The sequence below is a fragment of the Dendrobates tinctorius genome, unplaced genomic scaffold (genome assembly GCF_039654945.1).
Source record: "Dendrobates tinctorius isolate UK_male_01 unplaced genomic scaffold, ASM3965494v1 ptg000391l, whole genome shotgun sequence".
Lineage (NCBI taxonomy): Eukaryota > Metazoa > Chordata > Amphibia > Anura > Dendrobatidae > Dendrobates > Dendrobates tinctorius.
In genome coordinates, this window is record NW_027362057.1 from 1 (window position 1) to 120,704 (window position 120,704).

Consider the following 120,704-nt stretch of genomic DNA (forward strand, 5'->3'; position numbering starts at 1 on the left):
TCTTCCTCGTTCTTTCATTGTGTTGCAGTTTCTCATTACATTTACCCATCGCTTCGATGTCTCTGTAGCAGGAAGATATTGAGCATATTCCTGGTAACGGAGCTGAGACAGGATTGTTGTTTTTTTTGTCTTGTGTATTTTAATGCTTTTTCTATCGCTATCCATGAGTATCAATCTGTCTTTGGACCATGCAAAATGTATGAATGTCTCTTCCTAGCATTAGATTATTATTAGTTGGGATGTAGTGTATACGAGCTGGGTGGGTTTTTAGCATAATCTTTTATTTTTACTGTAATTGTGTATTTAGGGCGTATAGTTGGAAATATAGTAATGTGAGTGAAAGATGTTCCCGGCATTCATGCCACCATAAGATTGTGTGCTGTTTGATGGTGAGGATCCTTTAGCATAATGTGCTTCCATTATCTCAGTGCTATTATTTACTTCATTTTTAGTCATTTTCTAAATTCCCCAAGAAACATTTCCATGGTAACGGCCCCATATTAGGCTGGTATAGTCGTGTACATGTATGCAACAAGGGTACATGAATTTTTACAGGTGTGTGCATTGAATCTGTAAATTATCGTTATTTTGTAGTCATGTTAATAATCATTGCAAAAGGAAAAAAAGTGTTCCTCCGATGACTAAGGCCTGACAGCTGTCAAGTTATTAAACATAAGAGACCTGGCTATTCCTTCCTGAATCTTGGGTTTCTATTTCTACATTCTGAAATCATTAGAATATTGCAGCTGCCTTCCATTACGTGGGATATTAACTGATTTCAATATATTGTTTGGATGCATTTAGAAATGAAAAAGTGTTAATTCTTTTCAGGTAACCTCTGTCTAGCATTGTTTGGTTGTTCCTCTTCATATAGATGATTTTTTTTATTTTTAATTTCCCACAGCATTTTCAGTTGGCTTTGATTGACTGCAATCCCTGCACTTTGTCCAAAGCTGAAAGTAAGTACATTTATGTTTGTGTTCTTTTGTGCTAAGCTTAAACTTATGGTATCATTGATATGTTCTCACTCCATAACCGCCAGAGATGGTTGAGATCAGCTCTCGGCTGTCTCCTAGCAGTCCCATAGAACATGAATGGAGCGAAAGTGCTGAAGAGCGATGTCCTGAATGGTGTTTTTCACAACTATCGGACCCCTCAGCAATCAAAAAGTCATCCCCTATAATAGATTAACTGGTACAAATCATTTAACCCCTTAACTACCAGAGGTATTTTTGGTTTTGTACTTTTATTATTTGCTCCCCTTCTTCCCAGAGCCATAAATTTTTTTATTTTTTGGTCAAAATGGCCACGTGAGGACGAGTTGTCCTACCACACCATTGATTTTACCATGTCGTGTACTAGAAAATGGGGGAAAAAAAACTTCCAAGTGCGGTGAAATTGCACAAAAATTGCAATCCCACAGTTTTTTTTTTCCCCACCATGTTCACTAAATGCTAAAACTGACCTGCCATTATGATTCTCCAGGTCATTACGAAAAATTCCCATATACCGCTACATAGGAAAAATTGAAGAGATCCCAAATATATATCCAATAAAATCCATACAATTAAAAAAGCAAAATGCCGTATAGGGAACGCTAGAGCACACAATATAAAGAAATACAAAACATAAAAATGGACAATGTTATCAAGCTGTAGGTAGACTGAAAACTGCATTCCTCACAATATAAAAAAATAGCATTCATGTGCAGGTATATATTAATGCTCAAAATGAGCTGACAATATAGCATCTAATGCAATCTAAAGCATCCAAAATAAATGCCCAACATGCCGAAGTGAAAATTATTTTAAAGTCCAGTTTATGTATAATATAAAAAGTGTTACCACAATGGTAAATATAACACCTGTATGGAGATATGCGACTGTAATTACAAAACTCCAGTGTATGTTGATATGAGGCTATAATTGCAAAAACTTCCGTGTATGGTAACACATAGAAATTCTAAATAGGATAAAAATCCCGTTATGAATCAGTTTACAAAGCCCACAATCAAACCAATAAGATAGGTAAGTAGTAAACTATATTTACCAATGATGGAAGTAGGTGCTCGTGGCGTCCCCTCACCCCAACGCGCGTTTCGTCGCCAGCTTCTTCCGGGGGGCGTGTCTAGGGTGAGGGGGCGGCCCAGTTTTTGTACAGATGCCAATAGGAGAGGATCGCTGTGGGAGCCAGTCAGCAAACATTGGCGCATGACGCTTCAACCTCGCCCCCTATGTCGTACTTCCTCACAACCCTCAATGACATGCAAGCCAAACTCTGCATGTCAGTGTAAGAGAGTCATCAGAAGTGACGGGAGCCAGGGAAAACAGCGCATGTGCACTTGCCAAACCGCTACTTCCCCATGATCCGGTGGAAAAGGATTACCGAATCTTAGCTGGGCGTATAATCTAAACAGAAGGAATTGTAAAATCCGTGCCCTAATTACTATTATATCTCGTAAATCACTCATAAGTGCATCAATTCTTCAGAGAATGTGATATAATATTAAAGTGATGGTGCTCATCTTTACTAAAATAATATTATAAGATATATCCTAAAAAAGTGACACAGTAGTGACAATACAACAAAAGTGACAATGCTTGAAGTCCTAATTTATAACATAATTACATATAATAATATTAATAGTGACCGTGCATAATAGTCAACTGATTGCAAATAAAGTGACAGTGCATAATTAATCAGTGCCAAGAAAATGATTCGTTTATTTTTATATCACTATTACCATTATTAAAGTAACAGTGCTTTGTGAGAAAATAAAAATAAAAAACAAATACAGTCCTCATTATATCAAATATAATAAAATAATATGGTCACTTTATTAATATATGTAATTGTTATAAATTAGGACTTATGTAATATTATACAATGGTTCAAGCATTGTCACTTTTGGTGTAGTGTCACTACTGTGTGTGTGTGGAGTTTTGTAATTACAGTCTCATATCTCCATACAGGTGTTATAGTTACCATTGTGGTAACACTTTTTATATTATACATAAACTGGACTTTAAAATAATTTTCACTTGGGCATGTTGGGCATTTATTTTGGATGCTTTAGATTGCATTAGATGCTATATTGTCAGCACATTTTGAGCATTAATATATACCTGCACATGAATGCTTTTTGTTTATACTGTGAGGAATGCCGTTTTCAGTCTGCCTATAGATTGATAACATTGTCCATTTTTATGTTTTGTATTTCTTTATATTGTGTGCTCTAGCGTCCCCTATATGGCATTTTGCTTTTTTAATTGTATGGATTTTATTGGATATATCAAATAAAATTGTGTTTTTTTTATTATATTTGGGATCTCTTCATTTTTTCCTATGTAGCGGTATATGGGAATTTTTTGTTATGATATCATGTGAAGTGTACATTGCACTTATTGGGACATTTTTTGATTCATTCTCCAGGTCATTACAAGATCATAGACACCAAACATGTCTAGGTTCTTTTTTTTAAGTGGTGAAAAGAAATTCGAGTTTCCAGAGCATCTCCATTTTTTGTATGTTGGGTGAGGCTGGTTTCACACTAGCGTTTTTTAGCGCTGCGCGTCCATGCGCATGTGTCCTGCGCCCCTATCTTTAACATAGGGGCGCATGGTCTAGCGTATGCACTCTTTCGTATGCGTTTTTGTGCGCATGCGTTTTTTTGTAGTGTGCGCCTAGGCGCGCCGGACGCAACCTGTTGCATTTTTGGTCCGTCCGACCTGTCTCAAAAAAATGCTTGCGCACGGAATGCGCAAAGAAAATCACATCATAGTCTATGGGAACACAGGCGTGCACATGGATATGCGCACGCCTGCGTTTAAAATCGCATGCGTTTTAAGAGTTAACATGGCTAGAAACTGGTTAAAACGCATGCGCCTACAAAAAGCAAATGCATACAAAACGCATGATGTGTTTTTTTGCATGTGATTCTATTGCGCACGAAGTGCAGTGCTAAAAAACGCTAGTATGAAACTAGCCTTGAGGGCTTTTTTTTGCATTCCAAGCTGTCTTTTTTAATTATAAAATTTTGGTTATAGATACAATCTTTTGATCGCCCTTTATTGCATTTTAATGCAATGTTGCTGCGACCAAAAAAAAAACGTAATTCTGTCATTTTCAATTTTATCGGGTTAATTCTTTTATAATCAGGCGATTCTGAACGCTGCGGTACCAAATATGTGTATGTTTGACCTTTTTTTAATTTTATTTTGAATGGGACGAAAGGGGGATGATTTGAACTATATTTTTTTTATATTTTTTAAAACCTTTTTTTTTTTTTTTAAACTTTTTGCATGCGTCAACAGTCTCCATGGGAGACTAGAAGCTGCACTTGTCCGATCGGCTCTGCTACATACAGAGAATGATCAGATCACCTGTATGTAGCAGAATTACTCACTTGCAATGAGCGCCGACCACCAGGGTCAGGAGTTGGAGAGGGGAATGATTTCTGCAGGGGCAAGAAAGTCCCGTTTCTACAAAGAGCAGAGAAAAGAGAAGATTTAGCTGGGTAGAAAGGAAAAATTGAGCAATTGTAAATACACAGTGCTATATAATAATGATTGCACCATATTAAGGGGATAAAAACTTTGATGGGAGGAGTGCTTCTTTAAAGAAAACCAGTCAGCATGATTTTGTAAAGTAAAGACATGGCTGCAATTACGCTGTATTACCGAATAAATTGATACCTTTGATGGAGAAATTCACTTTGTGATTCTGTAATCACCATTTGACTGTTTCTGTTTAGATTTTGGTGCATAGGCACTGGACTGTGCACTGGGTCTTCTCTTCCATGTATGTGATTCCTCGGTCTGTTAGTCTGCCTCCTCTGTGTGAAGAGTAGACTTCAAATAGAAGCAGTCACCCAAAAAACCGTGAACTACTATTCAAAAACTGGAGGCATGGGCCACAGACAGGGAGGAGAAGACGCAGTGCACAGTTCAGTCCCTGTGCACCGAAATGTAATCGGTAGAAAACTTCAAATGACGATTAGAGAAGAACCACAAAGTGTATTTCGTCACCTAAGCTGTAAATGTAATCAGCACCTTTACAGCTATGTATTTACTTTACGTTGCAAAGTTGTGATAAGCAGGGCTGTGGAGTCGGTAAGCCAAACCTGCGACTCCGACTCTTTAATTTCCCTTAGACCGACTCCACAACTCCGACTCCCACATATATTGCTTATATTTAAGTGAAAAATTTATTGTAGTACAATGTGAACATCAGACATGTAATCATTTTTATGATACAATAATCAAGATATTTAGATAGAACATAATATATATTTATTGGCATACAACTTTAGAGACAAAAAAACTAATAAATTGTAAATGTTATACACTATGTAATATCAATTACATATATACAGTACAGACCAAAAGTTTGGACACACCTCATTCAAAGAGTTTTTTTATTTTCATGACTATGAAAATTGTAGATTCACTCTGAAGGCATCAAAACTATGAATTAACATATGTGGAATTATATAATTAACAAAAAAGTGTGAAACAAATGAAAATACGTCTTATATTCTAGATTCTTCAAAGTAGCCACCTTTTGCTTTGATTACTGCTTTGCACTCTCTTGGCATTCTCTTGATGAGCTTCAAGAGGTAGTCACCGGAAATGGTCTTCTTGAAGGAGTTCCCAGAGATGCTTAGCACTTGTTGGCCCTTTTGCCTTCACTCTGCGGTCGAGCTCACCCCAACCTATTGGGTTCAGGTCTGGTGACTGTGGAGGCCAGGTCATCTGGTGTAGCACCCCATCACTCTCCTTCTTGGTCAAATAGCCCTTACACAGCCTGGAGGTGTGTTTGGGGTCATTGTCCTGTTGAAAAATAAATGATGGTCCAACTAAACGCAAACCGGATGGAATAGCATGTCGCTGCAAGATGCTGTGGTAGCCATGCTGGTTCAGTATGCCTTCAATTTTGAATAAATCCAACCGTGTCACCAGCAGAGCTCCCCCACACCATCATACCTCCCTCTCCATGGTCCACAGTGGGAACCAGGCACGTAGAGTCCATCCGTTCACCTTTTCTGCGTCGCACAAAGACACGGTGGTTGGAACCAAAGATCTCAAATTTGGACTCCTCAGACCAAAGCACAGATTTCCACTGGTCTAATATCCATTCCTTGTGTTCTTTAGCCCAAACAAGTCTCTTCTGCTTGTTGCCTGTCCTTAGCAGTGGTTTCCTAGCAGCTATTTTACCATGAAGGCCTGCTGCACAAAGTCTCCTCTTAACAGTTGTTGTAGAGATGTGTCTGCTGCTAGAACTCTGTGTGGCATTGACCTGGTCTCTAATCTGAGCTGCTGTTAACCTGCGATTTCTGAGGCTGGTGACTCGGATGAACTTATCCTCCACAGCAGAGGTGACTCTTGGTCTTCCTTTCCTGGGGCTGTTTTCATGTGAGCCAGTTTCTTTGTAGCGCTTGATGGTTTTTGCCACTGAACTTGGGGACACTTTCAAAGTTTTCCCAAATATTCAGACTGACTGACCTTCATTTCTTAAAGTAATGATGGCCACTCGTTTTTCTTTACTTAGGTGCTTTTTTCTTGACATAATACAAATTCTAACTGTCTATTCAGTAGGACTATCAGCTGTGTATCCACCAGACTTGTGCACAACACAACTGATGGTCCCAACCCCATTTATAAGGCAAGAAATTCCACTTATTAAACCTGACAGGGCACACCTGTGAAGTGAAAACCATTTCCGGTGACTACCTCTTGAAGCTCATCAAGAGAATGCCAGGAGTGTGCAAAGCAGTAATCAAAGCAAAAGGTGGCTACTTTGAAGAACCTAGAATATAAGACATACAGTATTTTCAGTTGTTTCACACTTTTTTGCTAATTCTATAATTCCACATGTGTAAATTCATAGTTTTGATGCCTTCAGAGTGAATCTACAATCTTCATAGTCATGAAAATAAAGAAAGCTCTTTGAATGAGAAGGTGTGTCCAAACTTATATATAGAACACTATGACTTATCTTAGCTAAGACAAAGCCTAGATCCACAGGATACATTCACACCATGGGCGAGGCCAGGATCAAACCTAGGAGGGGGCAGAACCTCATACTGTTCCGCAGAACCTCATACCGCACACCTCCGCTGCTGCAGAACCTCGTACTGCACACCCCTACATGTGAAAATAAAGCCTGCACCTTAAGAAGATGTGGTGATGAATGCAGTCTATTTATTCCAACTATCAGTTTATGTTGATGTGTTACTGAAGACGAGCAATGCCTGTCCTGGGCGTCCTTTTGGGCAGCTATGAGGTGTACCTGACTGGTGCTAAAAAAAAAAAAAAGAGTGTTAGTCTGTGTGCTACCCGGCTTTCATTCTCTTTGGTACAGATAAGATATGGATAGACAGATATTGGTAAATGGATAGAGCAGATTTCTAATCTGCTTTTGCTATTGAAAACATTATCTATGAGCTCATAAACCTTTCAGGTGATGCGGTTTTTTAAAAAGCTGATCTGCTTTTGCAGTTGAAAAACGTATCCTCAAAAAAAGCAGGAAAAACGCTGCATGTGAATGTAGCCTTAGATCATGAATAGAACAGCCATTTATAGGACATTTCATAACTTTCCCAAAGTCCTATGAAAAAATATTCAGCACATTCTGCATTGAACTACTGTACCCAATTTATTATATATTTTAGGAGTCGGGGTTGGTCCATTTTATACCGACTCCACCAAAATGAGCTCCGACTCCACAGCCCTGGTGATAAGTTCTCTTTAAATTGTTTTTGGAGAGCTGTTGCCCCTTTTCCATCTCCAATCATTCTCCCCCCCCCCCCCCCCCTTTATTGCACATGCGCCAAAATGTACTAGGCTTGTCCTCAACTGCTCACCTCTTGATTGGGATCAAATTAAAGACTAATTGTAGTGTTGGTTTTTTTTAACCAATACATGTGAAAATAAGAAACACTGTAATATATATTATGGTAGTAGGGAAATCCTCTTCTTTATCCTCTTGGACTGCTGATTCATTCTCCAATTTTGGTTTTGCAGTGAATAGCAATTTACTTATTTCTGAGCCAGGAGATGGTGGTTGGTGCCCATAAAGTTCTGTGTAGCATCATTTCACTAGAGCTTACAGCAGAATATCTTGTGTCTCCTTCGTCATAACATTTTAAACCCTCAAACTGTCACCTCTTATTTTAGGAATTTTAAAATCTGTCTTCATTGAACACAGATTTTATCTGTTTATTGTGTGAAATAAAACTCTGGGAAGGAAAAGAAGGAAATTATTCTGATAAGATGTATTTCAAAGTTTCTTATTTTTATGTGCTGTTGAATTTCAAGACTCCTCAGAACATCAGACTGTTCACACAGTGACATGTTTAGAAAGCTTTTCCCCATTGTGATTAACACTATGGAAACAGTGGAATAAAATCATGATTGCAGGTTCCCTTTAGGACTCATTCAGACATCCACGATTTTTCTCTCAAAAAAAAATGTCCGTTCATCAGTGATTTGGATCTGGTTTTCATCACTGTTTGGTCAGTTTTTGCCATCACTGTTTCATCAGTGATTTTTTTTTTTGTTACTGATGGAAAAAATATATAAAATAAACTGCAGAACTTCAACCTGTTATAATGTCGATGCTATCCGTGATTTACACTGACCCATATACTTCTATGAGTCATTTTGATCTGTGCAAAAATAACTCTGTGATATTTTTTTTTTTGAGCACCACTCTGCCTGCAAAAAAAACTAATTTTATAAAGAACTCAGACTGTAACAGGGTACTTGTTCTTCTCATGACAAGCAGAAAACGTACATGACTTAAGGACGTCTGAATGATGCCACAGTCTTTAGACACCGCTGACAAGATCCACGGTCTGTTGCTGCGGGGTATGTAGGTAAAGGGAACCTGTAATGTCTGATCTACCAGCTTTACATTAAATTGTGGGAGCTGCTGAGCAGGTTTGTAGCCAAATACTTAGTATAACTTTTTTTCTTTAAATCCCTGCTCTTTCTATGCTTAGTAGTCTTGTGTGCGGTACTTGTATGATTCTGCACACATATCACTAAGTAGTAACCCGCACTGGACCTCGAAGCCTAAGGCTATGTGTACACGTGCGGATTTTTCGTGGAATTTTCCACGGCAATTCCGCAACTCCCTGCCGCGAGAAATCTGCATGCGTAATTCTCGCAAAAAACTAGCGTTTTGCAAGCTTAATTGGCTTGCAGAATACTAGCGTTTTCCAAGTAATCTGTAGCATCGCTTGGAAAACTGATTGACAGGTTGCTCACACTCGACAAGTGTGACCAACTTTTTACTATTGAGGATGCCTATGCTGCATTAGTAGTAAAAGGATATAATGTTAAAACTAATAAAAACAAAATAAAATAAAAAATCGTGTTATTCTTACCTTCCAGCATCCCCAGGCCTGAGCGATGCTCCCGGAGAGTCGCGTTCCCAGTAATGCCTTGCGACATTGACCCCAGATAACGTAGCATCTCGCGAGACCACTACGTCATCACAGGTCATTGTCGCAAGGCATCACTGGGAATGGGACTTGCCGGAAGCATCGCTGAGGCTTGGGAACTCTGCGGGGGACGCCAGAAGGTGAGAATATCACAATTTTTTTTATTTTAATTTCTTTTTTTTTTTTTTTTACAGGAATATGGTACCCAGGGCCTGGAGTACAGTCTCCTCTCCTCCAGACCCTGGGTACCATCCGCACATTTTCTGCTTACTTTGCGCATGGTGGGCTTAGCCACATGTGGAAAGTAAGCAGAACAGTGCATTCCTATGTGTGCGGAATTCCCGCGATTCTGCAAAAAGAATGAACCTGCTGCTTTTTTTTCTCATTCAATGGGCTGCTTATTTTATGCGTTTTCGCTGCGAAAAAAAGTGGCAAAAACGCATAAGATCCGCGGGAATTCCTGACATGGGAACACAGCCTAAAACCACCAACTAAGTGAATTGGCATTCATAGGTTGCCCACTTTTTATGAAGAAAATGTTAAGTTTCTACTCCAAAGTCTTTTGTTATGGTCGTTGGTTTTCAATTGTTGCTGAAGATATGCAGAGATCTACTTTGTGTGACTGACAATTTATGGAGTGCATGTCAAAATGGCAAGAAGTCATACATCATTTTGTCTTTTTAAAGCCACTTGTGATCTAATCCCTTACATTATATATTATTACTCTGGTGTTAATGCAGTAGATTCAATCCTCTGTTCTAATTTATTTTTTTTTTCTCGTCATACAGTCCAGTTTCACATTGCTCACCTGTACGAAACGCAGGTAACAAGGCTTTATATTAAAATGTATCATTTTCTATGGAAAACATTGTACTGTTTCAACTGTTGAAATCTGATGTGTTCACTGATTTTGGGGCTTTGTGTTGTTACAATCCTTTATAAATGTAATATTCTGTTTGATGTTCTGACTATATATAAAAAAAAAGCTACAAAGTGCCCCTGGCTTATAGTAGCAGAGAGCTCGTAGTTTGGGCTAGTGTTTCGATGATGCCACTGGTCCGACCTGTAAATAAGGAGAAAAGAGAAAGCTGAGGAGTCTGGGGCTCCTGCAAAAAAAATTAGATGAACCTCCTAAAAATTTACAGAATAAATCGACATTGGTAAAAACTAGTGCAGTGAAAGCACAAAGCAGCTGCCCCAAAAAAGGTGCTGATTTTTATGTATTAAAAGATTTTTGAAAAATTAGTTCTGTTTTAGACATGCAAGACTTGTATTGAGGTTGGCAATATTTTTGGTGTTTTTTAGCTGCTGCCACTGCGCTGTGCACTGTTTATTATTTCACTTTTGTGGTATGTAATTTTTGTTTCTATTAACAGAGAAAGTACCACTCTGCAAAAGAAGCATATGAGCAACTTCTGCAGACTGAAAACCTTCCTATTCAAGTAAAAGCAACTGTTTTACAGCAGTTAGGTATGAAAGCTATGCTCTCTTCCCTGCAAAATCTTTGTCCTATGGTTAATGGTTATGATTGTGAGCCGTCTGCCTTGTTACAAGGGGATGTCTTGAAAACGTTCTCTACATACATCTGTAATAGCAAACAATTCTATACTATTCATCGTTCTACTTATTAGGAGTCCATTCAGTATCTTATCACCCATTACTTTGCTTATATCCAGCTTCATACCCATGGATCATGAGAAACAGTGGGTCAGCAGAGAGTGGTGTTGTCGCTTCTTGAAATGTGTATAAATGTAGTTCTGCTAAATTTTATAAAATCCAGTAAGGAGTGGGAATCCTTTTCATAAAGAATATGGTAAAAGCAGAAAATACTTAAGATTTTTGTTCTACAAGACCACAGTCCAGTTCTCTTGATGGATATGATTGCAGTTCAGCCAATTTTCTGTATTTATTTTTTTTTTTTAAGCTGATTATCTTTTATGTTTCATTAGGATGGATGCATCACACTATCGATCAGTTGGGAGATAAAGCCACAAAGGCCAGCTATGCTATTCAGTATCTGCAGCGATCATTAGAGGCAGATCCCAACTCTGGTCAGTCCTGGTATTTCCTTGGAAGGTAATCATATTAAATTTTTATTAATATAACTATTCTTCTTGTATGTTATTGGCACTATTTGTTTTAAGTTCTTAAAGGGGTACTTCCTGGGAGATTAAAAATAAATTGTACTGTCCCTCCCTCATAAAATATAAAGGTGAGGTGCCCAGTGCATTATTTTCAAACACTTGTAATTCCGTATGACAGGAGCTGCCCATCACTGTTCCCCCTCTCCCATCTGGGACAATACGTCACTCAGGATTGTGACTCTTCTCACTAAGTACCAGCCAGTCTGAGAAGAGGGGGCGTGGTGGAGGTGGGGTCTGACAACCCCCTCCTCCACTCCTTCTGGCTTATAGTAGCAAGAAGGCAACTCTATGATGTCTCCTTCGCTGCAGGGCAACTAGCAGGGAGCAGGCCACGCCCCCTAACATTGGACAGCAGACAGGGAGACATTATCAGCGGGCTGGTGTTGAAAGGTGCTGCTCTTCAATGCTCACCCCTCCATCTGGGATATTACAGCAGTGTGCAGCTCCATACTGTTACAATCAGCCAGTCAACTGGTAATAACTGGTTCTCTGCAAAGAACAGGGAGTGCGGCCACACCCCTCTTCTCAGACTGGCTGTTGCTCACAGGGGTACGATTCACACTGGTGTGTGACATATTTGTCCCAGATAGGGAGGAGGGGAAGCAGTGAGAAGCAGCTCCTGTCACATACAATTACAAGTGTTATCAAGATAACAGAAGTGCACTGGACATCTCATCTTTATAGTTTGAGGGTAGGGACGGAAATTTCTTCCTCTTTAAATTCTGACTGGTGGGTAGTGCTGTTGAAGAATACAAAAACTACTTCCATATATTTACAGAACATTACTCTGCTATAGTACTCTATAGCATATGTCTATAGCGTATCTCTAGGATTCGCTGTCAATTCCTAATTGGTGAAGTTCTAATTGCTGAGACCCCATAATCCCTTTAGTCAAGGAGCCAAAGCTGTCCTTCACCCTTTGCCTAGACAGCAGTGCTTCTTGCCAACTTCTGTGCAAACAGTTATGTTGCAGTTCTCATGCACAGTGGGTTGCTGAGAGTATCCATATGTGAAAAAATGCCCTAACGACTCTCCCTATTGTTTTCAGAATTGACTTGGGCCTAGCCGTTAGTACAGTACCTAGTTTATCCTAAATGTGTACCATACAATAAGAAATTGTGAATGGGCCTTTAACAAATGTAAGGAATGCTTTATAGAATGATTTGATAGAAACATTTTTAATTTTTTGAGATTTGGAGTTTTTCTTTGATGTAAAACGGCACCAAATCTTTTTTTAGGTAATGTAATTTCAGGGTTTTGCTTCCATGCCTTCTAATATCTATTCCTTCTGTTGAAAGGTGCTATTCCAGTATTGGCAAGGTTCAGGATGCCTTTATATCGTACAGGCAATCTATCGATAAGTCGGAGGCAAGTGCGGACACATGGTGTTCAATAGGGTATGTTAGACCTTTATTAGTCTCTTCCTTATATTTGGAATATGCACAATATAAATTTTAAAATATATTTTTGGTCTAGAGCTTATTTTCTCTTTAAATGGGTGTTCTGGGAAATAGAAAATATTAAATATACAAAATGTCAGTAGAAATGCATTAAGAAACTGCTGCTGTGTCCTGGAGAAAACCTACACCGTATAGCCATCGCCTGGGCACAGTAGACACTCGGCATTCAGTAACAGAGACTGAATATAAATGTGAGCAGCCTCTTCTTGCCTCAGCACTCCTGGTATCTCCAGTAATTAGATAAGACAAAGCAGATAGACAGCATTGTAAGCAGCCTCCTCTTCTTATCTCAGCACTCCTGATATCTCCAATATTAGATCAGGCATAGGATGGACAGCAGTATGAGCAGCCTCTTCCTTACCGCAGCACTCCTAGTATCTCCAGTATTAGATCAGGCAAGACAGAGACTGGATGGACAGCATTGTAAGCAGCCTCCTCTTCTTATTTCAACACTCCTGATCTCTCCAATATTAGATTGTGCTTGGATAAGGTCTAAGGCTAGTTTCACACTAGCGTTTTTGAGCGCAGCGACGGCCTGCGCACGGCCGCCGCTAAGCCCCGCCCCCTGCCGCGCCTCCGCCGGTAGCTCCGCCTACCGGCGCATGACGCTGCATGCGCCCTGCGTCCCCTATCTTTATCACTGGGGGCGCAGGCCGTGCGCAGTATGCATTTGGCGGCGCATGCGTCCTTTTGACGGTGCGCCGACCTGCGCCAAACGCAACCTGCTGCAGTTTGGTTGCGCCGGCGCACCGTCAAAAAGGCGCATGCGCCGCCAAACGCATACTGCGCACGGCCTGCGCCCCCAGTGATAAAGATAGGGGACGCAGGGCGCATGCAGCGTCATGCACCGGTAGGCGGAGCTACCGGCGGAGGCGGGGCTTAGCGCCGGCCGTGCGCAGGCCGTCGCTGCGCTCAAAAACGCTAGTGTGAAACTAGCCTTATCCAAGCACTCTTTAGTGTTAACTAAGTGTCTTCGGCTTGCTCGAAAAATATGCAATCTCTGCATGTATTGCAGTTTTCGAACAGCTGCGAGACATGCAGCTGTGGGGTCGCTTAACATATTTTTCGAGCATTCCGAAGACACACGGTTAGCACCAGAGCATGCTCGGTTAATACCTTATCAAGCACATTTGCTCATCACTGCTCCGCTCCCCTGGTTTCTCAAGTAGGGTGGACAGGAGTGTGAGCAGCCTCTTCTTACCTCAGCACTCCAGGTTTCTCCTGTATCTGATCAGACGGTGGATAGGAGTTGTGGGCCACATTTTCCTGCTCTATCCATGAGGTAGACGTCTAAGTATTGATCATTTTCTTTGAAATGTAATGAATGACAGCCATTAGGAAAAGCTTTTTGTGCTAAGGATTTTCTTTACTTCTGTGCAGTTTATTCATGGTAAATTTATTTCAATGGAATACCATCTACAGATGAAAATGCAGCAGTTCTTATGCAGCATCACAACTATTTTCATTCAGTTACATTTGCCCCTACATTCTCAGTGTTGCTGCTTTTTGGAGCCAATGTACTTGCTAGGAAGAATGAAATAAGCTGCTGTCTCACTCACACTCTCTCACTCTCTAACTCACTCTATCTCTCTCTCTCGCTCCCACTCTCTCTCGCTCCCACTCTCTCTCGCTCCCACTCTCTCTCGCTCCCACTCTCTCTCGCTCCCACTCTCTCTCGCTCCCACTCTCTCTCGCTCCCACTCTCTCTCGCTCCCACTCTCTCTCGCTTTTCCTATCTATTTCACTTTCTCACCTTTAGAAATACATCATCACAGTGCTTTGGTAGCGATCAGCACATGTGATGTGCGCAGATGAAGGACAAGTCTCTGCGCTCCACATCATTCGCCTAAGCATTTCAGTTTGTATTAAGAAATTCTGTGTAAATAAAGATTAAAATTGAAAATTATCCTTTTAACTTTGAAGAAAGGCAAGAATTTTTTTTTGCATAATTGCCCCACCTTATTTCATGTGGTCAGAACTCCTGCAAACACTGTCCTTTGACTAGATTTATCATATACCTTCTCTTGAAATGATTTGGATACATATATAAAGACTTGTTGGTAAAGTTGTTGACTGCCTTGTTTTCCAGTGTGCTGTATCAGCAGCAGAACCAGCCTATGGATGCACTGCAGGCCTACATTTGTGCTGTCCAGTTGGATCATGGCCATGCTGCAGCTTGGATGGACCTAGGCACATTGTATGAATCATGCAACCAGCCTCAGGATGCTATCAAATGCTACCTAAATGCCACACGGAGCAAAAACTGTAGTAACACGTCTGCTCTTGCAGCACGGATTAAGTATTTACAGGTATAGTTCCCTCCCATCCCTGCAAGTTGTTTCATTTTTGAGACCCTGAAGCATGTCCATACACCATAAGACTGTAAATCAGAATGTAACCTCCTGAGTTATGTGTCATGTCTTCATTTGTAAGATTTCATTACATATTCCGTTCCATGGCTTGCATTGTTAGAGTGTGGAATAAGCCTTCCTAAAGTCACTCCATCCATTCTCCTCAGTATATTAATGTGGATTGTCTTGTTCTGTGTTTATATAGTTGCCCACTTGGAGACCACAAGGCAGGCTTTCCTGACTCTTGTGCCATATTCTTAAGTCACATGAGTTTACGTTCCATATATTTTAATTTATACTCACAAAGGTTATGTTCTGGTTACCCGAATTTATTTCTAAATTGTACAAAGTCAAGTTCTAAAGTTTACTGTCTGGCAAACACTCGGCACTTGTCAGCAAGTTGTAGTGGACATGCTCGTTATAAATTAGGCCTGTGTTAAATTTCCTTTTTACATAATTTTTCCTAGGCTCAGTTGTGTAACCTTCCACAAGGTAGTCTACAGAGTAAAACTAAATTGCTTCCTAGTATTGAGGAGGCATGGAGCCTACCAATCCCCGCAGAGCTTACCTCCAGGCAGGGTGCCATGAACTCAGCACAGCAGGTGAGAGGTTGGGTAATTTGCTTCAAACGCCCAGCTTAAAAAGTTACTTTTGCTACTTAGCAAGTTTCTTTTTACTTGAGAACATAAACTGGTTTGTGTACGTGTTAACTTAGGCAAAGGCAAACAGAGAAAGTTAGGTGAGCTGTGCCTGTATTTTGGGTACCATTAAGAACCTTTGTGGATCATCTTTGAACCCATATACACCCGTTACATTAGATTTTCTTTTTATCACATCGTCATTTTTTTCGTCAATGCTGGTATTCACTAAGCCGAACCAGCATCCTGTATGTGAAGCCACATTTTTGTGTTTTCTTTTCTCCAAAGGTGGTTTAAAAGGTAAAAAATAAACCCCGATTCCCAGTGGGGAAACGAATACATACTGTACAGAACTATATTTTCTCTTATAATTCTTAGGCCTGTAAACCTCATCATCAGAATGCTGAATCTGTACTAGGCCTCAGTCAAACACCAATTTCACAGCAGCCCTTGCCACTACATATGATTCCTTCTAGCCAGGTAGATGAACTGTCAAGTCCTGCCAAGAGGAAAAGAACTTCTAGTCCTGCAAAGGTATTTTACATGGCAAAACTATGTATGTGGCTCATGCTGTGTTTATTTTTCCCCAACCATCACATTCACATACAACATATAGGATGTTTGCCTTTATAGACTTTCCATGCCTTTACGTAGTCCTATATTTTTAACTTCCGCATCAGTAGGGAGTGATTGGCAGGTCCACTTGTTTTTCAAATTTTTTTTTTTTGTAATGCATTTTAGCGGTTCGTGGAAATTTTCTTATAGTCGTCTTGACTTAATGTACGTGTTTTGCGTAATGGTTTTTATCTTATCTGTTCCTTCCTGTATAGAATTCTTCTGAAACTTGGAGTGGTGGCCATGTAGTGTCACATACCCCAGCTCAGCAACAACAACTACATTCATGGTCTTTGCCCCCACAGAAGTTACAGGTATTGCATCTTTGTCCAAATCAACGATATTATTGGTTTTACCGTGACATGTAACAGAAAATGGGAGAGAAATTCCAAGTGTGGTGAAATTGCAAAAAAAAGTGCAATCCCACACTTTTGTTTGGATTTTTTTGGTAGGTTCGCTAAATGCTAAAACTGACCTGCCATTATGATTCTCCTAGTCATTAGGAGTTCATGAACACCAAACATGTCTAGGTTGTATTTTATCTAAGTAATAAAAAAAAAATTCCAATGTTTGCTAAAAAAAAAAAAAATGGCGCAATTTTTTTTCCGAGACCCGTAGCGTCTCCATTTTTTGTGATCTTGGGTTGGTGAGGGCTTATTTTTTGCGGACGTTTTTAATTTTTTAATTATACCACTTTTGTGCACATACGTTATTTTGATTGCCCGTTATTGCATTTTAATGCAATGTCACGACGACCAAAAAAAATAATTGTGGCGTTTTGATTTTTTTTTTTCTCACTACGCCGTTTAGCGATCAGGTTAATCCTTTTTTTTTATTGATGGATCTGGCGATTCTGAACGCGGTGATACCAAATATGTGTAGGTTTCATTTTTTATTTTGATTGGGGCGAAAGGGGGGTGATTTGAACTTTAGGTTTTTTGTTTTATTTTGTTTTTTTTATATTTTTAAACTTTTTATTTTTTTTTTTTTTTGTAACTTTTGGCATACTTCAGTAGCCTCCATGGGAGGCTAGAAGCATCCATTAACCAATCAGCTCTTCTACATAGAGGTGATGCACAGATCACCTCTATGTAGCTGAATTAGGCTAATTTCACATTAGCGTTTTTTTGCGCAGCACGTCCTGCGCAATAGAAACGCAGGCAAAAAACGCATCATGCGTTTTTGCATGCGTTTGCGTTTTTTATGCGCATTCGTTCTCTAGGGTTTAAAGGGAATCTGTCACCCTTTTTTTCGGCTTGCAGCTGCCAGCATAGACATCGGGGGCTTATCTACAGCATTCTGTAATGCTGTAGATAAGCCTCCGATGTAACCTGAAAGATAAGAAAAACACGTTATATTATACTCACGGAGGTGGGCGGTCCGGTCCGACGCTTCCCTTCTTCGTGCCATGACGTCCTCTTCTCCCATCCTGTAATGGCTGCGGCACAAGCGCACTACTCTGCCCTGTTGAGGGCAAAGCAGAGTCCTGCAATGCGCAGGCGTCTGGAGAGGTCCGGCGCCTGCGCACTGCAGAATTCTGCTCTGCCCTCAACAGGGCAGAGCAGTGCGCTTGCGCCGCAGCCATTACAGGACGGGAGAAGAGGATGTCATCGCATGAAGAAGGGAGGCGTCGGACCGGACCGCAATGCCCACCGGACCGCCCACCTCGGTGAGTATAATATAACGCGTTTTTCTTATCTTTCAGGTTACATCGGAGGCTTATCTACAGCATTACAGAATTCTGTAGATAAGCCCCCGATGTCTATGCCGGCAGCTGCAAGCCGAAAAAAAGGTTGACAGATTCCCTTTAAAACCAGTGTCCACGCATGCGCACGAAAACGCAGACGAACGCATGTCCATGCGCACGCCTGTGTTCCCATAGACTGTAATGCGTTATTTTGTCGTATTCCGTGCGCAAGTTCACATACGTTTTTTTTACGCCTTTCCGCGGACCCAAAAATGCAACCGGTTGCGTCTGGCTCGCCTAGGCGCACACCTTGAAAGACCGCGTGCGCACGGAAATGCATACGAATGCGTGGAAACGCAAGACCATGCACACGCCATGTTAAACATAGGTACGCATGACGCATGCGTATGATGCGCTGCGCAAAAAAGCGCTATTGTGAAACCAGCCTTACAGCATTGCTATGAGCGCCGACCACAGGGTGGTGCTCATAGCAATCCGTCATCAACAACCATAGAGATCTCCAGGAGACCTTTGGTTGTGATGACAACGCATCGCTGACCCACGGTGGCTGGAAGCTCTTGTTAAATGTAGCTGTCAGCATTTGACAGCGACATTTAACTAGTTAATAGCCGCGGGAGGATCAAGATTCCGCTCGCGCCTTTTGCGGGCACATGTCAGCTGGCAGTAAGGGGCTAATGCAGGTTCAAAGTCTGAACCCTCTTTTTTTGACAGCAGATGATTCAGCCGTTTTTATTTTTGCAGATGGGGGGGTAAGAACAGCTCTGCTCTAATTGCCCGTCTGCAAAAATAAAAAATATATATCCTACTCAACATCTTTTAATGGGTTTGCTATTTGTTTGTCTATCCGATGCAACCCTTAACTGAAGGACAAATTTCTCTTAGGTGTTAGGATTAGAACATTGTTTAGGGTGCCCTTTTTTTGTACATAAAATGATGTCTGAATGAACGGTCCCCTTGAAAATAGCATAAGAAATGGGATAATGGGCTCTACACAGTTGCCTTCTTTTGTTAGCAGAATGTTGAACAGATTAGTCCTGTTTCACACTTCAGTTTTCTGGCATCCATCAAAAGCCGCCGTTTTGACGGAATGATGGATCCATCGAAATCGGTGAAAAACGGATGCAAACTATCAGTTTTTTCGACTGATCTGTCTAGCGGATCCGCCGAAAGAACGGATCAGTTTAATCAGTTGCATCCGTTTTTTCCATCCGTTTGTTCCGTTTTTTTTACGAATCCGTTGAAACTGCAGATTTTGGAATTTAAAGGAACATGATTCTAGAGAGAGAGAAGCTAGATGCAGACACAGACAAGTTCACCAGAAATGACTGCCACATTTAAATTTTTAGTTTTGCTTCCCTATATTTTCATATATTTGTAACCGTATTATTAATTTGTAAAGATCAGATTTTTTTCATTTGAGTGTTAAAAAACGAATGTCCTTTAATATGGCGTAATGTTATAATACAATAATCTCTCAATAAATAGTACACTAACAGAAGGGAAAATAATCTGCTGTAATCCGTTTGTCTGCTTTGAAGTTGCTGCTGCGCTAGTCTTCCAGCCTGCTTGAGACTTAAATGATGATGGATTAGCAGAATATTTTCATGCAGAAGAAAAATTGCAATAAAGAAAAACTATGAAAAAATACTCCCTTTACTATACGTCAGAAAAGCAGCATTAAAGCTTTGAAAAGTCCCAAAATGTTTCGGTGACCTTTTTTTTTTTTAATTTATTTATTTTTTTTTTTTTTACAACTTTTGGCTTTTTCACACAAGTGTGAATCGGTTCGACTGAAATGGGCTGCGCTGGGACAGGGTATGGCCCTGCCTGCCCATCACATTTATGAAATGTGCCAGCGTTTATGTCTCTGAGTGAAGTAGCATTTCGGGCATGGCGCATAGATGCGCCACATTCCTTATGTGGCCTGAGCCTCTTAATGAACGCAGTGCCTCCTACTCTAACAAGACTGGCGTATCGCAAACATTCACTATGCCGTCCTTGATGAATCCGCCCCATAGTTGCTACATATTTCTGCCTGTTAAAGGGATTTCCCAGGACCAAACTGTTGATGATTGAGCCAAGAAAAAACAACTGCACTCTGAAATGCTAGAATATGCAAACATAGAATGAGATTAGAACTGCATTACTACTATAGAAAATCCGTGAATTATTAAGATACTTGACACACAAAAAAACGGAAGCTTATTACCATAAAATTTATCCAAAGTTTATTTTAATCCATATTATGCGGCAATGCAAAAAAGGTATATGCAAAAATTGGACAACAAATACAAAAAAGGCCGCAAAAATTCATGGTATAGACAGACAGAAAATATTCATTGCACAAAATGACATAAAAAGGCCAATTGGTAGAATAAATAGTAGTTATTAGTTAGTACTAGATACCTTCGAGACTTTCTCTTATTTCTAGCATATGCACTATATTTAATATGACATAAGCTTTCTAAGAAGGGATTAACTGCTTAATTGATCTACTTTTGAGAATTTCTCTTATTGCTGCACATGCACCTTATTTAAATAATGGAAACCTAGTGCCACAATTTACCACCTATTCTTTTGTTTAGGCCTGTGAATGTTAGATTAGGAGGCATTTTTTGCACCTTATAACTACTATTTATTCTACAATTTGCCTTTTTGTCATTTCGTGCAATGAATATTTTCTGTCTATACCATGAATTTTTGCGGCTTTTTTTGTATTTGTTGTCTCCTGTTTTGCATATACCTTTTTTGCATTGCTGCATAATATTGATTAAAATAAACTTTGGATAAATTTTATGGTAAAAAGCTTCCAGTTTTTCTTAGTTTTTTTATGTGATTATTGGAAGTGCCAATTAATAGGCAATACGTATTATTTGATTTACTTGCCACACAAGTTGGCCAATTCATGAGAGCCCAACAGTCAGTGACAAGGAATACCTCTTTGTTGGGACTCTAACCTAATATGATGCATCTTCAGGGCTAAAAGCCTAAAGGGCCTGTCACACTAAGCAATATCGCTAGCAATATCGCTATAACTTGTGACGTTATAGCGATATTGCTAGCGATATCACTGTGTGATACTTACCTACGACCCGCTCCCCGCTGGTTATCGCTGATCGCGCAAGAACGTCCTTGACCGTTTCTCGTCGTCAGCTTCCTGCGGCGCTTCCTGTGGAGAGACGAGCGTGGAGCCGGGCGGGAGGACGTCAGGATCGCCAAGTGTGACAGGTAAGTAGCGACCCCAGCAATGTCGCTGGTGAGATCTGCCTTTGTGGCAGCTCACTAGCGACCACTTAGCGATGTACCAGCGATCCTGACCGCGTCATATCGCTGGTTGGGATCGCTGGTGCATCGCTAAGTGTGACAGTACCTTAAGATTTTAAGGACATCTCTAATTAAAAATGCCTTAGGTTGATAGGAGGAGTGCTCAGTCAGAGGGCGTGTACCGCAAATATGAAAAAAAAAAAAGACCGTCACCTCCAAACATAGGACAAGTGTAAACAGGGGCAAGCTGAGATGACCAAGTCAATAAAGCTAAGAAAAAACAGCTGCACTCCTAAATTCTATAATATGCAAATATTGGATATATGACATTGGAACTGCATATGTGCTATAGATGATATGTTAAAAATGAAAGTACTTGGCACACAAATTGGCCAATTCATAAGATCCCAACAGCCAGCGACAAGGCGTAATTCTTTGTTGGTACCCTAAACCTAATACAATGATTCTCCTGGGCTAAAAAACAATTTTTTCTTAGAATTATAGACTTGGTTGTCTCAGTTTGCACCTCTTCACACTTGTTTTCTGTTTGGAGGTGTTGGTCAGTCTTTTTGATATTTCTTGTAATTGATATTGATGACTGAGAACTGCACTTTATCTCCCATTCAAGTAGACTGAGCTATTGATGCACCTATTTGGATAGATCATCAATATGAGATTGGTCTGAAATTGAAAGCTTCCCAAGCATCGGCCGAAACTAAACTATGTAAGGGATGGAACATGGCAGCCCCGTACATTGATTAGTCAATAAGTACTGCACTGTCCCATTCAAGTGAAAAGAACACTCTGTTCAAGTGAGTGGAAGATGATGCAGAGTACTCCGCAGTGCACAAGCTTACTGGCCACTAATGTAGCAGTTTTCAGCTGGTTGGCGGAGGTTCAACCACCAGTGTCCTCACCAATCTCGTATTGATGGTCTATTCTATAGAGTTGTCATGAGTTGTTCACTCCTGGCCTTGATGGGTGAGGTCACAATATTTCTCATGTAGACAGTAGCGCTAGTGCTCATATTACTTACACATAAATAGGAATTTAGTAGTATCTTTGCCTGTACATAGTTTTGTAGGGAAAAAAAAGTACCGCTCCCGCAGGAAAATGACCTCGGAATTCTCAAACTTATGCACATAGTAGGCCTGTATTTTCCAGTATACCGCTTATGTATTGACACTATATACAAGTACATGTTGGGGTCTAGTCCCATATTTATTGAATGGGAAGTGGAGATGAATAGATTTTTGGTGCAATAAATGTTTGCATTTCAATTTATATCTGATGTACTTGTATTTCCAGCAATTAGAACAGCTACGAGCTAACAGGAATAACCTAAGTCCTGCACAGAAAGTGGTGTTGGAGCAGTTGGAGGCTCAGTTTGTCTTAATGCAGCCGCACCAGCAGGTAATAGAGCTTGCTTGTAACACTTCATGAAATATAAAAACGACCTATAAGCTTCTACAACTTTGTGATTTACTGTTTTTTCTTTTACTAAAGCAAATAAGACAAACAGGAGTTGCACAGGTACGACCTACTGGAATTGCTAATGGGCCAACAGCGGACTCATCACTGCCTACAAACTCCGTCTCTGGTCAGCAGCATCAGGTTGCGTTAACCAGAACGCTGAACGTCACTCAGCCTGGAATTCGCCCAGCTTGCCCTGTGCAGCCTGTGGCTAATGGACCCTTTCCAGCAGGAGCCGTTTCCTGCAATACCACAGGGACGATGGGTAGTACAGACACTATGTTAGGCAATAATCACATAACGGGAAGTGGAAGTAATGGAAATGTGCCTTACCCACAGCGAAACGCACTCGCTCTACCTCATAACCGCACAAACCTGACCAGCAACGCAGAGGAGCCGTGGAAAAACCAACTGTCTAACTCCACTCAGGTAAAGGAATACTTTTTTTTTTCTTGTTCTATGCACCCTAATTTTGTTCTCCTATATGATATAATTACACAATATGATTTTTGCGTTGCATGTTTTTCCAAATGAGGAGCACATTGTGAGAGATCACATTTCTGATAATGTATGTATAGGCTGTCACGTGCAGTGTGCACAGGGTCTTATTTGCTCCTGTATGTTAATGCTTTTGTAACTGTTACATGATAAAACCTTAGCTCTTCCCTTGATTTCATCTGCCCCCAGCACCATTTTGTAACATGGATAGAAAATTCACTGCTGTCTGGAGTAGGTCCCGGTGTTGGGACAGCCACAATTCAGCAAGTTGTTGCCCATTCTGTGGATAGGTGATGACTTGTTTTCACTGGGCAGCATCAGTGAGTCTTATTTCACAATGTGCATATCCTCCAAGCTAAAGACTGATCCCTGAAGAAAAGGATTTGGACAAACCCCCCAACAGAGCCTTTGAGTATAATGTAGCACACAGGATACAAAGAATGCAACTTTAAATTTCTTTTGGCCTCTATTCCAGTGGTGTCTGTCTTTTAACCCCTTCATGACCCAGCTTATTTTGACCTTAATGACCTGGCCATTTTTTGCAATTCTGTACAGTGTCCCTTTATGAAGTAATAACTCAGGAACGCTCCAATGGATCCTAGCGATTCTGCGATTGTTTTTTCATGACATATTGCGCTTCATGATAGTGGTAAATTTAGGTTGATAATTTTTGCGTTTATTTGTGAGAAAAAAAAAAAAATTTGGCGAAAAATTTGAAAATTTCGCAATTTTGAATTTTTAGTGTGTTAAACCAGAGAGATATGTGACACAAAATAGTTAATAAATACCATTTCCCACATGTCTACTTTACATCAGCACAATTTTGGAAACAAAATTTTTTTTGTTAGGAAGTTATAAGGGTTAAAAGTTGACCAGCGATTTCTCATTTTTACAACACAATTTACAAAACCATTTTTTTAGGGACCACCTCACATTTGAAGTCACTTTGAGAGGTCTATGTGGCAGACAATACCCAAAAATGACACCATTCTAAAAACTGCACCCCTCAAGCTACTCAAAACTACATTCAAGAAGATTATTAACCCTACAGGTGCTTCACAGGAACAAAAGCAACGTGGAAGGAAAAAATGGACATTTTAATTTTTCCCCCAAAATTTTTCTTTTAGCATCAATTTTTTCATTTCTACATGGGCAACAGGATAAACTGGATCCTAAAATTTGTTGTTCAATTTCTCCTGAGTACACCGATGCCTCATATGTGGTCATAAACCACTGTTTGGGCGCACGGCAGGGCTCAGAAGGGAAGGAGCGCCATTTGACTTTTTGAATGGAAAATATGCTGGAATATTTAGCGGTTGCCTTGCCCCACAAGTGACCCCATTTTGGAAACTGTACCCCCCAAAGAACTTATCTGGATGCATAGTGAGCACTTTGAACCCCCAGGTGATAAAATGGATCCTAAAATTTGTTTGGCAATTTCTCCTAAGTACACCGATGCCTCATGTGGTCATAAACCACTGTTTGGGCGCATGGCAGGGCCCGGAATGGAAGGAACGCCATTTGACTTTTTGAATGGAAAATTAGCTTCAATCGTTAGCGGACACCATGTGAGCCCTTGTGTGCCTAAACAGTAGAAACCCCCCACAAGTGACCCCATTTTGGAAACTAGACCCCCAAGGAGCGTATCTAGATATGTACTGAGCACTTTGAACCCTCAAGTGCTTCACAGAAGTTTATAAACGCAGAACCGTGGAAATAAAAAAATCATTTTTTCCCCCCTCAAAAATGATTTTTTAGCCTGCTATTTTTTTTATTTTCCCAAAGGTAACAGGAGGAATTGGACCTCAACAGTTTTTGTTCAATCTCTCCTGAGAAACTGAAACCCCATATGTTGGGGGGGGTGGGGGGGGGGTGGACCACTGATTGGGCGCACGGCAGGGCTCAGAAGGGACGGGACGCCATTTGACTTTATGCTCCAATCGTTAGCGGACACCATGTCGTGTTTAGAGAGCCCCTGTGTGCCTAAGCTTTGGAGCGCCCTCACAAATTACCCCATTTTGGAAACTAGACCCCCTAAGGAACTTATCTAGATGCATAGTGAGCACTTTGAATTTCCATATGCTTCACAGAAGTTTATAACGCAGAGCCGTGAAAATAATCATTTTTTTCCCTCAAAAAATGATTTTTTGGCCCGCAATTTTTTTATTTTAACAAGGGTAATAGGCGAAATTCGACCCCAAAAGTTGTTGTCCAGTTTGTCCTGAGTAGGCTGGCACCCCATATGTTGGGGAGAACCACTGTTGGTGCTCGGAAGGGAAGTAGTGACGTTTTGAAATGCCGACTTTGATGGAATGGTCTGCGGGCGTCATGTTATGTTTGCAGAGCCCCTGATGTGCCTAAACAGTAGAAACCCCCCACAAGTGACCCCATTTTGGAAACTAGACCCCCCACGGAACTCGTCGATGTGTGGTGAGCACTTTGAATCCCCAAGTGCTTCACAGAAGTTTATAACGTAGAGCCGTGAAAATAAAAAAATCATGTTTTCTTACAAAAATAATTTTTTAGCCCGCAATTTTTTATTTTCCCAGGGGTAACAGGAGAAATTAGTCCCCCAAAGTTGTGCAATTTTTCCTAAGTGCGCTGATACCCCATATGTTGGGGTAAGCCACTGTTTGGGCACACGTCGGGGCTCGGAAGGGAGGGAGCACTGTTTGACTTTTTGAGTCCAAAATTGGCTGGAATCAATGGTGGCGCACTGGCGCCATGTCACATTTGGAGACCCCCTGATGTGCCTAAATAGTGGAAACCCCTCAATTCTAACTCAAGCCTAACCCCAACACACCCCTAACCACAGTCCTAACCACAATCCTAATCCCAACCCTAACCACAAGCCTAATCCCATGCCCAACACACCCCTAACCCTAATTCCAACCCTAGCCCTAATTCCATCCCTAATTCTAACACTAATGGAAAAATAAAAATATTTTATTATTTGTCCCTACCTATGGGGGTGATAAACGGGGGGTTTATGTACTTTTTTTTATTTTGATCACTGTGATAGGGTTTATCACAGTGATCAAAGTGTACCTAGAGTAAATGAATGAATCTGCCAGTCGGCAGATCCTGCGGGCACACTGCGCATGCGCCCGCCATTTTGGAAGATGGCGTCGCCCATGGAGGAAGACCGATGGACACCGGGACTCTGGAGGTACTGGGGTGGGAGGGATCGGAAGGCGGGGGGAGCAAATACTGACGGCGGCGGGGGCATATCGCCCCCGTCAGTCGGTGGGGGGGGGGGGGGGGCTGTGATCACTGTCTCTAGCCATGGCCGATGCTATTGCAGCATTGACCATGGCTGGATTGTAATATTTCACCAAGTTTCATTGGTGAAATACTACAATCGCTCTGCTTGGCTGTTTCACTTTCAACAGCCAATCAGAGTGATCGTAGTCACGTGGGGGGGCACAGCCACCCACCCCTGTGGTAAAGTATAGGTCCTCCTGTACCTACGGGTCGGGTGACCTTTCATTGACCTCGGTCACCCCACCCGCAGGAGGGCGATCTGTTCATGACACAGCATGTGTGTCATTGGTCGGATTGGCACCGACTTTCATGACACATACACTGTGTCAATGGTCGGGAAGGGGTTATGGTGGCTACAATAGCACAGTGCAATACACAATTGTGTCAGTCTTAAAAGGGGTTTGGACAGGAGACCAAAATAAGCTCAGATGTAGACTGGTCTGATGGTAATGTCTGATCATTCCTGACAAGACACCTCTAGTTTGGTAGTAACAATAATGGTAGAATGGCGGCTGCTTACTGTATTATGGTGCTTCATCAGACGGTATGGCTGCCTTACTAATAGAGTTCTGTGTGGAGCAGTGCGGCTCTGATTTCTCTAACATTTGGACTGATTGTAGGGTGTAATTCTTTGTGCAGTGCTGTTCACATGTGATTTACGTTTGACTTATAAAACAGAACTTAACGACTGATTTGCTGGTTTATTCATAGACAGCCCATATCATATATTCTCTACTGCAGAGGCTTGTCCTTCTCCCAGTCTTTTGGTTTTCCTTCATCTAAAGCAATTTTGCTCTGTTTTGTATTAATGATATTTAATTCCCTTGGAAACAACGACATAAGACCGTGAATGTCGTATGTATGAAGCAGAACTACAATAGCAGTGAAGATAATTATATTGACGCTGTAGACTCGGGTTCTTGTGAGAGGACTGGTCATGTGTGTAATGGCAACTTAAGACTTTTAATCATTTATTTTCTGAATAACGCTAGTAAAATAAGAAATATAATGGCAACAATAGCGGCACTCACCATGTGCAGTCCATTCTTCTTTATTGATTCAAGCCCATATAAATGATAAAAACAGGGAGTTAGCGACGTGTTATAGGCAGCTGTCATTTTACCTTGCACGATACTTCTAGGGGCCTTCAACCACGGAAGAGTCATGAAACGTGGCCTCTAGCATATCTCGCTTACTCTCTGTAAATGTTTGAGTGCATGAGTTTGTCAGTGAATAATGAAGCACCGCACGTGGTGAGTGCCGTGTAACTTTCCAATTACTATTTATACTCGTGTATAAGCCGACCCGTGTATAAGCCGACCCCCTTTATTTTGCCACAAAAAACTGGGAAAACTTATTGACTCGTGTATAAGCCTAGGGTGGAAAATGCAGCCACTACTGGTAAATTTCAAAAATAAAAAGATACCAATAAAAGTAAAATTAATTGAGACATCAGTAGGTTAAATGTTTTTTGAATACCCATATTGAATCAGGAGCCCCATATAATGCTCCATACAAAATACACCCCTTATAATGCTGCACAAAGGTTAATAATGGCCCCATAAGATGCTCCATAGAATAATATGCCCCATATAATGCTCCATAAAGGTTATGGCCCCATAAGATGTTCCTTAGATTATGCCCCCATAAGATGCTCCATAGAATATGCCCCCATATGCTGCTCCATAGAATATGCCCCCATATGCTGCTCCATAGAATATGCCCCCATATGCTGCTCCATAGAATATGCCCCCATATGCTGCTCCATAGAATATGCCCCCATATGCTGCTCCATAGAATATGCCCCCATATGCTGCTCCTTATAATATGCCCCCATATGCTGCTCCATAGAATATGCCCCCATATGCTGCTCCATAGATTTTGCCCCCATATGCTGCTCCATAGATTATGCCCCCATATGCTGCTCCATAGATTATGCCCCTATATGCTGCTCCATAGATTATGCCCCTATATGCTGCTCCATAGATTATGCCCCTATATGCTGCTCCATAGATTATGCCCCTATATGCTGCTCCATAGATTATGCCCCCATATGCTGCTCCATAGATTATGCCCCCATATGCTGCCCTGTATATTATGCCCTCATATGCTGCTGCTGCAAAAAAAAAATGCCATACTCCCCTCTCCTGCTCAGGACCCGGCACCTGTGATATTCACCTGTCCGGGGTCCATCACTGCTCACCACTGTCTGCGCGTCCTCTGTCAGTGACTGTTCAGCCAGCAGAGGGTGCGGCGCGCACTAACCACGTGACCGCGCCCCTGCTGGCTAAACATCACGGACACAGGAAGCAGCAGACGGCGGTGAGCAGCGTGGGAACGAGGACAGGTGAATATCGCTATACTCACCCATCCTGGAACGTCTCTGCAGCCTCGCTTCTCTACCGCCTCCCTTCCCGCCTTCAGCGGTCACGTGATATAGCTCATTACCACTCATGAATATGCGCATATTCATGAGTTTAATGAGCTGTACCACGTGACCGTTGAAGGGAGACAGTGGAGAAGCGAGGGGGCTGCAAAGAGTGCCAGGATGGGTGAGTATGATCTGTGACACCCCCTCCCCCGCTGACCCCAAGGTATATGACTCGTGTATAAGCCGAGAGAGGGGGAAGGGGGGGGGAGGACTTTCAGCCCATAAAATGTGATGAAAATCTCGGCTTATCTCGAGTATATACGGTATATTGTGAGGATTTTAATATTGGAGACAGTGCACCACCGACTAGCCATAGCAGTTACTCACAGGCGCATGCGCAGAAGATCGCTGAAGACTCTGCCCATAGAAGGGCGGATAAGTTTCACATATTCGTGTGAGTGGACGGTGCATGCTTGGGACTACAGCACCACAACTGCACATCACAGGTCAGTGTGAGTAAAAGCTCAAACTCATCCAGGGGATGACAGATTGCCTTTAAGATGTCGATGGACATTGTGTGCTGCTGTTAAGCAAAACCTCATGAAATTGCTTCATTGTTGAGGAAAAGAAAGTTAAAGTCTCTATGTAGAATGTGTCTGTGATATCTATTTGTAGGAGAATATTTTCTGACTTCATATATTGGCTATTTTGCACACCAATTTTATTACAATAACATATTTGTTCTCATTTTTAGGGGCTTCACAAAGGTCAGAATTCACATTCGGCAGGTCCTAATGGTGAACGACCTCTTTCTTCCACTGGGCCTTCCCAGCAACTCCAAGCAGCTGGCACTGGTATTCAAAATCAGGTCGGACATCCTACCATGCCTAGCAATTCAGTAACACAGGGGGCTGCTCTCAATCACCTCTCCTCTCACACTGCTACCTCAGGTGGACAACAAGGCATTATTTTAACCAAAGAGAGCAAGCCTTCAGGAAACGGATCAGTGCCTGAAACTAGCAGGCTTTCTGAAGGGACTCCTAACAGCACTGCCGGTGTAGAAGGACTTCCTAATCATGTCCATCAGGTGACGGCAGATACTGTTCCTAGCCCTAGCCATGGAGATTCTAAGTCACCAGGTTTACTTAGTTCAGACAATCCTCAGCTCTCTGCCTTGTTGATGGGAAAAGCCAATAACAATGTGGGTCCTGGAGCCTGTGACAAAGTCAACAACATACATCCAGCTGTTCATATAAAAACTGAGAACTCTGTTGCCTCCTCCCCATCTTCAGCCATTTCCACAGCAACTCCTTCTCCGAAATCTACTGAACAGACTATGACCAACAGTGTTATCAGCCTTAACAGCCCCCACAGTGGACTTGAGACAGTCAATGGAGAGGGAATTGAGGACTCTCAGAGCCCCACAAAGGACCCTCCTTTAATTACCCACAAACCAAGTCCTAAGACCATACCATCCATGTCAGTCTCCATATACCCCAGCTCGACAGAGGTTTTAAAAGCATGTCGGTAAGTGTGGGCTTTTATCGTTCTGCAGCCAAGAATAATGTCTCTAATGTGATGCCTTGAAGATCTAGTTTTTTCTTTCTACTATTTGCAGCTTTTGTTTTTTTGCTTCACGTTTTTAAATCATCAATCTGTATTACCCAGCATATATTCTGCAAGGTGCTTAATGTCTGTATAGAATCTTCATCCCTTTTGCTACCTGTGTGTTCATAATGATTTTATTGCACGTTCATAGGTTGTGGCTTGTGTTGAGCTTTAGCACAGATTAAACAGTTAAGTCTGGACTAAATGTGCAACAAACTAGTCGCTTATCCTAACCTTGAGCACTAGTGAAACTATCTGCATGTAAATCCACAGTGAAATTCTGAATTCCCACTGTAGCCATGGAGCTGTAATAAGACACTACCGTTAGGCTAGGCTGCAGAATGCACTGTGATCTGGGGCATTTGTGATAAAAAGCAATTGTGACTAAAAGGGTTTGGCGACCATTTACGTTTTTTTTTTTTCTTCAAAACTATTTTCTGGTAAAAATCATTTTTGGAATTGGGGTTCATTAAAAAAAATTGTGCACCTTTTTTCTTCTATAGCCACTGTGTGGCACAGTTTATGAACTGCAGAATGACTTAACTGAGTTATGAGTTTTTCTTAAATCTCCTCCTATGCTGATTTATGAGAACAGATTACATAAAGGTTTAACCATTGTGGTGTAATACCGTATTTTTCGGACTATAAGACGCACCGGACCATAAGACGCACCCCAATTTTCAGAAGGAAAATAGGGAAAAAAATAATAATGTGTCAAATGGGGGTCCGTCTTACAGTCCGAATTCAGCTTACCTGGGAAGGGATCCGGCACAGGTGGAGGAGTGGTCACAGGGGTCATTCAGTGGTCCAGGCTCGTGCGGTGGCGGCAGGTTGGGTGTGCTGGGGCAGCTGGGCTGAGACAGCTGTGCTGTGCTGGGGCAGCTGGGCTGTGCTGGGGGTGGGGCAGCTGGGTTGTTCTGGGGCGGCTGTGCTGGGGCAGATGGGCTCTGTGGGGTGAGGGTGGCGGCTCTCTGTGCTCCGGTGCAGGGGCGGCGGCTCCGCCGGCATTTCCTCCAAGCCCGGAGGCCCCCGCACATCCCTTGCTGGCCGCTGCCATGTTGCGGTGGCCTCTGGGAACATGGACGCTGGGAAGATGGCGGAGCCGCCGCCCCTGCATCGGAGTACAGAGAGCCGCTACCCCTGCATCGGGGCACAGCCCGCTGCCACCACCGCACTACAGAGCCCCCGCGGCACCCACACCAGTCTCACAGGTTAGTACATTGCGACCATAAGACTCACCCCCCACTTTCCCCCAAAATTTTTGGGGAAAAAAGTGCGTCTTATGGTCCGAAAAATACGGTAACTCTGGAACGCTTCAATGGATCTGTTTTTTTTTGCGACACATTGTACTTTGATAGTGGTAAAATTAGGCTGTTATTTTTTGTTTATATGTGAAAATATCTGAAACTTGGCCTAAAATGTTGCAATTTTCAAACTTTTAATTATTATGCCCTTAAACCAGAGAGTCTATGTGAAAAGAAAAACATAAATATTTTACTTTTTTTTCCGGAAAAAATTTAATTTGGCCTTAAATTTTGTATTTTCACAAGAGTAACAGAAGAAAATGGACTGTACAGTTTTTGCAATTCCTCCTGAATATGCCGATACCCGATATGTGGGGGGACAACTACTGTTTGGATGCATGTCAGAAAAAATTGGCTGGAATAGATAGCAGAAGCCATGTCCTGTTTGGAGAGCCCCTGATGTGCCTAAACAGTTTATACCCCTCACAAACGACCCCATTTTGGAATTTACACCCCTCAAGGAATTTGTGTACATGTGCGGTAAGCACGTTGAACTCCCAAGTTATTCACAGAATTTTAAATAGTTGACTACTGCTTGGGTACACAGCAGGGCTCGGAAGGGGAGGGACACCACTTTGGTAGGAATATGTTGTGGATGCCATATCACATTTGAACAGCCCCTGATACGCCAAAACAGCAGAATTCCCTACAGGTGACTATTTTTAAAACACAGTGCCTCCATCTGCCTCATTGTAGGAAACCTTCCACTGGGGGTTCTGTCTGAATCCTGTATTTCAGAGATTTACAGGAAACCACGGTGTAAGAGCTCAGTGTAGCGCGCAGGATAAATGTAAGCTGAGCCTTACTGCGATCTTTGGGAGACAGAATGAACAAATCAGCTACAAGTGAAGAATTGTTTTTATTTTTTTTTACACCGTTCACCTTGTGGTATAAGTGATTAGACGACTTTATTCTACAAGTCTGCAATTACAGCTATACCAGATTAGTTATTTTTTATTTGGCTGCTGTCACACACTAAATGGTTTATATATGGGGGAAAAATGTTTGCATCGCCATATTTTGAAAGCTATAATTTTTCTATATTTCTGCTAACAGTCATAAGAGGGCTTGTTTTTTGCGGGACAAGTTAATGTTTTTATTGGTACCATTTTCGCGCACATATCTTTTGATTGCTTTCTATTCACATATTTGGAAGGCAGGATGAACAAAAAATTTATTCTTTGGGTCGTGTGATTACATCGATTCTATATCTTTATATCAGTTTTTTTGTGTTTGGCTGCTGTCACACTAAATAACCCTTGTTTTTGCAATAAAAAATAAGTTTTTCCATTGCCATATTTGAGAGTTAAAATGTGTCTATTTTTGCTGACAGTCATGTGAGGGCTTGTTTTTTGTGGCACCATTTGATGTTTGGTACCATTTTCGGTCACAACATTTTTTTGATTGCTTTCTATTCCAATTTTTGGCAGGCAAAATTAACAAAAACCAGCAATTCAGGATTATTATTTTTTTTAATGCCGTTCTGTGTGTGGTAAAATTGATAAGGCAGCTTTATTCTTTAAGACAGCACAATTAGGCTTTGTGCACATGATGTGTTTTTTATGTGTTTTCACAGCGTTTTTTGGTGTGGAAATGGGACAAAACGCTATGGAAACCTTATGCAAGCTAACTCAATGACAATCCTGAAGTGTTGTGCACATGATCAGTAAATTTCGTTTGAGTATTTGCAGTGTTTTTTTCTGCAACATGTCGATTCTTTGTGCAAGTATAAAAATATTTGCGGATTTGCTGAGTTTCTCTTTGCGTTTTTACCAGTTTCCTATGGTGTTTCCCACGTTGTCATCTGTGTGACAGCGTGGGAAACACCGGCGCGGTGGTTATCGGCAGTAAGACCGTCGGTCAGAGCGCTGCGGGGTCACATGGTCAGTTGTCAATGTGACCCCGCAGCTGTGACCAAAACTCTTACGGCAGGTCAGCAGGCGTGGGCTGATGAGACTACGCCTCACATTAGCATACGTCTGCGGTCACTTATAAGTGATAGTAGGAGCCGCTGATGAGAGACATAGTCTCTCGTCAGCTGGCGCCTGTGCTAACACTTGAAAAAAAAACACAACATGTAAAATAATTACATATGTATTTAAATAAAAATAAAAAACACAACGCCCAATCCCTGATGCCAAGGTCTCCTAGAAAAAAATTAATAAACCACCATTATACTCCTGTCTACCGTAGTCCACATAATCCTGAGTGTCTCACGTGTAGAATAGTCACAGCTCCCGATATAACTGCTCTACCCAGCCGCCTGCGATACACTGACAGGAGGTAATCACTACAGCAGTGCATCCCAGGGCTGTGGAGTCGGTATGCCAAACCTCAGACTCTGACTCCTCAATTCCCATGACTCCGACTCTCCGACTCCACGACTCAGACCTCCCTCATACTTGGCTCATGTTTAAGTGATACATTTACTGTAGTAAAATGGTAACATCAGGCTTTTAATCATTATGATACCATAATCAAGCCATTTAGGTAGAACATAAAATATATTTATTGGAAAACAACTTTAGAATAAAAACTTTTGCATATTTACAGTTTATTATACACTACGCAGTGGTAAAAACTGTTTTCAACTAAAACGTACTGAATAACATTTGTGCAGTCCATGAATTTGTTCTGAGAAATAGTATCGCTTTCATCAGATCCTCCTTCATAGATGACCTCAAATCTGATCTAATTATTTTAAGGCTAGAGAACAATCTCTCTACATTAACTTGGTTTGGTGGCAAAGCAGTAACCACATGGGCAACATCTCTAACAATTTCAAGGTATAAAGGAATTTGCTTCGTTTGATGAACAATTGAACTCTTCTACTTCTTTGAGAGCAAGTGAAAAATTTTGCTGAAATATGGTCAATCTGTTTTCTATGGGAGTGGAATCTTTTTCCCTGCGGCAACGTTTTGCCTGGTCCATGTCATCCAAATACTTGTCGAAATCATACTCCTCATCTGATGAGGATGAAGGAACGGCAGCAGCAGCACTGGCAGGACCTGAGTCCTCTTGCTCTTGGCCGTCCTGTAGCCCACTCATCCTAACTGCTACCTCAATCAAAGCTTCTCTTCCTTTAGTAAGCTGTTGATCATCCAGCAATATACGATGACTCGGGTTCACATAAACAGCTGCCAGAAAAATTGTATTTTCTAATAGCAATGTCTTTCTCTGTTTCATTGAAGCAGCAATGCCATCTGCAATTAAACCTCCTCTTTGGGACAGGCAAAACAACAAGTTCCACTCCTTTATAAAAATGCCAGGAGTTAAATCAGCTTGTAACTTTTTAGTCACTGTAGATGGGTGATGAAGCAATTCCTTCAATTCAGCCACCTGTGTCCAATGACCTTCATGTAGTGTTACCTGAGGGTTGGCCATATCTACAAGGAAGGGTTTCAGCTCAAGCAATCGCTCAATCATTAAATAGGTGCTGCCCCACTGAGTTGCTTGATCCACAATTGCCCCTTTTCTAGCACATCTCTTCAAGATGGAATCAATTTTAGGGGTTCTGGCAGCACTAGCCAATTTCCTCACTTTGCTAATCAGAGTTCCTGCATGTCCCTCTTGCAGACTACCTCTTAGGCTGTGTTCACACCTAGCATTTTTTTGCATTTTCACGGCGATTTTAAATGCGCAAATTTGCCGCGAAAACGCAAAAAAAAAAAGCATCCCATGCAATCCTATGGCATTCCGCACATGCTGTGCTAATGCTGTAGATTTTTCCACGGCGGAATTGCATCGCGGACAAATATGCAGCATGCTCATTCTTTGTGCGGAATCGCGGGAAAATCCGTATATATAGGAATGCATTGTTCTGCTTACTTTCCGCATGTGGCTGTGCCCACCATGCGAAAAGTAAGCAGAACATTTGCGGATGGTACCCACGGTCTGGAGGAGAGGAGATTCTCCTCCAGGCTCTGGGTACCATATTCCTGTAAAAAATATATTAAAATAAAAATTGTCATATTCTCACCTTCCGATGTCCCTCACAGCGTCACCAGGCCTCAGCAATGCTCCCGGCAGGTCCCATTCCAAGTGATGCATTGCGACAATGACCTTTAACGTTGCGGTCTCACGATACCGTGATGTCATAAAAAGTCATTGTCGCAATGCATCACTGGGAACGGGACTTGCTGGGAGCATCGCGATGATCGGGAACACTGCGCGGGACGCCGGAAGGTGGGAAAAATACCATTTTTTATTTTTTTTATTTTTAACGTTAGATATTTTTACTACAGATGCTACATATGCAGCCTCAATAGTAAAAAGTTGGTCACACTCGTCAAACACTGTTTGAAGAGTGTGACCAACCTGTCAATCAGTTTTCCAAGTGATGCTACAGATCGCTCGGAAAACGCTAGCAGAATGCAAGCTATACGCTTGCAAATCGCTAGTTTTTCTGCGGGAAATAGGTGAGAATTAAAATGCCGTTTTCTCGCATATTTCCCGCGGAATGGAATTGCGGAATTTCCGCGACAATTCCGCAACGTGTGCACATAGCCTTATAGCCAGTTGCAACATGTGCACAACACAGCGCATGTGATGAATATGAAAGAGGTGTGAAGCAGCTTCAACAAGATCATCTAATTGTAAAGAATCATTTTGCTGTTCTTCTGTAGTAATATCTGTTTGTTCCTGCATTATGGGAACAGGACTGTGGCCTTCCATCTCTAACATACTGAATGTGAAATGTTCTACTAGTCCAGTCATAATACGGTTTGACCCGGAACAAATTACAAGAAAGCGTTTTATGATTTTTTTTATTACTATTATATGTGGGGAACAACATATTAAAAGTTTTCCAAAAATTGATCACCACAAAGGTCCTAACTATGACGTCATAAGACGATGACAGCCATCACACTAAAAATAACAAATATTTCCCTATTTCAAAGCTGTAGCTTTAAGTTACAGAAGAGTTTGCATTTTGTATACTCTATATTTTCATATAACAATTTTTATACAAAGTTACAGAAGAGTTTGCATTTTGTATACTATATATTTTCATATAACAATTTTTATACAAAGTTTTATACTAACTACATGGACAGGCGAGGTTACTCCACAAATGATAAGTGGCCACTTTTTTTTATCTTGTATATATGCCTCATTGCTAAGGCACTGTTTTCTAATATGGTGGATCTTGATGTCATGATGTGGTATTTTTTTTGCTTATTTGTCTGGGATTTTTGCATGAGCTCTAGGGCACTCTTTATTATTCATCTCTATACTATCAGTCATTGTTTTCATACCTGTGTTACCAGGGACTGACAGGGCAGCAAGGGACAGTCCTCGCTGAGTGGGGGCGCCAAAAAATCGGGATCCTTAGGGTGCCAACCTCCACGGACAGGAAGCTATCAGTTGAGTTTATTGTAGGGCCTTTCAGCATCTCAGTTTAGGCCTATATTGTGGCATTTGCCATTATTTCACTGGGAACTGGTGGTTTTTATAACTACATGAAATAAGTTGTTTTTATAGGGATTATATGTTCACTTTTGGTATTGCTAATTCCTACAATATTGGACTCTTTTTACTACATGGACATGCGAGGTCATGACGTCATCAATGACGTCATGACATATATGTACATTTCTAGAAATTATAGAATTAATACACAGTGCATATTAAGACCTACTTCATCACTAAATAAACGTGTCAGGTCAATAGTCACTATTTTTATCATCAGACACTGCTTCCTCACTCATATTGTCACAATGCCCTTCTTGACATGGTCCGCATACCCGTGAACAGGTAAGTCCGTGTCTTTTGCAAGTGCACTGAAGTGTACTACAACCACGAGAACAATTGCAGTGAATTATTTTCAGAAGTGTTTCTGGCGTGGGTGAAGTATCCATCATCACTGGAACTAGACTGTTGTTCTGCAATTCCCATCCCCATTCAGTATTGTCCATGGCCTCACCATTGTCCATCCAAAGCATCACTTGGAGGTAACGCCGAAGGGCGTGATACTTTGTTGCAGAGGAGGTCGGTGGCAGTCGTTCAGGTGTAACAAAGATTTTGGCTGAACCAACTTTTTTGCAGAGAGTAGAATACCTAATTGCAGACAGATTGTCTCCAGGTTTGCCCCCGAACAAAGCCATCATTGCTTTACACCCAGCGTCTTCAATCTCAGCTCTGTTTTTGTTAGGTGCAGAAAAGATTTTAGCACAGCTATTTAAGACCGAGTCTCCCTTCAAAACCTTGTGTAGACCGAGTTTTTTCCGATTCCAAAAACCGCGGAAGTGGTATCGCAACCCGTGAATGCATGAAGGAACAGAAGACTGCTGCAGACATGGTTTCCCAGGAACTTCTTCATAACCTTAATGTCGTATACTGTTGCAGGACTCCCTTTATTCGAGTAGAAATAAAGCTTGTTGCCATCGCTGGTTGACGCGTGATGAAGTAACAACACCAAAAGATCTGTATCTTCGCCAATAAGACTAATACTTTTGTTGGATGACATTGACACTGCTGCCTTAACAATCTCCACATCTGCATCCCCCTCTGATTGTATTACGTGACAACCTCTGTCATTCATGCGCTGTGAAACGAGATTGATAAGAGACTGTTTGTTCTCCACATTCGAAAGGAAGTCCTTTTTCCCGACAAATTTAGTTCCTTCAGCAATGTTCACTTTGTTACTTGTTCGTTTTTTGCGCTGTCGCTGATGGGTAATGTCCTTAGTGTTTGGTCCTCCAATGTAATCATCAAATACTATCGTAGCCTTACCATAGTGCTTTAGTGTGAAAGATGCATAGTCTTCAGCGATTGAACAATATGGCTTTCCTTCTGACCACTTCAGTCGATGGAGAAGAGAACCTCCGTCAAGAACCTGATGTTCCACTTCTGGTACATCCTTGAGTACTGCATTATCTGAACTCTGTTCTTTTATAGCAGCCATCAGTTGTGCTTTGTTTGGTTTGCGTAAGCGATGTTTTGCCTCAAAGAGGGATGGTGGGTATGGTGAAAGTTCATAGGCCATCACCTCATCAAGGGAAAGATCAGCAGTTTGAGACACCACAAGAAACCTTTGGAACAAAAGAGCGGGGTCTATTGTTTTGCCCTTAGCAACGTCAATAGCCTCACTGCATGCCAGGGTCTTGGCTTTCATTGACCGCTTGTACTTAACTGAAAACAGTGATTCACCCTCCATTGTTGCCACTATTTATCTGCCAATGGTGAACAGGTTATGGACATTCACATCCATATTTGCATTGACACTGCTGATAATGTTGCGAAGAGACACTTCATCAGAGATAGGTGAAAAGGTCTCAAGTTTATCTGCAATTTTCTCCAGGTCTTCACGATCTCTTCTCGTCCTTGACGTTCTGTGTTGTTCACTGGTGTCAAAGCTCTGGCGCGTGAAACACTGCATTGCATCACTGTAGGAAGTGGACAAATATTTCCAAATTTGAGATGTTAGAAAACACTTTTCTCGTTCGCCTTATTGGGGGACACAGAGACCATGGGTGTATGCTGCTGCCACTAAGAGGCTGACACTATGCACAAAAAAAGTTAGCTCCTCCTCCGCAGTGTACACCCCACCGACCGGCAGGGAATTCCTCAGTTTAGCTTAGTGTCAGTAGGAGGTGGACACGGGTCTTTCATTAGACCCATATCTACCTCGATGTGCGTCGTTCCTTTTCAGGTTTCTCCGGAGGGATACAGGGTGAATAGTCACCTCTGTAGTCCCACGAAGAGGCTGCGAGTACGGCGTGTACTGCCACCCTGTATCCTCGCCGCTCTCTGCACCAGGACCAGCAGCCTTCCGGGCGGACGCCAACATGTATACGTGTCGGCTTTTCTGAGAGTCCTGGTTGTCCGTCTCCCACCCACTCGCCTGCCAGAGCCTGTCGGTCGGATGAGACGCAGACGAGCTTCAATCAGAATGTACCTTTATTTTCAGGGTTCGGGCCCGGGACAGGGTGAGTATTAGATTCCCACTCGTCTCTGGACTTGGTCAGGAGAGATACCCTTGGAGCTAGGATGCGGTAGCACTGCGGGTCTCCGGGGCCGTCCCGCGCCTCCAGGCAGCCCTTTTTTGAGGTCAGCTGCTGTCCCTATCCCGGACAGGGGTCTTTTCCCTGGCAGCGCTCATGTTGCGGTTCCTCCGCGCCGCCCCTGTGCTGACAGGCGACAGCCGCCGCGATTAATTTAGGCCCCGGCTTCAGTTCGGACCTACTCCTGTATCGCGGCCACGCCCCCTGCCCCTTTCTACTAAGCGGGCTTCTCTCCCGCCCGTTACAGGCCCTCCCACCGCTCTTCTCAGCCTGTTCCTGGCCAGGGGCGGTGCCGTTTTCATCAGGCGGTTAGCCCGCCCTCCTTCTTCCCCTGGGAGCGCATTTTTCCCTGATTCCTCTCAGGCGGTTGCCATCTTGCAGCCGCACAGCCGGATGCCCCTGTCAGCCGGATATCGCTCCCTGGGCCTGTCAGCCGGATATCGCTCTGACCTGCAGCTGCAGAGAGGTGGATACCTTGGTCTCTGGGGTCACCGGACCGTGAGTAGCTCTGCATCTGCAGGCTGACACCCTTCTCTGCACCCTTTCCCCCAACCTTCTGGCACTACCTCAGGTTTCACTATGTCTAACTCTAAATCTGACTGTAACCGCCCTGCGGCTCCCCCCTGCACTCTTGTCAAGTTCTTTGCATGCTCTTCTTGCAATCGCAAACTTCCCTCAGGTCAGTCCACTTCCCTCTGCCTGGATTGTAGCAACCCTATTCAACCTGATGCCGCCCAGGAGCCATCTAGGGCCCCAGGCGAGAGTGAACCCCCCATGCCTGGCTGGGCCTCGTCTCTATCACAGTCAGTGGCAGACCTCACCAGGGTGTCTCAGTCCCTAGTAGCCGTCCTGGATTAGTTGCCCCTAGACAACTCTACAGGGTCCAGCAGGCCTCAAGAGGTTCCATCTGAGTCGGCCAGCGTTAGTCGCAAAAGACCCAGGCAGGATCTCCAGCCGGAATCCTCTCCTCGCCCCATGTCACCACATAGTCCTTCTCGGCAGCCTCCCTCCCGGGCCTCCTCTCCCGAGTCAGGTGAAGCGCTCTCGGACAGGTCATCTGAGGGGATCTTAGAGCTGGATTCGGACCAGGATGCGAACATGAGGGTTACTGTGCAGAACCTCATTGCAGCGATCCATCAGACCTTTGACATTGCTGACCCCCCTGCGAAATCCTCAGATCAGGAGGTTTCGTTCAGACGGGAGGAAACACCCTCCAGGGTATTCCCTTTACATTCCGAGTTTGGAAAGATTTTTACCAGGGAAAGAGGGGATCCGACCAGACGCTTTCAACGAGGGAAGCGTTCTGTACCCGTTTGCTAAAGAGCTCACGGACAACTGGTCCGCCTCTCCCTCGGTCGATCCGCCCGTGTCCAGGCTTTCTAATAACACGGTTCTCCCGCTTTCAGGCGTGGCGTCTCTAAAGGATTCTAATGATAGGATCATAGAATCCCTAGCGAAGTCTGCCTTCGAAGCGGCTTCGACGGCGGTATGCCCAATTTTGCTTCATCTTGGGCCGCAAAAGCCATAGCCACTTGGGCAGAGGATCTTCGTCAGGGCATCCTAGAGAAAGCACAACCAGATCGATTGGCCGATCTTGCCACTCAGATTTCCCATGCGGGGGATTATCTGCTTTCTGCTTCTTTGGATGCCGCATCCTGCGCAGTTCAGGCGTCAAGTAACGTTGTGGCAATCCGACGTACAATTTTGCTCAAGGCCTGGCAGGCGGACCTGTCTTCTAAAAAGTCGCTTACTAATCTGCCTTTTCAGGGAGGGCGCCTCTTTGGATCCCAATTGGACCAAATTATTAAGGACGCCACCGGAGGCACGAGTTCTCTCCTGCCTCAGTCCAAGCCTCGCAGACCCCCACTGAATCATCAGTTTCGACCCTTTCGGGCTTACCGCCATTTCAATACGGCGGAGACCTCCTCCAACCAACAAAGACCGCAGGCACGCCAAGATAGGAAGAAAGTTTCCTTCAGACCCACTCCCTCCTGGCGCTCCCACTCTTCGCAGGGCAGACCATCCAGATCCGGATCTGGACGGCCCACATCTGCATGACTATCCTCGGACTCCCCAGGGTCCCTTCCAATTGGGAGGTCGACTCCTGTTCTTCAAGGACGTCTGGCTGGCCTCAGTAGAGGACGCTTGGGTCAGGGAGGTTGTATCGTCAGGATACAAGATAGAGTTCGTCTCTCTTCCACGGGATCGTTTCTTCGAATCCCGTCCTCCAAAAGATCCAGCTTTGATCCCGGGGTTCTTTACGGCCATCGACTCTCTCCTCCGTTCCCGGGGTGATTGTGCCCGTTCCAGAATCGGAGCGGTTTACAGGGTTTTATTCAAACCTGTTTGTCGTGCCGAAAAAAGACGGAGCGGTCCAACCCATCTTGGATCTCAAGCTGCTCAACAAGAGAGTCAGTCTTCGCCACTTCCGGATGGAGTCGGTTCGCTCGGTAATCGCTTCCATGGAGGAGCAGGAATTCATGTGTTCAATAGACATCCTAGATGCCTATCTACATGTTCCCATATTCTCCGGACATCAGAAGTTCCTGCGTTTTGCGGTTCGCCAGGAACATTACCAGTTCGTCACGCTGCCCTTCGGTCTCGCCACCGCTCCCAGAGTCTTCACGAAGATCATGGCTGCGTTGATGGCCTTGTTGAGGATCAGAGGTCTCGTTCTTTTTCCGTACCTCGACGATATTCTGATCAAAGCTCCCTCTTTCCAACAGGCACGCCTAAGTTTGACGATCGTCCTGAACACTCTTTCCGATTTCGGGTGGATCGTCAACAGGAAAAAGTCCTGTCTGGTCCCTACTCAACGTCTTGTGTTTCTGGGCCTACTGTTCGACACTCGTCGGTCAAGGGTCTTTCTCCCACAAGAGAAGATTCTCTCCCTGCAGCAGGCTGTACGATCGCTGCAGACCACACGATTTCCGTCCCTCCGAACAGCTATGAGGGTCCTGGGAAAGATGGTGGCGGCAATAGAGGCAGTTCCCTTTGCCCAATTTCACGCCAGACCTCTCCAACACGCCATTCTGTCGAGGTGGAACAGGTCGGCTCTGTCCTTGGATCCAGGGCTGTGGAGTCGGTAAGCCAAACCTGCGACTCCGACTCCTCAATTTCCCTTACACCGACTCCAACTCCGACTCCACGACTCCGACTCCGACTCCCACACATATTGCTTATATTTAAGTGAAAAATTTATTGTAGTACAATGTGAACCTCAGACATTTAATCATTTTTATGATCCAATAATCAAGATATTTAGATAGAACAGAATATATATTGGTGTACTACCCGGTTTTCATTCTTTTTGGTACAGATACGATATGGATAGACAGATATGGATAAATGGATATATAGATAGAGCAGATTTCTAATCTGCTTTTGCTATTGAAAACATTATCTATGAGCTCAAAAACCTTTCAGGTGATGCAGTTTTTTTAAAAAGATCAGCTTTTGCAGCTGAAAAACGTATCCTCAAAAAACACAGGAAAAATGCTGTGTGTGAATGTAGCCTTAGATCAGGAATATAACAGCCATTTATAGGACATTTCATAACTTTCCCAAACTCCTATGAAAAAATATTCAGCACATCCTGCATTGAACTACTGTACCCAATTTATTATATATTTTAGGAGTCGGAGTCGGTCCATTTTATACCGACTCCACCAAAATGAGCACCGACTCCACGACTCCGACTCCACAGCCTGGATCGCCCTGTTCGTCTTTCATGCCGGATCAAGCGGTCACTCAACTGGTGGTTGACGTCACCTCTCATCCTCTTGGGGCAGTCTTTTCTTCCTGTTCACTGGCAGATTGTAACAACGGACGCCAGCCTCCTCGGCTGGGGTGCAGTGTTCCGCAATCACACTGTTCAGGGTCGTTGGTCGACTCAAGAATCTGCTCTGCCGATCAACGTACTAGAGATACGAGCGATCCATCTGGCTCTCGTCCACTGGGAAAGGCTCCTCAGGGGCCTGCCTGTCCAGATTCAGACAGACAATGCCACAGCGGTGGCATATGTCAACCGCCAAGGAGGGACACAGAGTGTCTCAGCCCTGGCAGAAGTGTCCAAGATCCTTCAGTGGGCAGAGATTTCGGTACCGACAATCTCCGCGTACACATTCCATGCGTAGATAACTGGGCCGCCGACTTTCTCAGCCGCGAGGGTCTCGCGGCAGTGGTCCCTACATCCGGAGGTATTTCTTCAGCTCTGCAGTCGTTGGGGAACCCCGGACGTAGATCTGCTAGCTTCTCGCCTCAACAGGAAGGTCCCACAGTTTGTATCCAGAGCTCGAGATCCTCTCGCAGTGGGCGCCGATGCTCTGGCCATTCCTTGGTCACAGTTCGAGCTCCCCTACCTGTTTCCTCCCCTGCCTCTTCTTCCCAAGCTGCTGAAGAAGATCAAAGCAGAAGGAATTCCAGTCATTCTCATCGCCCCGAATTGGCCCAGAAGGTCTTGGTTCGCGGACATTGTCAACCTTCTCGCGGATGCCCCCTGGAAGCTTCCAGACAGGGCAGATCTGCTGTCTCAAGGTCCGATTTGCCACCCCAATTCTCGGCCGCTCAATTTAACGGCGTGGCTGTTGAGACCGAGGTTTTGAAACGAGCAGGATTCTACGGACGAGTAATTCATACCATGATCCGAGCCAGGAAGCAATCATCTTCCAAAATTTACTACCGTACTTGGAAGGCCTATTTCACTTGGTGTGAGGCCAATAACCTCGCGCCTATGTGCTTTTCGCTCCCTTCAGTTCTGGCGTTTCTTCAGGCATGGCTGGATGCGGGGCTTGCTTTCAGTTCCTTGAAGGGTCAAGTTTCGGCGCTGTCCATTTTATTTCAGAAGACTTTGGCCTCCCGCCCTCAGGTCAAAACCTTTGTTCAGGGCGTGGCTCACACGGCTCCTCTGTATCGAGCGCCCGTGGATCCATGGGATCATAATCTGGTTCTTGGGGTTCTGCAAGGTTCTCCCTTTGAACCTCTCAGAGAAGTCTCCCTTTCCCTTCTCTCCTGGAAGGTAGCCTTTCTGGTGGCCATCACCTCCATCCGGCGCGTGTCGGAATTGGTGGCTCTTTCCTGCCGCTCTCCTTTCCTGGTACTTCACCAGGACAAGGTAGTTCTGCGGCCTCCGCCCTCTTTTCTTCCGAAGCTGGTGTCCTCCTTTCACCTCAATGAGGATATTGTTCTGCCGTCCTTCTGTCCGAGTCCATCTCACCCTCGGGAGCGGTCCCTGAACAAGCTGGATCTGGTCAGGGCGATGAGAGTCTATCTGTCTAGGACGTCTTCCTTGCGAAAGACGGACTCTCTTTTCGTCATTCCAGATGGGGCGCGGAAAGGTCACCCGGCTTCCAAAGCTACTATTGCTCGCTGGATCAGATCGGCAATTTTGGAGGCCTACCGGGTTAAGCATCGAGTGGCCCCTCCGGGGATCAGAGCGCACTGTACCCGGGCAGTCGGTGCTTCCTGGGCGGTACGCGACAGAGCCTCCGCGCTGCAGCTTTGCAGAGCTGCAACCTGGTCTTCGGTTCACACGTTTGTGAAATTCTGCAAGGTCCACACCTACGCTTCGGCGGACGCCAGCCTAGGTAGAAGGATCCTGCAGGCAGCGGTGGTGAGTCCACTGGCCTGATGGAAGTTTGTTTCCCACCCCAGGGACTGCTTTGGGACGTCCCATGGTCTCTGTGTCCCCCAATAAGGCGAACGAGAAATTTGGGTTGCTTACCGTAAAATCTGTTTCTCGGAGCCTTCATTGGGGGACACAGCACCCTCCCATGTTCTACAACTCCTGTTCTTACTTTGGTTGATTGGTTACAGTTGAGTTGTTTGTTCTGTTCTCAATCTGTTCTGTTACTTCTCCTACTGCTTTCTCACTAACTGAGGAATTCCCTGCCGGTCGGTGGGGTGTACACTGCGGAGGAGGAGCTAACCTTTTTTTGTGCATAGTGTCAGCCTCCTAGTGGCAGCAGCATACACCCATGGTCTCTGTGTCCCCCAATGAAGGCTCCGAGAAACAGATTTTACAGTAAGCAACCCAAAAATCCTGTTTTTCCCCTTATATTCTATGTATACTGTATATAAGTCATCAGAGCAGCTAATTTCTCCAAACATGAGCTAAGAGGAAAAACAAACTAAAACATCAAACATACAGAGACAACACATACTGGACTATTGATTTATGCACAGTTTATTGAAAGTTTACGCTATGCTTTAAGAATGACTTACCTTCTTTAATCCCGCTTTCCTGTTCACTCCAGAAATTCTGAGATGAGATGAATGTAGGCTTTCCTTCCCTGTTTATTTTTTCCCCTTATCTGTAGAGGAGGAGCTTCACTACTTACCAAGAACATAAACTGCAGCACAGATTTATCTCAGCTAAAAGTCTAGACCTTAGATAGGAATAGGACAGACATTTATAGGACATTTCATAACATTCCCAAATTCTTCTTATTATTATTATTATGCATTTATATAGCGCAATTTATTCCATGGCGCTTTACATGTGAAAAGGGGAAATATAGACAAGCATAATAAACATGTGTAAAAATATTCCCCATGAACTGCATTGAACTACTGTGCCCAATTTATTATATATTTTAGGAGTTGGAGTTGGTCCATTTTTATACCGACTCTGACTCCAGCAAAATGGGCTCTGGCTCTGACTCCGATTCCACAGCCCTGAGTGCATCACTGAGCTGCCGTGAGTTCACTGGAGTTCATCAGCATAATCCGATCGGCTTTGCTACATACAGGCAATGATCAGATCGCCTGTATCGAGCAGAATTGTTCATTTCCTATGGAGACTGTTGAAGCATGCCACAAATAAAAGTTTTTAAAAATAAATAAAAAATATAAAAGTTCAAATCACCCCCCTTTTTCCCCATGCAAAATAAAACAATAATGAAAATCAAATATACATATATTTGGTATCGCCGCTTTCAGAATTGCCCGATCTATCTATATAAAAAAAAAGAATTAACCCGATTGCTAAACGGCGTAATGAAATAAAAGTCAAAACGCCACAATTGGTCATTGCAATTTTGCATTAAAATGCAATAAAGGGTGATCAAAAGACTGTATGTACACCAAAATGGTACCATTAAAAACATCAGCTCGACATGCAAAGAATAAGCCCTCACTCAACCCGAGATCACAAAAAATGGAGACGCTACGGGTATCGGAAAATGGCGATTTAAAAAAAAAAAAAAAAAAAAAGTGGAGGTTTTTTCACCACTTAAATTAAAAAAAGAACCTTGACATGTTTGGTGCCAATGAACTCGTAATGACCTGGAGAATAATAATGGCAGGTCAGTTTTGGGGGGAAAAAAACTATGGAATTGTACTTTTTTTTTGGGAATTTCACCGCACTTGGAATTTTTTCCCCGTTTTCGAATACATGACATGGTAAAACAGATGGTGTCATTCAAAAGTGCAACTCGTTCCACAAAAAAACATTTTGTTTAATACATTTTAATTTTATTCACCACAAGCGCTGCAATATGTTGCCTTTTTTGTAGTGTTAAATGACTTTCTATTGATGCAAAAGCACAGAAAAAATTGATATGCTGTAGTTCACAAGTTCAGCCAGGAAAAATGCATGTGCATGAGATTTCTGAAATTTCATAGCTTTTGCTGGCATTTCAATATGGCAACTTCTTAAAAAAATAAATTGCTTGTGAACAATAGCCTTAAAGTGTGAGACGATAAAGCTGTTTTCCCATGGACAAAGTACATTTTTCATTAACCCCTTCATGACCCAGCCTATTTTGACCTTAAAGACCTGGCCATTTTTTGCAATTCTGACCAGTGTCCCTTTATGAGGTAATAAGACGGGAACGCTTCAACGCATCATAGCGATTCTGAGATTGTTTTTTCGTGACATATTGGGCTTCATGTTAGTGGTAAATTTAGGTCAATAATTTTTGCGTTTATTTGTGAAAAAATGAGAAATTTAGTAAAAATTTTGAAAATTTTGCAATTTTCAAATTTTGAATTTTTATTCTGTTAAACCAGAGAGTTATGTGACACAAAGTGGTTACTAAATAACATTTCCCACATGTCAACTTTACATCAGCACAATTTTGGAAACATTTTTTTTTTGTTAGGAGGTTATAAGGGTTAAAAGTTGACCAGCGATTTCTCATTTTTGCAACAAAATTTACAAAACCATTTTTTTAGGGACCACCTCACATTTGAAGTCACTTTGAGGGGTCTATATGGCAGAAAATACCCAAAAGTGACACCATTCTAAAAACTGCACCCATCAAGCTACTCAAAACTACATTCAAGAAGATTATTAACCCTTCAGGTGTTTCGCAGGAACTAAAGCAACGTGGAAAGAAAAAATGGACATTTTAATTTTTACAACAAAAATTTTCTTTTAGCATCAATTTTTTCTTTTTCACATGGGCAACAGGATAAAATGGATCATAAAATTTGTTGGGCAATTTCTCCTGAGTACACCGATACCTCATATGTGGTCATAAACCACTATTTGGGTGCATGGCAGGGCTCAGAAGGGAAGGAGCGCCATTTCACTTTTTGAATGGAAAACATGCTGGAATATTTAGCGGTTGCCATGTCGCGTTTGGAGCTCCCCCACAAGTGACCCCATTTTGGAAACTAGACCCCCCCCCCCCCCCCAAGGAGCTTATCTACATGCATAGTGATCACTTTGAAGCCCCCAGGTGCTTCACAAATTGATCGGTAAAAAAAAGTACTTTTTTTTTCACAAAAAATTTCTTTGATGGAATGGTCTGCTGGCGTCATGTTACATTTGCAGTGCCCCTGATGTACCTAAACTGTGGAAAACCGCCACAAGTGACCCCATTTTGGAAACTAGACCCCCCCCAAGGATCTTATGTAGATGTATGGCGGACCTTGAACCCCCAAGTGCTTCACAGAAGTTTATAACGCAGAGCCGTGAAAATAAAAAATCTTTTTTTTCCTCAAGAAAAAAAGATTTTTAGCTCACAATTTTTTTTTCACAAGGGTAACAGGATAAAATGGACCCCAAAAGTTGTTGTCCAGTTTGTCCTGAATACGCTGATACCTCATATGTGGGTGGGGACCACTGTTTGGGCACACGTCGTGGCTCGGAAGGGAAGTAGTGACATTATGAAATGCTGTCTTTGATGGAATGGTCTGCGGGCGTCATGTTACATTTGCAGAGCCCCTGGTGTGCCTAAACTGTCGAACCCCCCCACTAGTGACCCCATTTTGGAAACTAGACCCCCCCCCCCCCCCCAAGGAACATATCTAGATGTGTGGTGAGCACTTTGAACCCCCAAGTGCTTCACAGAAGTTTATAACGCAAAGCTATGAAAATAAAAAATCATTTTTTCCTCAAAAAATGATTATTTTAGCTCGCAAATTTTTATTTTCACAAGGGTAACAGGAGAAATTGGACCCCAAAAGTTGTTGTCCAGTTTGTCGTGAGTACTCTGGTACCCCATATGTGGGGGGGAACCATTGTTTGGGCGCACGTAAGGGCTGAGAATGGAAGTAGTGACGTTTTGAAATGCAGACTTTGATGAAAAGGTCTGCGGTCGTCGCTACGTTTGCAGAGCCCCTGATGTGCCTAAACAGTAGAAACCCCCCACAACTGACCCCATTTTGGAAACTAGACCTTCCAAGGAACTTATCTCGATGTCTCGTGAGCACTTTGAACCCCCAAGTGCTTCACAGACGTTTATAACGCAGACGTGAAAATAAAAAAATCATTTTATTTCTAAAAAATAATTTTTTAGCCCCCAATTTTTTATTTTCCCAAGGGTAACAGGAGAAATTAGACCACCAAAGTTGTTGTGCAATTTTTCCTCAGTACGCTGATACCCCATTTGTTGGGGTAAACCACTGTTTGGGCACATGTCGGGGCTTGGAAAGGAGGGAGCACCGTTTGACTTTTTGAACGCAAAATTGGCTGGTATCAATGGTTGCACCATGTCGCATTTGGAGACCCCTGATGTGCCCAAACAGTGGAAACCCCTCAATTCTAACTCCAACCCTAACCCCAACACACCCCTAACCACAGCCCTAACCCCAACACATCCCTAACCCTAATCCCAACCCCAACACACCCCTAACCCTAATTCCACCCCTAACCCTAATTCCACCCCTAACCCTAATTCCACTCCTAACCCTAATTCCACTCCTAACCCTAATTCCACCCCTAATTCCACCCCTAACCCTAATTCCAACCCTAACCCTAATTCCAACCCTAACCCTAATTCCAACCCTAACCCTAATTCCAACCCTAACCCTAATTCCAACCCTAACCCTCTTTCCAACCCTAACCCTCTTTCCAACCCTAACCCTAATGGAAAAATAAAAATAATTTCTTTATTTTAATAGTTGATCCTGCCTATGGGGGTGATAAACGGGGGGTTTATTTACTTTTCATTCTATTTTGATCACACTGAGACCTTTCAGTGACCTAGGTCACCCGACCCGCAGGGGGGCTTTAAAGTCATGACGCCACATAGGCGTCATGGGTCGTTTTGGCACTTTTCATGACGCCTATGTGGCGTCAAAGGTCGTGAAGGAGTTAATAGATCTTGAAATAAAAATAAGTTCCACAGTTGAATGTTAAAAATAATGCCCTGTCTTGAGAATCCTATACATGTGTCCCTGCTGTGTACTGTGTAATGGCTGTGTCTGACCGTGCAGGGACATGGTCTGATCAGACCACAGCTCCTGGTACCCCTTTAATCTTTCTTTATAACCAATCAGGTTGTTTGACAATTCGGATTTAACTGGTATATGCATGCTGGCAGATAAATCTCATCTGTGTGGTGATTTTGCGAAGCCAGTATCCGCTTCACACTGCTGGAGATTTTACATCCTGGAGGTGTTAAACATCTGGGTACATCTCTTAACCAAAAACTGAAAGTAAAAAAAAAATGTATTAAAGCGCTCAGATGTGTCAGGTGTTTACTTCTTTTTAAAATAAAATCAAAACGTCAAATAATTATTCCTACATTATAACCACAGTGCAGTAGTGTGGATCAGTGGGGGTCCCTGTCCTGAGACCACTACGTATTGCTTGTGCTACAGCTAAGGCAGGGCAGTGGTTGTACTCAGTAGAGTCTGAATATACATACACACCATGTCTGTGTGTGTATGCATGTTATATAAAGTTTATATAACGTGTTTTAAATGTGTGTATCTTACAGTGAGGTTGATTTTGGTTTTTAAAGGACCGTCTTATTTTTCCTCTGCATAAAGCCTAATATGTACAGTGCCACCTGGTGGCTTTAATCTGCAAGTAGTATGCAACCTATATTTCCGTGGTGTAAATTGTATTTTGACAGTAACATTTATTGCTCCTTGTATTGTGCATGCCCATTCATGATTCTGCTGAAAATACGGTAGTTTATGGTCATTCAGTGAATGTGGCTTTCAGTTTTTCTGAATCTTGTGATGATTTTGACAATTGGTATATAATGTAGGTTGTTATGCGAAGAATATATATATGGTAGGCAGATATTTACACCATTGACAGTCTGAATGCGTTATGAACAACGCTGAGTCCTTTTTTGCAAAAAAGTTTTCTCTTTCCCCAGTTGAACTGTATGTCTCGAACAGTGAGAATTGTCAGGATCACAGAGCAAGTCCTCTCCCTCAGCAAGAAGAGTGATTGCCAGGGTGTCTAAGGCCTTCCTTATTGCCCTGGTTAATTTTCTTTTGTCTGCGTTAATGATATGACTGGCTAGTGAGTGAGCGTTTTTCTCTTTCGTCAGCTCATCGGTGGCCGACTATCAGAAATGAGCGTTATTTTATAAATGCTCTCTGGTTATTATCTCATGTAAACCAAATTTTACTTTCCTGCTGGGCCAAAAACTATTTATTTTTTCAATGTTTAATTACAGAAGCCTTTTTAAATTGAGAATCATTAAAAAGGTAAAAAGCGTAAGACTCTTATTACAATAGTGCGCCTTTTTAGCTGTATGTACCCAACCAGAGGTGTACTGATTTATAGGTGCAAGTTTTGTGATATGGCAAAAAAAAGTTATGCCAGACTACTGAATAAGCTGATGGTTTTGTGTTATCGCTGTAAAGGTTTTTTTTTTTTGTCTCAATTTTGGGCAAATGACAGTAGGAAATGGCACCATAGCCTGAATGCCTTGATGACTTTATGAAGACACTGTCCAGAACTGGTGACCGTTTTACAGAATTATTTAAAATCTTGTTAAACTAGCAATTCTTAGAGCTACGTGGTGAGTTTATTAGATCCAGAAGCTGCTGATATTAAAACAGTTCTTAAAGTAATTCAGTAAGATCAACCCTCCTATGCGTCTATATGGGCATGTAGGTCATAAAAATCTGAATAAAATGATATCTTGATATCTGCGGTCTGATGTCTTCCAGAGAAATCCACATTTTTCTTAAATGTAAATGAGCTGTTCCATGCTCTGGGGCGGACACTGATTTGCATGAGAATCTGCTTCCAGAGATTATTTTTGATAAATGGTGACATTACCAGAGTGATGGCTGATCTCCCTGTGCATCACTGCAGAGCTGTGTGTGGATATACCTGACACCTCTGCAGGTTCATCTCAGCTTCCAACTCACAGGCAGACAGGGTTGGAATATTGTTGCAATACAGCAGAGCTGTGAGAGCTGCAGCAAATGTGTTTGTTATGACAAGGCTCAGTTCTACTGTCATGTTAGTTTCATGTCTCACACTGGTAATGTCCCATGTGAGGCTGCTTCATGTTAGATTTCAACATACCTATTCCTTGTGTTCTCTCTAGAGATAAGCTGCTGACAAGTGTATGGCCACCTAACACGATATTCAAAAGTTTGATGCACATTAGCAAGAAGATACTTTTTCTATTATTCTCTTGGGGAATTCCATGTGCAAAGATTGGGTCCTCCTTTTGACCTGAAAAAAAAAAAAAATAAAGATTTATTAGAAGTGGCTCTAATGTTGAAGGTGCCTTAATCCTGTTCCATCGGGTACATTAGACTTGTATGTTCAGCTACTGCCCATTGATATTGGCAGAGATGTGGCCACGCTGCCCACGATTCATCTTCTCGCTAAAAGAAAATACTGTATCCGGGCCATCTAGCTTTGATATTGGAGGGTCTGTTGAACATTATGACCACCTTCTTTTTACCATAATAGGAAACCCCAATTTTTATTAGTAACCATGCTTTTATTCTGTTCTGTTTGTCTGCGCACATGAATGCTGGATGCTTGTTCGAGTATCGTCTTTTACTACAACTGGAAAGGTTTTACTTTTTTTTTTTTTTCCAAAGAATCTGCATTATTGTACAACTGTAATTTCTGAGCTTTAACTTTAGATTATATTGATAATGTGTGATTTATGGCTGTATGATCACTGCAATCATGATCTGCCCTCTTGTCTGAGTATCGGTTAATGACACGTTAAAGGGAATCTGTCCCCAGGTTTTTTTCCGTTTGATCCAAGAGCAGCATGAAGTTGGGTGCAAAGGCCCTGATTCCAGCGATGCCACTGTTTTATCAGCAGTAGATTCACTCGATGGCTAGTAACACAGCTGCCATGTAGTCCTCCAAATTCATAAGTTCTGTATAACCCCACCCTCACCACTATTGTCTGCTTTCTGCCTATGTGTACACAGAAAGCTGCCAGTCAGGGATGTGGGCTGCGTTATATAGAGCTCAGCATTCAGAAGAGAACTACTAGATCTTCATAAGATAAGTGATTTTATGAAAACTGCAGCAAGCAGCACAGTAAGTGATACATCGCTGGAATCAGTCTCTCTCCTCTACATCATGCTGCTGTCAGATATCGAAAACCTTGTGACAGATAACATAATATACCTTCAGTTCTGTCTGACAGGTCTTTTTTTGTAGATTTGGCAAATATGCATTGTTTTATTGCTATTTTCCTAAACAGTAGGAAATGTATATTTTGAAATAATAGATGTAATGTTTGCATGTAGGAGCATGGTGTCTATAAACACCCAGAGTCTGAAAGAATCCTAAGCTCATGAACCTGATGTAACTCAGAGCTACTAAAATACTGTTTTCTTATAATGATCATCTTGTTCTATACCATTAGGAATCTGGGGAAAAATGGTTTATCAAACAGTAGCATTTTACTGGACAAGTGCCCACCTCCCAGGCCGCCTCCACCACCTTATCCTCCCTTACCAACAGATAAATTAAATCCTCCAACACCAAGTATCTATGTGAGTATATCTGCAGGAGGGGAGATCTTCACTTCTTCTTGTACAACATGTAAACTCGCTAGTAGTGTAAAGATTACTTGACCTTTCCAGTACAACATGCAGGGTTTTCATGCAATGGGTAAATTCTCTTTTTTTTTCTCCTTTTCAGCTGGAGAATAAGAGAGATGCTTTCTTTCCACCTCTTCATCAGTTCTGCACGAATCCGAACAATCCTGTTACTGTTATCCGTGGCCTTGCTGGAGCACTTAAGTTAGGTACTGCACCATGCGATGTCCTGTGAATGCTTGTTGTTTGCCATGTGTCCATATTCTTTATTTCTATGCTGTAGCTTTATATATAATAAAACTTAACGAAGTGCTCCCCCATGTGCAATGAAAACCTTCTATCCTTTTTGCTTGAATGGTCTACATGAAGCTGCATAATCATTTACCAATATATCAAGAGGTGGAACCCCCCACAAAGACTAAAAATGAAAAGTCTACACCACCAGTGTAACACTACCTGCACTTCTACATTTTACTGAACAGTGGTGTTTTAGGCCACCCAACTGTGCAGGGAACTGCAGCATGACCATGTTTAGATGAATGCAGTCACACTGGGTCCTGTTTTGTGGAATTCAGGCACATATTTAGATACTACGAACACCTTTTGCCATATTTGTCTTTCGATTATTATATACAGATGGGTACGCTTCTTCACACTGTTTTGTTCCTTCTTCAGACCTAGGTCTGTTTTCTACCAAAACTCTGGTAGAAGCAAATACTGAACACATAGTTGAAGTGCGGACGCAGTTGTTACAACCATCTGATGAGAACTGGGATCCAACTGGAACAAAGAAAATCTGGCGTTGTGAAAGTAGTCGATCACATACTACCATTGCAAAATATGCACAGTACCAGGCTGCTTCATTCCAGGAATCACTAAGGGTTAGTAGTGGACATGGTTACATCTGTTTTGCTGCACATTTGAAGGTGTATTGCTTTCTGAACACTCTGGCTAGTCAGTTAAAATATACTTTAATGTTCCAGCTCTTTCTGGCTCTGCAGCTGGTATTGACTGGTCTCTCCCGTGTGTGTGTGTATATATATGGAAAGACCTGTCAATCACCTTCAGTGATGCTGGAACTAGCTGATAGGTTCCTTTTAACCCCTTTGCGACATGCACCATACTAGTATAGCGCATGTCGTTTCTCCCCCTTTCAAGTGGGCTCTGGCGGTGAGCCCATCTCAAAGCCGGCACATGTCAGCAGTTTCAACATGTGCCTGCAATAGCCGCAGGCGGAATCGCGATCCACCCGTGGCTATTAACTAGTTAAATGCCGTTATCAAACTCTGACAGCGGCATTTAACAAGCGCCTCCGTCCGTCTGGCCGCAAATGCACATACCACTGACCCCCGTCACGTGATCAGGGGTCATTGGTGTGTCGGCATAACAACCAGAGGTCTCCTTGAGACCTCTATGGTTGTTGTTGCCAGATTACTACGAGCGACAACCACAGGGTGGCGCTCATAGCAATGCAGTAATTCAGCTACATAACCTGGAGAATCATAGTGGCAGGTCAGTTTTAGCATTTAGTGAACATGGTGAAAACAAAAAACAAGTGTGGCATTGCACTTCTTTTGCAATTTCACCCACTTGGAATGTTGTTTCCCGTTTTTGAGTACACGATATCGTAAAAGTCGTATCTCAGGGGACTTCTATACAGGGATATATGTAGGAGAAAGTCACAAACTAAGCGAGATGAGGTGGATAGTCTGGAATCCCTAGCTAGGGCGGAAATAGAAGTGACACAGCAAGCTACACCCGACACTCAACTGACACTTAAGGTACTGTCACACTAAGCGATATCGCTAGCAATATCGCTATAACTTGTGACGGTATAGCGATACTGCTAGCGACATCGCTGTGTCTGATACTTACCTACGACCCGCTCCCCCGCTGGTTATCGCTGATCGCGCGAGAACGTTCAGGACCGCTTCTCGTCGTCGGCTTCCTGCGGCGCTTCCTGTGGAGAGACGAGCGTGGTGCCGGGCGGGAGGACGCAGGATCGCCTAGTGTGACAGGTAAGTAGTGACCCCTGTCCCCAGCAATGTCGCTGGTGAGATCTGCCTGTGTTGCAGCTCACTAGCGACCACTTAGCGATGTACCAGCGATCCTGACCGCGTCATATCGCTGGTCGGGATCGCTGGTACATCGCTAAGTGTGACAGTACCTTTAGGCAGGCACTTGAAAGGGTCAATAGGTTACTACTAGATAAAGCAACTGAAAAGCAGGCTTTTCAGAAGATTAGCTTTTACGAAGAAGGGGAAAAAGTTGGTCATCTATTGTCGATCATAACTGCAGCCCAGAGAGGCAGCTCATTTATGCATAGTATGGATACTGCAAGGGGGACAAGGGTTACTGAGACGCTTGAAATTCTGGAGGTCTTCACAGAATTTTACCAGAACCTCTATTCATAGAGTAGAATGGGAGGGGAGGGGGGGATGGAGGCATTTCCAGGAGCGGGACTGTTACTGGCACTATCTATGGAAGATAGGGATAAGTTGGAGTCTCCTATCGCAGTAGAGGAGTTGGAGATGGCTCTGCATGGCATGACTAATGAGGGCCCCGGGTGCAGACGGTCTTCCTGTGGAAATATACAAACACCTAGAAGAAATTCTGTTACCTAAGCTATTAATAGTGTTTGAAGAGGCTATGAAAGAAAGGATTTTGCCTGCATCTATGCGGGAGGTGGTGATAGTGGTGATTTCTAAGGGGGGTAAGAAGCCAGGAATTCCGGACTCATACAGGCCAATATCCTTGCTGACAGCTGATGTGAAAATACTGGCTAAAGTGTTGGCGAACCGACTAACTGGTGTTATAGATACACTGATCCATATGGATCAATCTGGGGTTATGCCCAACAGATCAACAGCAACCAATATACGGAGACTGTACCTCAATCTGCAGTTGCCAGTCGATAACCCAGGTGGGAGGGCGATAGCCTCACTTGATGCCCATAAAGCCTTTGACTCTGTAGAACGGTCATACCTGTGGAAAGTGCTGCATAGTATGGGCTTTGTTCCTCAATTTACAACGTGGATTCAACTATTGTATACTCAAACCACAGCTAGAGTTAAGATTAATGGGGTAATGTCTGCCGGAATACAGCTGCATAGGGGAACGAGGCAGGGCTGTCCACTGTCACCACCACTATTCGCTATTGCGATTGAGCCATTGGCGGCTGCTATTAGACTTAACGAGGCAATAAAGGGTTTTCAATATGGCGTTTTGGAGGAGAAGGTGGCCCTGTATGCGGATGACCTTCTGTTATTTCTAGGAGATCCCTCAGCTTCATTGAATCACGCTATGCAGACCATTGTGGGGTTCGGTGAGATCTCAGGGACTGACCATTAACTGGTCTAAATCAAGCCTATTTAGAGTGGTCAAGGAGGTGGTATGGACTCAGGAAGATATAGGGGCCAACAAACTACAATGTTTGGAAATGTTTAAATATTTGGGGGTACAGGTTTCCTTGCCGGTGACTGAGTACCTTAATACTAATCTGGTACCTCTACTGGCAATTCTAAGAACTAAGGTGGATGTTTGGAACAAATTACACTTATCGGTGGTGGGAAGGATTAATTTATTAAAAATGGTTTTAATGCCCAAGCTTTTATATATATTACACAACTCCCCAATCTGGGTGCCGCGGAAGAGGTTCGGAGCGATGAACTCACTGTTTAGAGCCTTGGTATGGGGTAAGAAACAACCTAGAATAAGGCTTGAAACCTTGCAGAGACCGAAGGACGAGGGGGGACTGGCACTGCCAAATCCGGAACTGTGTTTTTTTGGCTGCCCAAAGTCAACATCTAAGAGGGTGGTCTAATTAAGAGAAGGCAGGCGTCATCAGAGGAGTACTGGAATACGAACTAAATAGAAGTCCGTTGATACTTGGCCTAGAAGATGGGAAGTTGGGTGTAATGGGAGATGGGTGTCGCACTCTGCGACTTTTACAAGACCTGTGGAACAGACTAAAGAAAGAGAGAGGGGTGACCGGGTTGACTAGATTCACAGCTATATGGGATAATAGTAACCTACCAGAGATTCGGAAACTTGGGAGCCTGGAAGGCTGGAAACGTAGGGGGCTGACATTAATGTCTCAAATTATGGATAACGGAAAGCTGAGACAGTTTGTGCAATTACAAAGTGAATTTCAGTTGCCGGATTCTGAGTGGTACCACTACTGTCAGGTACGGTATGCCATTACGGCTCAAAAACTTTCCAGGGATCTGCAGATTCAGTCTGACATAGTATTGGACTATGTATGTGGTGGTGATGGACTTACGAAGGGGGTAATTTCTATCACCTACAAAGATATATTGCATAGTCATTTAATGGGGTTCCCAATTAAAGCTAGATCCAAATGGGAGGGAGAGTTTGGGGAGATGACTGACGAGATATGGGATAAGATCCTAGAATATGTCCCCAAACTCACTATGAGTGAACCAGCTCGGTTGTCCCATCTTTGTGATCCATCGTGTGTACCACTCCCCCCTTCTGATGGTTAAAATGGGGCTGAGAGACAACTCTGACTGTCCAAGATGTGGGGGGTCTGATGCCGGAATTCTTCATATGATGTGGACCTGTCCCAGGCTATCCGCATTTCTGGGTTAGTGTCATTAACAGAATAAAAGGGGCTTACGGATGTGTTTTACCCAAAAACCCACTGGTCTGCTTACTGGGATATGTGGAGGAAATTGGAATTGTTAATAGTGCAAAACTGGCTACAGCCAGACTACTATATGTAGCAAGGAAGCTGATAGCGAGGTACTGGATTAGGGAAGAACCTCCTTCTGGGAGAGAATTTGTGAAACAGGTGACTTATATTATTCAGCTGGAGGAGAGGATATATGTTAAAAGAGGCAATTGTAAAACCTATGAGAAGTTGTGGAGCCCCTGGCTACAATACGATATTGTTGACTGATGGGAATGTGATACATACTACAATGTTGGTACTGTGGATAAGCCCTTAATACCCGAACATAGGTACATTTCTGTTTGTATGGTTTGACTGACAATTTAGGTAAAGAGAATGACTAATGGTAAATTATGGTGTAAGAGAAATCATTTGGAGAAACGATGTTATATTTGCTGTCTACGAGGGAGGGGGGAATAGGGATGTTCAATTTTGTAGATCTACTGTCTACGGAAGATTTACTGTATACACTGTATTTTGAATTCTGACTAATAAAAATCTATTTGATCAAAAAAAAAAAGGGTGTCGTTCAAAAGTTATGGCTCTGGGAAGAAGGGGAGCGAAAAACAAACATAAAAACGAAACTGGGCTCCGGCGTGAAGGGGTTAAAATCTATCATATGATAGTACTAAATATTGGAAGTATACAGACATTTACTTTACTTTGTATTCATTTTTCTTAAAATCATAGTCTCAAGTTTGGAAGCTATTCCCATCACTGGGACCCCCTTCAATCTTGAGAAATGGGCCTTTAAGAGCAAGTGAATGGAGCATTGGTTGATTGTGTGCTTCCACTGTGTTCTTAGTGAGACCGCCAGTCTAATAGCTTCCACTGATGCTCTTCAAAAGTCCCCAACTTCCAAAATTGAAAATACGTCTTTAAGGCCTTATCTTTGTATCTATTTTAGGAGGAAAATGAGAAAAAAATCCACCACAAGGACCACTCAGATAGTGAATCTACATCTTCAGACAAGTAAGTACATCTTTATGTTCTGTTAGATCTTTTGAATTGTTTTTAGATGTACTTTTACTAAACTCGTACAGAAAGAAATACATTTCAGGTGCACAGCTATAATGTGCGCATGTATGGAATGTGGCTGAATGCTGCTCTTGCAGTGTTGTAACACATTTTCAGGTAGAATGCAGAATATTCAATAGAACATCTGCTGACTGTCAGTGTTGTAATATAGCAGTACCATATGATGTGTGTCACCCTTATTAATGAGGCATATATTGATTGATGTATGTAAACATTTTTGATGTATTATGTATTTTTTTTCCCTTCCTCTGTAGTTGTGGACGGAAAAGGAAAGGACCATTTAAGACAATTAAGTTTGGGACCAACATTGACTTATCTGATGAAAAAAAGTAAGAATATAATTTTTTAAAATCAGTACATGCAACTTTGTTTCTTTGCAGATTATTGAGTTTATGCAGCCTGTGTGACCAGCTGCTGTATTTTCTTGTCCATTTTATATCCAATCCTTAGCTCACTATGATCTAGTAACTGAGGCTAGCACCATTGTAAGCATATATGATGCTATTTGGGTCAAGTCTTGCATAATATGGACCTGAAAATGCCTTTGTCATACAATGAGGCGAAACACCTTTTATATACAGTGGGTGCAGAAAATATTCAGACCCCTTTTAAAGTTTTCACTCTGTTTCATTGCAGCCATTTGGTAAATTCAAAAAAGTTCATTTTTTTCTCATTAATGTACACTCTGCACCCCAACGTGACCTAAAAAAATCAAATGTAGAAATTTTTGCACATTTATTAAAAAGACAAACTGAAATATCAAAAGGTCATAAGTATTCAGACCCTTTGCTCAGTATTGAGTAGAAGCATCCTTTTGAGCTAGTACAGCCATGAGTCAAATGGGAATGATGCAACAAGTTTTTCACACCAGCCAGAGCCCTGACCTAAACCCAATTGAGCATCTCTGGAGAGACCTGAAAATGGCTGTCCGCCAACGTTCACCATCCAATCTGACGGAACTGGAGAGGATCTGCAAGGAAGAATGGCAGAGGATCCCCAAATCCATGTGTGAAAAACTTGTTGCATCATTCCCAAGACTACTCATGACTGTACTAGCTCAAAAGGATGCTTCTACTCAATACTGAGCAAAGGGTCTGAACACTTATGACCATGTGATATTTCAGTTTTTCTTTTTAAGTAAAAGAGCCACCTTGTGCAGCACTAATGCTGCATTCTGTCAAGGGTGTCTCTTTTATTTAGCGTCCCTTCCACCGCTGAAATAAGTGTTTTTTTAAATTAGCCAGACATACCAGAAGTTTGACCGGGGGGGGGGGCAGGTCTTTCCCCCTCGGACACCGACGCCTTGCAGCCATCATTCATTTCCTCCTTCAGTATTTGCTCCGCCTACTCAGCATTAATTTATTCCAAATGCCGGCGCCTGCGCTGTAATACATTCTCTTTGGCATGCGCAGTTAGCGCTGTCCTTCTCTCTCTGACATCACATGATGTCCAAGCCTACCGCCCCCCCCCCCCCCACCCCCACAAAAGGGCAACAAAAAAAAAGTGTTTGTGTTCATGAGTTAAATATTCAGTCTAAAATGTAATTTTCTCCTTAAAGGTGGAAATTGCAGCTTCATGAATTGACCAAACTACCCGCATTTGCACGTGTTGTGTCAGCTGGTAATCTCTTAAGTCATGTTGGTCACACCATTCTAGGAATGAATACTGTTCAGTTGTACATGAAGGTTCCAGGGAGCAGAACTCCAGGTTGGTATTTTAAGTTCTCCATTTGTATGGTGTTGCTGGTTTCTCATCTTTAAGGCCCTGTTCATATCACGTGTTTTAACTCCATTGAAAATAAATGCTGTGAAAGCTTCCTTTACTGGACTGTCCTGATAAGCACAGGGCAAAATCACAATGTGAAAAGAACTGGACTGCATTTTTGTAAATAAGTCCTTAATGACCAGACTTGAATAAGTTGTAAAGGAGTTTCTCCACAGTAATTTTTTTTAATAACATTATTTTTGGTTAGATTTTTCTTTATCGCCTTATTGGGGGACACAGAATACCATGGGTGTATGCTGCTGCTGCTAGGAGGCTGACACTATGCAAAACAAGAAAATTAGCTCCTCCCCGGCAGTATACACCCACCGACAGGCACCAAGCACCTCAGTTTGTGCTTAGTGTCTGTAGGAGGCGGACCGGGATCTCCCCAGATCCGCATCTAACCATTTTCTTTTAGGTTTTGTGTGTGTGTATTAATCTTTTCCCATTTATTTTCCAGATTCTACACCGGGAAACAGGGGGTAAATGTTCACCCTGCTTTCCCATATCATGCGGCTGAGCGAGCAATGTGGTGTTACCCACATCGCAACTCTCAGGACCGCAGGCAGGCCCCCTTCCCTATCACCCTCGGGTGCTACTGGCTGACTTCAGGTGGCGGGTCCTAGCCAATTCCCCTCCTCACCCCTCTCCCGGGAAAGGGCTGAGAGGAAGACGGCGGTCACCGGCGGTGACTATCCCTTGCAGGCAGAAGGGTTTGGCGCCGTCTTCTGCACTATCCAGATAGAGTGCGGGGCAGAGGACATTCATTCCCAGCGGCACCCACTCATCGCGGGCCCCTGTGGTCATCCTCTTCAGGCATGTGGACGTCAGGTAAGCGCTGGTAGCAGAGTCTGCTTTGAATTTCCCGCCCATTCTATGCAGCCGCGCGCCTCTCTGCAGCCGTGCGCCTTCCAGCTCCCACGCCGGGTACCCTTCCCTGAAGCAGCAGGCAGCGGGGCCTCTCTCCCTTACCTCCCTCATCCACCGTGGCGTCACGGGCACATCGCGCCAGGATCAGGGCTGCGGGGGTAGAAACCGGCGCGGCGCTGAATTTTTACTTTCACTTTCGGTCTGCTCCGGTGCGTGCCCGCTGCAGAACGCGCGCTTTGTTGGCGCCATTCCTCAGTCCGTCATGGGACTGCGTTCTGTTCATGGATCCTTTCTCTCCTTATGACCCGGGAAGCAGTGCCCTTTGCCCGCAGGTCTCAGCCACTCGCGCAGCGCTGCCGCCCAGCACCGCCCATCTCTAAGGTCCTGCACCTCCCTGATTCCTCGTGTGACACATGCCAGGGATCTCAGCTTGGGGGACTCTTCTGCTGTTCGGCTCCACATCAGATGACGTGCTGGTGACGGTAAGCTCTTATTTTTTTCTGAACCCCTAATTTCAGCCCCCGCGGCAGTACTCCCTAATCAGATACTGGCTGCAGTACTTCTGCAGTCCTTGCATATGTCCTACTCTGCAGGGGCTCCTTACCCTAGATCCATCGCTACCCACTTCGCCTGCGCGCACTGCAAAGAGAAGCGGGCGTCAGGGCAGTTGTCTCCCTTCTGCCCGTCCGGCAGTTCTTCCGTGATGTCTGCCCCACCGGAGCACCCCGAGTCCCGGGATGAGCGCACCCCTCCTCCTCCAGAGTGGGCTGCTGCAATGTCTCTCAGTCCCTGGTCCAGGTCTTGGAACGTCTTATGCAGCCACCTGTGCTCCGACCGCCTCTCACGGTGAGTCGTCTGCACCTGACCGCGACCTCCACAGGGACAGGCCGGATAGGATTGCTAGGAAGCGTGTTATTTCTAGCTCGTCTTCCAGCTCGCAAGGTCCGTCCGCTCTACCCAGGCTGCTTTTCTCGTATCCCTCGTCAGAAAACGACGGGATCTGACTCAGCCGCAGTTAACATGTTCAAGTTTCAGGACATGGTCGATAGTCTCTTATCAGCCATTTTCAAATCGCTTGAAATAAAGGTAGATAAAGCTCCTCTTCAGGACGGCGCCGTCCCCTTTAAACGAGCAAATCCTTCCTCCCGAAACTTTCCTAATCACAAGGAATTCAAGACCATTTTATCCAAACACTGGGGGCCCCCTGAGAAGCACTTCTCAGGCCGCAGGTACTTAGACGTCCTGTATCCATTTGATGCGGACCTTCTTACAAAATGGACGAAAGCTCCCGAAGTGGACCCACCAGTTCCTCGTCTATCCTCTTTGATGCATCTAGCGCCTTTTTCTGCCATATTTTTTTGCTTCTGCCTGGGTGGCAAATGTAATTTCAACTTGGGCAGAAATTCTTCGCAGGGGCATTCTGTCGGCTGCCCCTCAGGACGAGTTGGAAGTTCTGGCAGACCAAATTAAGCATGCGGATAAATACCTTTTGGCCGGTGGCGTAGCAAGGGCTAACAGCAATATAGTGGCTGTACGCCGAGGTCTTTGGTGAATCTGTTCCCGCCTCTGGCATTGATCCCCCGGGTGGTCAAAAAGATAAACAAGGAGAAGTCCATTCTGATCCCCACCCAGCGTCTGACCTTTCTGGGTATGGAATTCGACACGGAGCTAGCCCGTGTTTTTCTTCCAAAGGAAAAATTTACAACTCTGTCCAAGGGCATCAGAACTCTCAAGAGGCCCGCTCCCATTCCCATTCGGTTCTGCCTGAAGGACCTGGGGAAGATGGTGGCCTCCATGGAAGCAGTGCCCTTTGCGCAGTTTCATCTTCGCCCCCTCCAGCTGTCTCTGCTTTCAGCCTGGGACAAGTCCACGATGTCCTTGGCCGTCCTATTCGGCTTCCTCTGAGTGAGGCAGTCTCTCACTTGGTGGCTACGGCCAGCGTCAGTTCTCCAAGGGAGGTCCTTCCTTCCGCCTCAGTGGCAAGTCATCACCACCGATGCGAGCCTTCTAGGATGGGGAGCCGTGTTCCATCAGAAAGCGGCCCGAGGCCGCTGGAAGCCACAGGAGTCTCTCCTCCCAATCAATCTTTTGGAGATCAGTGCAATTTTCCTGGCCCTTCTTCAGTGGCAGCCCCTCCTCTCCGGCAAGCCGGTCCGTATTCAGTCGGTCAACGCCACGGCCGTGGCGTACATAAACCATCAGGGGGGCACGCGCAGCACACAAGTAATGTCAGAAGTGGCCAAGATATTACGCTGGGCAGAACGTTACGTTCCGACAATCTCCGCCGTCCATATTCCAGGGGTGGAAAATTGGGCAGCCGTTTTTTCTGAGTCGCCAGGGCCTAGCGTCCGGCGAATGGTCCCTGCACCCGCGGTTTTCTCTCAGATATGCGACCGTTGGGGCACCCCGGATGCCAGTCTCATGGCATCTCGGATGAACCACAAGGTGCCGCAGTTCGTAGCCAGGTCCAGGGACCCTCTAGCCATCACGTGCGACGCACTGGTGACTCCTTGGTCCCAGTTTCAACTTCCGTATCTGTTCCCGCCTCTGGCATTGATCCCCCGGGTGGTCAAAAAGATAAAATCGGAAGGCGTACCAGTGATTCTAGTCGCTCCAGATTGGCCAAGACGGCCTTGGTACGCGGAACTGGTCAACATGTTCGCGGACGTTCCCTGGAGGCTTCCGGACCGTCCAGACCTTCTCTCGCAAGGCCCCCTTTACCACGAGAATTCTCAGTTTGACGGCATGGCCGTTGAGACCGCAATTCTGAAGGAATCAGGTCTGTCCAGTCAGGTTATTCAAACTATGATCAGAGCCAGGAAACCAGCCTCTTCCCGCATTTACTATAGGTACTGGAAGGCTTTTTTCCGTTGGTGCGATAAGAGTCTTCCCAATGTCTTTTTCTATCCCGTCTATCCTAGGGTTTCTTCAGGCTGGGTTAGACGCGGGTCTGTCCCTCAGTACGCTCAAGGGCCAGGTTTCCGCTCTCTCTAGCCTCTTCCAAAGAGAGCTAGCTTCTCTACCACAGGTCAAGACCTTTCTACAAGGGGTTTCCCACGTGGCTCCCCCTCATCATTCGCCAATAGACCCGTGGGATCTCAACCTCGTCCTTAGCGCGCTCCAGAAGGCGCCGTTCGAGCCTCTCCAGGACATTCCTTTGTCCCTTCTCTCTTGGAAGGTCACCTTTTTGATCGCCATTTCATCCATCAGAAGAGTTTCTGAATTGGCGGCCTTGTCATGTCGTTCCCCTTACCTCATTCTCCATCAGGACATAGCCGTCCTCAGGCCCGTTCCTTCTTTTCTTCCAAAGGTGGTTTCCGCTTTCCATATCAATGAGGATATCGTCCGTCCTTCTTTTTGTCCGGCTCCATCTCATCCTCTTGAGAAGTCTCTCCACAAACTGGACGTAGTTAGAGCCCTGCGTGTCTATCCTGCCAGGACCTCTTCCTTTCGTCTGGCCGATTCCTTGCTGATCATCTCGGAAGGTCGCCAGAAGGGCCTTCCGGCTTCCAAATCCACGATCGCTCGCTGGATTCGTTCTACCATTCTGGAAGCGTATCGTCTTCAGGAAAAGCGGCCCCCTCCGGGAGTAAGAGCTCATTCCACCCGGGCTGTGGCGGCTTCGTGGGCTGCTCGTCATCAGGCCTCGGCCATGCAAATTTGCAAGGCTGCAACCTGGTCATCTTTTGCACACCTTCACGAGGTTCTACAGGGTTCATACCCAGGCTTCTGATGCTGTGGTTGGTAGGAAGGTTCTGCAGCCGGCGGTGGCTCACCGGCCGACCTGAGCCTTTCGGTTTCTTTCGTTTCTTTTTTGCTGTTCCCACCCTTGGGACTGCTTTGGGACGTCCCATGGTATTCTCTGTCCCCCAATAAGGCGATAAAGAAAGATGGATTTTTGGTTCTTACCGTAAAATCTCTTTCTTGGAGCCTTCATTGGGGGACACAGCACCCTCCCTGTTTAAGTTGTACCGTGTTGGGTCTTAGAGTCCCTTGTTGGGTTGGTACATATGGTTCGAGTTTTTCTCGTTGCTTCTCCTACTGCTTTTTCACCAACTGAGGTGCTTGGTGCCTGTCGGTGGGTGTATACTGCCGGGGAGGAGCTAATTTTCTTGTTTTGCATAGTGTCAGCATCCTAGCAGCAGCAGCATACACCCATGGTATTCTGTGTCCCCCAATGAAGGCTCCAAGAAAGAGATTTTACAGTAAGAACCAAAAATCCATCTTTTATTCCTATTTTACACCAAATAGGCTAGTTGACTGTATTTCCATGACATGGCAGTGGGCTTCATCAGTATGTTAAACTAAAAACCTCATGTTCACGTTCGTAAATTTTTGCCTAACGGGATTTCATCAATGTCTGATTTTTGTATATGCGGTCTATATCTCTACAGCATTGGCCATTTACCCTATTTTTCCGACTATAAGACGCTCTTTTTTTCCTCCAAAAATGTGGAGGAAAATGGGGGGGTGCGTCTTATAGTCTGGATGTAGTCGCTTTGGTAGAGGGAGCGGTTTCGGCAGTGCAGCGGGTCACAGCTGCAGATGCCGACCCCTGCCTCTAAGTCCTGTACCCACTGCTAAAGAGAAATGAATATTCGCTGCGAGCAATGAATATTAATTTCTCTTTAATGGCATCCTGGCATTATTGGCCCCCATCCTGGTCCTGGTATGCATGGCCCCATCCAGGCGCTTCCTTGCAGCTTCCTTCTCCGATGCCAGCAGCTGCTTTATGCTTGTAAGGGCAGCTGCCAGAATACTCAATGCTCTGCACGCCGGAACTGTGTGCGCAGAGAGCAGTGAGTATTCATTGCTCTCTAGTGAGCGCAGTGTCAGCCGGCGCCTTCCTGCAGCTGCCGGCGGTCCCGTGTGCCGATACTTAAAGGGAGTCTGTCACCCTTTTTTTTGGCTATCAGCTTCCCTTCCCGTCGCCTCTCTGAGCAGAGTATTGCAGTGCGCAGGCGCCAGACCTCTCCGGCGCACTGCAGGACTCTGCTCTGCCCTCAACAGGGCAGAGCAGTGCGCCTGTGCCGGAGCCACTGCAGGAAGGGAGTAAGAGGACTGCATTGTATGAATATGGGAGGCACCGGACCGCCCTCTCCGGTGAGTGTAATCTAACATGTTTTTCTTCTCTTTCAGGTTACATCGGGGGCTTATCTACAGCATTACAGAATGCTGTAGATAAGCCCCTGATGTCAATGCCGGCAGCTGATAGTCAAAAAAAGGTGACAGATTCCCTTTAAGAGAAATGAATATTCATTTCTCAAGTATTGGCACATGTGACCGCCGGCAGCTGCAGGAAGGCGCTAGCTGACACTGTGCTCACTAGAGAGAAATGAATACTCCTTCTTTGCGTGCACACAGTCCCGGCGTGCAGAGCATTGAGTATTCCGGCAGCTGTCCTTCGACTTGCAAGCAGCACATGAAATCCCTGCCATGCACTGCTTACATGCATAAAGCAGTTACTGGCATCGGAACGACGCTGCGAGGGAGCGCTGGGAAGGTAAATGTAATCTGTTTTTTTGTTTGTTTGTTTTCTGATGGGGGGCCATGCATACCAGGACAGGGATGGGGGTCAATCATACCAGGATAAGGATGGGACCATGCATACCAGGATAGAGATGGGGCCCTGCATACCAGGATAGGGATGGGGCAATGCATATTAGGGCGAGATGGAGGCGCTGCAAACCAGGATAGGGATGAGGGCGATCATTCCTACCAGGATAGGGATAAGGTGGGGCATGCATACCAGGGTAGGGATGAGGGCGATCATTCCTACCAGAGTAGGGATGAAGGAGCCATGTATACCAGGGTAGGGATGAGGGAGCCATGCATTCAATGGTAGGGATGAGGGATCCATGCATATCATGGTAGGGATGAGGGATCCATGCATACCAGAGTAGGGATGAGGGATCCATGCATACCAGGGTAGGGATGAGGGATCCATGCATACCAGGGTAGGGATGGGGGGGGCATGCATACCAGGGTAGGGATGATTGGGGCCATGCATACCAGGGTAGGGATGAGAGGAGCCATGCATACCAGGGTAGGGATGAGGGATCCATGCATACCAGGGTAGGGATGAGTGGGCCAATGTGTATCAGGATGGGGCTGAGAGGACCATATACCAGGATAGGGGATATTAAGTACAGAATTGACCACATTTTGTGCTTGTTTGTTTTTTCATTATTTCCTCTCTAAAACCTAGGTGCGTCTTAAGGTCCAGTGCGTATTATAGTCCGAAAAATACGGTATATAGTGATTGCCTCTCTAGGAATTTATTTATATTGACATTTCCTTTTAGCTTTTTTTTTCTATTCCTGGAGAATGGCTTTAACCATTTTCTCTTGTTTTGATGCTGCTTATTGTAGCACCAATATTGTGCCTTTTCATGGCTTGAGTAATTTTTTTTTTTTTTTTCTCCAGGTCATCAAGAAAACAACAATTTTTGTTCAGTGAATATAAATATTGGCCCTGGAGACTGTGAATGGTTTGTTGTCCCGGAGTCATACTGGTGTGTAATGAATGAGTTTTGTGAAAAGTAAGTGGAAAAAGGCAAATACTATGTAGAGGCACCAACCTAATATATTGAAATGCTAGTATTAATTAAATTAATACTCTAAAATGCACTACTAAAGGCGAAACTGAAACGTTTATGGATCAACCTTGGCAAGATTCACCCTTTATTGGCTGCCATCTAGAGTGGATGTGATGCAGAACTTGTTTTAACCCCTTCATGACCCAGCCTGTTTTTGCAATTCTGACCAGTGTCCCTTTATGAGGTAATAACTCAGGAACGCTTCAACGGATCCTAGCGATTCTGAGTCTGTTTTTTTGTGATATATTGGGCTTCATGTTAGTGGTAAATTTAGGTCGATAATTTTTGCGTTTATTTGTGAAAAAAATGGAAATTTGTTGAAAATTTTGAAAATTTCGCAATTTTCAAATTTTGAATTTTTATTCTGTTAAACCAGAGAGTTATGTGATACAAAATAGTTAATAAATAACATTTCCCACATGTCTACTTTACATCAGCACAATTTTGGAAACAACATTTTTTTTTTGTTAGGAAGTTATAAGGGTTAAAAGTTGACCAGTGATTTCTCACTCTTACAACAAAATTTACAAAACCCATTTTTTTAGGGACCACCTCACATTTGAAGTCACTTTGAGGGGTCTATATGGCAGAAAATACCCAAAAGTGACACCATTCTAAAAACTGCACCCCTCAAGGTGTTCAAAACCACATTCACGAAGTTTATTAACCTTTCAGTTGCTTCACAGGAAGGAAAGCAACATGGTAGGAAAAAATGGACATTTTAATTTTTCCAACAAAAATTATCTTTTAGCATCAATTTTTTCATTTTCACATGGGTAGCAGGACAAAATGGATCCTAAAATTTGTTGGGCAATTTCTCCCGAGTACACCGATGCCTCATATGTGGTCATAAACCACTGTTTGGGTGCACGGCAGGGTTCAGAAGGGAAGGAGCGCCATTTGACTTTTTGAATAGAAAATATGCTGGAATATTTAGCGGTTGCCATGTCGTGTTTGGAGAGTCCCTGTGTGCCTAAACATTGGAGCTCCCCCACAAGTGACCCCATTTTGGAAACTAGACCCTCCAAGGAACTTATCTAGATGTGTGGTGAGCACTTTGAACCCCCAAGTTCCTCACAGAAATTTATAATGCAGAGCAGTGAAAGTGTAAAAATCATTTTTTTTCCTCGAAAATCATTTTTTAGCCCGCTATTTTTTATTTTCACAAGGCTAACAGGAGAAGTTGGACCAAAAAAGTTGCTGTGCAATTTGTCCTGAGTACACCGATACCCCATATGTGGGGGGGGGGGGGAACCACTGTTTGGGCGCATGGGAGAGCTCAGTAGGGAAGGAGCACCATTTTGGAATGCAGACTTTGATGGAATGTTCTGCGGGCGTCATGTTGCGTTTGCAGAGCCCCTGATGTGCCTAAACAGTAGAAACCCCCCACAAGTGACCCCATTTTGGAATCTAGACCCCCCTCCCCAAGGAGCTTATCTAGATGTGTAATGAGCACTTTGAACCCCCAAGTGCTTCACAAAAGTTTATAAACGCAGAGCCATGAAAATAAAAAATCATTTTTTTTTCCTCAAGAATTATTTTTTAGCCTGCTATTTTTTATTTTCCCAAGGGTATCAGGATAAATTGGTCCCCAAAAGTTGTTGTCCAGTTTGTCCTGAGTACTCTGGTACCCCATATGTGGTCATATACCACTGTTTGGGCACACGGCAGGGCTCAGAAGGGAAGGAGCGCCATTTGACTTTTTGAATGGAAAATTAGCTCCGATCGTTAGCGGACACCATGTCGTGTTTGGAGAGCCCCTGTGTGCCTAAACTTTGGAGCTCCCCCACAAATGACCCCATCTTGGAAACTAGACCCCCTAAGGAACTTATCTAGATGCATAGTGAGCACTATGAACCCCCAGGTACTTCACAGAAGTTTATAACGCAGAGCCGTGAAAATAAAAAAAAAATTTTTTTCCTCAAAAAATGATTTCTCGTTCGCCTTATTGGGGGACACAGAGACCTTGGGTGTATGCTGCTGCCACTAGGAGGCTGACACTATGCACAAAAAAAGTTAGCTCCTCCTCCGCAGTGTACACCCCACCGACCGGTTTAGCTTAGTGTCAGTAGGAGGTGGACACGGGTCTTTTATTAGACCCATATCTACCTCGTCGTGCGTCGTTCCTTTTCAGGTTCTACGGAGGGATACAGAGTGAAAAGTCACATCTGTACTCCCACATGGAGTCTGCAAGTACGGCGTGTACTGCCACCCCGTATCCTTGCAGTTCTCCGCGGCAGGACCAGCCAGACCGACACCGACGTGCCAGCGACTCCAGGGGTCCTTGTCGCCAGTCTCCCTCCCACTCGCCTACCAGAGCCTGTCGGTTGGATGAGACGCAAAGACTTCTTCAGACAGGTAATGGATCGTGGATGGGTGAGTATTAGGCCCCGGCTTCATATTTATTTTCCTGGCTGCCCATTCCCGACGGTCACCTCTTCAATGGCACAGGGGACCCCGGTTGTAGGCGCTGCGGTCGCTCGCAGTCGCCACAAGGCTATAGGCAGCTCAGTGTTGCCGGGCATCCCCCCCCCCCCCCTTTCTGGGGACAGGGAGCACAGGGTTTTTTTTTCCCTATTGGGAGCGACTTGCGTCTGCGGCGTCCCTCTTTTTCGGACCTCCGCGCCGACCCCCTGCTGACAGGCGGCCGCCGCAACTAATTTAGGCCCCGGCTTCAGTTCGGGCCTACCGCTGCGTCGCGGCCACGCCCCCCGCCCCTTTCTTCTAAGCGGGCTTCTCTCCCGCTCTTCCCAGGCCCTCCCACCGCCTGTCCTTCACCTGCCCAGCCTGTCATTGGCTAGAGGGCGGTGAATCATTAACCCTGCGTGGTGCTCCGCCCTTCCTCCTCTCCTAAGGCGCGCTTTTTCTCAGGACGGCGCCATTTTCCCAGCCTGTTAGCCGGGCACCAACTCCTCACTGGACATCATCTTCTCCAGCTGGTTTTTTGTCAGGAGGGCTGTCGGCCGGATTTCGCTCTGACCTGCATCCACTGACAGGTCGCAGAGCATCGCTTCTGGAGACACCGGACCGTGAGTAGCTCTGCACTGCAGACTGACCCTTCTCCGCCCTCTGTCCCCCAACCTTCCGGCATTACCTCAGCTTTTCACTATGTCTAAGTCTGATCGTACCCGCTCTACCGCCCCCCCCTGCACTTTAGTCAAGTACTTTGCATGTTCTTCGTGCAATCGCAAACTTCCCTCAGGCCAGTCCACTCCCCTCTGCCTGGATTGTAGCAATCCAATTCAGCCTGACGCCGTCCAGGAGCCATCTTCGGCCCCAGGTGAGAGTGAGCCCCCCATGCCTGGCTGGGCCTCCTCGCTATCTCAATCAGTGGCAGACCTCACCAGGGTGTCTCAGTCCCTGGTGGCCGTTCTTGATAAGTTGCCCCTGGACTCTTCAGCTGGGCCAAGCAGGTCCCAAATTGTTCCATCTGAATCAGCCAGCGGTAGTCGCAAAAGACCCAGGCAAGATTCCCAGCCGGAATCCTCTCCTAGTCCCATCTCACCGCATAGCCCTTCTCACCAGCCTCCCTCTCGGGCCTCCTCTCCCGAGTCAGGGGAAGCGCTTTCGGACAGGTCATCTGAGGGGATTTTAGAGCTGGATTCAGACCAGGATGCAAGCATGAAGGTCACAGTGCAGGACCTCATTGCTGCGATCCATCATACCTTCGATATTGCTGACTCCCCTGCGAAATCCTCAGATCAGGAGGTTTCGTTCAGACGGGCAGAAACTCCCTCCAGGGTTTTTCCTTTCCATTCCCAGTTTGGGAAAATTTTTACCAAGGAAAGAGAGGATCCGACCAGACGCTTTCAAAGAGGAAAACGTCTCGGCATACTCTACCCATTTGCTAAGGAGCTCACGGACAACTGGTCGGCCTCTCCCTCGGTCGATCCGCCCGTGTCCAGGCTATCCAATAACACAGTTCTCCCGCTTTCAGGCGTGGCGTCCCTAAAGGATTCTAATGACAGGATTGTAGAATCCCTGGCGAAGTCTGCCTTTGAAGCGGCTTCAACGGCGGTGTGTCCAATCTTTGCTTCATCCTGGACAGCAAAGACTATAACCACGTGGGCAGACGACCTTCGGCAGGGCATCTTAGATAAGGCGCAACCGGAGTATTTGGCCAATCTCGCCAATCAGATCTCCCATGCTGGGGACTATCTTCTCTCCGCTTCCTTGGATGCTGCATCCTGTGCAGTTCAGGCGTCAAGCAACGTTATTGCAATTCGACGTACAATTTGGCTAAAGGCATGGCAAGCGGACTTGTCTTCAAAAAAGTCCCTCACTAACCTGCCCTTTCAGGGGGTGCGTCTCTTTGGGTCCCAATTGGACCAGATTATTAAGGACGCCACCGGAGGCACGAGTTCACTCCTCCCTCAGTCCAAGCCTCGCAGACCCCCACTAAGGCGTCAGTTTCGACCCTTTCGGACTTTCCGCCGTTTCAATACGGCGGACAACTCCTCCAGCCAACAGAGACCGCAGGCTCGCCAGGAGAGAAAGAAAGTTTCCTTCAGACCCACTCCTTCCAGGCGACCCCACTCCTCCCAGGGCAGACCGTTCAGATCTAGATCTGGACGGTCTACTTCAGCATGACTATCATCGGGCACGCGAGGGGCCTTTCCAATTGGGAGGTCGACTTCTTTCCTTCAGGGACGTTTGGCTGGCCGCCGTGGAGGACGCCTGGGTCAGGGAGGTCGTATCCTCAGGATACAAGATAGAGTTCGTCTCTCTCCCACGGGATCGTTTCTTCGAATCCCGGCCTCCAAAGGATCCAGCCTTGATCCCGGGGTTCTCTACAGCTATCGCTGCTCTCCTCAGTTCCGGGGTGATTGTGCCCGTTCCCGAATCGGAGCGCTTCACGGGGTTCTACTCGAACCTGTTTGTAGTGCCGAAAAAAGACGGCGCAGTTCGACCCATCTTGGATCTCAAGCTGCTCAACAAGAGGGTCCGCCTTCGCCACTTCCGCATGGAGTCGCTTCGCTCGGTCATCGCCTCCATGGAGGAGCAGGAGTTCATGTGCTCAATAGACATCCAAGATGCCTATGTACATGTTCCAATTTTCTCCGGACATCAAAAGTTCCTGCGCTTTGCGATTCGACAGCACCACTACCAGTTTGTCGCACTGCCCTTCGGACTTGCCACCGCTCCCAGAGTCTTCACGAAGATCATGGCTGCGTTGATGGCTTTGTTGAGAGTCAGAGGCCTCGTTCTTTTCCCGTACCTAGACGATATTCTGATCAAGGCTCCCTCATTCCAACTGGCTCACCAAAGTTTGTCAATCGTCCTGGACACTCTTTCCAATTTCGGGTGGATCGTCAACAGGAAAAAGTCCTGTCTGGTTCCTACCCAACGCCTGGTCTTTCTAGGTCTTCTGTTCGACACTCGTCGGTCAAGGGTCTTTCTCCCACAAGAAAAGATTCTCTCTCTCTGCAGCAGGAAGTACGATCGCTGCAGACCTCGCGATTCCCATCCCTCCGTACAGCCATGAGGGTCCTGGGAAAGATGGTCGCGGCGATAGAGGCAGTTCCCTTTGCCCAATTTCACGCCAGGCCTCTCCAGCAGGCCATTCTGTCGAAGTGGAACAGGTCGCCTCGGTCCCTGGATCGCCCTGTCCATCTTTCTTACCGGATCAAGCGGTCTCTCAACTGGTGGTTGTCGTCACCTCTCATTCTATCGGGTCGATCCTTCCTTCCCATTCACTGGCAGATAGTAACCACAGATGCCAGTCTCCTCGGTTGGGGTGCTGTGTTCCGCAACCACACTGTTCAGGGTCGATGGTCGGATCGGGAATCAGCGCTACCAATCAACGTTCTGGAGATTCGAGCGATCCATCTTGCTCTGGTCCACTGGGAAAGGCTCCTCAAGGGACTGCCGGTACGGATTCAGACAGACAACGCCACAGCGGTGGCATATGTCAACCGCCAAGGGGGAACACGGAGTGTTTCAGCCCTGGCGGAGGTGTCCAAGATTCTTCGTTGGGCGGAGATTTCCGTTACGACAATTTCCGCGGTTCACATTCCCGGCGTAGACAACTGGGCCGCCGATTTTCTCAGCCGCCAGGGTCTCGCGGCGGGAGAATGGTCCCTACATCCGGAAGTGTTTCATCTGCTCTGCCTTCGGTGGGGAACCCCGGATGTAGACCTCATGGCGTCTCGCCTCAACAGGAAAGTCCCACAATTCGTGTCCAGGTCTCGGGACCCTCTGGCAGTGGGCGCCGACGCCCTGGCCGTTCCTTGGTCCCAGTTCGAACTTCCCTACCTGTTCCCTCCTCTGCCTCTTCTTCCCAAGCTGTTGAAGAAGATCAAGGCAGAAGGACTTCCGGTCATTCTCATCGCCCCGAATTGGCCCAGAAGGTCTTGGTTCGCGGACACTGTCAACCTTCTCGCGGACGCCCCCTGGAAGCTTCCAGACAGAACAGATCTGCTGTCTCAGGGTCCGATTTGCCACCCCAATTCTCGGCCGCTCAATTTAACGGCGTGGCTGTTGAGACCGAGGTTCTGAAACGAGCAGGATTTTCCGACCACGTAATTCAGACCATGATCCGAGCCAGAAAGCCATCATCTTCCAAGATTTACTACCGTACTTGGAAGGCCTATTTCACTTGGTGTGAGACCAATGACGTCGCGCCCATGTCCTTTTCGCTCCCTTCAGTCCTAGCGTTTCTTCAGGCAGGATTGGATGCGGGGCTTGCCCTCAGTTCCCTGAAGGGTCAAGTTTCGGCGCTGTCCATTCTGTTTCAGAAAACGTTGGCTTCCCGTCCTCAGGTTAAGACCTTTCTTCAGGGCGTGGCTCACACGGTCCCGCCGTACCGGGCGCCCGTGGATCCATGGGATCTTAATCTGGTTCTTGAGGTTCTGCAAGGTCCGCCCTTTGAACCCCTCAGGGATATTTCCCTTTCTCTCCTTTCTTGGAAGGTAGCCTTTCTGGTGGCCATCACCACCGTCCGGCGCGTGTCGGAATTGGCAGCTGTTTCGTGCCGCTCTCCCTTTCTGGTTCTCCACCAGGATAAGGTAGTTCTGCGGCCTCCACCCTCGTTTCTTCCGAAGGTGGTGTCCTCGTTTCACCTCAACGAGGATATCGTGCTACCGTCCCTTTGTCCGAATCCAACTCATCCCCGAGAGCGGTCCTTGAACAAGCTGGACCTGGTTAGGGCGGTAAGAGTCTATCTGTCTAGGACGACTTCCCTGCGAAAGACAGAGTCTCTTTTCATTATCCCTGATGGAGCGCGGAAAGGTCACCCGGCGTCAAAAGCCACCATTGCTCGCTGGATCAGATCGGCTATCCTGGAAGCCTACCGTGTTAAGCGTCGCGGAGCCCCTCCGAGTATCAGGGCCCACTCTACTCGAGCAGTGGGTGCCTCCTGGGCGGTGCGCCACAGAGCTTCCGCACTGCAGCTTTGCAAAGCTGCAACATGGTCATCGGTTCACACGTTTGTGAAATTCTACAGAGTCCACACCTACGCTTCGGCGGACGCCAGCCTAGGTAGACGGATTCTGCAGGCAGCGGTGGTGAGTCCGCTGGCCTGATGGAAGTTTGTTTCCCACCCCAGGGACTGCTTTGGGACGTCCCAAGGTCTCTGTGTCCCCCAATAAGGCGAACGAGAAAACAGGATTTTTGGGTTGCTTACCGTAAAATCTGTTTCTCGGAGCCTTCATTGGGGGACACAGCACCCTCCCATGTTTTACAGCTCCTGTTCTTACTTTGGTTGAATGGTTACAGTTGAGTTGTTTATGTTGTCAACCTATTCTGTTACTTCTCCTACTGCTTTCTCACTAACTGAGGAATTCTCTGCCGGTCGGTGGGGTGTACACTGCGGAGGAGGAGCTAACTTTTTTTGTGCATAGTGTCAGCCTCCTAGTGGCAGCAGCATACACCCAAGGTCTCTGTGTCCCCCAATGAAGGCTCCGAGAAACAGATTTTACGGTAAGCAACCCAAAAATCCTGTTTTTTTAGCCCGCTATTTTTTATTTTCACAATGGTAACATGGGAAATTGGACCCCAAAAGTTATTGTCCAGTTTGTCCTGAGTACACTGGTAACCCATATGTGGGGGGGGGACCACTGTTTGGGCACACGTCGGGGCTCGGAAGGGAAGTAGTGACGTTTTGAAATGCCGACTTTGATGGAATGGTCTGCAGGCGTCATGTACGTTTGCAGAACCCCTGATGTGCCTAAACAGTAGAAACTCCCCACAAGTGACCCCATTTTGGAAACTAGACCCCCCCCCCCCCAAGGAGCTTATCTAGATGTGTGGTGAGCACTTTGAACTCCCAGGTACTTCACAGAAGTTTATAACGCAGAGCCGTGAAAATAAAAAATCATTTTTTTCCCACAAAAATAATTTTTTTAGCCCCCAATTTTTTATTTTACCAAGGGCAACAGGAGAAATTAGGCCCTCAAACTTGTGCAATTTTTACTGAGCATGCTGATACCCCGTATGTGGGGGTAAACCACTGTTTGGGCACACGTCGGGGCTCAGAATGGAGGGAGCGCTGTTTGACTTTTTGAACGCAAAATTGGCTGGAATAAATGGTGGCGCTATGTCGCGTTTGGAGACCCCGTGATGTGCCTAAACAGTGGAAACCCCTCAATTCTAACTCCAACCCTAACCCCAACACACCCCTAATCCCAACTCTAACCCTAACCACAAGCCTAACCGTAATCCCAACCCACCCCTAAGCCTAATTCCAACCCTAAGCCTAATTCCAACCCTAATTTAAAAATAAAAATATTTTCTTTATTTTATTACTTGTGCCTGGCTTTGGGGGTGATAAAGGGGGGGTTTAGTCGCAATTTTTTTTATTTTGATCACTGTGAAAGACTATCATAGTGATCAAAATGAATGAATCTGCAGCGTTGCAGATTCAGGCGGGCGCACTGTGCATGCACCCGCCGTTTTCCAAAATGGCGGCGCCCATGGAACAGAACGGCGGGAGCCAAAGCGGGACATCGGAGGTACCGGGGGGGATCGGAAGGGGGAGGAGAGCAGATGATGGCGGTGGCCGTGAGTCGTGGGGGGGGGTCGTATCTGGGTCTCCAGCCATGACCGATGCTATTGCAGCATCGGCCATGGCTGGATTGTAATATTTCACCAACTTTCATTGGTGAAATATTACAGTCGCCCTGATTGGCTGTTTCACTTTTAACAGCCAATCAGAGCAATCGTAGCCACGGGGGGGGGGGGGGGATAAGCCACCCCCACGGGTGAAGTACAATGCCCCCCCGTATCTGCGGGTCCAGTGACCTTTCAGTGACCCCGGACCCGCAGGGGGGCTTTGAAGTCATGACACGGCATATGCGTCATGGGTTGGATTGGCACCGACTTTCATGATGCATACGCTGTGTCACAGGTCGGGAGGAGGTTAATTAATGAGGCTTCATATTCAGGATCGTTTGTCTTATTGGATTGAAAGGATCTTTCTATTGCCAGTGATGAATGAGCACTAAATAGTTGAAATTCTGTTCATACATAAATGAAGGATTTGTCTGAAATAGAAATTTCAAGATCATTACATTTGTTACCGTAAGCAGAAGAACGAAAAAAGTGGTTTGGTACCTTGTTAGCCAGTAGAAAAAAAAATATATATAAAGTGCTCTCAGTGAGAGAAACAAAATAGGAATCTTGTGGGTATGATACCTTTTAATGGCTAACAAATAATAGTGAATGTTGTTACAAAGCAAGCTTTCGGGACTGCTTATGTCCCTTCATCAGGCTGATAAGCAGAAGAACATGGTATAGCAATCGGTCCAATACAGTACAGCTTTATAGATGTGATCTACTATGACCTTTTGTCTTTCAATTCTTGCTCTTCCCACAGATCCCAAATTATATTGAGCTTTCAATGCAGTCATTGTATCATGAAGAAATATACATTTGTCTCCTCTTTGCAGAAATAATATAAATTTCCTACTTGGATCATGGTGGCCAAATCTTGAAGATTTACATGAAGCAAATGTTCCAGTATACCGGTTCATTCAAAGACCTGGGGACTTGGTTTGGATAAACGCTGGCACAGTCCATTGGGTTCAGGCCATTGGTTGGTGTAACAACATTGCATGGAATGTTGGGCCTCTAACAGGTATACGGGCAGGGCATTTATGCCATTTACCAATGGGATATATAGAACATTACAAGAATACATTTTCAAGTGCATATACATTCTAAAGTATTTTTTCTTCTTTTGACTTCATTTTCAGCTTACCAGTATAAACTTGCTGTGGAGCGGTACGAATGGAACAAACTACAGTGTGTGAAATCAATAGTACCAATGGTTCATCTCTCCTGGAACATGGCAAGGAACATCAAAGTATCAGATCCAAAGCTCTTTGAGATGATAAAGTAAGTTGTTCTTGTATACTTTGTACTTGGTTAACACTGTTTTGATGATAAAAGAACAAAGGCTACCCCACTGCGGTGTACCCTATTGGGACGGTCCTATCCTGTTCCTAGTATTAAAACACAAGTTGAGGTTTTAATACTAGAGACAGGATAGGACCATCCCAATAGGGTACACCTTGTTGCGGTACGGTGGCTTTTACGCTATCATTTACAAGTACTATTTACTTACTACAGGGTATATACATATTTTCTTTTTGTTTTTTTATCTTTTTGGGGTTTTTTTTTTAATATTTTTCTTTTTGGGGTTTTGTCTGTGAAATGGCCACAATGTGACCATGCTGTTTCACATTGCACAGATACCAACTTATCAAAAATGTGACACGTCACTCCTTAAATTGTGTGGTGCTTGGATGAGGGTTACCAATCCCTTGTACAAATAAATGAAAAATATCCAGCACTCAAAACATCAGATGCTCAGTAAAGTTTACTTTACTAAGCATCTGATGTTTTGAGTGCCGTATATTTTTTCATTTATTTACAGATACCAACTTATGCTCCAGCTCATTTCTTTGGTTTTGCTATAGTTCTTGTTTGTACAAACAGGGGCATGGCCCCCTTTTTGAGCTAAGCATTTCATGTATATAGCTTTCTGTGGTGTCTGAGCAGTCGGACTTGGGTCCTTCTCTGCCCTTATCTACATTGAGGTTGACTGACATGAGGTGAGGTTTCAATACTAAAGACAGGATTTGACCATCCTGATTGAGTATGCCTTGTTGCATTGGGATTGCTTTTACACTTTTTTGATCAATATTGTTGCTAGTAAGTACCCCTATGTTATTTACAAGTACTGTTACTATTTACTTATTACAGGGTATATGCTCATTTTGTTCTTGTTTTTGTTTTTTTCTCTTTGGGTTTTGTTTTTGCTCCCATTTCAGTGTGAAGTAAAGGAAATCCTGAATTGTTTTACATGCGATAGATTTATTACAGAATTTTTTTGTGACTGATCAAGTTATGTTTGTTTGGCAGAAATTTGTTATGGAAATCATTTTTTAGTTTCAAATTTCTACATTAAATCTGCAGCATATAAACCGCAACACAAAAGAAACCTAAATAAGGCTGTACTATGTAAAAAAAAAAATCCTTGCAAAAAATGATTCTGTGCTCTCATTAGGTATCTAAATGTTTATTTTTTTCCTTATCCTTACAGATATTGCCTACTGAGGACTCTGAAGCAATGCCAGGCACTAAGAGAAGCTCTTATTGCTGTGGGAAAAGAGATTATGTGGCATGGAAGATCAAAAGAGGAGCCTGCTCATTACTGCAGCCTCTGTGAGGTTAGTAAATATTCAGATATGGCTTCTTTTCATTGGGTTGCTTTTGTTGCTATTTATTATATCATATTGTAACTTTGGTTTAGTGGATGGTAATGTTTTCTGTCATTCTATTTCTTTTTTTGCCATTCTAGGTGGAAGTCTTCAATCTGCTTTTTGTAACGAATGAAAGCAATTCTCGGAAGACATACATTGTTCATTGCCATGACTGCGCACGAAAAACTAGTTTAGACCTGGAAAACTTTGTGGTGCTAGAACAGTACAAAGTGGAAGAACTAATGCAAATATATGATTTGTTTACATTAGTAAGTATACATATTCTTATACTACTACGCTCTCAAATAACCTGTATAAAAATGAATCTGTACAATTTTACTACTACATTAAGCCATAATGAAAGTCTAACATTGAGTTATATTTCTGCCAATGAGTGCACATGGTGTTGAACCTGTTCCATACAGCACAAGTGCCTGCTGCATTTTACAGCTGTCATCCAAGATCGAGTGCTGATATTGAAATTTGCTCTAGTCACAAACTTTTTAGAGGGATTCTGTCAGCAGATGTTTTCTATGTAATCTGAAAGCTGCATAATATAGGGCAAGAGAGATTCTTGGGATGTTTCACTTACTAGGCTGTGTTACAGTTTGAATACAATCAGTGTTTTATCAGCAGGAGACTATCAATGCCTGACTAAAGCCCCCGTTACACACTGCGATATCGCTAGCAATATCGCTGTAAAGTCACCAATTTTGTGACGTTGCAGTGATATTGCTAGCAATATCGCTGTGTCTGATACTTACCTCCGACCGGCTCCCCCGCTGGTAATCACTGATCGCGCGAGAAGCTGCTGGACCATTCCTCGTTGGTCACTTCCTGCGGCGCTTCCTGCTGTGACGACGAGCGACGCGTGGAGCCGGGCGGGAGGACGCAGGATCGCCGCGTCTGACAGGTAAGTAGCGATCCCCGTCCCCAGCGATGTCGCTGGTGAGATCTGCCTGAGTGGCAGCTCACTAGCGACCACCTAGCGATGCACCAGCGATCCTGACCGCGTCATATCGCTAGTCGGGATCGCTGGTGCATCGCTAGGTGTAACGGTACCCTAAAGCTCATGTGCAGACCAGTCAAGCTAATTTTGGAACCCCACCACCATCACTGATTGGCAGCTTGCTGACAATTCACAGTGTAAACAGAAAGCTGACAATAAGTGATGTGGATGAGGTTACACAGGGCTGAACGTTCTGATCACTGCTACATCTTCAGCAGAGAAAACGGGGATCAAAACTTCACTAAACAATCCAGTACGAGATATGTTCCTGGAATCAGGCTCTCTGCCCTTACATCATACAGTTTTCATATTACATAGAAAAAACCTGCAGACAGATTACCTATAACCTCTTAGATGCCTCTGTAGCAGCATTTTAGGAGATTAGGAACGTTTGATTAGAGAAGGAAATTAGGAGATCCTGAGCTGCTGTTTTGGGGTAAGGGGCCCCCTCCACTGCTCATTGGCCCCAAGCGACATGATAGTAGGGTTCTGAAGGGTGGTTGTTGCAGCCAGGGACCTAATGAAGATTTCATTTTCTTTATCGCCTTATTGGGGGACACAGAATACCATGGGTGTATGCTGCTGCTAGGAGGCTGACACTATGCAAAAACAAGAAAATTAGCTCCTCCCCGGCAGTATACACCCACCGACAGGCACCAAGCACCTCAGTTTGTGCTTAGTGTCTGTAGGAGGCGGACCGGGATCTCCCCAGATCCGCAGTTTTAATCCAATTTTCCTTTCAGGTTTAGTTTGAACTTGTTAATTTTTCCCTCTTTTGTCTTTTAGGTTTCTTTCCATCGGGAAACAGGGTATAGTTATCACCCTGATTTCCTATATCATGCGGCTGAGCGAGCAGTGTGGTGTCACCCACATCGCAACTCTCAGTACCGCAGGCAGGACTTTTCCCTATCACCTTCTGGTGATAAGGGTTGCGGACAGGTGGCTGGTCCTTGCCGAATCCCCCTCCTCACCCCTTTCTCCTTCGACTCATTGGGGGACACAGAGACTGTGGGTGTGTGCTTCTGCCGTCTGGAGGCTGACACTAAGTATACAAAAAAGAGTTAGCTCCTCCTCCGCCGCATACACCCTCGCCCCCAGACCGGGCGTAACTCAGTTTTTGCTTAGTGTCTGATGGAGGCACACGCAGTCTGGAGCTCCAGACTAGATTTTTTTTTTTTTTTGGTCTCTTTCTATGAAGATAAGATAGGGGCGACGGATCCTATAGAGAGGGTCCGATCTCCCCAAATCATCAACGGGCGACCACGTGTGAGTAGCCCTCCACGTGTTTTCTCTCCCGCACCGAGGGACACATCTGGGACTTTTCCCCAGACAACCATTTTTCTTTGTTATTTTTCTAAAGAGGTGGCAACGCATCCTGATAAGAGGATTCGGTTCCCCATGAACCCCAGCGGGCGAGCACGTGTGAGTGATCCTCCACGTTGTTACTCTCCTGCAACGTGGGAATGCATTAATGCCCCTACCACCCCTAGGTAGGAGACCAGGGGTGGTTCTGGAGGCGCAGGTGAGCCAAGGGAGCGAAGCGTCGAAGACTGGTGCAGTAGCCTCCCCCTCCCGGCCCAGGGATGGGGTTGAGAGCACCACAAGCCCACGGCGCAGAAGTCACAGGGGGGAGGCCCGGCTCACCTCTCTTGTTGATGGGCGTGGAGTGTGGCCAGAGCCCCGTCGGCCGACTTCCGGGGGTAGCCGGAAGCCCCGCCCACTAACTTCCGGGGCGGAGAGCGGCGGGCGCGCTCAGTTACCGGGGAGCTCCCGCCCTCCTCCCTCGAACGCCGCACGGGTAGTGCGGCCAGAAGCCCCGTCGGCGGCCGCGGTCCCCGCTGTATGGGGAGATCCGGAGTTCCGCGCGCCCACCCGCCGACTTCCGGGGGTAGCCGGAAGTCCCGCCCACTAACTTCCGGGGGCGGAGAGCGGCGGGCGCGCACAGTTACCGGGGAGCTCCGTCCCCCTCCTCATTTCCTCGCGAAGTGCGGCCGGAAGCCGCCGCCTATCTCCCGGAGTGCGCCGCAAGTGCCCCGGCGAGTAACGCCGCACGCCCCGTGGAAGAGACGCAAGGTGGACATTACCGGTGGGTGAGTGCAACCCCGTTTCGAGTGCCGCACTAGTGGTCAAGGAAGGGGTTATCCTCCTACCCTACCCTGCAATATGTCTGGCAAGGGGAAAGCTCATTCTTTCCTATATGCTGTTTGCGTTTCCTGTGGGGTCAGGCTGCCTAAGGCGCAGCCGGATAAATTTTGTGAAGCCTGCGAGTCGGAGCGAGCCCAGGAGCCCCCCATTGTTGCAGAGCCCAGAAGTCAGGACCCCCCAGAATGGGCGGTGTCTTTATCACACTCTATGATGTCCCTTACAAGGGCAATTGAGTCTCTTCGAGGCCCGGGCAGGGACAAGGATGGTGGTCTGCCAGCGGAAGACAGCTCGTCCACGTCTCAGGACCCTCCGACCGTTAGAGGCCGCTCCAGCACCAGACAAGCTCATAGCAAAAGAGCTCGTTCCCCGTCGGCCGGACCCTCTGGGGCTTCGGCGGCGGGTATTAGGGCATCTCGTTCCCCGTCGCCGAGCTCGGGAAGCGAGCAGGATGAGGGCGAGGAGTAGGGAGAGGAGTCCTGGAATCCAGAAAGCCTGGGATACCAAGACTCGCTGGACAGCCTCATTGAGGCAGTCAACCAGACATTAGAGATCGAGGACGATGTGTCCACGGCCTCAGGTCACAAGGTCTCCTTCAAGAAGACCAGGCGACCGCATAGAAGGTTTGCCACGCATCCGGAGTTCGAGGAGCTAGTCCAGAAACATAGGGAACACCCGGATAAGCGTTTTGCAATGCAAAAAGCGCTGCAAGCAAAGTATCCGTTTCCTCCTGAACTCCATAAAGGATGGGTGGAGTCGCCAGTAGTGGACCCACCGGTATCACGTTTGGCGTCAAGATCGCTATTGTCGATACCCAGCGGTTCTTCTATCAAGGACCCAACTGATCGCCTTATAGAGGGGCTTGCCCGCTCAGTGTATGAGGCAGCGGGGTCGGCCCTGGCCCCCTCCTTTGCGGCTACTTGGGTGGCTAAGGCCATGGTTTCATGGGCGGACGCTCTGCATAATGCCCTCCAAGACAGAGATCTGCCTGCGGAGGTCTTGGAGGTTACAAATCAGATATCAGGGGCAAGTGATTTTCTCGTCAGCGCCTCTCTGGACGCGGCCGAGTGTTCTGCTGTGGCAGCAGCAAATGCGATCGCCGTTAGGCGAGCATTATGGCTGAGATTGTGGAAAGCGGATTCTATCTCCAAAAAATCCTTGACCTCATTGCCTTTTCAGGGCAATCGGTTGTTCGGTGAGAAGCTTGATAAGCTTATCTCAGAAGCCACGGGGGGGAGGAGTAGTTTCCTCCCGCAGCAGAGGACTTGGCCAGCATTCAGGCAGACACAGAGGCGTTTTCGGCCCTTTCATAACCCCTGGAGGGGGACTTCGGCCAGAGCATCCACCTCCGCAAATGATGGTCAGATTAGGGAAAGGCAAATCTCTTACAGAGCCAATCCGCTGGGCAGAGGCCGAGGCCGTTTGCCCAGAACGAGGGGGGCCAGATCCCAAAAGCCTCCAGCAAAATGACTCGAGGCACTTCGTACCTACGGACGACAGGGTGGGCGGAAGCCTACTAAGGTTCAGCCACGTTTGGGTCGCAGTGGCACGCGACGCTTGGGTGGCAGAACTGATATCGTCCGGGTACAAGATAGTTTGTCGGACTCCCGCCACGGCGATTCTTTCATTCCCGGTTTTCCGGAACAGTATCGCAGGCAGAGGGTTTGTTACAGGCCATAATGACGCTACGGCGCAACGGGGTCATTGTCCCAGTGCCGAAAAGCGAAGAGGCACAAGGTTTTTACTCCAACCTGTTTTCGGTCCCCAAAAAAGACGGGACAGTAAGGCCAGTACTAGATCTAAAAATCCTGAACAAATTCATCAGAGTCAGGCGGTTCCGGATGGAATCCCTCCGTTCGGTCATTGCAGCCATGGATCCAGGGGAGTTCCTGGCCTCGATCGATGTGCAGGATGCATATCTGCACATTCCGATTTTTCCTCCACACCAGAGGTTCCTGCGTTTTGCGATCGGAGGGCGACATTTTCAATTTGTTGCTCTGCCCTTCGGTCTGGCCACTGCTCCCAGAGTCTTTACGAAGATAATGGCGGTGGTTATGGCCATCCTGCATGCTCGGGGCATAACGGTACTACCTTACCTGGACGACCTGTTGGTAAAGAGGCCGTCGTTTCAGGCGTGCCAGGAGAATGTCAGTATCACGCTGGATACCCTGGCCCGTCTAGGCTGGTTGATCAATCGGAGCAAGTCGTCCTTGGTTCCAGCCCAAAGAATCGTGTTCCTAGGCATGATTTTCGACACCTCCCGGGGGCTGGTGATCCTCCCTCAGGACAAGGCGCGAAAAATCAAGCAAGGAGTACGGAACCTTCTGGTGCAAGTTGTCTCCGCTGGTCCGACATTCACTCCGGTGGTGGACTCGCGACTCGTCCCTGGTCCAGGGGAAACCTTTTCCCCCGGAGCAGTGGTTGGTGGTGTCGACCGATGCAAGCCTGCATGGTTGGGGAGCAGTTTTCCAGAGTCACACAGCTCAGGGGCGGTGGTCCATTCAGGAGATAATTCTCCCGATCAACATTCTGGAGATACGGGCAATACGATTGGCCCTACAACATTTCCAGTGTTTCCTGAGACACCGGCCGGTGCGCATTCAGTCGGACAATGCTACAGCAGTAGCATATGTCAATCATCAAGGGGGCACGCGCAGCCAGGCAGCCATGCGCGAGGTCGGGCTGGTACTGCGTTGGGCAGAGAAGAACCGCGTGGTAATTTCAGCGGTGCACATTCCGGGAGTCGAAAACTGGGCGGCAGATTTTCTCAGCCGACAGAGGGTCGCGGCAGGGGAATGGTCCCTGCACCCCGAGGTTTTTCAACAGATCTGCCAACGGTGGGGGACACCGGACGTGGACCTTATGGCATCCAGAGAGAACGCCAAAGTACAAAGGTTCGTCGCTCGATCCCTCGACCCGCAGGCAATCGCAGCAGACGCTCTGGTGCTTCCGTGGAGCCAGTTTCGTCTCCCGTACTTGTTCCCCCCGCTACCTCTGCTTCCAAGAGTCATCAGGAAGTTAAGGAGAGAGAAGGTTCCAGCAATTCTGCTGGCCCCAGACTGGCCTCGGCGGGCCTGGTATGCAGATCTGGTTCAGCTAGTGGTGGACGTACCCTGGCGTCTCCCAGATCGGCCGGACTTGCTGTCCCAGGGGCCGATCTACCATCCGAACTTAGGGGCCCTGTGTTTGACGGCGTGGCCATTGAATCTTGGCTGTTAACACAGGCAGGATTCAGGCGCGATGTGGTAGCCACGATGGTGAGTGCCCGAAAGCCTTCTTCGGCGAGAGTATATCATCGGACTTGGGAAGTTTTTTTCCGTTGGTGTAGGGATCGCGGAGTGGCTCCTCTGTTTTTTTCGATCCCCAACGTACTGGCTTTTCTGCAGGCAGGGCTGGACGCAGGATTGGCTCCGAGTTCGCTCAGAACGCAGATCTCGGCTCTGTCGGTGCTTTTCCAACGAAAGGTCGCTTCGGTCTGGCAGGTTAGGACGTTTATGCAGGGGGTCGCACATTTAGTACCCCCCTATAAGGCGCCGACGGAATCATGGGACCTGAACTTGGTGCTCAGGGCCCTTCAGGAGGCTCCTTTCGAACCGTTACAAGAGGTTTCCTTACCTTACCTGTCCAGGAAGGTCGTTTTTCTGGTAGCTATTACGTCTATTAGGCGGGTTTCGGAATTGGCGGCTTTATCTTGTAAACCGCCGTTCCTGACCTTTTATAAGGATAAGGTAGTTTTAAGGCCAGCTCCTCCCTTCTTGCCGAAGGTTGTCTCTGCATTCCATATCAACGAAGACATTGTCTTACCCTCGTTTTGCCCGGCACCGGTGCACAGGGTAGAAAAGGCATTGCACACCTTGGATCTGGTAAGAGCTCTTAGGAGGTATGTGACAAGGACAGCTCCTTTCCGCCGGACAGACTCTCTATTCGTGATCCCAGAAGGGCGGCGGAAGGGGCTCGCTGCGTCCAAAGCGACTTTGGCCAGATGGGTTCGCCTGACGATCCAAGAATCTTATGAAATTAGTGGCACGCCGGTTCCGGCAGGGATCAAGGCACACTCGGCTCGAGCAGTGGGTGCCTCATGGGCACTGCGACACCAAGCTTCAGCGGAACAGGTGTGCAAAGCAGCTACCTGGTCCAGCTTGCATACGTTTGTCAAACATTATAACGTACATACCCAGGCATCCTCGGATGCAAGCCTGGGAAGAAAGATTCTCCAGGCAGCAGTTGCGCACCTCTAATCAGGGGCGCAAAATAGCATGGATTGGGTGAGCTAAGATCCCGCCCAGGGACTGCTTTAGAACGTCCCACAGTCTCTGTGTCCCCCAATGAGTCGAAGGAGAAACATGGATTTTTGTGAGTACTCACCGTAAAATCCTTTTCTCCGAGGCGCTCATTGGGGGACACAGCACCCACCCTACTAGCCAGTTGGCTTTTGCTTATTTTGAGTTATCAAATCCTTATGTAAGGATCAGGGTGGTCCCTTTTCCAGACGTATAATTTCTTGCCTGAATTTAAGGCGCGTTCTCCTACTGCTTATGCACTAAACTGAGTTATGCCCGGTCTGGGGGCGAGGGTGTATGCGGCGGAGGAGGAGCTAACTCTTTTTTTGTATACTTAGTGTCAGCCTCCAGACGGCAGAAGCACACACCCACAGTCTCTGTGTCCCCCAATGAGCGTCTCGGAGAAAAGGATTTTACGGTGAGTACTCACAAAAATCCATGTTTCTCGGGACAGGGCTGAGAGGAAGACGGCGATCGTAGGTGTTCCAAGAAAGCCGTCTTCTACAGGATGCGGGTACAGAGGACTCCTTCCCCTCCCAGCGGCCTGCCGTTTTCCCGTGGGCCCCTGTGTTCATCCTCTTCAGGGACGTCAGGTAAGTGCCTGTACGTTCCCTCCGGCCCCGCATAAGTTCCAGTGACATGGGAGAAGAAGGGACCTTGTCTTTTCAGTCCACAGATTTGAATCTCCCGCCCTTTTCTGCCTGCCGCGCGCTCAGCCGCTTGCTTCCTACTCTTTCCCTGCTCTAGTCAGGGAGTCTATGGGGATCTCCTCACTCACCGCAGCGTCACAAGCAGCAGTACCTGTCAGATTGCCTGCCACCAGGGAGCGGGATCAGAGGAAACCTTCCTACAAACCCGCTCCTCGCTGGAGATCTAGAGGACAATATTCCAGATCTGCAGGAGCCAATTCCGGCAGATTTTCGTCTAAGTGACGGGTCACCCCCACCTGGAATTTCTTCCAGGGTGGGAGGCAGACTTTCCTTTTTCGCGGATGCTTGGCTGTCCGTTGTCGACGACGCTTGGGTCAGAGAACTCGTTGCATCCGGATACAAGATCGAATTTGCTTCACTCCCGAACAGACGGTTTTTCCGGTCTCGGCCTCCGCGACAGCGGGCCCAGATTCTGGGTTTTCTGCAGGCCATTTCCTCCCTTCTTTCCGCCGGAGTCATTGTTCACGTTCCCTCAGACGAACGGTTTTCCGGGTTCTACTCCAATCTCTTTGTAGTCCCAAAGAAAGACGGCTCTCTTCGTCCTATTCTGGACCTCAAATTGCTCAATCGCCACGTGAAGATTCTTCATTTCAGGATGGAGTCTCTTCGGTCGGTGATTGCTTCCATGGAGCCCGGGGAATTTCTCTGCTCGGTGGACATTCGGGATGCCTATCTGCACATTCCAATTTGTGTGCAACATCAGAAGTATCTTCGATTTGCGTTTCGGGGAGACCACTTTCAGTTCACAGCTCTTCCTTTCGGCCTGGCTTCAGCGCCCCGTGTTTTCACGAAGGTGATGGCGACCGTCATGACCATCCTTCGCTCCAGAGGGATCCTCATCATCCCTTATCTGGACGATCTTTTGATCAAGGGTTCGTCTCGCCAGGACTGTCTCCGGAGCCTTCAGATAACCCTGGACACTCTCAGCCGCCTAGGTTGGCTGGTCAACAAGGAGAAGTCCATTCTGATCCCCACCCAGCGTCTGACCTTTCTGGGTATGGAATTCGACACGGAGCTAGCCCGTGTTTTTCTTCCAAAGGAAAAATTTACAACTCTGTCCAAGGGCATCAGAACTCTCAAGAGGCCTGCTCCCATTCCCATTCGGTTCTGCATGAAGATCCTGGGGAAGATGGTGGCCTCCATGGAAGCAGTACCCTTTGCCCATTTTCATCTTCGCCCCCTCCAGCTGTCTCTGCTTTCAGCCTGGGACAAGACCACAATGTCCTTGGACCGTCCTATTCGGCTTCCTCTCAGAGTGAGGCAGTCTCTCACTTGGTGGCTACGGCCAGCGTCAGTTCTCCAAGGGAGGTCCTTCCTTCCGCCTCAGTGGCAAGTCATCACCACCGATGCGAGCCTTCTAGGATGGGGAGCCGTGTTCCATCAGAAAGCGGCCCAAGGCCGCTGGAAGCCACAGGAGTCTCTCCTCCCAATCAATCTTTTGGAGATCAGAGCAATTTTCCTGGCCCTTCTTCATTGGCAGCCCCTCCTCTCCGGCAAGCCGGTCCGTATTCAGTCGGACAACGCCACGGCCGTGGCGTACATAAACCATCAGGGGGGCACGCGCAGCAAACAAGTAATGTCAGAAGTGGCCAAGATATTACGCTGGGCAGAACGTTACGTTCCGACAATCTCCGCCGTCCATATTCCAGGGGTGGAAAATTGGGCAGCCGACTTTCTGAGTCGCCAGGGCCTAGCGTCCGGCGAATGGTCCCTGCACCCCGCGGTTTTCTCTCAGATATGCGACCGTTGGGGCACCCCGGATGTCGATCTCATGGCATCTCGGATGAACCACAAGGTGCCGCAGTTCGTAGCCAGGTCCAGGGACCCTCTAGCCGTCGCATGCGACGCACTGGTGACTCCGTGGTCCCAGTTTCAACTTCCGTATCTGTTTCCGCCTCTGGCATTGATCCCTCGGGTGGTCAAAAAGATAAGATCGGAAGGCGTACCAGTGATTCTAGTCGCTCCAGATTGGCCAAGACGGCCTTGGTACGCGGAACTGGTCAACATGCTCGCGGACATTCCCTGGAGGCGTCCAGACCTTCTCTCGCAAGGCCCCCTTTACCACGAGAATTCTTAGTCTCTGAGTTTGACGGCATGGCCGTTGAGACCGCAATTCTGAAGGAATCAGGTCTGTCTAGTCAGGTTATTCAAACTATGATCAGAGCCAGGAAACCAGCCTCTTCCCGCATTTACTATAGGTACTGGAAGGCTTTTTTCCGTTGGTGCGATGATAAGAGTCTTCCCAATGTCTTTTTCTATCCCATCTATCCTGGGGTTTCTTCAGTCTGGGTTAGATGCGGGTCTGTCCCTCAGTACGCTCAAGGGCCAGGTTTCCGCTCTCTCTATCCTCTTCCAAAGAGAGCTAGCTTCTCTACCACAGGTCAAAACCTTTCTGCAAGGGGTTTCCCACGTGGCTCCTCATCATTCGCCAATAGACCCGTAGGATCTCAACCTCGTCCTTAGCGCTCTCCAGAAGGCGCCGTTCGAGCCTCTCCAGGACATTCCTTTGTCCCTTCTCTCTTGGAAGGTCACCTTTTTGATCGCCATTTTATCCATCAGAAGAGTTTCTGAATTGACGGCCTTGTCATGTCGTTCCCCTTACCTCATTCTCCATCAGGACAAAGCCGTCCTCAGGCCCGTTCCTTCTTTTCTTCCAAAGGTGGTTTCCGCTTTCCATATCAATGAGGATATCGTCCGTCCTTCTTTTTGTCCGGCTCCATCTCATCCTCTTGAGAAGTCTCTCCACAAACTGGACGTAGTTAGAGCCCTGCATGTCTATCTCGCCAGGACTTCTTCCTTTCGTCTGTCCGATTCCTTGCTGATCATCTCTGAAGGTCGCCAGAAGGGCCTTCCGGCTTCCAAATCCACGATCGCTCGCTGGATTCGTTCTACCATTCTGGAAGCGTATCGTCTTCAGGAAAAGCGGCCCCCTCCGGGAGTAAGAGCTCATTCCACCCGGGCTGTGGCGGCTTCGTGGGCTGCTCGTCACCAGGCCTCGGCCATGCAAATTTGCAAGGCTGCAACCTGGTCATCTTTGCACACCTTCACGAGGTTCTACAGGGTTCATACCCAGGCCTCGTCTGATGCTGTGGTTGGTAGGAAGGTTCTGCAGGCGGCGGTGGCTCACCGGCCGACCTGAGCCTTTCGGTTACTTTCGTTCCTTTTTGCTGTTCCCACCCTTGGGACTGCTTTGGGACGTCCCATGGTATTCTGTGTCCCCCAATAAGGCGATAAAGAAAGATGGATTTTTGGTTCTTACCGTAAAATTTCTTTCTTGGAGCCTTCATTGGGGGACACAGCACCCTCCCTGTTTAAGTTGTACCGTGTTGGGTCTTAGAGTCCCTTGTTGGGTTGGTACATATGGTTCGAGTTTTTCTCGTTGCTTCTCCTACTGCTTTTTCACCAACTGAGGTGCTTGGTGCCTGTCGGTGGGTGTATACTGCCGGGGAGGAGCTAATTTTCTTGTTTTTGCATAGTGTCAGCCTCCTAGCAGCAGCAGCATACACCCATGGTATTCTGTGTCCCCCAATGAAGGCTCCAAGAAAGAGATTTTACGGTAAGAACCAAAAATCCATCTTTTTTAGGACACTAATCTAAAAATTATTTTTTTTTTTATAAGTTTAACTCACTCCCATTTTCCTGAAAGATAAATATTGCAATCTAAAAAAAATAGACATATAGCAATATTTATTAACCTGTTTTATACAGTGAAAGTCCAGATGGGGGAATAAAGATTAAAATGGCAGAATCGCTTCTTTTGTCACATCACCTTCCAAAAAGTGGATTAAAGAGTCATCAGAAAGTCATGTAAACCCCAAAATGGTACAAAAAACTGCATGTTCCCCAGTGAGGGAAAAAATATCCCAAACTACTCTGTGGACAAAAACAAAAGTTACTGCTCACTGGCACCACGTGTTTTTCTTTTTCCAAGTATTAAAATGTGTAAATAAATCTATATTTATTTCTCAACCATGAAATTGCAACATCAAAAAAGAAAAGCCATGTAATTATGGAAAACACAGAATTGATAGACATATTAATGATATGCAAATGATATAAGAAATGGAGTAAAGTTTTCAAAATATTTTGCTTTCCTGAGCAGAGACACTGAGTATTACATGCAGAAATACAAGTACTTGCTTTAGTATGTCATGGTTGTCAGAGGAATGTTCTGCCATACCGAATGCACTTCAACATGCAAACCATTAACCCTTTCGCGCCTGAGCCTGTTTTTGCCTTCGTGACCAGGCCAATTTTTTCAATTCTGACCAGTGTCACTTTATGAGGCCATAACTCTAGAACGCTTCAACAGATCCTGCTGATTCTGACATTGTTTTCTCATGACATATTGTACTTCAGGATAGTGGTAAAATTTCTTAGATATGAACTGCGCTTATATGTTAAAAAAATCGAAATTTGGCAAAAATTTTGAAAATTTTGCAATTTTCAAACTTTTAATTTTTATGCCCTTAAATCAGAGAGTGATATTGCACAAAATAGTTAATAAATAACATTTCCCACATGTCTACTTTTACATCTGCACAATTTTGGAAACATAGTTATTTTTTTTTAGGAAGTTATAAGGGTTAAAAGTTGACCAGTGATTTCTCATTTTTACAACAAAATTTACAACACCATTTTTTTTTAGGGACCACCTCACATTTGAAGTGAGTTTGGGGGGTCAATATGACAGAAAATACCCAAAAGTGACACCATTCTAAAAACTGCACCTCTCAATGTACTCAAAACCACATTCAAGAAGTTTATTAACCCTTCAGGTGTTTCACATGAATGAATGGAATGTGGAAGGAAAAAATAAACATTTAACTTTTTTTCACAAACATTTTACTTCAGAACCATTTTTTTTATTTTCACAAGTGTAAAAACAGAAAATGAACCACAAAATTTTTTGTGCAATTTCTCCCAAATACGCCGACACCCCGTATGTGGGGCTAAACCACTGTTTGAGCACACGGCAGAGCTCAGAAAGGAAGGAGTGCCGTTTGACTTTTTCAATGCAGAATTGGCTGGAATTGAGATAGGACGCCATGTCGCATTTGGAGAGCCCCTAATGTGCCTAAACAGTGGAAACCCCCACAAGTGACCCCATTTTGGAAACTAGACCCCTTAAAGAACTTATCTAGATGTGTCGTGAGCACTTTGAACCCCCAAGTGCTTCACAGAAGTTTATAACGTAGAGCCATGAAAATAAAAAATCATTTTTGTTCCACAAACATGATCTTTTAGCCCCCAATTTTTTATTTTCACAAGGGTAACAGGAGAAATTGGACCCCAAAAGTTGTTGTCCAATTTGTCCTGAGTACACTGGTACCCCATATGTGGAAGAAAACTACTGTTTGGGCACACGGTGGGGATCGGAAGGGAAGTAGTGACGTTTTGGAATGCAGACTGATGGAATGGTCTGCGGGTGTCATGTCGCGTTTGCAGAGCCCCTGATGTGCCTAAACAGTGGAAATCCTCCACAAGTGACCCCTTTTGGAAACTAGACCCCCCCAAGGAACTTATCTAGATGTGTGGTGAGCACTTTGAACCCCCAAGTGTTTCACTAAAGTTTATAATGTAGAGCCGTGAAAATAAAAAAATCATTTTTTTTCCACAAAAATGATCTTTTAGCTCCCAATTTTTATTTTCACAAGGGTAACAGGAGAAATTGGACCCTAAGAGTTGTTGTCCAATTTGTCCTGAGTACGCTGGTACCCCACATGTGGGGGGGGGGACCACTGTTTGGGCACACGGTGGGGCTCGGAAGGGAAGTAGTGACGTTCTGGAATGCAGACTTTGATGGAATGGTCTGCGGGCGTCATATTGCATTTACAGAGCCCCTGATGTACCTAAACAGTGGAAACCCCCAATTCGAATTCCAACCCTAACCCCAACACACCCCTAACCCTAGCCCTAACCCTAGCCCTAACCCTAGCCCTAGCCCTAACCCTAGACCTAGCCTCTAGCCTGCCTAACTGCTTTTTTTTTCTTTACTTTTTTTTTATTTTTGTGTTTTTTATTTTTTGTATTTTTGACTCATAGTAACGCCACTTCTCCTCTGATCTCACACTGGCAGATGATCAGAGGAGAAGCAGCGTTACTATGTGACAAGATCGCTGCCCGGCACATAGTAACGCCACTTCTCCTCTGATCTCACACTGACAGATGAGCAGAGGTGAAGCAGCGTTACTGTGTGACAAGATCGCTGCCTGACACAGCTGTGCCAGGCAGCGATCAGCTGTGCCAGGCAGCGATCTAGTCACACTGTAACGCTGCTTCACCTCTGCTCATCTGTCAGCATGAGCTCAGAGGAGAAGTCGCGTTATAATGAGGGAGATCGCTGGGAAACAAGCAGCTTTCCCAGCGAGCTCTCTCATTGGCTGCTGTGACGCGACGTCATCAGGACCTGAACCAATCAGGTCTCGATGATGTCGGGGGTCCCAGCATGCATTGTGCACCGGGATCACCGCGTTATAAGGTATGAGGGGGTCCCGGGGGACACAAAACCGCCGACAGTAGATAAACGTCGGCGCTGCACAAAGCCCAGCAAGCGCCAACGTTTATCTACTGTGGGCGGTCGTGATGAGGTTAAAGGAGTTCTCCAAGAAATGTACTTAAAATAAATGCCCATTTAAATATTAAGTGTTTTTCTGAATAACTTTTATGTAACAAAAAGGTATGCTTTATCTACTCCACTTTGTCAGGACTTTATTGCTTTATTTTATTGGTAAATGTATTTAGAAATATGTTTATTTTTATTTATTACACTTCTTGGCGAACCCCCTTTATGATCCGCCACTGGCAACTTTCTTTACAATTGCCAATTGATGATATCCCAGATTTGATTGATGGGAGACAAGTCCAGAGACACTGCAAGCCATGGTAGCAGGCTTAGGCCATGCAGGTTCTCATGGTAGCACAAGCAACACGCAGCCTGGAGTTGTCTTGTTGAAAAACTGCTCCTGGGACACTTTGGAGAAATGGCTTCACCACTGGTTCTGCGACCAAGTCAATGTGACGTCGAGCGGATGAAGATTAGAGGGGTCCAGGAATTGGGCTGGTGTGTGACGTTATCTTGTGAAAACCTCTTCATGCCATTGCCTTCTTCCAAGAGGCATAACTTTTATTTTTTTCCCATTCATACAGGCTTTGAAGGGCTTGTTTTGTGCAACAAGTTGTAGTTTTGAAGGACACCATTATTTTTACCAATATAATGTCCCATGTTGGGTGAAATGGTGAATTAATTGCAATTATAGCATTGTTTTTTTTGTTTTGCGGCATTAATTAAATGGTACAAAATGCCACTCGGTCACCAAGCTAACTGGGGCCCTGCTGAAGAGCATCATCAGAATCTGTGATTTTTAAAAAATACATTAAAAATGTCAGTGAACACCTTCAAAAGAAAACCCAAACAACAATGGCTGAATTGTTTTGTTTCACAACACTTGAAATTTCTTGCCGCTTTCATTGTACTTTACATGATAAACTGAATAGTGTCCTTCAAAACTACAACTCATCCTGCTTAAAATAAACCTCATATTGATATATCATGGGAAAAATGAAAAAGGGACTCTTGGAAGAATGGCAGAAAAAACTAAATTACCACGGCGGGCTGAGGTGAAGAGTTTGCGAGACCTGCTCTATTGTCCATGCCTGCAGGGTGGTTTCACATTAGCGCTTTTTAAGCGCACGCACGGCAGGGGGTAGCTCCGCCCCCGAGCCGGCTCTCTGCCCGGTGTGCCCTCCCCTTGCTTGTAGCGCCGCCTCCTAGCGCACAGCGGCGCCTGCGATTGGCGCACCCTATCTTTAGCATAGGGTGCGCAGGCCGTGCGCTAGTTGCGCTTTGACCTGCGCTGCGCACTTTTGACGGTGCGCCGTGCGCGCCAAAATCCAAAAAGTTTGATTTTGGCGCGCACGGCGCACCGTCAAAAGTGCGCAGCGCAGGTCAAAGCACAACTAGCGCACGGCCTGCGCACGATCTGCGCACCCTATGCTAAAGATAGGGTGCGCCGATCGCAGGCGCCGCTGTGTGCTAGGAGGCGGCGCTACAAGCAAGGGGCGGGCACGCCGGGCAGAGAGCCGGCTCGGGGGCGGAGCTACCCCCGGTCGTGCGTGCGCTTAAAAAGCGCTAATGTGAAACCACCCTTACCTCTACAACATGGGCAAGACCAAAGAGCATTATAAGGATGTCAGGGACAAGATCATAGCACAAAGCTGGAATGGGCTACAAATCCATAAGTTATACACGGGCTGAGAAGGTGACAACTGTTGGTGCGATAGTAAGAAAATAGAAGAAATACAAAATGACTGTCAATTGGCATCAATCTGGCGCACCATGCAAAATCTCACCGCGTGTGGTATCTTTGATCATGAGGAAGGTGAGAGATCAGCCTAAAACTACACAAGGGGAACTTGTTAATGATCTCAAGGCAGCTGGGACCACAGTCACCAAGAAAACCTTTGTTAACACATTATGCCGTAAAGGTTTAAAATCCTGCAGTGCCCACAAGGTCCCACTGCTCGAGAAGGCACGCAAGCAGGCCCATCTGAAGTTTGCCAATGAACACATGGATGATTCTGGAAGTGATTGGGATAAGGTGCTGTGGTCAGATGAGACAAAAATTGACCTCTTTGGCATTAACTCCTTGTGTTTGGAGGAAGAGAAATGCTGCTTATGACCCAAAGAACATCGCACCGTTCCCACTGTCAAGCATGGAGGTGGAAGCAGTATGTTTTGGGAGTGTTTCTCTGCTAAGGGCACAGGACTACTTCACCGCATCAATGGGAGAATGGATGGAGACATGTACTGTAAAATCCTGAGTGACAACCTCCTTTCCTCCGCCAGGACATTAAAAATGGGTCATGGCTGGGTCTTTCATTAACTGTCATTAAGACAGTTACTCAAAATATACAGCCAAGGCTACAAATGAGTGGCTCAAAAAGAAGCACATTAAATTCATGGAGTAGCCTAGCCAGTCTCCAGACCTTAATCCCATAGAAAACTTAGGAGGGAGTTGATGCTCCGAGTTGCCAAGTGACAGCTTCAAAATGTTAATGATTTAGAGATGATCTGCAAAGGGGAGTGGACCAAAATTCCTCCTGACATGTGTTCAAACCTCATCATCAACTACAAAACACGTCTGACTGCTGTGCTTGCCAACAAGGGTTTTGCCACCCAAGTATTAAAGTCTTGTTTGCCAGAGGGATTATTTCTTACTGGAAAATGCAAATAAATGTATATAATTTATACAATGTGATTTTCTGGATTTTATTTTTGATATTCTAACTTTCAATGTTAAAATATACCTACCATTAAAATTATAGACTGTTCATGTCTTTGTCAGTGGGCAAACTTACAAAATCAGCAAGGGATCAAATTTTTATTTCCCCCACTGTAAATTGATCATTCTCTTTGAGATGATTACCCCCGCTAAGGGTGTGTGCAGACGCTGCGGAATCCGCTGCGGATTCATCCGTGCGGATTTTGCAATAACCACAGATAAAACCGCAGGTCAAAAGACCTGCGGTTTAGCCTGCGGTTTGGTCCTGTGGTTTCACCATCTCCACAATGGTGGAGATAGGAAACCGCTGCGGATTCCGCAGAAAGAATTGGCATGTCAATTCTTTATGCGGTTTCAAAACCGCAGGAAAACAGCGCGGATAAATCCGCACCGTCTACACAGCGGTTTTTGGTTATCATTCATTTGAATGGTACTGCACACCGCAGCTAAAACTGCTGAGGGTCCGCAGCGGCCAAAACCGTTGCGGAACCGCAGCGGAATCCGCAGCGTCTGCACGTAGCCTAAAAGACAATTTGGTATGGTTAGTGCAGGAGTTTCACGGTATAATCACACAGATTGACATTGCAACAAACCAATGGCAACCTGTGTGAATAAAGCGATTTATTTTTATATATGACTATTACCATATAAATTAGTTGCTAACAAATATGTATGTAAAAATGGTATCCATTCCAAAACACAGTTATGACCACCAAAATGCATAGACGTAAAAAAAAAAAAATTCTGTAAGTTGTTAAATTGCCAGGCCTTAAAGGGGCTAAAGGTGTCCTGGTGGTCTTGAAAATTGTATCAACAAGTTTGCAGTTGTATCTTTAGTTCTAATATTGTAACTATTCTTTTGTTTCTCCAGGCTCCTCCAATGCCTTCACCATCATCTTGATGTTTTTCAAAGGACAGTAAATGAGAACATTTCTGATATTCAGGAAGCGACCCAGTTCTGTACCACTGTTTTTGTTTTTTTTCCTCCCCCTTCGACTTTTTTGTGTGTTTTCCCTCCATTCTTTTTGTTAGGTAGCTGTTCCATTAGGCTGCTGGCTGAAAGCTGCGTCTATGCAACCTTCCAAGTGCGGAGTGTCAACCAACTGGACAGGAGACGTGCTCTCCTCCTCCAGGACTTTACTATAAAAATGCTGATCCAGCTGTTCATAAAAAGAAACTCATGTTTTGTATATATCTGACAAGACTGGCAACGTTATACAGACTACTGACTTGAAAATCACTTTAGTTCTCTTGCTTTATTTTTTTGTTCTCTTCACCTTATTTTGGGCTGAAAATGTTTCATTCGCATCCCTCATCCCTTTTCAGTTTCATTTTTATTAATTACTAACTTAGCTGGTCGTCTTTGTAAGGTAGTTAAATATTTTATGTCTTTTGAACAATTTTTTTTTTTTTTTTTTATGTGAAAGATAAATTTTTATTTTTTGCTTTCCTTAACCCACTTTGTTTCTCTTTTCTGTCTTGTTTTTGGAAGAAAAAAAAAGAACCATAACGGTTGCAATTTAAGTTTCATATAAAGAAAATGAATTAAAAAAAAAATAAGGAAAAAAAAAAAAAAAACTTAACAGCCAAGTCACAAAGATAAATGGGTTGCACATAGACTAAGGAATAAACTTCAGATTTGTGATTTTTGTTTCTAATCTTGATGTAAATTTACACTATTTATAAATACATATTTATTGCTTGAAGATATTTGTGAATGGAATGCTGTTATTTTTTTCCAGATTACCTGCCATTGAAATTTAAGGAGTTCTGTCATTTGAAACACTACTCCTGTTACATTTTCTATGTGTAAATAAAACTGCTTAGCATTGTACAGAAACTTTTATTAAAATTGTTTAATGTTTAAGGCGTTTTTGTTTGAATTTTACCAGAATCAATGTACAGTGCTTAGTCTTTTATTCATGTTCAGATCTACTTACATATATATTTATATATGCACTTGTGTGTGTGTATATATGTAAATAAATATCAATTATTGTGTGGGAGGGAAACTACATTTTATATAAGGACTATATCACTAGTAGATAAAAGTTGTCTACTGTAAGTATTGCTTACAAAACTTTTTTTAAATATATAGTATGTGATCATAATCTGCCGTGTCCTTCAGATTGTTTTTTTTATGTTCAATGGTCAATGATGCAATAAAACAAAAAAACATTTGTTAAGCTCTGCTACAAAATTGAAATGGTTGTCCATTTAGTTGCAGGCAAGCTTTGTTTTCCTTGGCATGAATGGAAAATGTGATCTTTCTAAACACGCAATTTAGAATGCTTAAATAGTCTGACATTCCAAAGCCCGACTTTAGAGCGAGTAAAAGCAAAGTATGGAGGACAGCTCGTTAAAAAAAAAAATTATTTTTCTAGGCTGCAGTGTATCCCAAAGAAACTATTATGTAATAAATTTCTCACCTGGCACTAGTTCCCATTTTAAAGTGAATTTCTGTGTTTCCATGTATCACTTAGTCTGCATTAATCATGACTGTCTTTAATTGTAATATCATATAAATTCTGTTTTCCGGTCACTAGTGAAAAACAAGATGATTTTTTTTTCCAGCCTGAAACACGACACAAATAAAAGGACTGCATTTTCAGCTGTTTGATTTTGCAAATTTGTGTAGTGTTTTATGTTTTCTACTAGCTATATTAAACACCAGTCATTGTAGAAAAGTGTGCTAAAAGCGCCACTCCAGTGAGGTTTTTTTTTGTTGCATTGCTGGAAGGGTGCTTTAAATGTAAGTCGCCTGTCTGATACTCACGTTCCGGCATTTTCATCTGTTTTTGCCGCCGCACCTATTTGTCTCTGGCGAAAAGTGAACTGCCTGCAGCTCCAGTGTGTCGCTCTGGCTCTCATAGTCTGGTATTGAGAGCTTGTGACATAACTTGTGTACCAGTTTAAAGATACTGTCAAAAGATGGTGCCTCGGAACCATAGCGGTGCTGAATCGCAGCGAAGACGCTGTAAAGTGAGTTTGTAGCAAGGGACTTATATTTAAAGCGCCACTACAGCGCTGAAAAAAAACAAAATGCTGGATTGGTGCTTTAATGTTCTGATTTGGATGAGCTATCATATACTTGTGGTCACGCGCCTGCCGCTTCCGGGATCGGAGAATAGTCATAGTGCGTGCGACGGGAGGATTCACTAGTCTGCAGTGTTATAGTTTAATTATAGGAATCCTGAACATTATCTGCTTAAATGGAGAATTGCATGTACATTATAGTTAGTAAATATGAAAAAAAATCTTTGCATTTTAAAAGTTGTCCAGGAATAGAGAAACAAGTCTGCCCTTCAAATAGCATCACATGTGCCCACAGGTCATGTGTGGTTTTGCTGTTCTTCATTAAAGTGGATGTATCGAAGGCCTGTTTCATACATCTGTTTTTTTGGTCAGTCAAAATCCGCTAAAATGGTGAATAACGGATCCGTTCCTGTACTGACCACAACGTTTGGCACCGGAGTGTTATTTTAACGGATCCGTCAAAGGAGGAATTTTAAAGGAACCGCTGCCTGGGGAAGGAGAGAGAGAGAATTTTTCAGCCGCCAGAACAGAGTTTAGGGTTAAATTTGCGGCTGAGTGAAGTCTTTCGGGCATGCGCAGTGAGAAATGCGGATCCGGCCGCCCGAAAAAACGTTGCATGGTCCGTTCGGGCATGTCGGAGGATGTCAACATTTTGGCGGATCCGCAAAAAAATGGATCCAACGGATGGCCATCCATCAAGATCCGCCGGTAATGCAACTCAATGGGAAAAAAAACAGATCCGCCAAGAAAAATGGCGGATCCATTTTTTTGAAAAATGGCGGATTTTGACTGATGGACACAAACAGATGTGTGAAACAGGCCTAAGCTGCAAGAGATCATACACCAGGAAGTGTTAGTCCTTTTGTGGGTGCCTTAGTGACTTATGTAAAACATGAATGTTTAATGGCTGGTCATATAACAACATTTTTGACTGGTTTGTTTTAGTTTGCCATGAAATTTGAGCATCTTCCCTAATTCTGTGTTGTGACATTCCTTTGTTTCTTCTGATTATTTGAGGAAAAAAGAGAATTGGATGTTAGGCTAATTTCACACTTGCTTTTTTTTGCAGCGCGTTTTTCCCGCAAAAAAACGCATTGAAAAAAAGCATACAACTGCTGCGTTTTTTTCAAGTATTTTTATGAGCATGCATGAAAAAAACGCAGCGTTTTTATGCGTTTGTATGCGTTTTTAGTGCGTTTTTACCGCGTTTGCGTTTTTTCCAACATTAGGTGGCCCCTCACACTAACCCAAACCATGACTTTACTAACCCTGACCCTAACCCTTAACCAAACCATACTTAACGCTAACCCTAACCCTGACCCTAACCCTTAACCAAACCATACTTAACCCTAACCCAAACCCTAAACCCTAACTAACCCTGACCCTAACCCTTAACCAAACCATACTTAACCCTAACCCAAACCCTAAACCCTAACTAACCCTGACCCTAACCCTAAACCCCCTTAACTAACCCTAACTCTACCCAAACCCCTAAATTCCATGGTTAACAAAAAAAAACGCATGTGCAAAAAAACGCATACATAAGCATGCCAATGCGCACCCATAGACTTATAATGGGTGACTTGCTGTAAAAAAACGCATTGCGCGCGCATGCGTTTTTTTGAGGCAAGTCGGACGCCCAAAAAATGCAACAGGTTGCATTTTGTGCGCCCGAGCGCATACCGCAAAAAAACGCATGCGCGGAAAAACGCGTACAAACGCATGTGTATGCGCACATTATCGCATCCCATGCAAAGTATAGGGAAAAAAAACGCATGCGCTATTTAGCGCTAAAATACCGCGAAAAAAAACGCAAGTGTGAAACCAGCCTTAGTTTGTTCAATCAATGTATTCCTACTGACTGGCATTCCAAAACTGGCCATTTACATGAGAAATGTTGTTTGAATGTTCGGCAAACCTCTCTCCCACCTTCTCCCATACACCTGACCACTCAAGCTAACACTCATGAGGTTTCGAGAAGGAGAGAGAAGAAAACCTGTTCCATACTTCTCTAGCACAAGGTTATCTTCCCTACAAATAATACGAAGTCGAAATTCCATTGGCACAATTCTTCTCTCACCAGATATCATTTGTCGTGAAAGAGTTGGGAAGTCCTCATCCACCTCAAATTGTCAGCTGACTTTCTCCTAGTGTCAGACTTGTTTATGGATACATCCCCAAATATTAAAACAGAGTTAAACATCCATAAGTAATTTTAATGGGATTGTCTTCATTTTTAACAGATGTCTTGGACAGAATTGTACGACACATGCGAACATACAAGTTTCATACATTTTCGTTTTGTAATTGTCACGTTCATGGTTTTTTGAAGTGTTTAAAAAAAATTAAAAAAAATTTCGAGCAGAAACTGTTTCAGGAAACACTCGTTTTGAATAGATTTTGTTGAATCTTTTTTGCTAAAGCGGTTTTGAAGAGTTCTGTTTCTTTTCCTGGAAGCATTCTTTGTAGTCAATTTTTTTTTTAGTGTCTAGTTTGCATTTCCTTCAGGAACCACTTCAAAGAAGTGATAAGCCTACAATGTGTTTTTTAAAACCTTTTTAGGGAAAAAAAAACTCAAAACTCAATTTTAAAAAGGGGTTTTCCCTTGAAAATGAATAAAGAATTTTCCAAGCGTTTGATCTTTTGTTTTTATGTGGAGAAAATGGAAAGGATCAAAAAACTCCTTTAACAAAAACTAATTAAATGTGCCCAGCTTATTTAGACTACAAAGCTCTTCTGTCCACAAAATGACTTCTGGTGGAGAAACCTGTTGCCATATATGACAAAAAACCTCCTCCTATTCAAACACTTGTCATGGGAAAGATGTGGAGGAGACTGATGGATGGGTTTGCTCAATTGCTTCTCCACCAGCATTTTGTGGACAAAAAAAAAAGCTGTGTAGTCAGAAGAAAATTTCACTGACAAATAGTAGAACCTCTATTACTTGATTTTTGTGGATCTTGTATACAAGTATTAAATATTCTTCAGACTGCACAGTTCTTGTGTCCACAAAATTGCTTCTGGTGCAGGAGCGTGTGAGCAGACTTGTCAGTCGGCCTCTTCCAATTATAGAACCCATTTCCCATGATACAGGTTTTTGAGTTGAAGGAAGCTGACACATGTTCCTCCATTTTTTTGTTTTTTTTTATCACTGTTACACCAAGTTTATTCAGAGATGATCCGACTCAAGTAACTGTTGAAGAGAATTTGACAATCAGAAATGTGATTTACCTGCAGAAAAAGGGTTAATGTGCAGGCAAATGGTGTTATAACCTGGCTGATTTGAAGTCTGGTTAGAACGGAAAAATTAAGTTTTAATCCTGGTGTAATCCTTGTGTAACATCTCTCTCCAAGTCAGTGAGGTGCTGCAGGAGAGTGATTACATCCCTGCTCAGTATACTTGTAATCTTGCTCTGGCACTTTGAGTGACAGCCGGCCTGCAGCATGTGTATGGAGAGTGAGCTGTCACTCAAGTGTCAGGGCGTTATTACAACCAGTATACTGAGCAGTGATTAACTCTCCAGCAGCGTCTCAGTGACTCGAAGAGCGCCCGTTACAAAACATTTTCTCTGCATAGTCAGCTGGGTTTTAATGCCATTTACCTCCACATTAACCCTTTATCTAAAGGTAAGGAGGATTTCTGGTGGTTAGGTTCCGTTTAAGTAAACTGCTTGCATCTGTCAAGCAATGCATAATGGTGGAATGGTCTTAATTTATGGATACCAGCCAATAGTGTTCTATAAAAAAAAAATATGCATGATGGGATTCACCTCCATTCCACTTTTGGTGTGGTGTTCAGCATGTTATTGGTACTGTTGGCTAGTCATATTGCCAGTGTGCACACAATCTGGCTGACTTCATTATTGAAATGTGCAGTCAGAAAAAAGCAGTCTCCTACCTCGAAAAAGACAACCTTTCTGTATTTCAGCACCTGCACGTAAGATCATTTTACATGGCTGGCACCTAGTAAACCTGCGCCTTCTCATGTTTTTTAGCATAACCTATGTGATGCCTTTGTATAAAAAAAATCATCATAGGAGCCAGTTTTATTATTTACAAAGCACCATTGATTCCATGGTGCTGTACATAAGAAGTGGATACATACAAATTACAGATATCACAGTAAACAAACTTACAATGGCAGACTGATACAGAGGGGAAAGGACCCTGCCCTTTCGGGATTACATGCTACAGGATGGTGGGGAAGGAGACAGTAGGTTGGTGGGTTGCTGTAGTTCCAGTGTTGGATGAGGTGATATCTCCGGTAGTGGGGTCATTGCAGGCTACTGTAGGCTTTCTTGAAGAGGTGGGTTTTCAGGTTCCGTCTGAAGGATCTGAATGTGGTTGATAGACATGTTGGGGCAAAGCGTTCCAGAGGATGGAGGCTATTCGGGAGAAGTCTTGGAGGCGGTTGGGTGAGGAGCGAATAAGTGTGGAGGAGAGAAGGAGGTCTTGGGATGACCGGAGATTACATGAGGGAATCGGGAGATTAGTTCAGAAACATGGGGGAGACTGGTTATAGATGGCCTTGTAGGTCAGTATTAGTAATGTGAACTGAATACGCTGAGGGAATGGGAGCCAGTGAAGAAATTTGCAGAGGGGAGAAGCGGAGGAGTAGCAAGGAGAAAGATGAATTAGTCGGGCAGCAGAGTTAAGGATGGACTGGAGAGGCTATACAGCTGTTACAACACGCATCAAGTCTGAAATATTTTTAAAGATATCCCTGCTTTCTTCAGAATCTAAACTTGGCTTGAGGCCTGCAATTGCCTAGGCTAATGGCCTGGAAAACGTAAATCAACCGTAGGTTAATCCCTGCTTCATTTCTCTAAAACACCCACCCCTTATCTTTTTTCCCCTCACCCCCCCAACCAAGTCCTCCCCTTCTACCCATTTCCATAGGTCTATCCTAACAGAAGCTTAAGATTAATGTGTTTACACCTGAAACACAAAGATGCCAGCACTAGTCTATTTACCTTTGCGTTATCTTATGTCCTCTCTATGAACTGTTTGAATAATGATGAGTGAGCATGCTTCAGTGTTAAGAGTATCTTCGCCGTGCTCAAAAACTCTGCTCAAGTCCCCATGGCTAGTTAAAAAGTGATAGTTCATAGAGTACTTGCCTATTCTTATAATATATATATTTTTTTAAATTTGGTCTAACCTGTTCCCATACACTAGTGATTGCAATACTAATTTAAAGAAAGTTGATGTCATTTTTAATGCAAAGTGAACTTTGCAAACACAAGGGTTGAATAACTCTTCTTTTTTTTTTCCAGTTTTATTCCATATAGATTTTTTTTTCTCGCACTTTCAGGTTAATACGTGGCATACCTGGCATTATTCAAAACTACATTTCTTCCCAATGACTCCTATATCTATGGTGAGCAAAAAGCGGGAAAAAAAGACTTGCTCTAAATGTGTATTTAGAGAGTTTTTGAGATGTAGCACCTATGATAGGTGCACCACAACAGAGCATTAAGGCCAATATTGCCATGAAGTAAATAGCAAACAGTTTAGGGCAAGCAGAGATGGACTAGTAGGACTGGACTTATCAAGGGGCAACTAGACGAAAAAGAGCAAATAGGAATCTGGAGTAAAGGGAGCATGCTTCTCTGAAATCGGGTCTAAATAATTCCCAATGAGGTTTAATTTAAGTTACTCATGTCACTGTTAAGTTATTGTATTTCATTATAACCTTTAATATAATAAAGTGAATGAGAATACAGTAGATACAAGTTAGTCCTAACGATTAGAAGAAGTACAGCTACTAATAAGCTCTCTTAGTACATATATAGGAGCACCATCTATATTGTTACATTTCATTTCTTGTGCTCCTATATCTCTCCCTCAGTGTTATTTACCCACCTCCTCAGTAAAGGGAATTATTATCTATACCGGTTCCCTCTATTCTTATATTCCAGTATTGCACAAATCTCAATAATACACCAATGAAGTACTAATAACGCCCACCTATTAATGAGGACAGTGATTTATTTTCCAATGAATACTACTGCACTTAGAATTCCTCATTACATGTATTCCACTCAATATTCCTCCTATATGTTGAACAGCGTTGTGGATGCTTTTGCTGCTGGTCGTTCTCATAATCTGATAAGTGTATACGATGTAGTTCTAGGTTGCAGATCAATTGAAACCAATACCCCAAATATACAGTATTACAGAATTAGAATTTTTTCCTTGTTGCACATTGTCAATAGTGAAGCCAAAAGTTACTGATTTTCTCTTGACTAGATGGTAGAGGAGAAAAAACACTGATCGAGGAGAGCTAAAATAATAGGAAATACTATAGATTGAAACCTAACTAATCGTCCAACAGAACAGCCTTACGCGTTTCATCAAGTTCTAATAAATGCCTTGATTCATCAGGGGCTCGGCAGTAAATGATATCTCTTAATTATAATTTTATATAGCGGCAACATATTCCGTAGCGCTTTACAGTTTTAAAACACAAGTCATAAGTAAAATGTTAACAATACAATAATTAAAGCAAAATAAGATGACCCTGCTCATGACAGCTTACAATCTACAATGAGGTGGGGGGGATACAAAGTACAGGTGTGTATTTACATTGATTATTTTGTTATAATGAAACAATAGTAGTAGTGTCCACATATTGGCAAGACTGCTGGCTGCCAACCAAGCTTAAATGTGTCCAGATGATAACATCCTAAAATCTATAGTCCATGGGTCACAGCATGCAATGATGTACAGTATGTTAGAATCCAAACAAGTAGATCGGCTTCAAGTCCACAACTGTGTTCATTTGGTAGCAAGAAGGCCAGATCGAATTTACTGCATTTCGGCCAGTAGTGTAGTCAAATATGCAGTGTAAGATTAGGAACAACCCTCAGTTTGTGATATTACCAACAACTCAATGAGGGCCTTTTGCAGCCAAACTGGGAATTGCTCCTACAAAGTGTGGTCTTTCTTGATCAGTGAGTGCACGTGTCTTCGGGTTAACCCAGATTTTAAATATATGCGTGCGAGCACCTGTGTAGGAATTCTCTAGTGCATTCATCAGATTTGTTACTATTGCTTCTGGACACCGTAAAAATGTCTCTATGGCTTAACTTCCTACATCAAACTCTACCCATAGCTGGAGCAGACATAGGTTAACCCTTTCACGCCAGAGCCTATTGCCTTCGTGATCGGGCCAATTTTTTCAATTCTGACCAGTGTCCCTTTATGAGGAATAACTCTAGAACGCTTCAACGGATTCTGGTGATTCTGAGATTGTTTTCTTGTGTCATATTGTACTTTATGATAGTGGTAAAATTTCTTTGATATGACTTGTGTTTATTTGTTAAAAAAAATGGAAGTTTGGTGAAAATGCAATTATCAAACTTAATTTTCATGCCCTTAAATCAGTCATCGCACAAAAAAGTTAAATAACATTTCACACAATTTTTTAAACAATTTTTTATAATTTTTTTTGTTGGGAAGTTATAAGGGTTAAAAGTTGACCAGCGATTTCTAATTTTTCCAACCAAATTTACAAAACCATTTGTTTAGGGACCACCTCACATTTGAAGTGAGTTTGGGTGGTCAATATGACAGAAAATGCCCAAAAGTGACACCACTCCCCATAGACTGAGCCCTCACGGACAGGATCCTCTCTCCTTCTGTACTTGTGTGTCTGTTTTGCTCATGTTTATTGTTCTTGTCTGTATTTGCCCCTTTCACATGTAAAGCGTCATGGAATAAATGGCGCTATAAAAACGTGTAATTCTAAAAACTGAACTCAATGCGCTCAAAACCACATTCAAGAAATTAACCCTTGATGTGCTTCACAAGAACTGAAGCCATGTGGAAGAAAAAAAATGAACATTCAACTTTTTTTCACTAACATTTTACTTCAGAATCCATTTTTTTTATTTTCACAAGTGTAAAAAGAAAATGAACTACAAAATTAGTTGTGCAATTTGTCCTGAGTATGCCCATACCCCATATGTGGGGGTAAACCACTGTTTGGGCGCACAGCAGAGCTCGGAAGGGAAGAAGCGCTGTTTGACTTTTTCAATGCAGAATTGGCTGGAATGGAAATCGGACACCAAGTCGCGTTTGGAGAGCCCCTGATGTGCCAGTGGAAACCCCCCACAAGTGACACCATTTTGGAAACTAGACCCACCAAGGAACTTATCTAGATGTGTGGTGAGAACTTTGAACTCCCAAGTACTTCACAGAAGTTTATAACGTAGAGCCGTGGAAATAAAAAATAATTTTTTTCCACAAAAATGATCATTTTGCCCCCAAATTTTTATTTTCCCAAGGGTAACATGAGAAATTAGACCCAAAGTTGTGCAGTTTTTCCTGAGTATGCTGATACCTCATATCTCAGAGAAAACTACGGTTTGGTCACACATTGGGGCTCGGAAGGGAAGTAGTGATGCTTTTGGAAAGCAGACTTTGATGGAATGGTCTGCTGGCGTCATCTTGCCTTTGCAGAGCCCTGATGCGCCTAAACAGTAGAAACTCCCCACAAGTGACCCAATTTTGGAAGCTAGGCCACCCTAGGAACTTATCTAGATGTGTGGTGAGCACTTTGAACCCCCAAGTGCTTCACAGAAGTTTATAATGTAGAGCCATGAAAATAAAAAATCATTTTTTTCTACAAAAATAGTCTTTTTTGCTCCCTAGGGAAACAGGATAAATAAGACCCCCAAAGTTGTGCAATTTGTTCTGAGTACGCCGATACCCCATATGTGGGGGTAAACAACTGTTTGGGCACATAGCAGAGCTCAGAAGGGAAGGAGCACCATTTGACACTTTCAATGCAGAATTGGCTGGAATTAAGATTGGATGCCATATCGCGTTTGGAGAGCACCTGATGTGCCTAAACAGTGGAAACCCCCCGAATTTTAATTCAAGCCCTAACCCCAACCATAACTAATCACATCCCTAACACCAGCCCACCCCTAACCATAACCCCAACCCTAACCCTAGCTCCAACCCTAACCCTAATTTTAGCCTCAATCCTAACCCCAACTTTAGCCCTAACCCTAACTTTAGCCCTAACTTAAGCCTAACCCTAACTTTAGCACCAACCCTAACCCTAACTTTATCCTAGCAATAACCCCAACTTTAGCCTAACCCTAAATTTAGCCTAACACTAACCCTAACTTTAGCCTAACCCTAACTATAGCACTAACCCTAACTTGCCTTATTTGTTTTTTTTTCTACTTTATAACAAGATCGCTGACTGGTACAGCTGTTGCCAGCAGCATTTGTTACACTGTTTCTCCTCTAATCTCTCATTGACAGGAGATCAGCGGACACCCAGCATTATTATGAGGCAGATCGCCTGGGAAATTCTGTTGCTGCAACAAACTTTCCCAGTGATTTGTCTCATTGGCTGGTGTGATGCTGACATCATCAGGACCTGAACCAATCAGGTCTCGATGAGGTCGGGGTTCACAGGAAGCGTTGTGTGCCAGAAACACCTCGTTAAAAGGTATGTGGGGTCCCGATCAACACAAAACCGCCAACCATAGAAAACCTCAGCGCTGCGCAAAACGCTGCTCTCACCGACGTATATCTACTGTTGGTGGCCATGAAGAGGTTAATATGTATGCATGCATGCATGTATGTGTTTGTGTCAAGCCACGCCCACTCCACACACAAAGCCCCATATAATAAATATCTAATATATACATATATGTATAATACATATCTAATATATAAATTATATTCTAGTCCATCAAAAAAGAAAGCAGCACACCATGTTGGTATTCAATAAAGTGCTTTTTTTAATAGCCCATATGGCTATGTGCCCATGCAGCAATGTTTCTGTTCAATGGGTGTGAACCTTTTTCAAGTGCTATTGCTGTTTAGTGTTAGGGACTCGTAAACGTGGGGATCCGTGACGAGGATTACGAGCTTGCGTATTTTGGCCAAAATATCAACTAATACCTCATATTTTTTAATGTGTTTTTTTTGCACTTTTTTATTCGGGGTGCAGTTGGGCCCATTTGGTCTTGTAAACTGTGGTGTCTGTTCACATGGGATGCATCTTGATAGCGCTGGGCAGCCTGCTTGATCTAAAAGAAGGGTGTTGCTAATAGGCTGTTAACCTGTATGCTGTGCATTGCCATATTGTGAACAGCACCACATGCAAGTTTTCATTGTACATTTATATACCAAGCATCCGCCCCCTCCATGGAGTAGGATATGAGCAGCTGTCTCATCGGTATTTTTGCACCTGGGTTGCCATCTTAACTATATGGGTCCACTGCATCCTGCATTTGTTTGGAGGCCTTGGTAGGTAAGCATCTCTGCCTTTTTGCTGTATGTTTGAATATATATATATATATAGACACAGCTCTGGCAAAAATTAAGAGACCACCACATCAAAACCCTGTCATGGGCAGCCCATTCTCTAGACCTGAACCCCATTGAAAACCTCTGGAATGTAAACAAGAGGAAGCTGGATAGCCAAAAGCCATCAAACAAAGAACTGCTTAAATTTTTGTGCCAGAAGCAATGTGAAAGATTGGTGGCAAGCATGCCAAGACACATGAAAGCTGTTTTTAAAAATCATGGTCAGAGTTTAGCGAAACGGGTCGGTCAAATTCAAAAGTCGCCGACTTTATAGCTAAAGTCGGGTTTCGCCGATCAAAACTCAACCATAGCGTGAGGTCGGCCATGAGGTCGCCGACCCAAGCGCCAAAGTCGCGTTTTAAATAATGCTCCCAGCGCCTTTTTTCAGCCAATGATGGAGGACGCACACTGTGGGCAACGCGATGACATGGGTAGCGGCCACCACCATCTTAGAGAAGGGCATTGAAGTGATTGGCTGGCTTTGTGTGGTGTCACAGTGGCTATAAAAGGCCGTGACCGCCATCTTACTTCTTCCGATCTTAGAATAGGCCAACATCACGAAACAATCACTGACCTCAGGGAGACCAGTCAAATAAAACACTGCGGCAGCCGGCAAAGGCGCTCAATCAGTGAAATCCTAGGTGCATTGCTCCCTGGGAAATACGAATATGCAAATAAAGTCCGTGGAGCCTCATTTAAGAGTCAAACACGGGACTAGCCAGATCTTCCTCCAGGGAAGGACCCAGCCAAGGAGTGGCTCCTTTCGAAAACCACCATTACCACCATATTATGTGGCCCTTTATGTCAATATCCAGCTCTTTACGAGTTTACAGATATGACAAGGGAGATAGCAAGGCCAGGTATCCACCCACAGACAGCTGTTTCGGGGTGTTGCCCCTCATCAGTGTGGAGTAGGATTCTGGCTAGGTGGGAGCAATGGCTAGTAGACCAACATCACAAAACAATCACTGACCTCAGGGAGACCAGTCAAAGAAAACACTGCGGCAGCTGGGAAAGGCACTCAATCATCAGTGAAATCCTAGGTGCATTGCTCCCTGGGAAATACAAATATGCAAATAAAGTCCGTGGAGCCTCATTTAAGAGTATCAAACACGGGACTAGCCAGATCTTCCTCCAGGGAAGGACCCAGCCAAGGAGTGGCTCTTTTCGGAAACCACCATTACCACCATATTAAGTGGCCCTTTAAGTCAATATCCAGCTCTTTACGAGTTTAAGATATGACAAGGGAGATACCAAGGCCAGGTATCCATCCACAGACAGCTGTTTCGGGGTGTTGCCCCTCATCAGTGTGGAGTAGGATTCTGGCTAGGTGAGAGCAATGCCTAGTAGACCAACATCACAAAACAATCACTGACCTCAAGGAGACCAAAGAAAACACTGCGGCAGCCGGCAAAGGAGCTCAATCAGTGAAATCCTAGGTGCATTGCTCCCTGGGAAAAACGAATATGCAAATAAAGTCCGTGGACATATACGGACATTTCCATTTCTACATACACCGTATTGAGCTGTCCGATTCTCAAACAGTATTGTATATCTGCTGTTCGCATTACAGTCACATCTATACAGAGTCAGTGTGTGTGTGACACTCCGTAAATACATATACGACATTTCCATTTCTTCATACACCGTATTGAGCTGTCCGATTCTCAAACAGTATTGCATATCTGCTGTTCGCATTACAGTCACATCTATACAGAGTCAGCGCGTGTGTGTGACACGCCGTAAATACATATACGCAGATTGTTAGTTACACAAAAAACATATACAGCTGTACACTTCTGATACAGTACCGTATATCTGCTTGTTGGATTACGGTCAAATTCATACTGGGAGAGCATCTGTGACTAACAAAATATATACGTAGATTTAATTTTTTTAATACACCTTACACAGCTGGACGCTCCTCATACAGTACCATCTCTCTGCTGGTATTTTTGGTACATTTTCCCAAACATGAGGAAGTATGGTGGAAGAGGCCACGGACGTGGACAGGGGGCGCTGCTGGTACTGATGGTGGTGGTGCATCGGCTGGTTCTGGCAAAAGCACAATAGCAGCTAAGGCAGGAGGCATTGAGCCTGCGTCAACCTCTGGCCCAAGAAGGCCTGTAAGGTTCCCTTTTCTTGGAGCAGGAAAACTGCTTTTAAAGCCGGAGCATCAGGAACAGGTTTTGGCGTACATTGTGAAACAGCCACCAGCTCTATTGCCCCCTCTTCTGAATGTTCAATACCTGCAAGCACGGAGTCATCAGTGCAGGATTCTGGTCAGGAAAAACACTTTTCCTTGTGTCCTTCACCCCCACCAAAAGTTAAGGATGCAGCAGCCCACACTTCAGATTACTCTATGGAGCTCTTTTCACATACCATGCCTGGGTTATCCAGTCAAATACTGAATTCCCCAGTCCAAGATGAATCTGACATAGAGTGCACTGATGCATAGCCACTGCTAGATGATTCTGCTGGTACATTAACCCAGAGCACTACATTGCCCTTGCAGTCTACTGAGCCAGAATCTGACCCTGATGAAACTCAGGTGCCCCTTCCTGCATACTACACCACCTTACACGGTGACACAGAGGAAGGTAAAGAGGAAGGTGCAGATGACTTTGAAGAGGAGGTGATGGATGACCCAGTTCTTGACCCGGATTGGCATCCATTGGGGGAGGAGGGTGGTGCTGGCAATAGTTCAGATAAGGAGAAGCATTCACAGCAGGCATTGACATCGCAGCAGCGGTTATTTCGCAGGCCCATAGCTGTGCAAAAACATGGACCAAAAACTAAAAGAGTTGTAGGACAGCTTGGCCAGACGGTCAACTTAGCACAGCGTGCAAGGCCAGAAAATGTATACCATAGTAGGAAGAGTGCAGTGTGGCACTTCTTTGTCCAAAATCCTACTGATGAGGCAAAGGTTACCTGTAAGAAGTGTTGAAGGACCTTTAGCGAGGTAAACAACTCAGAAATTTGAATACGAGTTGCATGCTTAGACATTTAACCAACATGCACTTGCAAGCGTGGACAGACTATAAAACCTCAGGTAACACATGTACACCTGCTCCATCGCTTCCCCCACTTGAACGCCTACATTGCCAAACTAATCTCATTAGAGATGATGCCCTACCGTTTGGTTGAAAGCGAAGCTTTCCACGAGCTCATGGCCTACGCAGTCTCCCGCTATGACCTACCCAGTTGACACTTCTTTTCTCAAAAAGCCATCCCAGCCCTCCACCTGCATGTGAAAGACCGAATTGTCCATGCACTCAAGCAATCAGTGAGTGGAAAGGTGCACCTCACAACAGATGCATGGTCCAGTAGGCATGGCCAGGGCCGTTATGTGTCCATCACTGCACACTGGGTTAATGTGGTGGATGCAGGCTCCACAGGGGACAGTGGTGGTGGAACAGTGCTGCCTAGCCCACGGTATAGGAAACAGTTGGCTGTAGGCTTTCGACCCTCCTCCTCCATAAGCGAAAGCTCGTCCACAGAGCGCAGTCGCACGAGCACTCCATCCGCAGCTGGCAGTGTTGCACACGAGGTGTCCCACTATCGAACAGCTAGTGATAAGCGTCAGCAGGCTGTGTTAAAGATGATGTCTTTGGGCGACAACAGACACACCGCGGAGGTACTGGCCGACTACTTGCAGCGATAAACTGAGTCATGGCTGGGCAGTCTACATCTTGAGCCAGGCAAGGTAGTCAGTGATAACGACCGTAATTTTGTGGCAGCCATAGCCCTTGCAAAACTCACACACATACCTTGCCTGGCTCACACTTTGAACCTGGTGGTGCAGTGCTTCCTTAATAATTATCCGGAGTTAACATCCCTGCTCCATAAGGTGCGAAGACTGTGCTCGCACATCCGTCGCTCGGCCGTACACTCCAGTCGTATGCAGAAGCTGCAGCGATTGATCCACCTCCCCAAGCACCACCTAGTCATAGACGTTGCAACAAGGTGGAACTCCACCCTGCACATGGTTGAGAGGCTGTGCGAACAGAGGCAGGCTGTAATGCATTTGTGGGAGGATACACGGGCAGGCAGTTTGAGGGAAGACATGGAATTGTCGGGTGTGCAGTGGTCAAAGCTGAAAGACCTCTTTAATGTCCTTCAGTGTTTTGAGGAAAGCACACGGCTGGTAAGCGTAGACGACTTCATCATAAGCATGAGCATCCCACTTATGCGTCTGCTCATGCAAAGTTTGACGCACATTAAGGATCTGGCGTGTGCAGCAGAGGAGGAGGAACAGGGGGATTATTATTTTGGGCAGGAGGATGCTTTTCAGGGGCAAGAGAAAATGTTGGCGTTCCAAGGTCAGGTACAGGGTTTGTGCGTGACTGTAGGGATGTGGATTTGCCTGAAAGTGCTCCTTCACCTAGCAGTGGCAGTGTATTATTGACACCTGGAACATTGGCCCACATGTGCGATTATGTCTTGTGGATCCTAAAAAAAGACTCCCGCATTGCCAAAATGATGAAGGATGACGACTACTGGCTGGCCAGCATCCTCGATCCACTCTACAAAGGCAAATTACACATCATGCCACAGGAGAACCTAGAGATAATATTGGCTAACAAGCAAGCAACTCTGGTAAACTGTTTGTTTAAGGCTTTCCCAGCACACAGTAGTGGTGCTGGTTCGCCCACGAGCCGTAGTGGGCACAATGGAAGAGGTGTTCGTGGTGCACACAGCTGAAGTGGCGTTGGAGACAGGGGTTTCATGACCATGTTGTGGACTAATTTCTCAAGTACCGCTCACACGACTGCTAATACTGCATTGATTAAAAGTGACAGGAAACAGCAGTTGTTAACTATGGTTACAAACTACTTCTCCCATATTGATGTTCTGCCCCACAGGTTATTCCCCTTTGACTATTCGGCCTCTAAACTGGACACCTGGCCTGACTTGACACAATATGCCTTACAGGAGCTCTCTTGCCCTGCTGCTAGTGTGTTATCTGAAAGAGTCTTCAGTGCTGCTGGATCAATCCTGACAGAAAAAAAGGACCCATCTGTCGACCCAAAATGTTGATGATCTAACCTTCATTAAATGAACCATGCATGCATGGGTTTCAAAGGATTTTGTCCCACCTTCTCCTGATGACACATAGGTTGCCAGAAAACTGCCTCGCTTTTGGCCTCCTCTTTCTCGGACTTGCCCAATTCCGCCATTTGCAGCTGCTGAATGTCCAGCCTACACACCAACATATGCCATTTTTTAAACCTCCCTAACTGGGCTGCCCACCCCCCCCAAGGGCTGGGGTCAACATCTGGCTCACCCGGGCAAGTACCATTGCTCTGAACAGGTGGATGTGCCACTGATGGCCGATGGCACTGGCACATAGTACAATACAATGTCTCTGACCATGGGGGGGCTCACTCGCTGTCAGACACACCAGCATACTATGAGGGGACCTGTGCCAGTACCGTCGCCCATGAGTGTGCCTCCCCTGCTTGGTCATGGTCACAGCACTTGTAAGTTGCAATACTTACCTCTCCGTGCTCCACTGCTGTGTAGTTAAATCCTTCACAGGGACGGCCACTAGAAATTTGGTGTATTGATCGATGATGGTTAAGATGTAGCTATGGCCTGTCCTGTTGACCTCTACCTTCAGATGATCAATGGCTGCCATTTGTAATGGACGTCAACTTACAAGCGGATGCAGTGGTGCTTTTTGATCACCTTTCACAGTTGTGATAGTCACAGACGTGTGACATTCCTGCCACCATTTTTCAATGTCTCCTTCAAGGCCAATCCAATAGAATCGCCTATGGCCTGTGGCTTCTGTCTTTTGCACTCCACAATGACCAGACACATCATGATAGGCAGTGAGGACCATGTCTACATCTCTCCCTGTGATCACAATTTGATGGAGACGAGTAACGGTGATGCGATCCACGCTACTGCGATAAAGCAATCCTTTCTTCACAAAGAACCGGTTTTGCTGTCTCCACAGACACAGTAATTGAGGATCTGCATTGCCTCTGCAACATCTACTGGGAGGTTTTCCCGCAATGAGTAATTCCCAAATTTCTGCAAACACTCAACTTTCCGTCTGTACTTGTATCCATGTAGTTTCCAGTAGCGGAGAGTCTGGACTGGCTTACTGAGATTGAAATATATACGAAGATTTAAAAGTACCACAACACTTTATACTGGTGTACGCTTCGAATACCTTTCCTTTTTTCTACTTTTTAAATTATGGTGTAATACATACTGAGCCTGTTAGTGTCTGTGTCTGACTACGGAAGTATAGATGGAAATTTACAATTACCCGTAGACTGGATACACCAGGTATGTGCTGATACAGTACCTTTGTTCAAAAATTTTTATTACGGTATCATCCATAGTGAGTGAGCGTGTGTGGTTTACGCCTTCTATATATATGGTGAATCGGAGATACCAATTTTTACCCTATACTCGATACAGCTTGTATCTTTTTATACAGTACCTTTGTTCGACATTTAGTATAACTGTCAAATCCATACGGAGTAAGCGTCTGAGAGTGACCTACGGGACTATGTATACGGAGATTTCAATTGTACCCTATAATATATATACTTGCTATCTTGTTATCCAGTACCTTTTTTACAACATTTTTTATTATGGTCAAACCCAGTCTGAGTGAGCGTCTGAGGGTGACTCCGGAAATATATACCGAGATTTCAAATTTGGCCAACACTGTATACAGCTGTATGCTTCTGATACAGTAACCTTTTTTGCTATTTAGATTCTGGTGTAATCCATAATGAGCCTGTGAACGTCTGTCTGTTACTCCGGAAATATATTTGGAGATTTAAGATTACCCCAACACTGTATACAGCTGTACGCTTGTGCTACATTACCTGTTGTGAACTCATTTTCTGGTCTACCAGTTGTGAGTTCTCCTTCCGGGCTCCCTCTGGTGGTAACAGGAGGTAGTGAGGTTGATTTAATTAGTAGAGATCTGCCACCTGATGTTGAGGATAACGATTGGATCTCTGGAATCTCAGACTGGATTTAAGACTGCCGACGCCCTATTCTGGTGCTGGTGATTTCTTCTGGCTTTTCAGGTCTTGGTTTTCAGCTCTGTTCCAGTCATCTGAAGCTAAGTGTTTCTGCTATTGTTCACACTTGATTTTTTTGGTCTATTCAGTTTTTTGTGTGGTCAGCCAGCCCCGGCTGGGGCTGTGCTGAATTTCCACTCTTATTTATCTGTATTTGCCAATTTGCTTTTTGTCCCTTATTAGATTGGCCTCTTTTTTTCTCAGAATATTTCAGAGTGCTGATATAGTGGGAGAAGTCTAGTGACTTCAGGGTTAATTTTGTTTTCAGAAGTGTTGGACATTATTTTTGTAGGTTTTTTTGGGGCAGATTGCAGACAGTGTCTTCCTTTCCTATCCTTTCTAGCTAGTTTGGGCCCCATCATTTGCTCAGCCTATTTTCCTGCCTGCGTTTGTGTTTTCATCTTGTTTCACCGTCAATACATGTGTGGGGGCTGTCTATTCCTTTGGGGTCTGCTCTGGGTCAGTTAGTTTTCCCCTTTTCTTGCTTTAGGCTTATTTAGTCCTCCGGCTGTGATGAGGCGTCTAGATTCATCGTAGGAACGCTCCACGCCTGCTGCTAGTTGTTTGGGTAGGATCAGGGGTCTGCAATCTGCATAGTTACCAACCTCTCTGGTTTTCTGTGACTTAGCTTGTTTAGTTTTCCTCCTCGGTGACCCATTCAAAACAGTTACCCATTTAAAGCTTTTCATAATCTTGGCTGATGCATACTGGGCCTGAGAGCGTTTGTGACTGCCTCCTGAAATATATACAGAGATTCAGAATGTTTACACTATACTATATATACCTTGCATCTGGTGATACTGTACCCTTTTTCAACTTTTTATTTTATTGTGTAATCCATGCTGAGCCTGTGAGCGTCTGTGTATGACTCATGAAATATATACGGAGATTTACTGTTATCCCTAGACTGTATAGAGCTGTACGCTTCTGATACAGTACCATATATCTGCTGGTATTTTGGGTCCATTTTCCAAAACATAAGGAAGTATGGTGGAAGAGGATGGGGATGTGGGCGTGGGGGGCCACCTCATACTGATAGTGGTGGTGGTGCATCTGCTGGTAGTGCCAAAAACACAATAGCAGCTAAGGCAGGAGGTGTTGAGCCTGCGTCATGGTCTAGCTCTGGAAGGCCTGTAAGGCTCCTTTTTCTGGGAGTAGGTAGACTGCTTATAAAGCCAGAGCATCAGGAACTGTTTTTGGCTTACATTGCTGAAACAGCCTCCAGCTCTATCGCCTCCTTTTCTGAAGTTTCAAAAAATGCAAGCACTCTGTCGTCAGTGCAGGCTTCTGGACAGGAGCAAACCCCTTTCCTTGTGTCCTTCACCCACTCCGAAAGTGAAGGATGTGGCAGCACACACTTCAGATTACTCCATGGAGCTCTTTTCACATACCATGCCTGGGTTCATTAAAAATGGGGCCCATCATATACTGGAGCATTCCAAATGGGGGACATCAGACACTGGAGAAGCATTTACGGGGCCCATTATACACTGGAGCATTAGAAATGAAGCCCATTATATATGGAGCATTATTAGGGCCCATCATACACTGGCGCATCATCCATGAGGCCCATCATATACTGGAGCATTCCAAATGGGGGACATCAGACACTGGAGCAGCATTTATGGGGCCCATTATACACTGAAGCATTAGAAATGGAGCCCATTATATATGGAGCATTATTAGGGCCCATCATACACTGGAGCATCATCCATGAGGCCCATCATATACTGGAGCATTCCAAATGGGGGACATCAGACACTTGAGCAGCATTTTTGGGGCCCATTATACACTGGATCACTAGAAA

General features: G+C 44.8%; 1 protein-coding gene across 3 annotated transcripts; it reads left to right on the forward strand.

Annotated features, from left to right (window-relative positions):
* Nucleotides 1-882: 882 nt before the first annotated feature.
* LOC141076154 (lysine-specific demethylase 6A) lies at nt 883-100,579 on the forward strand. 3 transcript variants are annotated; one of them, XM_073563489.1, is made up of 24 exons: nt 883-959; nt 10,237-10,271; nt 10,825-10,918; nt 11,398-11,524; nt 12,891-12,989; nt 15,142-15,361; nt 15,871-16,005; nt 16,420-16,575; nt 16,872-16,970; nt 22,937-23,041; nt 23,135-23,530; nt 29,989-30,761; nt 54,201-54,330; nt 54,479-54,584; nt 55,051-55,256; nt 59,976-60,040; nt 60,361-60,435; nt 61,665-61,813; nt 69,167-69,281; nt 79,226-79,413; nt 79,532-79,673; nt 80,884-81,010; nt 81,142-81,312; nt 99,340-100,579. In XM_073563489.1, exons 4-24 carry the CDS (start codon nt 11,403-11,405, stop codon nt 99,367-99,369), a joined length of 3,609 nt encoding a protein of 1,202 aa, XP_073419590.1. In that variant the 5' UTR covers nt 883-959; nt 10,237-10,271; nt 10,825-10,918; nt 11,398-11,402; the 3' UTR covers nt 99,370-100,579. The 3 variants fall into 3 exon arrangements, with proteins under 3 accessions (XP_073419590.1, XP_073419592.1, XP_073419591.1); XM_073563491.1 differs by lacking the exon at nt 16,420-16,575 and having other exon boundaries at nt 884-959; XM_073563490.1 differs by lacking the exon at nt 15,871-16,005 and having other exon boundaries at nt 884-959.
* Nucleotides 100,580-120,704: the final 20,125 nt, after the last annotated feature.

What these genes read in the sequence shown, in the direction of transcription:
- LOC141076154 (XM_073563489.1), top strand. Translation starts at nt 11,403, where the DNA reads ATGCATCACACTATCGATCAGTTGGGAGATAAAGCCACAAAGGCCAGC. An exon ending in GACACATGGTGTTCAATAGG is followed by an intron (nt 12,990 to 15,141) that starts GTATGTTAGACC and finishes CTTGTTTTCCAG; the next exon opens with TGTGCTGTATCAGCAGCAGA. An exon ending in CCATGAACTCAGCACAGCAG is followed by an intron (nt 16,006 to 16,419) that starts GTGAGAGGTTGG and finishes TATAATTCTTAG; the next exon opens with GCCTGTAAACCTCATCATCA.